The 144,179-nt window shown below is 42.7% G+C and overlaps 6 long non-coding RNA genes across 7 annotated transcripts; all 6 read left to right on the top strand.

Annotated features, from left to right (window-relative positions):
- The first annotated feature begins 5,086 nt into the window (after nucleotides 1-5,086).
- LOC308590653 lies at nucleotides 5,087-10,354 on the top strand. Its single transcript, XR_014009843.1, has 4 exons — nucleotides 5,087-5,231; nucleotides 6,415-6,549; nucleotides 8,048-8,197; nucleotides 10,212-10,354. It is a non-coding gene; the product is annotated as an uncharacterized lncRNA (long non-coding RNA).
- Nucleotides 10,355-10,457: 103 nt separating this feature from the next.
- On the top strand, nucleotides 10,458-13,527 carry LOC308590671. Its single transcript, XR_014009860.1, has 2 exons — nucleotides 10,458-11,617; nucleotides 13,080-13,527. It is a non-coding gene; the product is annotated as an uncharacterized lncRNA (long non-coding RNA).
- A 15,963-nt stretch (nucleotides 13,528-29,490) lies between these two features.
- Nucleotides 29,491-38,025, top strand: LOC308590638. The gene is made up of 5 exons (XR_014009825.1): nucleotides 29,491-29,664; nucleotides 31,198-31,323; nucleotides 33,524-33,673; nucleotides 35,055-35,213; nucleotides 37,597-38,025. It is a non-coding gene; the product is annotated as an uncharacterized lncRNA (long non-coding RNA).
- Nucleotides 38,026-50,021: 11,996 nt separating this feature from the next.
- Nucleotides 50,022-86,971, top strand: LOC308590631. Of its 2 annotated transcripts, none has more exons than XR_014009817.1 (6): nucleotides 50,022-50,275; nucleotides 79,955-80,142; nucleotides 81,849-82,037; nucleotides 83,610-83,759; nucleotides 84,551-85,127; nucleotides 86,541-86,971. It is a non-coding gene; the product is annotated as an uncharacterized lncRNA (long non-coding RNA). The 2 variants fall into 2 exon arrangements; XR_014009818.1 differs by having other exon boundaries at nucleotides 50,024-50,275; nucleotides 84,981-85,127.
- A 20,525-nt stretch (nucleotides 86,972-107,496) lies between these two features.
- LOC308590665 lies at nucleotides 107,497-112,117 on the top strand. The gene is made up of 3 exons (XR_014009855.1): nucleotides 107,497-107,622; nucleotides 110,756-110,887; nucleotides 111,538-112,117. It is a non-coding gene; the product is annotated as an uncharacterized lncRNA (long non-coding RNA).
- Nucleotides 112,118-115,912: 3,795 nt separating this feature from the next.
- LOC308591467 lies at nucleotides 115,913-119,269 on the top strand. Its single transcript, XR_014010184.1, has 3 exons — nucleotides 115,913-115,982; nucleotides 117,616-117,854; nucleotides 119,162-119,269. It is a non-coding gene; the product is annotated as an uncharacterized lncRNA (long non-coding RNA).
- Nucleotides 119,270-144,179: the final 24,910 nt, after the last annotated feature.

The raw sequence follows: 144,179 nt of genomic DNA, 5'->3' as shown, positions 1-144,179 counted from the left end.
GGAAAATTGAGAAATATCTTTCGCTTTCAAGGAAGGAAGCAAACTTCCTTTGAAACTGGAGGTGGAACATAGATATTGTGGGTTATTTTGCCCTGCCTGAGTTTGTCTAATCCTCTTTTCAAGTAATCTAAGCTGGTGGCCATCACTGCCTCCTATGGAAGTGAGTTCCATGATTGAACTATGAACTGCATAATATATTATACAGCACATAGCTTCTGAACTGCACTAAGCATGCTTCATCCCTCCTTTCAACTATCTCAGCTAAAATATTTGTGATATTATGGGGTTAATCATTAAATAGAATACTTTTCTTTTCTTTTTTCTTTAACTTACTAAACACAAGCAAAATAATTAAGCAACATTAGGTTACCTTCTCCAGGACATCGGAAATTTTTGTTAGGTCTAATTGGAGATGAATCTATGTTTGCCACAACGGCCACAAGGATACTCCTGGCCCAGAAATGCAAATCACAGGAGATTCCAACATTGGAAGAATGATGGAGTAAGATGGTGGAATATGTTGAGTTAGCAAAGCTGACGGAGAAGATCCGGAATCAGTGCGACGAACTGTATCAAAAGGACTGGAGCAAATTTGTATTATATATGAAAGAATATTGTAAATATCTAAAAACATTTGTAGCTGTGAGTTGAAATGTTTTGTAATGACAATATAAGGAACTGATTTACATTCCATAAAGGGAAATATAAATATAAGAGAGAAGGTAAAAAAGTGGTTATAGAAATGCTAAGAATAAAGTAATTACGTACTGAAGTCAGAAAAAGGGGTGGGAGGTGGTCGATGCTCGGATAGAGCAATGTTTGAGCATATGGATTAATGTATGGATATTGTGATCACAAAACACTGAAAATGTAATAAAAATATTTTAAAAAAGAAAAGAAGTGAAGCATAATCTGCATCAGTAAAATTCTTCAACTTAATCATAGAATTGTAGAGTTGGAAGGGACCTCAAGATTGATCTAGTCCAACCACTGTAACTCCCCCCTTGGGACTCGATCATGAGATTTAGAGTTTCATGCTCTGCTGGCTGAGCTATAGAAAACCCACATCAGCAGTGAAAGCCACAGTTGGATTGACCTTAGAGTGGACTAGTCACATTTATGGAAGAGGCTATCGGTGGCAATTAATTTGATGGATATACCATTTCCATTTGCTCGGGGAGAACAGGGGGAGTGGGCGACTGCCCTCCTGTCATGATAGTCCTGTACCCATGGACATCTGATCATCCACTCCAAGAAGGATGCTGCTAGACTGCAGGGTTCTTCTTGTCTTCTGAAAATGGAGGGTGGGATTTGAATCAGGGATAACCAACTACGTAGCTGGATTCAGTTCAAGACAATGTGGCTAAGTCTAGTTATCACTAAACAAATCAGCTGGCTCAAAGTATCCTCTGCCTTTCACAACAATCTGACACAATTAGAACAAGGAGGGGCAAAGTTCAGTAAAATGATTTAATCAGCTCTCAGTAATAATCTTAGAGTCACTGTATTCTATTACGTGCCTACCAGTGTGTCCCTGGCACCTTTCAACAGCCCTGAGCTATGTCTAGCTTTGGCAGCTGAGCAGTCACCTGAGCAGTACCTTGCGGCTTTGATTGCACTTTGATTAGTAGCCTGGAAGAAGAGAAAAAGTATATTGTTCCTTCCAACTCAGTAAGCGAAGGCAAAAACAGAGGAATTGGATCAGAATTATTTTTTTCTATTTATTTAAGGACAATTACGAGAAATGTTGGTCAGAAGTTAAAAAAGACTTAGAAATATGGTCTAAATTGAAGCTTTCCTTGTTGGGGCGAATTGCAGTCATAAAAATGAATGTATTGCCAAAAATGTTGTTTTTGTTTCATCTTTACATATTGTGGACAAGATGGACTGTTTCAAGAAGTGGCAGAAAGATATTTCTAGATTTGTCTGGCAGGGCAAAAAGCCCAGAATAAAATTTAAAATATTAACAGATGCGAAAGAAAGAGGGGGGTTTGCCCTGCCAGACTTTAAGATTTACTATGAGTCAGCAGCTTTCTGCTGGCTGAGAGACTGGCTGCTTCTTGAGAACACTGACATTTTGGACTTGGAAGGTTTTAACAATGCTTTTGGATGGCATGCATACCTGTGGTATGACAAGGGTAAAGTGCATCAAGCTTTTAAACACCATATTGTCAGGAAAGCATTATTTAATGTCTGGATAAGGTATAAAGACTTATTGGAAAATAAGACCCCAAGGTGGTTGTCACCTATGGAAGCAAAGGCTCTGAAAAGACTTAATATGGAGGCCGAATGGCCGAAATATTGGGAGATATTAGAATTAGAAGGAGATAAACTGAAATTGCAGAGTTTTGAGAAACTAAAGGACAAGGTGCGAGATTGGCTTCATTATTTAATTTGGATAAAAAGTTGGGTTTCCAGGTGGAAAAATCGAAATTGGAAACAGAACTGTTAGAACCTAAAACTAAGATTCTTTCAAGAATGTTTAACTTGCTGTTGAAATGGAACACACAGGATGAAACAGTTAAATCAGCAATGATTAAATGGGCACAGGATATAGGTCATAATATTTTGTTTGCTGACTGGGAAAGGTTATGGACCACCAGTATGAAATTTACGGCATGTAATGCTTTAAGAGAGAATATTATGAAAATGATTTATAGGTGGTACATGACCCCAGTCAAGCTTGTCAAAATTTATCACCTGCCTGACAATAAATGTTGGAAATGTAAAGAAACTGAGGGCACTTTTTTTTACCTTTGGTGGACGTGTCCGAAGATCAAGGCTTTCTGGGAGATGATATATAATGAAATGAAAAAGGTATTTAAATATACCTTCCTTAAGAAACCAGAGGCCTTTCTCTTGGGCATAGTTGGACAATTGGTGTTAAAGAAAGATAGAACGTTTTTTATGTATGCGACAACAGCAGCAAGAATACTTATCACAAAGTATTGGAAGACACAAGATTTGCCCACCCTGGAAGAATGGCAGATGCAATTGATAGATTATATGGAGTTGGCAGAAATGACTGGCAGAATCCGAGAGCTGGGAGAAGAATCAGTGGAAGAGGACTGGAGGAAGTTTAAAGACTATCTGCAGAAACACTGCAAAGTTTATGAATGTTAAAATAATGTTGGTTTTGGAAATAATATGGCATTAGCGATATAGCTTAAGAAAAAGTATGCAAAACGTAACAGAAAAGGAGGAAAGATAAAAGTTATATTATGTCGAAAGTAAATAACATTATAAAGGTGTTTAAGTACAAAGAGGAAAGGTTGGTGACATAATAGAATACACCTAATAATTAGAAATGAGATTTGAAAGAGGGTAAGGACTTGCTGTACCTGATTGGGTAATGAGGAACACAAAATGGAGGCGTGAGGAAGTCAAGAAAGGAAGTTAATTTGGCATGACCTTAAAAGTTGGAGTTTTTACACTTTTTATCTGGTTGGGTGAAATTTTTCTTTTACTGGATTTTATTTTGATTTGTTTTAAATGTACTTTTGAATATGTTTTGTTTTTTCTTGTTCTCTTTTTGTATCTGTGGTGGTTATGTGTTTTTTCCCTGTGTTTTTTTTCTCTTCTGTGAAAACCTAATAAATATTTTTTTTATAAAAAAAAACAGAATTATTTTTTCTATTTCTAATGATGAGCATAGTCACATGGCCTCAATTGACTTTGCAGCCTTCTTGGAACAAGTTGCTCATTTGGAGCTGTTTGTGGTCCTGCAGTAACATTACCTTACAGTGGTACCTCTGGTTAAGAACTTAATTCATTCTTATCCTTAGGCGTACTTTCACTAAGGGGACCTCCTGCTGCGCGCGATTTCCATTCGCATCCTGGGGCAAAGTTTGCAACCAGGAGCAGCTACTTCCAGGTTAGCGGAGTTCGTAACCCAAATCATTCATAGTCAGAAGTGTCCGTATCCAGAGGTATCACTCTGCTTTCTACCTCAGCCTTACTTGCCTGCCCCTGAAGTGATTGCTTTGCTGCCACTGAGTCACCCTCCTTTTTTCTGTGTATATCAGTTTTACTGGTTGAAACATCCATTGCAGCCACGTGCGCTGCAATATGAAGTCAACATTTTAACCACAGCTCATCCTATACTTCGCAGCCTTGCTGGGATGGATCTAGTATCCAGGCTTTTCTCTTCTTTAGAAGAGGAATCCTTAGATGGAGACTGTATTGATGAGGTTTCTTGTAGGTAGCTTCCGGGCTTTGCCATTGCCTTTTTTGGTTCTCAGCTCCTTTACTGGGTACCGTCAGAATTAAAATTTTATATTACCGTATTTTTTGCTCCATAGGGCGCACCTGACCATAGGGCCCACCTAGTTTTCAGAGGGGGAAATCAAGGAAAAAAATATGATTTCCCCACTCCCCCCAGCTCTGCAAGCAGCGGACAAGCTGCCGGCAGTCTGTGCGCTTCTCCCAGACCTTCTCCCTGCTTTTGAGGGAGGTGGGGGAATTCCCCCATCTCCTGCAAAAGCCCACAGGAGCCACGCACCCTTTAAGGATCGCACGGCTCCTGTCGGCTTTTCTACGAGGAGGGAGAAGGGACTGACGCAGCCAGTCAGTCCCTTGTCCCTCCTCGGGGAAAAGCCCCCAAGAGTGGCCCCGCAAAAGCCGTGTGCTCTTTAAAGGGGCTGCACGGCTTCTGCTGGCTTTTCGCAAAACTGGCAGAAGCCGCACGCTCTTTAAAGGGTGCGTGGCTCCTGTGGGCTTTTCTAAGAGGTGGGAGAAGGAACTGGTGCAGCCAGGCAGTCCCTTCTCCCTCCTGGGGTAAAGCCCCCAAGAGCGCATGGAGCTTGTGTGCGGCTCTTGGGGGCTTTTCCCGGCTGCCTCCCCCCTGCATTCGCTCCATAGGATGCACACACATTTCCCCTTGCTTTTTAGGAGGGAAAAAGTGTGTCCTATAGAACGAAAAATACGGTAACTGTATAGAAGAAAAAATTTGAAAAGTGACTGTTGGCAACTAATGAGATTGTGATGAAATAATTCAGACAATGTCAACAGTGATTTTTGAATGTCATCATTTTCTCTATGTCGTTATGCCAAAGGGAAAAATAAACTCCTCTTCCCAGAGTTCACTGAACATTTGTCCCCAAGTGTTGCTTGCAGCGCAAACACGTAGCCTATAAATCCCTCCAAGTAAGCCTCTATGTGCATCAGTTCTCTTTCTAGAATGATGAAGGCACTCCTGAGGACATGCCTCCTCTTGGCCCTGCTTTCTCCAGGTAAGTAGGAACCAGTAGGATGGGCAACTTTTACAGTAATAATATTTAGAGTATAGAGGAATCCGGAGAGCTGAATTTAAGAGAGCTAGTATGTTGTAGTCATTAGAGGGTCAGACAAGGATCCAGGAGACCAGGGTTCAAATCCCCACTCAGCCACAAAGCTCACTGGGAGATCCTGGACCAGTCACTATACCTCAGGTTAACTTACCTCACAGGGTTCTTGTGAGGATAAAATGGGGAGCGGAGAACCATGTACACAGCCTTGAGCTGCTTGGAGGCAAGTGCAGAAAACAACAACAACAAAAAAAAACCACAAAAAAATTAGAAGCCAAGAGCAATGATGTTTGAAATATGCTAGTAACTGAAGGTACTATGTTTAGTAGCCACTGGTAGCCTAATTCTGCATCATTTCTCTAAACCTTTTTGTGAAGCTTTTGTGAAGCCATTCAAGTTGGTAGCATTGTCAGTCTTCTGAGAGAGGGATCAAAATGTTTGTATTTCCACTTTGTCCATGTCATGCAGAACAGTATGTGCTTCCAGGAAGTCCCCTCTTTCTCCCCCTTAACTGTCCTAACCCCCCCCCCAAAAAAACACCCAAGAACATCGTCAACATTTTTCATAGGTGAGTTGCCCTAGCATAGCTATTAGAACCCTTAAAGACCAACTCTCATAACCTGGATCTAACCCTGTTCATTTAACTCTGCTTAAAACTGGTTGAAATGCAAAATCTGCTCCCCAACAGGTCGGGGTCAGTGATGGGACAGAGTTTTCCTGCAGAGGGTACCCAGTTTTCACAATGCTTTTTTTCATACCTAAATGATGGGATAAGCCTTCCTGCTGCTCATCTGGCCATTGCTCCTTTATCTAAGCTCACATGTAAGATTGTAATTGAACAGTAGGGAAAAAAAGGCATTGAAGTAATAGAGTGGATGGGAGGAAAAAATGGGCCGTCAGACAGGGAGGGTTTACCTCTTGGAAATAATTAAACCAGTGTTCTGGCCAATGGCTTTTATTCATTTTCTTTTACTGAAAGATCTTTTTAACTTGAACCCCATTTCATTTAAAAGATTTAATTCACTCTCACCTCCTTCTCTGTGTCAAACGAAGGAAACCACAAAACCAAATAATAATAATGTTAATGATAATAACAATCCATGAACTAATCTTTTGCTCCTGTCCTCAGCATTGCCTCTGAAGTGCAGATACGGATATAACAAGACTGCACTGACAATTACTGGCAATGAAAGAGCCAAAGTAAGAGCCGATTGCACCTTTCGTCAACATTTCTGTGTTGCCAGTGTTCTGCGTACAAATATAAGTAAGATTTATTTGGTTTTTTGTCTTTTGTTTTTGGAATTACTAAATTAGTGGTAAGGAAGCTGTAGATGAAAGAGAACTCCCATCTGCCTCATCTATCCTGGCCACCAGTCAGAGATGATGGGAGATGTAGTCCAGCAGCATATGGAGGATCATAGCTTCTCAATCCTGCAGTAAGGAATCACTAACATTTGAAAATGGGGAAACTAAAATCACCTGATCACAAGCATCAGATTTCCATCTTGATGTACATATTCAACCACCATTTTGTGGTTTGCCTCAGGTGCCAAAATACCTTGGGGCTATTCTGGGTGGGATGGTGGTGCTCACTTGACCATCTGTTCCTACATCATTGCTACATACTTGGAGGGAGAGGGGGAATGGGACAGTGAGGTTGGTGCAGTTGAAGTGCACTGCCAAGTCTTCTTCCTTGGCGATCACTAGTAGCTGAGTAAGTTTGTCTTCCATAAAAACGGTTTTAACAATGAGTCCGTAAGTGACCGTGGAGGCCAATTCTGGATCCACACATCCTTCCACAGTGGGGGCATTGGTTTCCAGACAGGAGTTGATCAAGGTGTGGATTTGCCAAGCGTGCCTTCCTGCTAGCATGTTTCTCCCTTGCATCCTGAATTCAAGTGACTTCAAAGCCTATGACACCTTTGGTAATGGCTGTTCTCCAACTGGAGTGCTCACAGGCCAGTGTTTCCCAGTTGTCAGTGTTGATACAACATTTTTTAGATTTGCCTTGAGACAGTCTTTAAACCTCTGCCAAGTATTTTGGGTTGGGCAACAGGAGCTCAGGGAAGTATTTTCCCACCCTGTAAACGGTTATGATCGACTAGCAGAGAGAATGCAGTGTATGGCACATGTATTGTCAGAAGTATGGAAGAAGCCATGATTCTTCATGCTGTAGATTGGACCTGAAATGAAGTTCTACATTCATTCCAAATTTAATGCCTTTTACTCTGGTCTATGATCGTAATAAAGCTTTGAAAGCTTTGGTTATAGTTTACAAACTACGGTTGCAATCAAAATTATTCACGCCCCATTGCACATTGGGTTGATTATCAAATTTTACAGACTTCTAGCTGTTTGCATTGAGCAAATCAAGCAAAAGCCATTGAAATAGCTCTTAACAATGGCTGCTTCAAGTGGTTTCCGAAATTCAGCTGAAAATGCAACTGATACTGCCAAGAACAACATTATTTATTTCGGTCGAAGACCCACAAAATCATTTTCAAAAGCAAAATAAAAGAGAAATACAGGGAAGATTAAAAGGTGGTCACATTGTTTTATCTGCAGTATCTAGGTTTATTTCTTATTACTTCTGAGAGGTAAGGGTAGTATCATCTGAGTTATATTGGCTACTCTACACTCACTATTATTCAACCCATCCTTGGCAAGCATCTTTTACAGAAAATTGGAACCATTACAACGAATGTGTCTTAGCAGCAATAAACCTTCATATCTAGATATTTCTTTCAAATTCTTTTTCATAGGGGAATTCCAACAGCATCTTTCGAATCAATGCTCGCCACCCGGAATCTGTTTATCAGGCGATTACAGCTTCACTGCAGCGGATGGTAAATTCTTTGAGATGAAGATACAATGCTGCAAGACTGACTGGTGTAACAATGCATTTCTCAGCCGTATGTTTCTTCATCAATTTAGAATCATTAACATGTTAGGGTTTTGCACTGAATTTGGCCACGGCCTGGATCCTTAGTCAATCAGCAGTACTTAGAGGATCTGTGCCTCATTCAAATGGGGTGAGACAGCCCCAGGTGGCTACAGATTGTGTTGAGCAGCTCAGGACTATTAGGGGCTCTCAAGGGATGGAGAGTCAGGCAGGATGGGGAGGCAGTGATGAGGAGAAACTGTGAAAAAGAGGGACCTAGCTAGAGACATGGGTGACACTGTAGGTTAAACCACAGAGACTAGGGCTTGCCAGTCAGAAGGTCAGCAGTTCGAATCCCCATGACAGGGTTAGCTCCCGTTGCTGGGTACCTGTTCCTGCCAACCTAGCAGTTCAAAAGCATGAAGTGCAAGTAGATAAAATAGGTACTGCTCCAACGGGAAGGTACACGACATTTCAGCGCACTGATCTGGTTCACCAGAAGTGGCTTAGTCATGATGTCAGATGACCCGGAGGCTGGTTGAAGACAAATGGCGGTTCCCTAGGCCAATAAAGCGAGATGCGCACCACAACCCCAGAATAGTTCCCGACTGGACCTAATGGTCAGGGGTCCCTTTATTTTTTACTTGGCAGACATGTCAGCCAGAGAAGGGATGGGTTGCCTTTCCAACCAGGCCTCTCCTTCTTCCTGCCCCTCAAAGCAGCTCCATGCAGAATCAGATCATCCTTCTGATAGGTGGAAGGATTTGATTTTGCACAGTGCTAGTCCCCCTTGTCCCAGCCATATTTTTACTGTATGTTAAGATATGGTTACATATCGCCCCTATATCCAAGTGATGTGAGATTCCATGGTTACCAGGCATGCTGTAACCCAGGCTCTGTGTTTCCTGTGGGACCATAATGCACTGTGGTGTCTTTATGATATATGGTTATGCATAAATATATACAACCTGAGGCCTACAATGAAGACATCCACCAGAAGATGTCCTGTCCCTCTCATAGACACAGCAGCATCCTTGCCTTGGCAGTTTGTCTTTTCCTGAGAACGGTCACATCCCTCATTTTCTAATAAAACCTAATCCTGGTTTTATTACTACACAGGGAGCAGCCTCCATTCCTTTGATGTGCTGCTGTGCTAATCTGCTATTTTAATGACCCACCTCCCCAAAATGGTTACCTCAGAAGTAGATTGCTTCTGGCATAAGTCATGTTGATTTCCGAGGATTTAGAAGTGTCTAAAGAAGTGTCAGTTATGTCAATTTAGGAACTTTACCTATGTTAATTAACCCAGTGGATAAGTTTTTTTTTTCTGGGGGGGGGGGAATCGGAGCCAAGAATACAATCTTCATGATGCCTTTATAACATCCCCTATGTATAATTAGCCATCAAAGATCTATTTCAAGCAATATAATTGGATACTTAAGTGCATGAACAGCTCATAAATAGCTTATGGTCCCTTAAAGATAACGTTCAATTAGATGCTCCAAATATGGGCCTTACAACCCACCTATCTTATCCAGACCCTTGAACTGCTTCTGGTCAGTCTTTTAATTGACAAAATAAGCACTGTCTAAGCTGGCAGTTATTTTATTATTGTTATTTATTTAATTTATATACTGCCCTGTACCTGGAGGTCTCAGGGAATTCACAGAAAGTGACAGTTAGTTCATTGCTAAAGTGCAGAAGACAGAATCTCTGTACAAAGATAAGGGACTAAGAGCATCCATTTTCATACAGCCTACACCATAATCAATGGCAGGAAAACCTTCTGAGAGACTGAGAAGGGAAGAAAGTTCACACTCCCCCCTCCCCTTTATATAAAGGTCATTCATCTCAGAGAACAATGGTGACTTTGTCCCATGCTCAGTCCTGAACCCAGATTGTGTCTAGATTATATTTTATCCAAGAGTACTTGCAGCTGCCCCACCAAAACTGGAAGGCCCTAGGGTGGATTCCATTAATACAACACAGAGATACAAAAAAAGAGAAAGACATCAACATGCTCACTATACTTTTGATTTTGGCAGTTCCTGATCGCAACATGCTGGCTGAAAATGGTTTGCAGTGCCCATCCTGCTTTTCCAAAGGAACAATAATGTGTAAAAGTGAGAAGACCATCAACTGCCTTGAGAATGAGACCCAGTGCATTCAATTAAAAGTCAATTTCATTAGAGGTAACATTGCTACTCAGACAAGAAAAAAAGGCCTAGTAATTCTTGGTCATGCAGACTCTCTCCTTGTCTCCTTCTCTCCCTTCCTTCCTTTCCCTTGCATGTTGCACGAACAATGAGAGGGATCATATCTCTCACTGGCCCCACTCTGCACCCTTCCGTATTGTTTTGCCTGCCTGGTCTGTGTCCTTTAACTCTCATAATGCCACTTGCTTGTCCAGAAGGAGGATTCAGAGTGAGATGTGTATATAAAATACCCTTCTGAACAAAAGTAAAAAAAGGGCATTGATTGCTTCACCCCAGTTGAATCCGGATCTCTCCACCACTGGGATGCAGTCTAGGACAAAATGTGTCCATCTTGCTCAAAACAAATATTTATTATGTAAAAGAAATGTATTTCATTTCCTTAAATTCTGTGACAATGAGCAGTATCTGGTTAACTCAGACCATTAATGCAACGATTTATAGTTGTGCAAGAGAATTTCCTCTCTCTTCTGCATGTATGTGCTCTGAATCCTCCCAAAATCTGCTCCACAGAATTGGGGAAACCCTCAGAATTCATTTAGGGGATACACAGAAGGAGGAAGAGAGGGAGGATATGTTCCTTTCTACAACCATACATTATTTTGTTGATGTCATGATTTAGCTACATTCATAAAGATAAAGCGCTTTATATGCATTATAACAATTTGACACCAGATGGCACTTGGGAGTCCCGTCTTTCATTAACAGGATTTCCTAGTACCTCTGGTTAAGAACTTAATTAATTCCGGAAGTCCGTTCTTAACCTGAAACCATCCTTTCAGCATATTTTTCAGGAATAATGCTACATTGGGAGGGAATTTGGAATGAATGGGGGAGGGGCATATGGCTGATTTGCCTCAGAAGGACAGAGGCAGATTCCAGGCCATTTGTGATGCTTCTACCCTACATTCTTTCTTCTCTTATTTCTGCTTCCCTTTACAGCCTTGGCTTTGCTATTTTCTCTTTTAAGGGTTGAGTAAGAATTCTGAGATGAGTACCTGATTGGCTCTTGGGATTCACCTTTTTCATCTGCTTTATGTTTGATGCGTTTAACATGAAATTCGATATGGTAAAATAAAAGGAGGATTCTCTGGATACTTAGATCACAGTGGGGCAATGAGGGAGCCTCAGTTGGCACCCAACCATCCTGAGAGACAATGAAGTGCAACTCCAGCTTTTTTTGCTGCTGGATCACCCTGTTGACTTATGGCAGGTTCACTCAAGGTTCAGACACCAAGGTGGGAGTGTTGTTCTCAGATCTTGCTGTGTGGCCATAGCATGTGACTTTTAACATGCCCAGGAGATGGCAGGGATAGAATTCCTCGTATTTTATTGCAAATCACCTGCCCACAAGAATTTGATTTAGGCCTGTTTTCAAATTCTCTGATTTCATTATATCTTATACCATATTTTTCGCTCTATAACACGCACCCGACCATAACACGCAAATAGTTTTTAGAGGCGGAAAACAAGAAAAAATATATTCTAAACGAAACAGTGGATGTATGATTTTTGTGGTTCATGCTGTGGCCACAGACATGTGATCTGACAGTGAGTTTGGGGTAGCCCAATGCAAAAATCCTGAGGATCCATGTGGATCCATGCTTTGTAACCACATTTTTGCACCACTGCGGCCCCGGGCAATAGTGGGTGCGTGCTTTTTTTGGTGCAAGCTGTAGCCATGGACATGCTATGTGATCTGATGGTGAATTTGGGGTAACCCAGTGCAAGGAAACAAGGACAAGGAGCACACGTGGGGTGTGTGGAGAAGGATGCTGCTAATAATGCAGAAGAGGGGTGTAAGAGGAGGAACACGCGTGGGGTGTGTGGAGAAAGATGCTGCTAATAATGCAGGCGAGGGGTTTAAGGGGAGAAGGAACATGCGTGGGGTGTGTGGAGAGGTATGCTGCTAAAAGGGGAGAAGGAACACGCGTGGGGTGTGTGGAGAGGGATGCTGCTAATAATGCAGAAGAGGGGTATAAGAGGAGAAGGCTCCTCTCCTCTCCCACTTTGCTCCTTTGAAGCAAGCAGGCTCTGCTTCTCTCCCACCTCCCCGGCTTAGCGATCTGAAAAACCTCACTGCGATTTAGCGAGCTGAGTGGGGAGGAGAGAGGGACATGGTTGCTTTAAAGGAGCCAACCGGACAGGAGCCGCTTACACTTGTGTAAGTGGCTCCTCTCCTCTCCCGCATTGCTACTTTGAAGCAAGCAGGCTCTGCTTCTCTCCCTCCTCCCCACTCAGTGGCTCTTCTACCGCTTTGCTGTTTCAAAGCGAGCCACGGAGGAGGGAAGGAAGGTAAACCATGGATCCTCTGCTCATGACTGCAGCAGATCCCCCCGCCATCCGTAGGCATTCACTCCATAACACACACAGACATTTCCCCCTACCTTCTAGGAGGAAAAAAGTGAGTGTTATGGTGCAAAAAGTACGTAAGTATAACCTGTTTATAAATATTCTTTGTGTCTTGAGAGTCCTTTGGGTATGATAGCAATTTTAAATTATATCTGATCTATTTTTTTACCTGAAATTCTAATTGCTGAAAATTTTGTATATTCATGTTCTGACGAAATTATATTTCTCAGATTTCTTAAATATACACTTTTAGAAACTAACTTATTAAAATTATCATTCACCATCACAGGAACCATCTCCTAGTCCCTGAGTAAAGGACTAATGCCAACATTTCTCCCCCCCCCCCAGATTTTTTACAGGTCTACCGTTTCACTTTCCAAGGTTGTGGAACAACAGATTTTTGTGCCATCAGGAAAAATAATAAAAGGTTGTTCGGAGCTGGGAACTTTATTCTTTCTGTTATCCAAGAAGGTTGTTACAATGCTTCACAAATCTCACACCAGCCTGAACATGAAGAGTGAATGGGACAGTGTAGACCTCCTCCTTGTGTATTCCAAAATCAATTGCAAAAAGGGGGAATTGGAGGCCTAGTGTTAAAATTCAGGACTCAGGATCTCTGTTTCTTTCTTTTTTGCTTTTGGTTGAAGTAAAGGGAAGCAAAGGGCAGAGAAAAAGAGGTCAGAATATGGGAATTGTGGATTCTAACTTCAAAGAATCCTGTTGTGTATCATTAAAAAACAGTTAAGTTTTCATTATGACGATTACAATGCAAAATAAATGGTTATGGAGAATCAAATGCTGGTTCTCAGATCTGTTTCTTTCAGATACAAATGTAATTATCATTTATTGGTTTAGCCACTGCGATTACAAAAGACGCAATACATAAAACAGAATAAAAACAAAATAAACTACATTGCACAGCTAAAATCATTATTCAAATCAGATGATTCCTTAGATAAGAGGTTTCTCCTTTGAAAGATTTAAATTAGGGCATATTTTAAGCAGAGTTCAGTGGAATTCAGCTCTGGCACCTCTCAGGTTAGTGCCATTGCCATTCTAAGAGAACAAGGAACAACTTCGTGGTGAACGTGGTGAACTCTGGCACCTGCAAATCTAGAAAAATAGTGCTGATCCCTACAAACCTTTCTCCTTATAATCGTAACTGTAAAGGCAAAACAGATCAATTTTTCAGAGGGGTAAGCGGATTTGTCCCTTAATAAATAGTTAATCATATAACCAATCCATCTCTCAAGTGGGAGATTTAAATATTTTAACAAAGCTTCTCTTAAGTCCTCTTAGATGGAACAAACCAGTAAGTAGTCGGGTGAATATTCAGGCCCCTCACCTTTACGTAGGCAAACTACATGGGGGATCCAGAGAGAGCAGCCTTCAACTATGACAGAGTTGTAAAAGCTTTTCCCCGTTTGGTACAGTGGTGCCTCGCAAGACGAAAAGAATCCGTTCTGTGATTCTCTTCGTCTAGCGGTTTTTTCGTCTTGCAAAGCAAGCCCATTAACGGATTAGCGGATTAGCGCTATTCAGGTCCAGGAGACACCTGTGGGTACAAAGGACATCTGGGTGATTCCAGAAAGCAGGAACTAAATGACCACTCTCTGTTGCCCAATGTCTCCAGCAAAATATATCACCCAGGATGCCAAAAGAGATCTGAGGTACTGGTTTGGATCAAGACTGTATCCAAATATCCACCAAAAGAACGGAATACATATTTATTTCAGAAAAATACAATAACAGTGTAGTAAGAACCCCATTACCAAATAGTAATAAAGGATCATAGAAAAAGGTCACTTAGGAATTTGGGAACATTTGGGAAAATATGTACAGAGAAAACAACAAATCTGACTTATGCCAGGCTAGTATATTTTAACACCACTTTCTGAACCTCAAAGAGATGTGGCAGCCATCAGTGTGTGCACATCCCTTTGCGGGTCACATCTACCACTGTGATCTGCAACAACTAGTATTAAGAGGCTTACTGGATCTCATACTTGGAGGGGAAATAGCTATCGTTACTACATTTTTGGGACGTGGGTGGCGCTGTGGGTAAAACCTCAGTGCCTAGGACTTGCCAATCGCATGGTCGGCGGTTCGAATCCCCGCTGGGGGTTGCGCTCCCATCGTTCGGTCCAAGCGCCTGCCAACCTAGCAGTTTGAAAGCACCCCCGGGTGCAAGTAGATAAATAGGGACCGCTTACCCATGGGAAGGTAAATGGTGTTCTGTGTGCTGCGCTGGCTCGCCAGATGCAGCTTGTCACGCTGGCCACGTGACCCGGAAGTGTCTGTGACAGTGCTGGCTCCCAGCCTATAGAGTGAGATGAGCCCACAACCCTAGAGTCTGGCAAGACTGGCCCGTACGGGCAGGGGTACCTTTACCTTTACTACATTTTTAAAAATACTGATAAGCTACAAAACTGCCAGTGCAAACTTGAATGGCCCGATGGATACAAGCAGGTTCCAAGTTCTCCTGATTTCTGGGAAGAGCATGTGTGTGACATGCTAATTGTTGATTACTTTGTGCCTCATTAGGATTAGTTTGTTTCCAGCTCAGTTTTACCATAAAGCCCAAGGGAGGAACACATTTATTTAAAGTACCCATTTACTGACAGTGTAAGTGTGGTTGGACTGGAAGAGGCACCTGGCTGCATCCAATATGAAAAAAGAGCTTTGTGTTACAATATAAAAATATAGGATTTCTGGGAAAGCATGCACTCTCTACTTCCATAATTTCCTGCTCCTCACTGGACCAGTCCTTCCCAGTTGGAATCCTTGGTTACCTTTCCTAGGCCCATAAATCCCTTCAAGTCAGCTTCTTCTTCCATAAGCCACCTGCTCGTTCGTTCCTCCTTGGCTTTTGATTGCTATGTTATTATGAGGGCCATCCTGAGTATATGTTTCTTCTTTGCACAGATGGTTTGGACTGCACTTCAAGCCCCCAAAGCCCTTCCCCTGAAAATTACTTCACACTGACACATAATTTTAGTTTACGTTACTGGGCAAAATTTAGGCCACAGCTTTATTGTATACATCAAAGTGAGTGGTGTTGGCTTAGGCTTGGCAGCAGACTATAACTGACTTCTGCCTCTCTGGCTGGAAGTCCGCAAGGGTAAACACCAAAATGAGGGAGCAACACCAATGAAGACCAGCGTAGCTCACCCCGGGGTTCCTGTGGTCCTGGCATGGCCCTAGCCCCTTAAGCAGACTTTGGATGAGATCCAGGACCCCCAGATTCCTTTACCGGAATACCCTTATTCATGGAGGGGCAGGTGATGCCTACCACACACTCCAATAAGCCAATGCCTAACCCCCAAACCTTACAAAGTTGTGACGATTGCTAAGGGGGTAGGCGAAAACCAAATGGCTACATCCAATCTGGCAAATGGAAAAAATTCCTACCCAGCCCCTGCTCCAAATCAGGCGACCCAATCCAAAGCAAGGCCAAAGCAGTACCACCTAAAATTAGGGAGGGAGGGTGTTCGGCAACGTGATGCAAGTACCCCCAGTTACGCCACACTGCTGCTTTTATAGGCACCAAGAATTGCGCCAACTGCTTGATTGGCCCAAACAGCCTGGCACGATCCTGGGACCCAATGGTTAAGGCTTTGACCATGCCCGGCAACAACTTTCCCAATGGGGGGGGGGATGCCTTAGGGGCCTGCGTGCAACCAGGACCCTCATTAAGGAGGATCCCATCTACTTTCCAGAGTAGATACAGAGGTGTGGGAACAGTGCAATGGTTTGGTAAGCCCCTGATTTCTGGTCTGAAAGAGCAGCAAAATGTATGTACAGCAGGAGGCGTGAGGACTCTGACAGGGTACTAGAGTCCAACAGCATTCTTCCCAAAGCAGTAACTCGGCTTTGGGAAGGAGCCCTCATGTCTCCTTCCCAATCCTGTTGCCACCCCAGGACCTGCTTTCGTGGCCCTTTTCGGCTGGCAGGGAGAAATCAGGACACCCTGGAATCAAGGCACAAACCAGGACAGCTTAATGAATTCCATAGCTGTTCCCGCCTAATCCGGACTGTTGGGTATGCATTTAAATCAACTTTAGAATAACTGTGCCTCCAAGGTGAATGTACTCTTCAACTGTAAGGAGAAGATTAGAACATTTACAACTCAAAATGGTCAGACCTGGAGGCCCATAGAATTGGCATAAAAGACCAATGCACCCTTTCTCGGTGTCCTGCATCCCATTTCCCTCCACAAACAACAAAAAAGGAAGAGACAGGGATCCCGAGGCCAAGCTCTCATCACTAGGCATCCAACTCCCCCCTCCCACCTATGCTGTAAATTATTGAATTCACAAGGAGGAGGTTTATGCAGAACCATAATTACCCATCAACATGAGGCTGGTGTGAGATTTGTGTAGCATTATAACTGTTATTTCAATTGGAAAAGAGAGCTATTGCTCAAATTCCAACTCTCTCTTCAATGGCACAGAAATCTGTTGTTGCACATGCTTGGAAAGTGAAGTTACTCCTATGAACAAAATCTGGAAGAGAACAAAAAGAAATGTTCACATTAGTCTTTTACTAGGGTCTAGGAGTTTATGGTTCTGGGGGTTGATGAGAATCTTAATGACTTAATTTTATAAGTGTGTGTGTGAGTCTACTATATTATAACTGATTTTTATATTGTCCAGATCAAGGGAACTAATAGTTCAGCTCTATTCTGACTTGGTCACACCACAGCTGGAATACTGTGTCCAGTTTTGGGCACTGCAATCTAGTAAGGATATTTACAAGCTTGACTGTGTGAAGAGCAGGGCAACCAAAACGATAAACGGTCAAAAAACTAAGCCTTATGTGGAATGGATGAGGGAGTTGGGTATATTTAACCTGGAAAGGAGGCAACTGAAAGGACTCCTTTTCAAAGCCTTAGCCACTGGACTGGAAGCGATTATCATTTGTTAGTTTTCCTCAGGGATGCGGGTGGCACTGTGGTCTAAACCACTGAGCCTAGGGCTTGCCGATCGGAAGGTTGGCAGTTCAAATCCATGTGACGGGGTGAACTCCCATTGTTTGGTCCCTGCTCCTGCCTACCTAGAAGTTCAAAAGCACGTTAAAGTACAAGTAGATAAATAGGTACTGCTCCGGCAGGAAGGTAAACAGCGTTTCCGTGCACTCCTCTGGTTCGCCAGAAGCGGCTTAGTCATGCTGGCCACATGACCCGGAAGCTGTCTGTGGACAAATGCCAGATCCCTCGGCCTATAGAGAGAGATGAGCGCACAACCTCAGAGTCATTCGCAACTGGAACACAAGAATCAGGGGTACCTTTACCTTTTTACTTCCACCAATGGTGCATAGGAGTTTGCTGAAATCCCTATGCCACCTCTAATCCTTCGAACCACATATATTTATTGGTGAGGGATCGGGTGGAAACTTGAGAAGCACCTTTGGCTATCAAGGAAGGAGTTGCTTTGCTAAGTAGGGCTAACAAAAATAAGGAAGCAAAGGGAAGGACACCCCAACATAGCTTAGTGCAAAATGTCCTCTGTGCCTTCTGTACTATGTGGCTAAAAAATACCTTGGGTGGTGATATAAGTGGGAAATGAGGGTATTGTTCTGTGTCCAAAGCAAAGAGAGGAAGATAGGCCAAAAGCTGTCCCTCACCAGTTTAAACATCAGTTGCAGATGCTGGATCAAGACAATCACCCATCTATTCCAGCATCCCAACAGATCCCTGTGGGAAGACTGAAAGGTGGACAAGACTGCAACAATATTCTGTCCATCAGCTATTCCCAGCACCAAGTATTTAGAGGCAAAATTCCTTTGACTGTAGAGGTAGAACATGGCCATTGTGGGTAACATTGCCCTGTCTGAATTTGTCTAATCCTCTTTTTAAGTCATTTAAGTTGGTGGCCATCACTGCTGCCTTTTAGTGTTGCCATATCTTGAAGAGCAAAAGAGCACAGCCAGAGCCGCTGCTAGCCTGCCAGCCAGGGAAAGAGGCATAAGGGCCCAGTGAGAGTGGCCTTCCGCCCTCCTGTCATGATAGTCCTGTACCCATGGACATCTGAACAGCCACTCCAAGAAGGATGCTGCTGTATTTCAGGGCTCTTCTTATCTTTTGAAAATGGAGAATGGGATTTGAAGCAGGTATAAGCAACTAGCTGGGTTCAATTCAAGACAATGTGGATAAGGACAGTAATCACTAAACAGATCAGATGAGTCAAAGTATCACTCGCTGTCCCAACAATCTGACACAATTAGAATAAGGAGGAATAAAGTTCCATAAATTGATTTAAGTAGCTCTCAGTGATGATCTTGGAGCCCTTGTATTCTATTCAGTGTGTACCAGTGCGTCCCTGGCAACTTTCAACAGTCTTGAGCTATGTCTAGCTTTGCCAGCTGAAGAGTCACCTGAGCAGTACCTTGAGGCTTTTATTGTACTTTGATCAGTATTTTGCTCCTTCCAACTCAGTAAGACCCTCACATCAAGTAAGAGCGAAGACCGAGGAACAGGCTCAGAATATACCTTTATCCATCAAGGACCAAACAACTTCCCATCGACCTAGGATGTGATAGTACTAGCAGTTTGTGCACATCTCTGTAGCAAAGGAGGGCTGTAGTCAGGCACTGAAGAATATGGTTGGTCGTCTTAGCCATTGTGAGAAGAGATTTAGAAATATAACCACAAGCCCTTCAAGCACTCAGTGCTTGCAGCAGAACAACCAAAGCACTAAATTAGTTTTTCTGCTTTAATGATGGGCATAGTCAGATGGCCTCAATTGACTTTGCAGCCTTCTTTGAACACGGTGCTCATTTGGAGCAGTCGGTGGTCCTGCAGTATCTCCATTAGGGGGAAATGACACCTTCCTTGCACCAATATATCTGGCATCTGCCTCATTTGCTATCTGTATTCTCACTATCCAAAACCTTTTAGGATTCTTTAAGGAGTTTCTGGTTTAAAATTTCTATGTAGATACAGTCTTATAAAACTTATAAAACTGAATGGCAGCTATGCTTTTAAAATAATAATAATAATTCAAAAACCAAGATTACTAAAAGAAATTGAAGAGCTGTAGTAGCTGTAGGAGTCTGGCTGCATAAAACAACAAGGTTTCAGAGGAGCAAATTGTAGGACAGGAAAATAATTGTGGAAGGTTGGACAAATTCAAAAAATATGGGCAGGTGAGGATTTTGTATAACTCTTGTGTGGAAGCAGTACCCCCCAAGACTGCCATGTGTATGCTGTAGCCTCCAACTGTGGGTTCCTGAGAAAGGGCGGTGAAAAATGGACTCACTTCTTGTTAGGTGAGCTTTGGGTATCAGGTAAAGGTAAAGGACCCCTGGACGGTTAACTCCAGTTGAATTCGACTTTGGGATGTGACACTCATCTCCACTCTCATGCCAAGGGTGCTGGTGTCTGCCCACAGATAGCTTTATGGGTCATGTGGCCAGCATGACTAAATTGCTTCTGGCCCATAGAGGAGCATGACAAGTGTCAGAGTGCATGGAAACACCGTTTACCTTCCCACCACAGCGGTACCTATTAATCTACTTTCATTGGTATGCTTTCCAACTGCTAGGTTGGAGGATGTGGGACAGAGCAACAGAAACTTACCCCGTAGTGAAGATTCAAACTGCAGACCATGTGATCGGCAAGTCCGAGAGGCTTGGTGGTTTAGGCCACAGCACCACCTGCATCCTTTGACTATCAACCCAACACACACACCTAGGTCCCATTACTCCGTTTTTACTCATTTTTTTCATGTCACTTTTACAAGGTAGCATCCCCTGCATGGAATTAAGGATTGGCAGATGCCTGAAGTGTGCTCTTACCCCAATAATGCAATAGAATGCTGTCAGGGGTTCAGGAGCAGAGGCAAGGGCAAGGGAGGAAACAGAGAGCGAGGGGGAGGAGGCAGAAGAAAAGATGAGTGATGACGACGACCCGAGATCTCCGAGTCTTTCCAGTGAATCAGAAGATTCACAGAAAGGAGCACCGGTGGCCAGGGCAAGGGGGGAGCCTAGGGGGACACCCCAGGAAGAAGGGTCCAGAGGGGGCTCAGAGGGGAGCAGTTGGAAATCGGGACCAGCGTCACCAACAGAGAGCAGGGGAGAGGAAGGGCGCCAGGTATCAAGCGCTGGCAGCTCACAACAGGAGGGAGGGCACGAGTCAGGAGTGGCCACACCTCCATCGGGGAGCGAAGAAACGGTCAGGCGGAAAGTGGAAGGTTGGGTGCGCGCGCCAAGTTCAAATGCACAGGAAGGTGGCGCAGTAAGCAGCCCGGAAAGGGAGCCAGGTCCTAAAGCCCGGCGCAAGGAGACAGGAGGGTCTGGGGGGTCAGCGTAAGAAGAATCCCGGAAGGAAGAGACCCCGGGGGGCAGAGGGACCCAGAGAAGAACGGTCAGGCGGAAAAGGTGGAGTAAGGCTAGGTTAGTAAGCTGGTGCACAGGGGGCGGAGACTCAGACAGAGCTTCGCCGGTCTAACCCTTAAGACGTAGAGCTGCGCGCAGCAGCTTGAGAATGGAAACTGTAACTCAATAAAAGACTTTTACAAGTGACCGCTGGCTAGCGTGATCCTCTGTGAGCTAGGATCTGGAAGCAGCTCTGACAAATGCCTAATTTTTTTCTCCTCAACCTCATCACCTGCCTAGATGCTTCTTTCTTCTTTCTGTAGCTCTCCAAATCAGATTTGTTCTTACCTACTTCCACTGGAGCAAAAATATAAAAGCCACCCACAAACAGAAAATCCTTTGCTTCCAGATATCTCACTTTATATCTTATTCTTACTACTACTACTACTACTAATAATAATAATAATAATATATTTTTTATTTATACCCCACCTTTCCTGGTTCAAAAACTGGGCTCAGGGCGGCTAACAACAAATTTAAAACACTTAATTGTAAAAGCAGCATAAAATACAATATAAAAACATGAATAACAATAAAATTCAAAAAGCTAAAATCAATTTAGGGGAAATAAGCATTAGATAATCCCCAGGGCTAGCTGGCTGAATTGGTCCTACTTGGGCCAGCGAGGAGGCCAGGGGAGAATTAGCTGTGGAGTATCAGAGCAGGTAATCTTCACAAAATGGGAGGGAAGAGAAAGGAAATAAAAGATCAGGCTGATTCAAATTAAAAGCCAGGCAGAATAGCTCTGTCTTACAGGCCCGATGGAAGGAGGTTAAATCCTGAAGGGCCCTAGTCTCATGGGACAGAGCATTCCACCAGGTCGGAGCCATCACTGAAAAGGCCCTGGCCCTGGTGGAGGATATTCTGACTTCCTTAGGGCTCGAGACCTCTAAACTATGGCTATTCATGGACCATTAAGGTCCTTTGCGGGGCATACCAGGAGAGGCTTGATTCACTGCCCCCACTCTTCTTCTGTGTGGATGCACTATCAGCTTTTGGAAATAATTTGGAGCTTAACCAACAATGTCTCTTCCTCAAGTGGCCTTTGAACATGGCCTGATGCCTCCCACTCGACTGGTTGAGAGAATGACCATGTTTGTGTAGCTGCCTAATGGAGGAAGTTCCATGGCCATTGCTGACTCCCATCGAGACCTTCCTCATACTTTTGTGAGTGGCTGATTCATACCTGGCACTCTCTCAGTCATTGGCACATTCGACTCCTGAGGTCTCACTTTATCCATTTTACCCTTTGGAAACCTTTGCCAAGACAGGAGGATCAGTTTTACTTGTTAAAGCCTTCAGTGCATCCATGTGCACCTGGAGCACATTGCATATGGATCCAATATCCAGGATTTTTCTGAAGGAGCATCTCAACCCCCGTCATTCAGCCCAGACACTGAGATCTAGTTCTGAGGGCCTTCTGGCAGTTCTCTCAATGTGAGAAGTGAGCCTAGAGGGAACCAGGCAGAGGGCCTTCATAGTTGTGCCCACACTGTGGAATGACCTCCCATCAGATGTCAAAGAGACAAGTAACTTTCTTTTTTATTAAGAGGAAGAAAATTCCAACAGTGCGCTTTGAATTTCAAAATGTCTCTCTTTTTCTTTGTAGTGAACAAACAACTCTCATTCCCAGACCTCACAGAAGTATTTGTTCTCAAGTGTTACTTGCAACATGAGTCCATGGCCTATACATCTCTCCAGCCAAGCCTCTATCTGCATCAATTCCCTTGTTGATTCATCTCTGCTCTGAGTCTCCTAATCTTTCTAGAATGCTGAAGGCACTCCTGAGCGCATGTTTCTTCTTGGCCCTGTTTTGTCCAGGTAAGATTGGGAACATTTAATGATCTAAGGATCTTTAGAGAACTTGCTGCTTGGGAGGGAAGGGGAGTTGGGAGTGTAGATCAACACCAGAGAGAGCAAAGACTGCTGGGTTACCAAGAGAAAGTAGGGGAGAGTCAAGTCAAGAGTTTATTTCTTGTGATGTCGTGGAGATAAATGATATCATACAGACTAGTAATGAAATATCCCACTCTAACATGGAAGCTGCATTCCAGCAATACACACAAAATTGTGAAACTCTCTCTCTCTGTATGTGTTGTTTGTGTGCGCGTGTGTGAGGGAGTGTTGTTTTCAAATCTTGCTGTGTGGCCACAGAATGGGTCTTTAACATGCCCAGGATGGAAGGGTAGAATTCCTCCCATTTTATTACAACTCACCTGCCCACAAGAATTTGCTTTGGTTAATCATATTAATTAGGCCTGTTTTCAAATCCTCTGATTTCATTATATCTTATAAATTTGACTTGTTTATTAATATTCTTTGTGTCTTGAGAGTCCTTTGGGTATGATTGCAATTTTAAATTATATCTGAGTTGTTTTTTTACCTGAACTTCTAATGTTGAAAATTTTGTATATTCATTTTCTGATGAAATTATGATATTTTTCAGATTTCTTATATATATACTTTTAAAAACTAACTTATCAAAATTCTCACTCATCATTACAGGCACCATCTCCTAGTGCCTGGGTAAAGGACTAATGTCAACATTTAATTTCTTTTCCCTCAGTTTTCTTAATACACCAGTATTTCGCTTTCCAAAGTTGTGCAACAACAGACTTTTGTGCCATCCCAAAAAACAGAAAAATACTTGGAGCTGGGAGATTTATGCTTTTTATTACCCAAAAAAGATGTTATAATGCTTCACGAATCTCATACCAGCCTGAACATGAAGGGTAAACCTCCTCCTTGTGTATTCCAAAATCCACGGCAATGAGGGGGAATTGGAGGTTTAGTAGTGAAATTCAGGGCTCAGGATCTGTGGTTCGTTCTTTTATGCTTTTGGTGGAGGTAAAGGAAAGCAAGGAGCAGAGAAAAAGTTCAAAATACAAAAAAAAACACTGTAGTGTATCATTAAAAAATAGTCAAGTTTTCATTATGATCATTACAATGAAAAATAAATGGTTATGAAAAATAAAATGCTGGTTCTCGGAATTGTTTCTTTCAGATACAAATGCAATTATTATTTATTGATTTAGCCAAGCACATTACTAAATATAAAATACATAAAACAGGATGAAAACAAAATAATATACATTGCACAGGGGAAAAATCATTATTAAAATCAGAGGTTTTGTTAGATAATAGGTTTCTTCTCTGAAGAATTCAACTTAGAACATTGTTTCAGCCAGAGTTCACTGGAGCTCAGCACTGATCCCTACAACCTCCCCCCCCCCACCTTATCATCGTCCTTTCTTTTTATAATTAAGTTTTAGTTTTTCTTGCATTACCAAGTCTTCTTTCAGATGAACATTTCAGAATGGGGAAGCATATATAGCAGACAGGAAGCCTGAAAGTTACAGGACCCTTGTGGCAATCATGGTGGAGCGTCAGTATCAAGATTCAAGCTCAGTTTTGCAGTCCATGGTTTATCATTCCTGGACTCAGCCATCTCATCTCTCTCCTGACACTGAATTACAGGCCATGGGTATGGCAGCTGGTCAGTCTGTCTCTCCTAGTTGCCTTCAGACAGGATGCCATAGATACTGCCCCCCCCATTCCACTGACTGAGCAGCCTTGCAAGATACATTGGTCATGCATACAACAGGCATCAGTAGTATTACAATACGACCTCCTGTCAATTAGTTATGCCCCACCCTCTAGAGTTTGATTGAAGATGTCATATGACACTCCACCCAAAAAATCCCATCCCAGAAGTCCCACCTCCAAGGGCCACCATGAAATAACTTGGGGGGGGTACACATAACCCACCTGTGTTGATGGGTCACCACTACTGCCTTCAGATAGGCAGGTACCACACCCTCTTGTAAGGAGGCATTAATCACATTTTGAGCCAGTCAGCTGTGCCCTCCCTGCTCCTTTTCCTCAGATAAGAGGGGCAAGAGGCAATATCCTTGAATGTTACCAACTGAAACACTTCCAACACAACAGGGCTGGACAGTTCTCTGGACACCCCTTGAGATTCATCTGCAGTAACAGAGGGGTCAAGTTTCCAGCGGGTGCAAGCAATTTCATCCTCAAAATGCTTCGCAAACAAGTCACAGCATTGACAAGTCACAAGCACCCTCCCTGACTCCCAGTGACAGAGCCTCCCCATTTTCACCTTGGACTTTTCCTTTTCTCACCCAGCCTTTCACCCTGGGAGATGCCCACCTCTCCACCTGGTAACTGGCACCAGGTTCAGATTTCCCACCACCACCACTTGCAGCACATTAAGCATTTTATTTTATTTTATTTTATTTTATTTTATTTTATTTTATTTTATTTTATTTTATTTTATTTTATTTTATTTTATTTTATTTTATTTTATTTTATTTTATTTTATTTTATTTTATTTTTAAAGCCACGGTGGGAATCTGGGTGATTCCAGAAAGCAAGAGCTTTTTTCAGATGTCTCCAGCAGAACATAACAGCCAGGATTCCAGAAAGGATCTGAGGTACTGGTTTGGATCAAGACTGCATCCAAATAGCCACAAAAAGTACAGAATACATATTTATTTAAGAAAAATAAGACAACAGTGGAGTAAGAACCCAGTTACCAAATAGGAATAAAAAATGTCAGAAGAAGGTCACTTAAGATTTTGGGAACATTTGGGGAAATATGTGCACAGAAATCAACAAATCTGACGTAGTCTAAGCTAGTATATTTTCACACCACTTTCTAAACCTCAAAGAGATGTCACAGCCATGTTAAACTTTGTGGGTTGTAAATCCTTTGGCCCTCGGAGTTTGATTTATTGTCACTCCGACAAACTTCAATGGCGCCCACACGCTGCCACTCGAGTGCTTCCACTCTTCCCAGTTGCCGGATGTTAGCAGACTTCACACGCAGTGTAAAAAGGCTTTGTCTGTGTCTGTGTGGTGTCCTCAATAACTCAGCTTGACAGCAGTGCTTCTATTCTATCACTCTTTATTTAGAAGCAAAGAAAAACAGAAAAGAAAAACCTACAGAATCTAGCTGCATGCTGGCAGCTTTCTGTCTCTAACAAAACGAAACTACCTTGCTCACATTCTCAGACAGACTGCTCTCAGCAGCCCCCAGAGAGCACAGATCAAATGAAAATGCCTGGCTCATGTGGGCAGTGCACCCAGTTGATAAGAAGGCTCCCGGAGTGTTAACTCTTAACTATCCAGAATCACAACACCCCCTCTCATTCGCAATGACCTGGGTGCAAATGTACAAACAGTTCAACCCATGTTTATCCCCTCACAGAACTCTCTGTGCTTCTGCAAACTTAAGGGCTTGGTAGAACCACCAGCAAGGTTCTCTTCGCTAGGACAATACTTCAGTTTAATCATGTTTGTCCTAACACCCTCACACACATTTTTGAACCGTATGTTCAAATGCTTGGTCTGGGCATTGAATTGGCCTGTCTCTGCCAGTTTCAGGCAAGCTTGATTGTCCTCCCACACTGTTATGGGTAGGCAACAAACTCCACATATCTCCTGGACCAGACATGTGTAGAATTCCAGCTGTCTACACACTCCTGAAAGAGCGCTGAATTCTGCCTCAGTTGATGACAGAGCAATGAGGCTTTGTTTCTTGGACCTCCAGCCAATTACAGAATCTCTGTACATTACAACCATTCCAGAGACAGACTTCCTGTCTGAGTTGTTGGCCCAATCTGCATCTGTCTAGCATTGAATCTGTGCATCTCCCTTAGCTGACAGTGTGAGACTATACTCCTTGGTCTCTTGCAGATACCTAAGAACCCTTTTTACACCATTCCAGGCCACCACACTGGGTTTTGCAGCCTCTCTGCTTAGGAGATTAACAGCAAAAGCTATATAGGGTCTGCACCATTGTGAGAGATATAGCAGACTCCCCAGAGCAGATTGACGCACCTCCCAGTTCTCGAACTCTGGCTTTACCTCAGACTGGCTGTCTTTCAGAAAACACGTTTCCACTGGTGTTCTGACACGTTTGCAGTCTGCCATCTTGAACTTTTGCAGTAATTGCTCTATCTTTCCTCTCTGATTTAGCAAAAAACTGCCATCTTTGTCCCTGTGAATCTGCATCCCAAGGTACAGCTCACAGGACCTAACTCCTTGAGTTTGAAGTGCTGCTTCAGCTTCCTTGCAAACTCCTGCACCTGTTTACCTGTCCAGGGAACAAATACAATGTCATCAACAAAGATAAGAACCAGTTTCTGTTGCTGGCCTATCCCCTTCAGGTACAGGCAGCTGTTTGCCAGACTCTTCTGAAACCCTAGCTTCCCCAGAGTTTCGTTGAGACATAAATTCCAATTTCTGGCTGATTGCTTCCAGCCATAAATGGAACGGTGCAGACTCCATACCAGACCTGGTTTGCCGCCCTCAAACCCTGGTGGAGGTAACATGTAGATCTCCTCCTGCAGCGGTGAGCTTAAATAGGCAACATCAATGTCAAAATGAGCGACCTCAGAACCTCTCTGCGCTGATATTGCCAAAAGCAATTGCATGGTCTCATTTCTGGTTGTGGGTGCGTAAACCTGGGAATAGTGTAGCCCCGGTCACTGGCTAAAGCCTCTTGCCACCAATCTGGCTTTATATTGTTGCTCTCCACCTGCAGTGTGTTTCAACCTGTAGATCCAGCGACAACTCACCGCCTGCCAAAAGCCTACAAGCTGGACAAGACTGTGACAATATTCTGTCCATCAAAAATCCCCAGCACCAATTATTCAAAGACAAACTTCTTTTGACAGTGGAAGTAGAACATAGGCACTGTGGGAAAACATGCCCTCTCTGAATTTATCTAATCCTCTTTTTAAGTCATCTGAGTTGGTGACCATCACTGCAGCCTATTAGAGTTGCCATACCTTGAAGAGCAAAATGAGCACAGCCAGAGCTGCTGTTAGCCTGCCAGCCAGGGAAAGAGGCATAAGGGCCCAGGTTCACGGGGCCACTACTGCCACACCCACACAGTGGGAGTGGCCTCCCGCCCTCCTGTCACGATAGTCCTGTACCCATGGACATCTGAACAGCCACTCCAAGAAGGATGCTGCTGTACTTCAGGGCTCTTCTTATCTTTTGGAAATGAAGAATGGGATTTGAAGCAGGTATAAGCAACTAGCTGGGTTCTATTCAAGACAATGTGGCTAAGGACAGTCATCACCAAACAGATCAGCTGAGTCAAAGTATCTCTGCCCGTCCCAACAATCTGGCACAAATAGAACAAGGAGGGGCAAAGTTCCATAATATGATTTAATTAGTTCTCAGTAATTATCTTGGAGTCATTCAGTGCACAGCAGTGTGTCCCTGCCACCTTTCAACAGTCCTGAGCTATGCCAGCTGAGCAGTCACCTGAGCTGTACCATGAGGCTTTTATTGCACTTTGATCAGTGTTTTACTCCTTCCAACACAGTAAGACTCCCACATCAAGTAAGAGCAAAGACCGAGGAACAGGCTCAGAATATACTTTTATTCATCAAGGACCCAGCAACTTCTCATAGACCTTGGATGTGATAGTATTAGCAGTTTGTGCACATGGCTGTAGCAAATGAGGGCTACAATCAGGCACTGAAGAATATGGTTGGCGGTCACAGCCATTGCGGGAAGATATTTAAAAATATTATCACAAGCACTTAGTGTTTGCAGCACCAAAGAAACAAATTGCAGTATTTGTTCTGCTTTAATGATGGACATAGTTATATGGCCTCAATGGACTTTTCAGCCTCCTTACAACACGTTGCTCGCTTGGAGCTGTCCATTGTCCTGCAGTATCCCTACCAGGGGGAATTGACACCTTCCCTGCTGGCCTGCACCAATACATATGGCAGCTGCCTCTTTTGCTAAGAGACAATGGCCTGTATTCTCACATACTGTATCGGATGAAAAACTCTGAACCACACAGGTAGGAAAGACCACATGTGCACAGTATGCAAATCATCTGTTAGGCTCCAATGCTTTTTGGAAATCCTGCCCTGCAAGGAGGACAGGTAAGTTAATCTTCTGGAGGAACTGCAAACCAAATTTGGACAAATTCAGAAAATGTGGGCAGGTAAGGATTTTGTCTAACTCTTGTATGGAAGCAGCCTCCCACCCCCCAACTGCCAGCCACCAAATGTGGCTTCCTGAGAAAGGATGGGGAGAAAAGGACTCATTTCTTGTTAGGTGAGCTTTGTGTATCAGGTTAAGTCTAGTTTAATTTCCTTTGGGGCGTGGCACTCATCTAACTGGGTCAGCCCAGTCACTCTTTGTCTATTTGGCTCTCAGTTGCTTTCTTGAGTGCCTTCACCATTTAAATTGTAAATGATATCAAAAAAGTAATCAGAAGCGTCTATCAGCAACTAATGAGATCATACCTAATGAGCTTTGCATTTCAGTATCTCCCTCTTTATCTTTGTAGTGGGGAAAAAACCTCCCATTCCCAGACCTGCCAGAACTATTTGTTCCCAAGTGTTCCCTTTGACACGAGTCCATGGCCTTTAAATTCCTCCAAGTAAGCCTCTACCTGCATCAATTCCCTTGTTGATCCATCCCTGCTCGGAGTCTCCTAATCTTTCTAGAATGATGAAGGCACTCCTGAGCGCATGCCTCCTCTTGGCCCCACTTTCTGCAGGTAACATGGGGAACATCTGATGATCTTTAGAGGACACTGAAGAGAACTTGCTTCTTGGGAGGAAAGGGGAATTAGGAGGGTAGATCAACACCATAGAGAGCAATCACTGCTGGGTTACCAAGAGAACACAGGGGAGAGTCAAGTCAAGAGATTATTTCTTGTGATGTCATACAGATAAACTATGTCATGTAGCAAAATAATGAAATATCCCACTCTAACATGGAAGCTGCATTTCAGCAATACACACAAAATGTGGAGATATCTCTCTCTCTCTTTCTCTCTCTGGGTCAGGGTGTGGGTGGGTGAGGGTAGGGAAACTGAGGGGGGGGGATTTGCAAAGGCAAGAGATTGCCAGATGAAAATGTTGGGCATGATTTCAAAGTGCAGGGAAAGTGCTAAGAAGGTGAATAAGCTTTTCTTTAGTGGGAGAGGTGGAGAAAATATGGCTTAAAAATAGGATAGAAGAATAATTCCATTGGAATGGAGAGTAAAAGTTGCTTAGGACAGGAAGGGGAAGAAAACAAAGTATGGCCATTGCAGGAAGAAATTAAATAAATTTTACAAAGAAAGACACCTTCAAGTCTACTCCTTGGAACAGAGCACATCAACCCACTGGTGAATATCCAGATTCGCTACTACTACTCGTTGATTGTGGAAATTTGGGGAGCTGAATGCGATTTGAGTGTCAGACAAGGATGCAGGAGGCTAGGCTTTGAATCTTCACTCAGCCACGAAGCTCACCGGGGATCCCTCAGCTTAACCTACCTCACAGGAATCTTCTGAGGATAAAATGGGGAGGAGAAAACCAGGTACACTACCTTGAGCTTCTTAGAGGAAGTGGCTACAGATAAATAAATGAATTAGAAAAATAAGAAATTGACAGCAAGTGAAATTGATAGATAGGTTCATCCCTAGTCTACGATCCTGTCCTAACACTGGCCAACCCAGTGACTAAGGGAAGTACACAATCAGGACCATACCACAGCAACACTCTGGCTTACTGTGGGTTCCAGCAACTGTTATTTGAAATATGCTACTTTTGATATTGGAGGTAATACATAGCCGTCATGCTTAGTAGCCTTAGTAGTCTTATTCTCCATCAATTTATCTAATCCACTTTAAAAGTCATTGAAATTGGGGGCATTCAGTGCCTCTTGTAGAGAATGCCATTGTTTAATTGGGCTCAGATCTACGCTTGTGACAAAACAGTGGGAAGAAAATGTATTGAAGTGAGAGTCTGGATGGGAGGAAAGGTTGGCTGTGAGAAAAGGAGGGTACAGTTCCCCACTTCTTGGAAATAATTAAACCAGTGTTCTGAACAATGGCTACAAGAGTTTTAATTAATGAGTGTTTTATTCATTTCATTTCATCCTCTTTGATTAAAATGCTTATTAAATTGAACACTTTTTAATTTAAAAGTTTAATTCATGAACACCTCCTCCTCTGTACCTCATTAAGCAAACAGCAAAACAAAACAATGATGATGATGATGATGATGATGATAATTCATGAATCTTTTCCTCCTGTCCTCAGCGGTACGTCTGGAGTGCAAATATAAGTTTAACGGGACTGGAATGACATATAACGGCAATGCAGAAAGATCTTGTAATAATAATGTTATGCATACCTGTTCTGCCAGTGTTCTGCGTACAAATATAGGTAAGATTTGCCTGTCTTTTTGTCTTTTGCTGTTGGATTTGACCCAGGTTAAGATATAGGTGAACTTTAAGGGTTCTACTAGCATATAGAAGTCTATGCTGGAACAACTCACCTATGAAAAAAGTGAGGTGAGGAAGCTGTGACACTTCAGCTGTAGATGAATTAGAACTCCCATCAGCCTCAGCTAGCCACCCACCAGTCAGGGATGATGGGAGATGCAGTCCAACAACATCTGAAGTAAGGAATGCATGGCTTGCATATGAAAATGGGGAATCTAACATCACCTGATCACAAGCAGTGGCTGAATTTGGTGCTGATCGCCAAGCTTGGAGAACTTGATTTGCATCAACCAGAAATCCCTACTGAGCCAAACCAATGAACCCCAGTTTGGTTTTGGTTATCAAACTAGGACAATAAGCCTGGAATATAAACTGAATATCCCCTTTGCCGTAAATGACATTAAAATTGACAATCCTTTCACAGATGTATATATATATATATATTTTTTTTTTTTTGGATTTGATATCCCGCCTTTCACTCCCCTTCAGGAGTCTCAAAGCGGCTAACAATCTCCTTTCCCTTCCTCCCCCACAACAAACACTCTGTGAGGTGAGTGGGGCTGAGAGGCTTCAGAGAAGTGTGACTGGCCCAAGGTCACCCAGCAGCTGCATGTGGAGGAGCGGAGACTCGAACCCGGTTCCCCAGATTAGGAGACTACCGCTGAGCAACCAGAATGGGAGATGATGGTGCTTCACACTTTTATGGCTCCTTGAGGCGGGCCTCAAGTAATTTTGAAATAATTCTCAGTGGTGAAATGAGGCGGAAGCAACCAACATGAAGGAAGTATTCCTGTAGTTCACCTCTTAAAAAGGGTTTCAGTTACACAGCTTGATTCAGAGTGGGTCCCTCCTGTGGGGATACTGCCAGGGAAACACAGTCCTTCATGGCCCCCAAGCCACCTCTGGATGTCCATCGATCTCCCATAGACACAATGTATCAGCAATTAGCGACATGAGCTCCAGTTATAGCCTGCCACATTCTAGAGCTGATGCACGCTCTGTATCAGCAGATAATGCACAGCAAAAGTTGCACGCAGGAGAGTATTATTTACAAATTTTATTCAGCGTTGATCAGAACAAACAAAAAAAACATGACTGCCTGCTTCAATGTCTCTGACACACAGAGAGAAACGAAAGCAATAGAAAACATAATCTTCCTGTGAACAGGAAATGCGCAGACTCTGTGACTCACAAAGCCTGCTCCCTCTTAAGGTGGAACAGAAATATCCTAACACCTCCACCTTGATGGTTTTTGGTTCCTACTTCAACCATTGGTTCAGGTTGATTTGATCCCTTTGATTGTTCCTGGTTAACCCACTCCTTTTACTAAGGAGGGAGTGGGTACCATTTGGCACTTCAGTGCCAAAATGCCTTGGGGTGATCCTGCGTGGGATGGTGCTTGCTTGACCATTTGTTCCAACATCACTGCTACATTCTTGGAGGGAGAGGCGTAAGGGGGTAGTAAGGTTGGTGCAATGCAAGTGTCTTGCTAAGTGTCTTGTGTTCAACAACAGGAGTTCAGGGAAGCATGCCCTGAACCTGCAAGCTGTTAGGATCAACTAGAAGAGAGAGTGCAGTGTATGGCAGATGTATTGTCAGATGTATACAAAAAGGCATGATTCTTCATGCAACAAATTTGACCTAAAATGAAGTTCTGCAGAAATTCCAAATTTAATGTATTTTGCAAATTAATTGTGAACATAAAAAGAATATCTGGTTCCATGGATTAAGGAGGAAAGAGACTACTGCTTGTGATTGAGAGATGAACTCTTAAATGCCTGCAGAAAACCTTTCTTTTCCACCAGGCCTGTGCAGACTATTAAGAATACACTGGTTTATTGAAATCTATTTACTTTTAATATGGTTCTTATTGTATCTTTTATGTATTATAACTGAAAAACATTTTGATATTTCTTTCCTTTTACGACATTGCAGTGTGCACACATTTAAATAAATAAACAGCACCTCACTTTAGATTGCCAAATTGAATAATACCTTCCATAATGTATTTTTCAAAAGGTCCTGATTCGGGAGAATCGGGTAACACAGAAAATTGTAACCATTATAATGAATGTGCTTTAGTAGCAATAGACCACATTTCCACACAGATCCTGATAGTTCTTTCAAATTCTTTTTCATAGAAAAACCGGAAGTGCAAATTGAGAATACATGTTTGCCATCCAGCTCTTGTTACTTAGGCGATTACAGCTTTACTGCAGGGGATGGTAAATTCTTTGAGATGAAGACACAATGCTGCAACACTGACTATTGTAACAATGAAACTCTCAGCCGTAAGTTTCTGCATCATTGTAGAATCATTAACATGTTAAGGCTGTGCACTGGATTTGGCCATGGCTTGGATCCTTAGTCAATCAGCAGTACTTAGAGAATCTTTGCCTCGTTCAGATGGGGTGAGACAGCCCCAGATGGCTGTAGGTTGGGTTGAGCAGCTCAGGACTATTAGGGGCTCTCAACCGGTGGGAATTCAGATTGGACGTAAAGTCAGGCATGACGAGATACTGTGAAAAAGAGGGACCTAATAGGCAGCAGGGAGGGACCTACTAGGGATGGATTGCCTTTCCAGCCAGGCCTCTCCTTCTTCCTGTCCCTTGAAGTAGCACCAAGAAGGATCAGATATACCATATTTTTTGCCCTATAGGACGCACTTTTCCCCCTCCAAAAATGAAGGGGAAATCTGTGTGCGTCCTATGGGGTGAATACAGGCTTTCGCTGAAGCTTGGACAGCGAGAGGTATGTCGGTGCCGCCATCCCACTGTTCCTCGACCTGGTTTGGAGGCTGGCGCTGGGGAGAAGCCTGCTTCTCCCCAGCGCCAGCCCCACAAGCTCGGGGGACAGCGGGGAGGCGGAACACCACCATACCGCTGTTCCCCGACCTGGTTTGGGGGGGGGGGAATAAAGGAATTTCCCCCCCCTTTATTTCCCCCCCAAAAAACTAGGTACGTCCTATTGGGTGGAGCGTCCTATGGGACGAAAAATACAATATAATTGGATACCTAAGCTCCTGAACTGCTCATAAATAGCTTATGGTCCCTTCAAGTTCACTTTCAATTGGATGTTTCAAATATGGACCTTACAACCCACCTATCTTATTCAAGTGTCTTCCTGAATTACCCTTAATCTGGTTCTTCTCTGTCTTTTAATTGGCAAGGACTACCTAAGCCAGCAGTTATAATGGTGCAAATATAAGACCCTACCTAACAGCATTCTCTGAAATTTGTTTATTGAATTTATTGAATTTTTGTACCACCCTGTACCTGGGTGTCTCGGGGCGGTTCACAAAAATTATTGGATAGCTCATTGCTGAAGAGCAGAAGAGAGGCAGAATCTCTGTACAAAAATGGAGGACTAAGAAACTATATTTTCAGAGAGGCTACACCATATTTGATGGCATGAATACATTCAGAGAGATTAAAAGTTCACACTCTCCCACCCCACTTTGGGTAAAGGTCATTCATCTCAGAGACCAATGGTGACTTTGTCCCATGCTCAGCCCTGAACCCAGATTGTTTCTAGATTGTGTTTTCATCCAAGAACACTTGCAGCTGCCCCAGCAGAACAGTAATTTCCTAGGGTGGATTCCATTTATATAACACAGAGATACAAAAACAGACAAAGACATTAACATGCTCACTTTACATTTGATCTTGGAAGTTCCTGATCGCAACATGCTGGCTGAAAATGGTCTGCGATGCCCAGCCTGCTTCTCCAAAGGAGAAAATGAGAACGTGAGAAAGTGTAAAAGTGAGAAGACCGTCAACTGCCTTGAGAATGAGACCCAATGTATTGATTTTAGAGGAGCTTTTGCTAGAGGTAACATTGCGATTTAGTCAGGGGGAAAGGCCTAGACATGGGCTGGGTCACGCAGACTCTGTCCTGATCTCCTTCTCTCCCTTCCTTCCTCTCTTTTTCCATTGCACATTGTTGGAAAAGTGATAGGGATCATATCTCTTACTGGCTGCACTCTGCACTCTTCCTTAGAGTTTTGCCTGCCTGGACTTTGCCCTTTAACTTTCATAATGCACTTGCTTGTCTAGAAGCAGGATTCAGATCGGGATGTTTATATTAAATACTCTTCTGAACCAAAGAGGAAAATGCATTCATTGCTCCACCCCAGTTGCATCTGGATCTTTCCACCACTGGGATGCAGTGCAGGACAAAATGTGTGCCTCTTTCTCAAAAAAGCATATTTCTTATGTAAAAGAAATGTAATTAAATTTCCTTAAATTCTGTGACAATGAGCAGTATCTGGCTAACTCAGACCATTAGTGCAAGGATTTATAGTTGTGCAACAGAATTTCCACTCTTTTCTGCCTGTAGGTGCTCTGTATCCTCCTAAAAGCTGCTCCAAAAATTTAGCTGTCATAATTTAACTAAATTTGTAAAAAGATACCGTATTTTTCGCCCAATATGACACACTTTTCCCTCTCCAAAAATGAAGGGGAACAGTGTGTGCATCCTATGGGGCAAATGCAGGCTTTCGCTGAAGCCTGGAGAGCGAGAGGGGTCGGTGTGCACCGCCGGGCTCCCACGGCTTGCGGAGAGCTGCCTGCACCCCGAAGCCCGGGCGCGCTGAGCAGTCACGCCCTGGCTTTGGGTAGCTATGTGCAAGCCGCGGGAGCCCTCCCACGGCTTGCGCAGAGCTGCCTCTTATTCCGAAGCCTGGACGTGCTGAGCAGTCATGCCCAGGCTTCGGGTGGCTCTGTGCAAGCTGCGGGAGCCCTCTCACAGCTTGTGCAGAGCTGCCTGCACCCCGAAGCCCGGGCGCGCTGAGCAGTCACGCCCTGGCTTTGGGTAGCTATGTGCAAGCCGCGGGAGCCCTCCCACGGCTTGCGCAGAGCTGCCTCTTATTCCGAAGCCTGGACGTGCTGAGCAGTCATGCCCAGGCTTCGGGTGGCTCTGTGCAAGCTGCGGGAGCCCTCTCACAGCTTGTGCAGAGCCGCCTGTACCCTGAAGCCTGGGCGCGCTGAGCAGTCACGCCCTGGCTTCGGGTAGCTCTCCGCAAGCCGTGGGAAGGCTCCCACGGCTTGCGGAGAGCAGCCTGTTCTGGGAGCTGGGGTCAGGGGAAGCTTGGGCTTCCCCCGCCCCAGCCCTGCGCCTGGGGGGGGGAAATAAAAATTGTTTTCTTTATGCCCCCACCAAACTAGGTGTGCCCTATGGGCTGGTGCACCCTATGGGGCGAAAAATACGGTAAATTGCTTTATATGCATTATAATACTGTGGTACCAGACGGCGATGTGGAGTCCTATCTTTCTGCATTGGGATTTCACAACACATTGAACCGAATCATTTAACTATATCACTGTATTCATTTGCCTGGATCCAGCCTTACATGCACCCCCCACCCCTTTCAACAGCGTTTTTGAGGAATAATACTCTTTGGAGAGGGACCAATTTTACCATACCCTTCCTTCCTGAAAAGAAGAGGGGATTGGAAATGAATAGGGGAGGGGTATATGGGCTGATTTGCCCCAGGAAGGAAGAGGCAGAGTCCAGTCCATTTGAGTTGCCTCTGCCCTATACCCTCCATCCTTTCGGATAGGAGTTCCTGATTGGCTTTTGGGACCCCCCTTTTCTCCCACTTCATGTTAGATGTGCTTAACATGAAAATAGATATGGCAAAATAAAAGGAGGATTGTCTGGATGCCTAGGTCACAGTTTTTGACAGTGCGGGAGCCTCAGTTGGCATCCAACCGTCCTGAGAGACAATGGAGTGCAACTCCAGCTTCTTATGCGGCTGGATCACCTTGTTGACTCATGGCAGGTTGTTTTCAAATATCTTTGTGTGGCCACAGCATGTGCCTTTTTAACAGGCCCAGGAGATGCTGGGATTGAATTCCTGTCATTTTAATGCAAATCACCAGACCACAAGAATTTGATTTTGTTAACATGGTTAATTAGGGCAGTTTTCAGAACCTCTAATTTCATTATATTTTATAAATATAACCTGTTTATTAATAAACTTCACGTCTTGAGACTCCTTTGGGTGCCAATTTTGATTATATCTGAGTATTTTACCTGAATTCCTAATGCTGAAAATTTTGTACATTCATGTTATGATGAAATTATATTTTTCAGATTTCTTAAATATACCCTTTTTAAAACTAACGTGTTAAAATTCTCATTCACCATCACAGGCACCATCTCCTATTCCCTGGGAAAAGGACTAAAGTCAACACTTCTTTTTGTTTTCCAGATACCTTCTTTATCACCTTTTTAACTTTCAAAGGTTGTGCAACAACAAAATTTTGTGACGTCCGGAAAAATGGAGGAAGAATTATTGGAGCTAGGAGATTTCTTATTTCAGTTTACGAAGAAAGCTGTTATAATGCTTCATGAATCTCACACCAGCCTGAACAGGAAGGGTAAATCGGACAGTGTAGACCTTCTCCTTGTGTATTCCAAAATCCATGGCAATGAGGGGGAATTGGAGGCCTAGTGGTGAAATCCAGGACTCGCGATCTCTGTTTTGTTCTTTCTTGCTTTTGGTGGAGGTAAAGGGAAACAAGAGCAGAGAAAAAGGGGTCAGAATGTGGGGATTGTGGATTCTAAATACAAAGAACTCTGCAGTGTATCATTAAAAAATAGTCAAGCCTTCATTATGATCATTATAATGCAAAATAAATGGTTATGGAAAATAAAATGTCAGAAGCTAGTGGTTGTTGCTCGTGAGTAACCAGGCAGGACTCCAGCCTGTCTTTTACAGGTTTTATTGTGCTAACTATTTACAGTGCAGATCTACAAAGTTCATGTCCGTCTTAGTCACTTGCACAATCTGAGAGTAGCCCCTTCTGGCTTCTCCACAAACATAAGAACTTCGGCACCCGAAGCCTCCTCCCCCCCCACTTGCATTTCACCCCTCTGTGCAAGTTTGGGCGATGGAAGTGGTGTTTGTCCCTCCTGACAAGCCTGGCGAGGTGAGGCACTGGGTCTCTCAGCAGCATCCTCAAGCCCTTTCCTTGCTTTGCTGGCCCCTTCCCTCTCTTCTCCACTGGAGGTGTGGCTCCCTCCCCCACTGGAAGAGGAACTGCTCTTCAGAAGTTTCGGAGGCTCTCTGTATCCCAACAGCTCCCCTTCCTCCCTCCCCTGTTCCAATATCAGTCCCCTGACATCCCCTCCCCCTCACCCCCCCATTGGTGGGGTCCAGAGCTGGTTCCCACTCACTCGCGTTGGCCGGAGGGGGGGAAACAATGAAGGAATCGTCCTCCTCCTCTGTGGAATCAAAAAATGCTTCCCCCCGACAATCCTTGCCCTGGTGGGAGGTCCCAGGAAATTTCCTCCTCATCAGAGACCTCGGCAACCTCGTCCCCTATTCCCTCCCCCTCCCCTGAGGGCGGGAATCCCTCAAAGTCACCCTCGTCCACTGTGGGTCCAAACACTTCCCCAAAAAACAACTTTGGGGGTTTGGGCTTGTGTCAGAAGAGAGCATGGAACTCCTCTATGAGATACTCCTCAGTCACATGCCCCACCAGAATCCATGCGTTTCCCAAACTAGGAACCCACTCCCAGGCAAATAGGTACTCTAGTTGATGTCCGTTCCACCTGGAGTCAAGTATCTCCATTACTTCATTACAGAGTTCCCTTTCTTCTATGCTAGGTGAGATGGGGGGCCCTGTTCCCTCCCCCAGAAACTGTGCCCCTCCCTGTAAGGCAACATCAGAGACCTGTGAAACACTGCATGTATCCTCATGTTATCCGGCAACTTCAGCCTGAAAGCAAATGGGTTGATCTGCTGTGTCACCTCAAAGGGGCCCACCCTCCTAGGCTGCAGTTTCTTGCAACCCCCCCCCCCGGAGGCAGCCCCTGAGATGACAACCACACCTTGTCCCCCACTTGGATAACCTCCCCCGGTCTTCTATGTTTGTCCAGCACCTTCTTGTATGCCTCCTTGGCACTTTCCAGAGTCATCTTGAGCTGTTGGTGTATGGCCTCCACCTCATCTGTGAATTGTTATGCGGCTGGTACACTCAATTCCTCCTCCTCACACTCTGGAAAGGCCCCGGGATGATATCCGTAATTGGCAGGAAAGGGACTCATCGTTGTGGTCATGTGTTCAGCATTATTGTATGCAAACTCTGCCCGCGCTAGCTTCTCCACCCTATCGTTCTGCCGCTGATTTACTTAGCAGCACAATTGCTGCTGCAAAATGGCATTTGCCCTCTCCGCCTGTCGATTTGTCTGCGGGTGCCTGGCTGTGGAAAAGCTCACCTCTACCTGCAACAAACTCATGATCTTGCACCAGAAACGCAAGGTGAGCTGTCTTCCACGGTCAGAAATCACCCTAAAAGGGACCCCTTGCAGCCAAAAGATGTGATTCAGGAACAATTTGGCAGTTTCCTCAGCTGACACAGCATGAGAGCATGCCACAAAGTGGCACATCTTGGTCAGTAGGTCCACCACCACCAGGACAGCCGTCTTCCCTCGGGCAGTTCCGTCATGAAATCTATGGACACCATCTCCCATGGTCTCCCCGGTGTTATTAAGGGTTCCAGCAGCCCAGCCGGGGCCCCCCTTTCCCTCTTTGCTCTTTGACACATGTCACACCCTCGGACATATTCCCGCACAGCCTCCCTTACCTTGGGCCACCAGAAATCCCACTTAACTAACAACATGGTCTTGTGTTGCCCAAAGTGCCCAGCTGTAGGGTTGTCATGGAACTGCTCAAGGACTCTGACCCTCAAGGGCTCTCCCGGTACATACAGTGTCCCTTTGTAGAACAGCCCCCCTTTCTCCTCAAAGCCCCCAGACCCTCCTTGAGCTCCCTAAATTTCCTTTGAGCAAAATCACCGTCTCTTGTGAGTCTAACCAGTCCTGCCTCCCCTGCCAGTGTTCCCCCACAGGCCCATTTGTCCTCCTGGAACATTTGTCTGGCCACTGGGGGCCCTTCATCTTTCATGTACTCAGGCTTCCTGGAAAACGCGTCTGACCTCACATTCTGTTTTTTTAATATATATATATATATATATATATATATATATATATATATATATATATATATAAAAAATATTCACATTCTGCTCTCCAGGAACGTATTGGATCTTAAAGTCAAAATGGGCAAAAAACACCGCCCATCGGATCTGCCTCTGACACAGCACACGTGCAGTGTGCCAATATTCCAAGTTCTTGTGGCCTGTCCACATCTGGACTCGCTGCTGCACCCCAAACAGAAAGTGTTTCCTGCTGCGTGACATCCCCCTGAATTTTGCTGGTAAACATTGCATCCATCGCTTCATAAAATTTCCACGTCCTGGAGGGCATTGTTTCCCAGGCTGCCCTTTCTAAGTGGGAAACTACGAATGCCACCCTCTCCAATGCCATCATTGGAAAATTCCTTCTTTTGTAAGTCCAGGGCGTATTTAATCTCAGTCCTAAAGGCAAGGTACTCTGGAGGGTTCCTGCCAAATTTGCTCACCAGTGCGGCATCTTTCGCCCCACCAGAGTTGCCATGTTTTGCTGCTCCTGCAACCTGTACCCTTCCAGCCTTGCTGCGAGGTCAACAATGTGCACTTCCAGCTCCACATTCCTCTGCACCAGAGTTGGTACGTTCCGCGCCGCATCTTCCTCAGCGCCTCTGCCTGCAGCTCTTTCTTCCTCCAGCCTCCCTTTATTCTCTTGACTCATCATGCCGCTCTTCACTGCTACACGCGAGCAACCGCAAAGACTCTTGGATTGCTGTCAGATGCTAATGGTGGTTGCTTGTGAGTAAACAGGCAGGACTCCGACCTGTCTTTTACAGGTTTTATTGTGCAAACTATTTACAGTGCAGATCTACAAAGTTCATGTCTGTCTTAGTCACTTGCAGAATCCAGGAATGCCCCCTTCCGGCTTCTCCCCCAACATAAGAACTTCGGCACCCGAAGCCTCCTCCCCTCCTCCTTGCCTTTCACCCCTCTGCAGAAGTTGGGCGATGGAAGTGGTGTGTGTCCCTCCTAGCCAGCCTGGCAAGGTGAGGTGCTGGGGCTCTCAGCAGCATCCTCAAGCCCTTTCCTCTCTTGGCTGGCCCCTTCCCTCTCTTCTCCACTGGAGGTGTGGCTTTCCCCCATGCTGGAAGAGGAACTGCTCTTCAGACGTTTTGGAGGCTCTCTGTATCCCTACGGCCCCCCTGCCTCCCTCCCCTGTTCTGATGGCAGTCCCCTGACATCAAATGCTGGTTCTCAGATCTGTTTCTTTTGGATAAAAATGCAATTATTATTGATCGCTTTAGCTGAAGAAATTACAAAAATAAAATACATAAAATTGGATAAAAACAAAATAATATACACTGCACAGCTAAAATCATTATTGTAATCAGACAATTTGTTAGATAAGAGGTTTCTCCTCTGAAGAATTTAACTTAAGGCATTTTTTTCTGCCAGAGTTCACTGGAGCTCGGCTCTGGCCCCTCTCATGTGGGTGCCATTGCAATTCTAAGAGAACAAGGAAGACATTCATGGTGATCTCCAACAGCTCCTTTTCTAGAAAAACCACTGATGGGCAAAAGATGCGGAACATAATATATAGGTGACAGATTGGGAATGATAATGAAAAATGATATAAAATTTATGGCACTTAAGGAGAATTATATGAAAATGATGTACAGATGGTATTTAACTCCGGTCAAACTATCAAAAATGTACAAAACAAAGGAAAATAAGTGTTGGAAGTGTAAAAAAAGCAGGGGGTACGTTTTACCACTTGTGGTGGCAATGTAAGGTTATAAAAAGTTTTGGGAAATGATCTATAATGAATTCTTAAAAAGTTTAAAATAACATTTGTTTAAAAACCGCAAGCTTTCTTAATAGGTATAACTGGAATGGATACACCGAAAGAATACAAAAATCTGTTTAGGTATGCAACAACAGCCGCATGGAAATTGATGGCCCAACAATGGAAAGAAGAACAAGTCGCAACCAAAAAAGATTGGCAACTTCTTTTCTTTTCTTTTCTTTTCTTTTCTTTTCTTTTCTTTTCTTTTCTTTTCTTTTTTATTGGTACACCAAGAAAAAAGAAAAAAAAACACAAATCTCAAATTACACATAGGAATAACCATAGACACACAATTTTCTTAACAAACAATAAAACATAAATTTGTCTTAACACTATAAAGACCCAACCTCCCGTCTATTCGATATTTCGATTTCATATTACTTATTGCCAATACATACTTTTATAATAATTATGCTGGAATGGCTAAATTAGCTGGAAAACTAAGAAATCAAGAAGACAACTGTCAGGGCTGCCTCAGGTCTCAGCTCACAAAAGACCAACGCCAAGCTCTTCTTATATACAAAGATGTTTATTGCAGTTCATTATTGGTTCCACAACCGCGGCGTGCAGCCCCGCGTCTCTTTCCCCTAGACATTAGAAGTCCCCTCTGAATCGGTCCCTCCCCTACACCAGTTTAATAAGCTAACGCTGCTCCACCTTTTTCTCTCTTTCCTTTTCCGCAGGGTCTTTCTGCCCGCCGGGGTTCCTCCCCTCCTGCTTTCTCCTGAAGCGGAGTCTCCAGACTGCTCCTGCCCCCTCCTGCGGGCTTTGGGTCCTGGCTCCTCCTCCTCCGGGCTCCCTGTTCTTCCGCGCGCCTCCTCATTTGAACTTGGCACGCGCGCCCAACCTCTGACCTTCCTTTTGACAGTTATGCTACTCCCCTCACTGCCTTCCCCCCCTTCCGGGAGAACGGCTTGCTCTGATCCCTCCCCTTTCTCTGTCACCGGAGCTGCTCCCTCTGACACACTGGAACCTCCCCCTCCCTCGCTGCGCTCTGGTGGGGAGGCTGACCCTGATTCCCAGCTGCCGCTTTGGGGTCCCCTGCTGGCCCCCCGCTCCTGACACTTTCCCCCTGGGGCTCCCCTTGCTCTTACCACAGGCTTCTGGGAATCCTCTGATTCGCTGGAGAGACTCATGGAATCCCCTGCGTCATTGCTATCCTCTTCCTCACTATCCTGGGATTCCTCTCCATCGCTCTCCATTTCCTGCCTTCCCTGTGCCTCTGTCCCTGTACCCCTGACAACAACAAATATATATATATATACATATACATACATATATATATATATATATATATATATATATATATATATATATATGCAGGTTTTGGTGTCTTCGGGTGTCTTCCCGTGTAAGAGTTGGGGTGTCTAGGCGACGTTTCGACGAGGTCTCACTCGTCATCTTCAGGCTGGTGCTTTCGGCTTCTTGTTACTAGAACAGAGCAGGGTCTCAGTGTTTGAGTTCCTATAAATACTGTTGAGGGGGTGTGGTGTATAGCCTCCAACGTTCTGGGCAGAGAGGAAGTTCCCAGGTTAATGTGCCTTTTCTTCTTTTGTTCATTAATTACTTGAGGGATATCTTGAGTGATTACTTGAGTGATATTCTGAGTACCACTTAGGAGGGTCATTAGGTGTGGATTAGTTGCTAAAGCTTTCGTGTCTTGACCTCTTGAGCTTGTGAAAAGTTTTTCTGAGAAGATGGCTGTACTGCACTTAGTTGTGCTCTGGCTTGGCTTCGTGTATAGGGGCGAGCTGTGGTTTTGTGTCCTGTGCCAGCCAGATCTGTGTAGGGATTGCAGGGGGGTGCAGCATCCGGAGGTGCCACTATGGTTTGGCTACTGGATGGTGTCTGTAATTTATCTGTGGAGAGGGTCTGGGTTTGGGTCTGGTGTGGTTGATTGGAGATGGCGTTCTGTGTGCCTCTGGTTCTGGTGTCGGTTTTTGTGGGGAGGGCTAATTTCCAGATGTCTGGCAGGCGGGACGTGTCGTCACGCTTGTTCATGTTGTGAGGGTGTTTCTCTATCTCGATGGCTTCCATGATTATTCTCTTGTGGTGATGTTCCATGTTAAAGAGCAATTTGGAATCTGCAAAATTAATTTCGTGTCCTGTTTCTTTCATGTGTTGGTAAAGAGAGGAAGTTTTTTCTTCTTTTTTGACGGCATTCTTGTGTTCTGCCGTCAAAAAAGAAGAAAAAACTTCCTCTCTTTACCAACACATGAAAGAAACAGGACACGAAATTAATTTTGCAGATTCCAAATTGCTCTTTAACATGGAACATCACCACAAGAGAATAATCATGGAAGCCATCGAGATAGAGAAACACCCTCACAACATGAACAAGCGTGACGACACGTCCCGCCTGCCAGACATCTGGAAATTAGCCCTCCCCACAAAAACCGACACCAGAACCAGAGGCACACAGAACGCCATCTCCAATCAACCACACCAGACCCAAACCCAGACCCTCTCCACAGATAAATTACAGACACCATCCAGTAGCCAAACCATAGTGGCACCTCCGGATGCTGCACCCCCCTGCAATCCCTACACAGATCTGGCTGGCACAGGACACAAAACCACAGCTCGCCCCTATACACGAAGCCAAGCCAGAGCACAACTAAGTGCAGTACAGCCATCTTCTCAGAAAAACTTTTCACAAGCTCAAGAGGTCAAGACACGAAAGCTTTAGCAACTAATCCACACCTAATGACCCTCCTAAGTGGTACTCAGAATATCACTCAAGTAATCACTCAAGATATCCCTCAAGTAATTAATGAACAAAAGAAGAAAAGGCACATTAACCTGGGAACTTCCTCTCTGCCCAGAACGTTGGAGGCTATACACCACACCCCCTCAACAGTATTTATAGGAACTCAAACACTGAGACCCTGCTCTGTTCTAGTAACAAGAAGCCGAAAGCACCAGCCTGAAGATGACGAGTGAGACCTCGTCGAAACGTCGCCTAGACACCCCAACTCTTACACGGGAAGACACCCGAAGACACCAAAACCTGCATTCCTGTACCCGTGAAAATCTACGAAAGCATATATATATATATATATATATATATATATATATATATATATATATATATATATATATATATTGCATATTTACAAAAGAACTGTAAGGAAATTAACACAATAACAGGTTCTACAAAAAAAAACAAACCACTTGTAATATTAAGGACAATGTTGAAAATTGGGAATGATTAAGGATAAGGTTGATGATGTCATATGACACACCACCCCAAATCTTCGATCCCAGAAGTGCCAGCTTCAAGGGCCACCATGAAATGACTTGGGGGGAAGGGACCACGTAACCCATCTGCAAGGAGGAACTAATTACCTTTCTGACCCAGTCAGCTTTCCCCTCCCTGCTGGTTTTCCTCAGCCAAGAGGGGCAAGGGGCAATGTCCTTCAATCTTGCCAACTAAAATGCTTCCAACATGAGAGGGCTAGACAGTGCTCTGGACACCCCATGATATTCATCTGCTGTAACAGCAGAGTCAAATTCCCATTGGATGCAAGCAATTTCATCCTCAAAATGCTTTGCAAACAGGTCACAGCATTGACAAGTCACAAGCACATTCCCCAACTCCCAATGAGAGGCCCTCCACATTTTCACCTTGGAGCTTTCCTTTTCTCACCCAGCCTCTAACCCTAGGAGGTGTCCACTTCACCTCTCAACCTGGTTACTGGCACCAGTTTGAAATTTCCCACCACCACCACTTGCAGCACATTAAGCATTTTACTTTTAAAGCTCTGACCAATGTTTCATATCATCATGTGGTTGAGATATCTTAAATTCTGAGATTTAGAGATACTGATATTCTGTTAGTATAAGCAAATACAAAAGACACGCCAATACAAAGAAAATGAGTAGAAAGAGGAATATTTAAATAAAATTAATAGCAATAAATGGCCTACATGTAACTGCCACCAATTCCACATCTGAGGAGCATTATGTATAAACTCCTCTGCTATTGACACACCACCCACCATGAATATAAATACAGATTCCTCCACCTCTGGCCTTACCAGAATTACTGTCTCTGTCAGTTTTGGAGGCTGCAATCTAAAGAGATATTTAGGAACTGGAACATGTGCAAAGAAGGACTACAAAATTGATTTAGGATCTGGAAACCAAGCCTTATGTGAATTGGATGAGGAAGTTGGGTATACTGAGCCTGGAAAGGCGACAACTGAGAGGTCTCCTTTTCAAAGCGTTAGCCATTGGACTGTGACCATTAACCTCAGGATTCTGTCCTGTCCTCAGTGCTATTCAACATTTACATGAAACTGTTGGGAGAGGAAATGCCACAGCAACTCAGTGAAGGTTGGTTTCTTGAATTGAGTTTAAAATCCAAGTGAGGACAAAATAGATTTCAAATATAACTTCATTCCACAGGAAACTTTGTGTGTGATTGTGTAAGTGAGAGAAGATTCTTAAACAGTAGCTGTATTTGTAGGATTAAAGAGTGTGAGGCAGGGGAGATAGAGGGAAGCGCCAGAGAAACCAAAACTCCTAACAATACCTTGAAGAAGTCACAAGACAGAACTATACAGTGGTACCTCTAGATACGAATGGGATCCGTTCCAGAGTCCCGTTCGCATCTAGAGGTAAACATATCTAGCGACGGCACGTCTGCATCGCTTTTTGCCGCTTCTGCGCATGCGCGTGACGTCATTTTGAAGGGTACCACACTGCGTGCTATGAGTTGCTCCTCGAAGTCAAGTCGCAACTGTATTAACGGTTTTAAGAAAAAGGAAACAAACTTGCAAGATGTTTCCGTCTTGCGAAGCAAGCCCATAGGGAAAATCGTCTTGCAAAGCAACTCAAAAAACCAAAAACCCTTTCGTTTTGCCAGTTTTCCGTCTTGCGAGGCATTCGTCTTGCGAGGTACCACTGTAATAGAAGAAGGTCACTTAGGGCCATCTGTCTGAGCTCTTTGCTCTCCTACTTTGCAGGTTCACAGGGTTCTGGGAGATGGTGGGACTTGAATGTTTTCTAGTGATAACGTATCAGCCGGCTCTGCCTCTTTCTCTTCTCCCATTATTTCCCAGCTTCTCCCCTCATCTTCCTCTGAGCTGTGGCCTCCTCTCAAATCTCTGTTGTAATTCTTTTTGTTTTGTTTTGTTTTTTCTTCCTTTCCCCATCACCATCCCTCACCCGTCACCCCACCCTTGTGTTAGACTCGCAATTTCTTTACACTTCTTTCCACATTACTTTCTTTCACACACTTTTAAACCACTTTTCTGCTTCTTTTTCTATTACACATTGTTATCCATCTTATTTAGTATTTCAGTATTTAAAACGGAACTTGTTTATTCTAATAGGAGTTCTGATTTTTCAATATGCATTTGCAAGTATCCTTTAAACACCTTCCAGTCCTAGTCTATCTTCTCTTTTGAGATCCTTCCAATTTCTCCCATTGTTTTGGATATATTGTAATACTCCAATAATTTGGCAAGCCAATCTGTTTTTGTCGCTATAATACCACTTTTCCAATATTTAAATCTCTGTTGTAATTCTGAACCGTTGTCTTCTTCTCTGGAAGGGTCAGGTTGGGGAGAAGGTCTCCACAATTCCTCCTCTGTTGAGTCCCTGACAGAAGACTTTAAGATTCAGAAAGGAACATGACAAGGTTGTCCTATCTCCCCTTTGCTATTCATTTCGGTCCTGGAGGTGCTCTTGAATATGATTAGAGGGGACCGGTTGGTGGAAGGGATTCAGGTCGGAGCCAAACAATATAAACTTAAAGCTTTTGCAGATGACCTGGTTTTGACATTGCAGGAACCAGACTCTAGTACGAAAAGAGTTTTAGAACTGATTCAAGAATTTGGTCGGTTGGCGGGTTTTAAATTAAATGTTCTCCTTGAGAACACTGATGTCCTAGATCTGGAAGGGTTCAATAATGCTTTTGGTTGGCATGCATACTTGTGGTATGACAAGGTAAAAATTCATAAGGCTTTTAAAAATCATATTGTCAGGAAAGCTGTGTATAATGTCTGGGCTAAATACAAAGACATCTTAGAAAACAAGACCCCAAGGTGGTTGTCACCAATGGATGCCAAGGCCCCGAAAAGACTCAATATGGAGGCCAATTGGCCGAAATATTGGGAAATAATAGAAAAAGAAGGTGATACTTGGAGATTGCAGAGCCTTGAGAAACTAAAGGATAAAGTGCGAGGCTGGCTACATTATGCTCAGATCAGGGAGGTCTTTAATTTGGATAAAAAAATAGGCTTCCAGGTGGAAAAATCGAAATTAGAAACAGAACTGTTAGAATCTAAGACAAAGGTACTTTCAAAAATGTATAACTTGCTGTTGAAATGGAATACGCAGGATGAAACTGTCAAATCAGCTATGATAAAATGGGCACAGGACTTTGGGCATAATATTATGTTTGCTGACTGGGAAAAGTTATGGACCACCGGAGTGAGGTTTATGGCATGTAATGCCTTGAAAGAAAACATTATGAAAATGATATACAGGTGGTACATGACCCCAGTCAAGCTGGCAAAAATATATCACTTGCCCGATAATAAATGCTGGAAATGTAAGGAAGCTGAAGGAACATTCTTTCACCTCTGGTGGACGTGCCCAAGGATTAAGGCTTTCTGGGAAATGATTTATAATGAATTAAAAAAGGTATTTAAGTATACCTTCCTTAAGAAACCAGAGGCCTTTCTTCTGGGCATTGTCGGCCAAGGGGTGTCAAAGAAGGATAGAACTTTCTTTATGTACGCAACAACGGCAGCAAGAATACTCATCGCAAAGCATTGGAAGACACAAGATTTGCCCACTCTGGAAGAATGGCAGACGCAACTGATAGACTACATGGAATTGGCTGAAATGACTGGCAGAATTCGAGACCTGGGAGAAGAGACGGTGGAAGAGGACTGGAAAAAATTTAAAGACTATTTACAGAAACATTATAAATTGTATGAATGTTAGGAGTGTGCATAAATGAGACTAACATGGCAGCAGTAAACCCAGTGTAAGACATATGAGAATAGGTGATGTTTAGGGAAATTGCGAAATCTGAAGAAATATTATGTTCAAAAATTAGCAGGTTAATCTATGACCAAAATACTTAAAGTTGGAATTGAATATTTGAGATTTATAAAATAAGAATGGAAGTAAGGTAACAAATTGCTGTATTTAACTACATGATTGAGAACGCAGGGGAGGGTGATGTGAGGAAGTCCAAAGATTATGAAAACATGATTTATGAACATATGTAATTTCTTTACTTATCTTTTACTTTTACTCTTTTTATTCTTACTTTTTTCTTATAATCTTACTTTGAATTTTTTTGTTTCTTGTATGCTTGATGTTATTTTTGTTGTTTAAAATTGTAATAAATATTTTATATAAAAAAAAGAAAGGTCCAGGTCCCTCAGCTTTTTAAAAAGAATGTCCGGAAGGATGGTATTAAAAGCCGAGCTATAATCAATGAACAGCATTCTGACATAATTCCCTGGTCTCTCCAGATGACTCGCTGCAAGGTGAAAAGCTGTGGATATGGCATTGTCTGTTGACCTATTTCTCCTGTAAGCGAAATCCGGTGGAAAACATGTCCTAAGGTGTTGAAGGACCAATCTCTCAAAGCATTTCATCATTACAGATGTTAAGATCATCGAAAGCAATGGAAAAAGAAGAAGAAGACTGAGGACAGTCATCACTAAACAGATCAGCTGAGTCAAAGTATCACTCCCTGTCCCAACAATCTGACACAATTAGAATAAGGAGGAATACAGTTCCATAAATTGATTTAATTAGCTCTCACTGATGATCTTGGAGCCATTGTATTCTATTCAGTGTGTACCAGTGCGTCCCTGGCACCTTTCAACAGTCTTGAGCTATGTCTAGCTTTGCCAGTTGAGCAGTCACCTGAGCAGTACCTTGAGGCTCTCATTGCACTTTGATTAGTGGCCTGAAAGATCAGAAAAAGTATTTCGCTCCTTCCAACTCAGTAAGACTTCACATCAAGCAAGAAGAAAGACAGAGGCACTGGCTCAGAAAAGACCTTTATCCATGAAGGACCCAGCAACTTCCCATAGACCTTGGATGTGATACTATTAACAGTTTGTGCACATGTCTGTAGCAAATGAGGGCTAGAGGTAGGCACTGAAGAATATGGTTGGCTGTCTTAGCCATTGCTGTTAGTTGTTCTGCTTTAATGATGGGCATAGTCAGATGACCTCAACTGACTTGGTAGCCTTCTTTGAACAAGTTGCTCATTTGGAGCTGTCCGTAGTCCTGCAGTATCCCTACCAGGGGGAGTTGACACCTTCCCTGCTGCCCTGCACCAATTCATGAGACAGCTGCCTCATCTGCTGACAGATAATCTTCTGTACTCTCACTATCAAAAACCTTTTAGGATTCTTTAAGAAGTTTCTGCTTTAGAATTGCTATGTAGATACAACCTCATAAAACTGAATCAGGACTTCCGGGTTGGCGCCATCGCCGAATGGCGGATTCCCTCCGAGCTCCGGAGGGAGTCTGCTCGACAGGGGCTGGGTTTTGCCGCGATGCGGGAAACCCTCAAAAACCACGGGCGCGGATGCCCGTGGACATGGTGACTCGGCAGGCACCGCTTGCGCCCTTCCCTCCCACAAAGGAGCATTTTTAAAGGCTACGGAACGGGGGACGGGGAGCGGTGTGGTGCTGCGAGTCTGCTGCTTCCCCTGCCGAGCGAAGACGCATGCCATTCGTCGGAGAGCGCTGACTTCTTCCTTTGAAAATTCAGACTAAAAACCAAGAACAACAACCCGTGAGTAATTTGGAAATTGGACTAAATTTTTCCCTTTTTGTGGATTCGGCACGAGCGGGGGAGGTGCAAAGAGGAAGTCCGTCTCCCCCCCATTGTAAACATTTTAAAGCAAGGATTTGACAACTAAGGTCGAGTGAAGAGTTTCCTTTTCTTTTTTGGATAAAGTTATTAATTCCACGGATTTAAAAGTATAAGTTACTGTGCTGGAGGATAAGAGTTAATTTTTTGATTAAGTTCTACCCCTCCCGGGACCGGGAGTGATCCATAAGAGGAGCCTGCAGAGAAGATACAGAAGATTTTGACAGCTGTCAAACTAGCTGTCAAAGTTGGAAAAAATAGAAAACTTTACTTTTGATGGACTTGCCGGTTATACTAGATACAAGATAGCTACAAGTGGTTAAAAATAAAGAAGGACTGAAACATATTAACGAGACTTTTGGATTGGAAGTGAAAGGAATACTAAATAACCAGAATCCCCCTAGAGGGGGTTCAGGGACATTACAAGAATGGAAATAGGTCGGAAAATACTGGCTGACTTGGAGGAGGTTGCCTTTCTCATGGGAAAGCTGTGGAAGATGTATGAGCAAGGTCATGTTATGTCTACAAATGTTATAAATTTGAAGTCTACAGCAAATGTATCTACTGAGTTGGAAAAGGACTTGATGCACAAAACCCAGGCAGCTGGACAAGAAAAAGAGGAGGAAGAGATATTCGCTGAACAGGAGGAGCAGAAAGGAGGGGCAACGCTACACAAGGCAAAGGACAGCCGGAGGCCTGTCAAGATGGACAGAAAAAATGGGACATTTGGACTTAAAATGATTAAAAAACAATATTTGAGCCCTATCTTTAAACAAGGAGGCCTGGCTGGAAGGAACATGGATACTATAGAGAGAGTGCCCCTCCGAGACTTGATGTTAAACATAAAGGACTTTCAAAGAAACCGGCAGAAAGGGACTGAGAGTGACTTAAGGGCCTCGGACATAAGGCTGCCAGGCTGATAACAGATGGAGTAATGGACTATGGTTCTGGGATCGAAACCAGGGAAGGGAGGGTGGAGTTTGGAATCCAAAGGGTGTTTGGTTTTATTCTTTATCTTACTTTTTAATTTTTGTGTTGTTATTAGTATAAAAATGGGGAATTCGTGGAAGGGAAGTAGGGTCGACTTTTAGGAATGGTTCTTAAATATAAATGATTGAGGTATAAAAGTTAAAATTTGATATATAAATGGAGTTAAAAAAATAAAATAAATAAAGGTCAAAAATCTAATACAAATAAATATAATAACAAATTAAGGTTAAGAATTAGAGATAAGAACTTGTTGGATAAATAATTGAACATGGAATACAAGAAGGGGAGGTGAGGGGAAGTCGCAGAAAGAAGTTATTGAAAATGGGATTGTAAAAGATGATTCCCCCCCCTTTTTTTATCTTTCTGTTTTCTTGCTTTTTGGTATTTTTTGGAAATTCAATAAATATTATTTTTTAAAAAAACATAAAACTGAATCGTATGCTTTTAAAATAATAAAAACTTAAAAATCAAGATTACTAAAGAAAAATTGAAGAGCTATAGTAGCCTGGCTGCATAAAACAACAAAATCTCAGAGGAGCACTGTTTTAGATTCAATGTTCTGCATCAGATTCAACTTTAGCTACATTATTTATTATTGTGGTTCGAGGACACGACCCCCGCGAAGTGAAATGAAGACACAAGGACAAGTGATATAAGGTTGATGGGCTAGAAAAGGCCACAACTTTATTGATTACAGCAATGAAAAGGTATTGGCTTAGGCATTGGATCGAAACAAGTGGGTTTATTCACCAGTAGGTGGAGCCTGTTGATGTTAATCCAATTATAGGCTCACCCCTGCTGTCACCGAGGGTCGTGCCATGGCCTCCCACCAAGCAGGCATTGGACAGAATACACGACCGCCAGATTCCTTTAACAGAATACCCCTAAAAATTGAAGGCATAGGCGATGGCCACACCTAGCACTTTGACACACAACACATTATACCAATGCCTAACTGCCACCCGAGCCAAAGGCTCGCCGCCAATACCCTCAAAGCTGCAACCAATCCCAGATGCTTTTGATGACACTAGCTAACCAAATGTCGTTCCCCAAATCCGATAGGTGGACACCGTCATTCCGGTATAAAGCTTGGTCGCCGATCCGGATACGGTCATGATAAATGACTCGGCCATACATAAAGCGCACCCAACGGTCTACCGCCCGATTTACGAGTTTCCTGGTTCTTTCAATGGCCATACAGCTTTGTGCACCACGCCAAACAGTTCTTTTCAGAAAGGAGGACCAGAACACCGTCGTTCTGGGACACAAGGCTGCAAATGCATTCAAGTCTCTTTTTATGCTCCACAACAAGTCCACACTCCTTCTGTTAGCGAGCTCATTCTCCCCCAAATGAATCACAAGGATGTCGGGAGGGCCGAACTTGGCTACTTTCTCCCACAGCAATGGCATCAGCTCCTCCCAACGCATGCCTCTTCTCGAAAACCAGGAAACTCAAACACCATGTGGAAGGCCAAGATTGGATGCAAGGCCGCAGCTCACCGCGCGTATGCGGGCCCAATGAACTATACTGTGGCCGCAAATCCACACGCTTCTTCTGAGCATAACTGGGGGTAAAAGACAGAACAGAAAAGGCAGGTAAGTAGGGTAAAGTGGCAGGTCGCATACTAGCGAATATAAGACTTATAAGCATTGGACTTCAACCGGCCCGTTTCTTTGATCCTGTCTGCCGGTAACCCCAGGTGCGCAGCAGTGGTTGTGGCGCCAATTCTAAATGAGTGCGCAGCGTACTCCTGGGAGGATAGACCACAAGCCTCAATAGCCTTGCGAAGCACTCTGGTGAATTGGTGCCTCAACAAGAGTGACCCATCTCCGTGGACCAGAAACGGACCCGGGCCGGGCGGTCTGAGGTAGGACGACGACGAGGAATGAGGCCAGGGAAAGGCTGGCGCTGCAGCAAAAGGCTGCTGAACACGCCCCCTCCGCGGCACCTGGTTGGGTGGCCACCGGGGGGCGTGAGCGCCAGCCAGGTGAGCTGGAGGCAGGGGCGACGCCCCCTGCTGGGCGGTGCTCGGGCTCCCGCCCACAACCACTCCCCTCTCTTTCAGGGAGGAGAGTCTTTACTAAAAAAACACTGACCACATGCACACAGTATTCAAATAATCAGTTAGGCTCCTGTGCTTTTTGGGAAGTCTACCCTGCAGGGCGGAAGGTTAAGTTAAACCTCTGGATGAACTGAAAACCAAACTTAGGCAAATTCAGAAAATGTGGGCAGGTGAGGATTTTGTCTAACTCTTGTATACAAGCAGCCCTCCCCAAGACTGCCAGTTGTATACTATAGCCTCCAACTGTGGCTTTTTAAGAAAGACAGCGAGAAAAGGACTCACTACTTGTTAGGTGAACTTTGGGTATCAGGTGAAGGTGATGAAAGCCTCCATTTCATCCATGTGCACCCACAGCCCTTTCCATATGGATCTATTACCCAGGCTTTTCCTGAAGGAGCATCTCCACCCCTGTCATTCAGTCCAGACACTGAGATCCAGCTCTCAGGGCCTTCTGATGGTCCTCTCACTTTGAGAAGTGAGTTCTGAGGGAAGCAGGCAGAGGGCCTTCTTGGTAGTGGTGCCCACAATTTACAATGACCTCCCATCAAATGTCAAGGTGATAAGTAACTATAAAACCTTCAGAAGACATCTGAAGGCAGCCCTGCAAAGGGATGTTTTTAATATGTGATATTTGATTATGTTTCTGTATTTGCTTGAAGCGACCCAGAGTACCTGGGGTGACCTAGTCAGATGGGTGGGGTAAAAAAAGTGAAAAATTATTATTATTATTATTATTATTATTAAATCTGAGAAGTGTCTATGAACAACTACTGAGACCATAGAGATATAATTCAGACAATTCTGACAGTGAGCTTTGAATTTCAGTATGTCCCTCTTTATCTTTGGTGGTGAAGAAACAACTCCCATTCCCAGACCTCCCTGAACTATTTGTTCCCAAGTGTTCCCTCTGACACGAGTCCATGACCTATAAATCCATCCAGGTAAGCCTCTACCTGCATCAATTCCCTTTTTGATCCATCTCTGCTCTGAGTGTCCTAATATTTCTAGAATGTTGAAAGCACTCCTGAGCGCAGGTCTCCTCTTGGCCCTGCTTTCTCCAGGTAAGATGGGGAACATTTGATGATCTTTAGAGGACACTGAAGAGAACTTGCTTCTTGGGAGGGAAGGGGAGTTAGGAGTGTAGATCAACACCATAGAGAGCAAGGACTGCTCGGTTACCAAGAGAAAGTAGGGGAGAGTCAAGTCACGAGATTATTTCTTGTGATGTCTTATACATATACATAGATATACGTAGATTAATTATAGCTCTAGATATACATAGATATACAGATATAGGGGTGAGTGTAAAATGTGTGTGTGTTTGAGAGAGAGAGAGAGAGAGAGAGAGAGAGAGAGAGAGAGAGAGAGAAAGAAAGAGAGAGAGAGAGAGAGAGAGAGAGAGAGAGAGAGAGAGAGAAAATGTTGGGCATGATTTCAAAGTGCAGTGAAAGTGCTAAGAAGGTGAACAATCTTTTCTTTAGAGGGGAGGGGGAGAAAATATGTCTTAGAAAACATGATAGAATAATAATTGCTTTGCAATGGAGGGTAAAAGTTCCTCCGGAATGGGAAGGAAAGAAGACAAAGTATGGCCATAGCACGAAGAAATTAAATACATTTTAAAAAGAAAGAAGCCTTCAATTCTACACCTAGGAACAGATCACATAAACCCTCTAGTGCTGTTCCAGATTCCCTTCTAATACTCGTTGGTTGTGGAAATCTGGGGAGCTGAATTTAAGAGAGCGAGTGTGCTGTTGTGATTTGATTGTCAGACAAGGATCCAGGAAACCAGGGTTTGAATCCCCACTCAGCCATGAAGCTCACTGGACCAGGCACTATCCCTCGTCTTAACCTACCTGACAAGAATCTTGTAAGGATAAAATGGGGGAGGGAAGAAGCATGTATACAACCTTGAGCTTCTTGGAGGAAGTGGTTGCAGATATATAATTAAATTAGAAAAATTAGAAATTAAGAGCAAGCGAAATTGATAGATGATTGATCAACCGTAATCCTGGATCCTGTCCTCACACTGGCCAACGCAATGACTATGGGAAGCACACTATTAAGCAAGTGGCAAAACCAAATAATAATAATCTTAATGATAATAATAATCCACAAAGTAATATTTTGTTCCTGTCCTCAGCATTACCTCTGAACTGCACCTATCGTTTCAACATCAAAAGTGCTGGACTGACAGATAATGTCTATGATGAAACAGCTTGTGAGTGGTTTAAAGATTTCTGTGTTGCCAGTGCTCTGCGAACAAATATAGGTATGATTTGCTTGACTTTTTGTCTTTTGCTGTTGGATTAGATCCAAGTTAAGATAGTTGAACGTTAAGGGCTCTAGTGGCATATAGAAGTTGATGGTGGGGCAACTCACCTATGCAAAAAGTGAGATGAGGAAGCTGTGGTACTTCAGCTTTAGATGAATTAGAACTCCCATCAGCCTCAGCTAGCCTGGCCACCAGTCAGGGATGATGGGAGATGTAGTCCAACAACATCTGGAGGATCACAGCTTCCCAATCCTGAAGTAAGGAATGGCATTTTGTAGTTCACCTTGAGTACCAAAATGTCTTGGGGCAATCCTGGGTGGGATGGTGGTACTCACTTGACCATATTTCCGAACATCACTGCTACATTTTTGGAGGGAGAGGGGCAAGGGGGCAGTGAGGTTGGTGCAGTGCAAGTTTCTTGTCAAGTGTCTTGCGTTGGGCACACAGGAGTTCAGGGAAGCATTTTCCCCAACCTGTAAACTGTTATGATCGACTAGCAGAGAGAGTGCAGTGTATGTCAGATGTATTTATATTTTGTCACTGCAGAACCATAAAATCAGAGGCTGGTCATTTGGATTGAGAAGGCAAGAGACCCCTGCTTGTGGCAAAGAGCAGAACTCTTAAATGCCTGCAGAAAACTTTTCTGTTCCACCGGGGTGGGGTAGAAATTAACAACAACAACAACAATTTACATTTAATATAGTTTTTATTGTATCTTTTATGAATTATTACTGAAAAAATATTTTGATATTTTTCCTTTTATGATATAGCCATGCACACACATTGAAATAAATAAACAGCACCTATCTTTAGAAAGCCAAATTGAATAATACTTTCCATATTGTTAGTTGGAAAATGTCCTGATTCAGATGACTCAGAAAATTGGAACCATTACAATTAATGTGCCTTAGGAGCAACGGACCTGCATATTTCTTCCAGATCTAGATATTTCTTTCACATTCTTTTTCATAGGGAAACCTCAAGAGCAACTTTTAAATAGATGCTCGTTACCCCGCGATTGCTTCTCAGGTGATTACAGCTTCACTGCAGGGAATGGTAAATTCTTTCAGACGAAGAAGCACTGCTGCAACACTGAACTGTGCAACAATGCAACTCTCAGCCGTAAGTTTCTGAAGCATTTTAGAATCCTTAGCATGTTAGGGCTTTGCACTGGACTTGGCCAAGGCTTGGATCCTTAGTCAATCAGCAGTACTCAAAGGACCTGTGCCTTATTCAAATGGGGTGAGCCAGCCCCAGATGGCTACAGGTTGGGTTGAGCAGTACAGCACTATGAGGATGTCTCAAGGGGTGGAGATGGAGAGGCAAGGATGAGGAGCAACTGTGAAAAAGAGGGACCTACTAGGCAGCTACATCTCTCTACCTGAGAAGGGATGGGTTGCCTTTCCAACTAGGCCTCTCCTTCTTCCTGCCCCTCAAAACAGCACCATGTAGGATCAGATCCTCCTCCTGATAGGTGGGAGGATGTGATCCTGCACAGTGCCAGTGCCCCTTGTCCCAGTCATGTTTTTGCTGGATGTTAAGATATTGTTACACACTGTCCATATATCCAAGTGATTTGAGATTCCAGAGGTACCAGGTGTGCTTTAACCAAGGGTATGTGTTTCCTGTGGGACCATAATGCACAAAGGACACTGTGATATGGGGTATTTATAATATGGGGTATTTATAAATATATACAACCTGAGGCTTACAATGAAGACATCCACCAGAAGATGTCCTGTCCCTCTCATAGACACTGCAGCATCCTCACCTTGGCAGCTTTCTTTTCTTGAGAACGATCACATCCCACTTGTTCTAGATTTGCTGACCTAATGCTGGTCTTATTACTACACATGGAGAAGCCCCCATTCCTTTGATGTGTTGCTGTCTTAATCTGTTATTTTAATGACCCACTTTCCCCAAATGGTCACCTCAGAAGTAGATTGGTTCAGAGATAAATCATATTATTTCCTAGGATTAAGAGGTATCTAAGGAGACACAATTTAAGAATTTTGCCCAGATTATTTAACCCAGTGGATAAGTAAAAGCAACAACAACAACAACAACAAACTGGTCCAAGAATACAAAGTTCAAGACACCTTTATAACACTCCCCATGCACGATTACCCTGTGAACGATCTATTTCAACCAATATAACTGGATATCTAAGGTCATGAACAGCTCATAATTAATTTATGGTCCCTTCAAGTTAACTTTGAATTGAATATTCCAAAAATGAACCTTACAATCCACCTATCTTATTCAGGTGTCCTCCTAAATCACCCTTGAGCTGGTTCTGGTCAGTTTTTTAATTGGGAAAATAAGCACTATCTAAGCTGGGAGTTATGAGAGTGCATAAGATAAGTCCCTACCTTACAGCGTTCTCTGAAATTTATTTATTTTATTTATTGAATTTATATACCACCCTATACCTGGGGGTCTCAGGATGGTTCACAGAAACTCATGGATAGCTCATTGTTAAAGAGCAGGAGAGAGAGAATCTCCATACAAAAACAGGGGACTATATTTTCAGAGAGGTTACACCGTAATAGAGGGCATGAAAACCTTCAGGGAGATTGAGATGGAAAAGAAAGTTCACAATGCCCCACCTCAAATTCGGTAAAGGTCATTCATCTCAGACACCACTGGTGACTTTATCCTATGGTCAGCCCTGAATGCAGATTGTTCCTTGATCATATTTTATTCAAGAGTACTTGCACCCCCCCCCAAAAAAAAAAACCTGTAAGGCCCTAGGGTTTTTTTCAAAAATATAACAAACAGATGCAAAGACAAAGTCATAGAATCATAGAATCATAGAATCATAGAATCATAGAATCATAGAGTTGGAAGAGACCACAAGGGCCATCGAGTCCAACCCCCTGCCAAGCAGGAAACACCATCAGAGCACTCCTGACATATGGTTGTCAAGCCTCTGCTTAAAGACCTCCAAAGTAGGAGACTCCACCACACTCCTTGGCAGCAAATTCCACTGTCGAACAGCTCTTACTGTCAGGAAGTTCTTCCTAATGTTTAGGTGGAATCTTCTTTCTTGTAGTTTGGATCCATTGCTCCGTGTCCGCTTCTCTGGAGCAGCAGAAAACAACCTTTCTCCCTCCTCTATGTGACATCCTTTTATATATTTGAACATGGCTATCATATCACCCCTTAACCTCCTCTTCTCCAGGCTAAACATGCCCAGCTCCCTTAACCGTTCCTCATAAGGCATCGTTTCCAGGCCTTTGACCATTTTGGTTGCCCTCCTCTGGACACGTTCCAGTTTGTCAGTGTCCTTCTTGAATTGTGGTGCCCAGAACTGGACACAGTACTCCAGGTGAGGTCTGACCAGAGCAGAATACAGTGGCACTATTACTTCCCTTGATCTAGATGCTATACTCCTATTGATGCAGCCCAGAATTGCATTGGCTTTTTTAGCTGCCGCGTCACACTGTTGGCTCATGTCAAGTTTGTGGTCAACCAAGACTCCTAGATCCTTTTCACATGTACTGCTCTCAAGCCAGGTGTCCCCCATCTTGTATTTGTGTCTCTCATTTTTTTTTGCCCAAGTGCAATACTTTACATTTCTCCCTGTTAAAATTCATCTTGTTTGTTTTGGCCCAGTTTTCTAATCTGTCAAGGTCGTTTTGAAGTGTGATCCTGTCCTCTGGGGTGTTAGCCACCCCTCCCAGTTTGGTGTCATCTGCAAATTTGATCAGGACGCCCTTGAGTCCATCATCCAAGTCATTGATAAAGATGTTGAATAAGACCGGGCCCAAGACAGAACCCTGTGGCACTCCACTAGTCACTCTTCTCCAGGATGAAGAGGAACCATTGATGAGCACCCTTTGGGTTCGGTCAGTCAGCCAGTTACAAAGTGATTAACATGCTCACTATACTTTGGATTTTGGCAGTTCCTGATCGCAACATGCTGGCTGAAAATGGTCTGCAGTGCCCAGCCTGCTATTCAAATGGAACCAAAAGATGTAAAAGTGAGAAGACCATCAACTGTCTTGAGAATGAGACCCAGTGTGTTGATTTTCAAGGAGCTCTTAATATAGGTAACATTGCTACTCAGACGGGGGGGGGGGCTACTCATTGGCTGGGTCATGCAGACTCCCTCCTACTCTCCCTTCCATCCTCTTCAATTCCCTTTCATGTTGCTGGAAAAGTGAGAGGAATCATATCTCTCAATGGCCCCACTCTGCATCCTTCCTCAGTGTTTTGTTAGAATAACTCAGACCATAACTGCAAGGATATATAGCTGTGCACCAGAATTTCCGCTGCACCTTCTCTTCCACACCTGTAGCTTTTTTTTTCCTTTCTTTTTTTTCTTGAGGCTGCATCACACTGTGGACTCATGCCAGGTTCACACACTCAAGGCTCACACACCAGAGAGGGAGTGTTGTTTTCAAATCTTGCTGTGTGGCCACAGCATGTGGCTTTAAACATGTCCAGGAGATGGCAGGGATAGAATTCCTCCATTTTTTTTTGCAACTCACTTCCCCACAAGAATTTGATTTGGTTAAACTAGCTAATTAGGCCTATTATCTGATTCTCTAATTTCATTATATTTTATAAATATAACCTGTTTATTAACAATCTTTGTGTCTTGAGACTACTTTGGGTATGATGGCAATGTTGATTTACATTGGAGATTTTTTTTATCTGAACTTCTGATGTTGAAAATTTTGTATATTCATGTTCCAATGAAATTATGATATTTTTCAGATTTCTTAAATATACACATTTATAACTTATTAAAATTCACACCAGGGATGCGGGTGGTGCTGTGGGTTAAACCACAGAGCCTAGGACTTGCCAATCAGAAGGTCGGCGGATCGAAACCCCGCGACGGGGTGAGCTCCCGTTGCTCGGTCCCTGCTCCTGCCAACCTAGCAGTTCGAAAGCATGTCAAAGTGCAAGTAGATAAATAGGTACCACTCCAGTGGGAAGGTAAATGACATTTCTGTGCTCTGTTCTGGTTCACCAAATGACTGTACACCGGCTCCCTTAGCCAATAAAGCGAGATGAACGCCGCAACCCCAGAGTCAGTCACGACTGGACGTAATGGTCAGGGGTCCCATTTACCATCACAAGCACAATCTCCAATTCCCTGGATAAAGGACTAATCTCAATATTTCTTTCCTTTCCCGTCCAGCTCTCATTCAGCTCCATAAGTTCACTTTCCAAGGCTGTGGAACAACAGATTTTTGTGCCATCCAGAAAAATGAAAGAAGAATTATCAGAATTGGGAACTTTCTCCTTTTTGTTAAGCAAATAAGCTGTTATAATGCTTCACGAATCTCACACCAGCTTGAACATGAAGGGTGAATAGGACAGTGTAGACCTCCTCCTTGTTTATTCCAAAATCCATAGCAATGAGAGGGAATTGGAGTCCTAGTGGTGAAATCCAGGACTCAGGATCTCTGGTTCTTACTTTTTTGATTTTGGTGGTGGAAAAGGAAAGCAAGTGGCACAGAAAAAGGGGTTAAAATTGCCAGTTTGCATTTCTTGAAGTAGAAAATATTGATCTGGTGTGTGGACATCTTTCCTATTCTGATTGATTGAAAAGGGCTCTGGAAGTTTATTTGTGTGAAAGAAACAAGCAGAAGGTTCCCTCAGAGAAGCTTAGTACAGCTGGGTTAAATTGGTTTTCTGTTATCTCTTCTTCAAGGTCATACAGACTGTAGTAAGAGGCCAGAAGGAACCTGAGTTTCACTTTCTCTTTCTATCTCTCTTCCTTTTGGTGTGGTGTTCTGAATATAGTGTTAAGGTTTAGACTTATTGCAGTGTGTGCACACGTGAGTTGCGATTCGGCACTTCTACGCATGTGCAAAGTGCGATTTAGCGTTTCTTCACATGTGCGACTGCCGAAACCCGGGAGTAACCCATTCCAGTGCTTCCAGGTTTCGGTGTGTCTGTAACCCCCCCAAAAACGCAACCTGAAGCCTCTGTAACCCGAGGTATGACTGTGTAAGTTCTTTTAAGTTTAAGTTAAGTCTTGATGCAAATGGATTTCTTATGGACAGTGCCAATCCTGAATGTATTGGATTTGTGACTATTATGCTCATTATCCTTCAGTAGCCATAAAGCTCTGCTCGATGAAATGTTAATTTCCTGTGGTCTAATTTTGGGGAATCCTGAAATGTGTTTAAGTTTTTACCCTGCTGACTATACATTGGAATCTGCTGCGGATCAATATTGCGTAGAATTTCCATGACAGGAATGTGGGGATTGTGGATTCTAACTACGAAGAACCCAGTAGTGTATCATTTAAAAATAGTTGAATTTTATTATGTTCATTGCAATAGAAAATAAATGGTTATGGGAAATAAAATGCTGGTTCTGAGATCTGTTTCTTTCACACACAAATGCAATTATTATTTATTTGTTTAGCTGAAGTGATTACTAAAGATAAAATACATAAAACAGGTTGAAAACAAAACAAAATAAATTGCACTGGTAAATCAAGAAAAATAGCAATGATCCCAAAAAAACTTTTCTCCTTATAATTGTCACTGTAAGGGCAGAACGGACCACTTTTTCAGAGGTATAAGGGGACTTGTCCCTTAATAAAAAGTTAATCATATACCCAATCCATCTCTCAGTTGGGAGATTTAAATATTTGGACAAAGATTTGCCCACTGCCACCCTAATCAGGTCGCCTCTTAAGTGACCTCTTAGGCAATAGGAGGTGGTGGTAGTCTCCTTCCATCCTTGTTTCTTGTGGAGGTCTTTATTCCTCACCCCTCGCATTGTTCATGATGTCGATTTTCACTCAACCCTTCTTCCCTGGAATGGGGAGGCAGCCTTGTCAAGGAGCACATTTTACCAGACAGGCAGAAGTGTGATGAGCACACAAATCATGCTTTAACATATGAGATTTCATATGACAAGGTGCCACCTCAATAGCTAACTCACACAGAATGTCCCAAGAAATATCACAATCATCAATAATGCCATGATGGAGGCTCCCTATTGCCAAAAATCAGAATCTCCTTGAAACTTCCACCCCTTCTTTAAATTTTAGCCAATACCTAAGGGAAAGGATAAGCACTCTAGCCTTCACTGAACAAACACCAGCTTCCATAGAAGCCAACTCCTAGGGGACAAGGGGTCTTCACCCCCTCCAATAAAGTATCTGAGGGAGCCGGGCCCTGCCAAAGTTGATAGGCATTAACATTCAAATGATACATGTGCACCGCATTATGTGATTGATTATACAGGGCAGGGCTTACCTGCCCATCCTCCTTCTTTTATTCAAGTTGGCACTGCTGACAACTTCCAAAAGGAGAAGCTTTGAGCAGCTCAAAGATAGTGGAGATATATTTATTCCGTGGTATTTACAGATTCGGTTTTAGAGGAGAACCCCTAGCGCACCAGCAGCCACCCTGTCAGGCCTATTGGAGGCGGTGGCCGGCTGGGCCTTGGAGTTCCCTAACCTATTGGTATTGGGGGACTTTAACATTCATGCTGATGCCACTCCCTCCTCACAGGCTCTGGACTTGGGGTCTTCCATGGCGACACTAGGGCTCTCCCAGTTTGTTTCGGGCCCCACACATCAAGCAGGCCACATGCTGGATTTGATCTTTGGCGTTGGTATAGATGTGATCATGTCTCCTTCAATGAAGGTGCCATGGTCTGATCACTACGCTCTGAAAGCCAGGATTGACTTTCCACCCCCACCCTGCTTAGGTGGCGAGCCGATTTGGGCTCGCCCGCAGAGGCTGATGGACCCTGATAGATTCCGCCAAGCCTTGCGGGACCTTGCTCCCCCTGGCGACTCATTGACTGAGCTTGTTGAGGGCTGGAATACCCAGCTCCTGGCAGCCATCGATGAGATCACACCTAAGCGCCCTCTGCGACCCCGCAGAAACCGGGCTCCCTGGTTTACCGAGGAGCTCCGGAAAATGAAGCGGGACCTCAGACGGCTATAGCGAGTATGGCGGGGTGCCCGTGACGGAGCTTCAAGAACATCTTATAGGGTTTTTATGAAAACCTACGAGATGGCGGTGAAGGCTGCTAAGAAGTCATACTTCTCGGCCTCCATTGCATCCGCTAGCTCTCGCCCAGCGCAATTATTTAGTATAATCAGGTCTTTAATGTCCCTTGAGGGACAGCCAAATTTAAAAAACAATTTGACACACAGCTGTGAGGCATTTGCGAGCTTTTTTGCGGAGAAGGTCTTGTTGCTCCGCCATGACCTCCCTGCCAATTTGGATACAATAAAGGAACTGGAGGCCCCTTGACTGTCCTCGGGTCCAGTATTGGACCACCTCGACCGGATATCCCCAGCCGATGTGGACAGACTCCTCCGAGCTGGAAAGCCCACCACTTGTCCTCTTGACCCGTGCCTGTCTTGGCTGATTAGAACGTGTCCAGACGAGGTGCGGGCTCTCCTGGGGGATATCATCAATTTGTCCCTTGGCACGGGGACATTCCCAGGGGAACTGAAGGAGGCAGTGGTGCGCCCACTCTTAAAGAAAACATAATTAGATCCTTTAGATCTATCCAATTACCGCCCGGTTTCGAATCTTCCGTTCCTGGGTAAGGTGATTGAGAGAGCGGTTGCTGAACAGCTTGGTGGGTTTCTGGATGAAACATCGGCTCTGGACCAGTCCGGCTTCCGCGCTGGTCATGGGACCAAGACGGCTCTGGTTGCCCTAACAGATGATCTTCATAGACAGCTGGATCGAGGCGGGTCGGGGCTGCTGATTCTTGTAGATCTGTCAGCAGCTTTCGACATGGTCGATCATGACCTTCTGGACCACCGCCTTACCGACGTGGGGATCCAGGGCACAGTCCTTCAATGGCTGTGCTTGTTTCTCTCTGGTCAGGGACAGAGGGTGGCGCTTGGGGGGGGGGAATTGTCATCGCGCCACTCCTTGGTGTGTGGAGTACCTCAGGGTGAGATACTCTCCCCTATGCTTTTCAACATCTTTTTGCGCCCCCTCGCCCAGCTTGTTTGGAGTTTTGGGCTGGGTTGCCATCAGTATGCCGATGACACCCAACTGTATGCCGATGAGCACCGTCCGTTAAGAGTTTGGGTGTAATCTTCGACACCTCCCTTTCCATGGAGGCGCAGATTGCAGCTATAACAAAGGCAGCATTTTTCCATCTCCGCCAAGCTAAGCAGTTGGCTCCTTACCTCTCTCGCCCTTACCTAGCCACTGTGATCCATGCGACGGTCAGACTGGATTATTGTAACTCGCTCTACGTGGGGCTGCCCTTGAGACTGACCCAGAAACTCCAGCGGGTGCAGAATGCTGCAGCGAGACTCCTTACGAGGTCTTCGCTGCGAGATCACATTCACCCGGTGCTATACCAGCTGCACTGGCTCCCGGTGGAGTACAGGATCAGGTTTAAGGTGCTGGTTTTAACCTTTAAAGCCCTATACGGTCTAGGACCCTCGTACCTACGGGACCGCCTCTCCTGGTATGCCCCACAGAGAAATTTACGGTCTTCAAATAAAAACATCTTGAAGGTCCCAGGCCACAGAGAAGTTAGGCTGGCCTCAACGAGAGCCAGGGCTTTTTCGGCTGTGGCTCCGATCTGGTGGAACACTCTGTCACAAGAGACCAGAGCCCTGCGGGACTTGACATCTTTCCGCAGGGCCTGCAAGACAGAGCTGTTCCACCAGGCCTTTGGCAAGGGTACAGCCTGACTCCCTCCCTCAGCAATCTTCGCGGAGCTCTGGCCCAATGGCTGCCAGTGGCTTGAATTAATTAACTTTATAATGAATGATTTTAGAGTGTTGTTTATGCTGTACTTTTGTACTGTTTTATCATTGTTAGCCGCCCTGAGCCCGGCTAAGGCTGGGGAGGGCGGGATATAAATAAAATTTATTATTATTAATTATTATTATTAATTATTATTATTATTATTATTATTATTATTATTATTATTATTATTATTATTATTATATTTGTACACCATAATAGATTTGTGGGATGACTTTGACTTCATAAATTTTGAGGGCTGGTGGAATTTGTCTACCCCCTTTACTCCAACAGAACCATGATAAAGAGTTCACTGTAGTAATAACCAATGTATTGTATTTACAAAGTGCTTATTCCAATTGAAAAAGCATAAACCTAGATATTTAAAGGATTTCATCTGATCAGTGACGTGCTCCTCAAGTTGCCACTTGTGTTTTTAAACCTATTGGCAGAAATCAAAACATTAAGTTTTAGGTTTTTTGCATTATAAAGCCTTCTTTCGAATGCATACTTCAGAATGTGGAAGCTTATAAAGCAGACAGGAGGGCTGAAAGTTACAGGACCATTGGGGCAATCACAGTGAAATTTCAGTATCAGGATTCAGGTTCAGTTTTCCATTCAATGGTGTATCATTCCTGGACTTAGCCATTCATGTCTCCTGACACTGATCTACAGCCCAGGGTCATGGAAACTGGTCTATCTGTTTCTTCTAGTTGCCTTCAGACAGGGTGACATACACAGTAACTCCCCCGCCCAAATTTCTCTGACTGAGCAGCCTGGCAGAACACATTGGTCATGCATACAACAGGCATGACTACCTCCTGTCAATTGCTTATGAACCAGCCCTCCTGTCCTTGATTGATGATGTCATATGCCACTCCACATCAAAAGTCCCTTCCCAGAAGTTCCAACTTCAAGGGCCACCATGAAATGACTTGGAGTGGGGGTCCATGTAACCCATTGTGTTGATGGCACACCACTGCCTCCTTCAAGTAGGCAGGGACCACCCCGTCTTGCAAGAAGGCATTAATCACCTCCCTACACTGTCAACTTTCCCCTCCCTGCTCCTTACGAGGGCTAGTGTGGTGTAGTGGTTAAGAGCGGTAGACTCCTAATCTGGGGAACCGGGTTCACGTCTCCCCTCCTCCACATCCAGCTGCTGGGTGACCTTGGGCCAGTCACATTTCTTTGAAGTCTCTCAGCCCCACTCACCTCACAGAGTGTTTGTTGTGGGGAAGGAAGGGAAAGAAGAATGTTAGCTGCTTTGAGACTCCTTAAAGGGCGTGAAAGGTGGGATATCAAATCCAAACTCTTCTTCTTCTTCTTTTCCTCAGACAAAAGGGGCAAGGGGCAATGTCCTTGAATCTTACCAGCTGAAACGCTTCCAACATGAGAGAGCTAGACAGTGCTCGGGACACCCCTTGAGATTCATCTGCTGATCCAGTTCCCAGTGGATGCAAGCAACTTCATCCTCAACATGCTTTGCAAACAAGTCACAGCATTGAAAGTCACAAGCACATTCCCCAACTCCCAATGACAGGCCCTCCCCATTTTCACCTTGGAGCTTTCCTTTCCTCATCCAGTCTCTCGATGCCCACTTCTCCACTTCTCAACCTGGTTACTGGCACCAGGTTCAGATTACCCACCACCACTACTTGCAGCACACTAAGCATTTTATTTTATTTTATTTTTAAAGCCCAGACCAATGTTTCATATGATCATGTGGTTTAGATATCTTAAATTCTGACATTTAGAGATGTCTATATTCTGTTGTTTGTTGTTTAGTCATTTAGTCGTGTCCGACTCTTCGTGACCCCCATGGACCAGAGCACACCAGGCACTCCTGTCTTCCACTGCCTCCCACAGTTTGGTCAGAATCTATATTCTGTTAGTATAAGCAAATACAATAGACACACCAATACAAAGAAAATGAGTAGAAAGAGGGATATTTAAATAAAATTAATAGCAATATTGATGGTGATGATGATGATTTTAGGGTTTATGAAAGAGAAAACACCATAAAAGTAAGAAAGGGAAGAGAAAATAAAGTTGGCAATATGAGAAATGTAAAAAGATGAAGAATGAAAGAAAAAGAATGAAAGAAAGAAAGGAAGGAAGGAAGGAAGGAAGGAAGGAAGGAAGGAAGGAAAGAGAAAGATGGGGAAGAGAGGATTGTGTGTGTGTGTTTAAAATGCAGATGAAAGCTGTTCAGAAGTCAGGTCACTGAAAATAGTTGATGAGATGTTATCTAGAACCCTTTCATTCCTGTAGTTTATGAAAAGGATCCATCATTCTAAGGGCTTCTTCTCTTGTAGGCTTTTGATTTCTCTTAAACAAAAGGCCAAACTCCCAGAATATTAGGATGTCATCACTCTTGCTAACAATTCTTCCCTTCAGGTCCAGGAGACACCTGTGGTACAAAGGACATCTGGGTGAATCGAAAAAGCAGGATCTAAATCACCACTCTCCATTGCCTGATGTCTCCAGCAAAAGATATCACCCCTGGAACTCAAAGAGATCTGAGGTACTGATTTGGATCAAGACTGTATCCAAATATCCACAAAAAGTACAAAATACATATTTATTTAAGAAAAATAAAATAATGGTGTAGTAAGAACCCTGTTATCATACAGGAATAAATGATAATAGAAGAAGGTCACTTAGGAATTTGGGTAACATTTGAGGAAATATCTACACAGAAAACAACAAGCCCGACTTAGTCTAGGGCAGTGTTTCCCAAACGTTTTTGGGCAACGGCACACCTGTTAGCCGGAAAAAAATCTCGCGGCACACCACCATTAAAGCCCCGCCCCGTGACGTCAGCGCGCAGCGTCACGCCGGGAGGGACGCACAAAAATGAAAGTTTTTTCCCTCCCCCTTGCCGGGGTGGGAGGAGGCAGCAGAGCGAGGGCAGCTGAGGCGGCGGCGATAGCGGGCGGAGGAGGGGGCGGCGGCGGGAGTTGCTGCTGCTGCTGTTGTTGCTGCTGCTGCCCGGACATGCCGGCCTCCTCCTCCTCCGCTGTCTCGCGCTTCTCCCTTTTGCGCGCGCTGCCCCGCCGCTCGGCACCACCACCGCGGAGCCGCCCCCGGCTCGACGCGGATCCTCGCCGCCGCCGCCGCCTCTCACCGCCCGACTCGCCCGCCTTCCTCCCACGGCACACCAGCCGATGTCTCACGGCACACTAGTGTGCCGGGGAACACCGGTTGGGAAACACTGGTCTAGGGTAGCATATTTTAACACCTGTCAGGTGACAGAGGAACCAACCCCTACAAGCTGGTTGCCAGGAATGGATAAGACAAGGAAAAGTCCTTACCATATGCTTTTTATTCAATATTTACAGAGAGAGGTTTGGCAATGCATCCTCTGGGAATAATGGCATAGTCCCAAGTAAATCTCCACCATTTTTCTCTCCCACTTCCTCATTCGTCAGCAACAACACCCTCTATGGTTGCCACTTAGGACCATTTGTCTTTGAGCTCTTTGCTCTCCTACTTTTCAGGTTCGCTGGGTTCTGGGAGATGGTGGGACTCGAATGCATTCTAGTGATAACGTATCAGCTGGCTGTTCCGGCTCTGCCTCTTTCTCCTCTCTCATTATTTCCCAGCTTCTCCCCTCATCTTCCTCTGAGCTGTGACCTCCTCTCAAACCTCTGTTGTAATTCTGAACCATCTTCTTCTTCTTCTTTGGAAGGGTCAGGTTGGGGAGGAGGTCTCCACTATTCCTCCTCTGCTCAGTCCCTGACATCACCCCCCTCTCCAGTGTCCTCGTCCACCCACCCCAGTGGTTTTGGTACATTGGGTTAGTGTGTATGGAACGCCCTTTGCAAATCTGGTGCATGGACATGTTCTGTGTACTCCCATGATCTTTCTTCCAGTCAATGCCCCTTCCACACAATCAGGTATTGCAACTTCTTTCTTTACATCCTGGAGTCTAAAATTTGTTCTAATTCATACTCTTCCTCTCCTTCTACCATGACAGGAGACGGTGGTAAGGGTGTGCAGGTACAACCGGTGACAAGACCTATCTGTGGAAGAGGGGGTGAATCTTCCTGGATTGCTGACAATTTTTCTATGAATCAGTAATATCCAAGGCAACACGATGACCAAGTACAACAACGCAATATCAATATAAACTCTTTATATAGTCTATACAGAACATTGAACAACATGAGAAACCAAATACAGTCATACATCGGGTTGAAGTAGCTTCAAGTTAAGTATTTTTGGTTTGCGCTCTGCTGTGACCTGGAAGTAAGAGAGTGCGTTACTTCTGGGTTTTGCCACTCGTGCATGCGCAGGTGCTCAAAATGACATCACGCGCATGCGCGGAAGCACGTGCACACACGTCTTACGTTTACTTCAGGATGTGAATTGGACTGTGGAACAGATCGTATCCAGAGGTACCACTGTAAACAGAAATTTTATGAATCTCTGAAAGTCACTAACTGTGCACTCTTGATGGATTCTCTTGAAAACATAGAACCAACTAAACATAAGTCTTATAAGTCACTGAAAGTCTTTGTAGACTATGCAAGTCTCTGAAAGAAGCAATGGGACAGATTTTTATCTGATGAAAACAAGCCGTAAAGCTTTGTTTTATGATGCCCAATGCTGTCGAAGTGGTCCGCAAACAGACGTAGTGAACAGTGATTCTGGATATACCCTCTGTTTCGTAGAATTCTTCTTCAGCACAGCAGAAGGATACAGAAATGCTTCATAAACTGCAAATGAATTATTAAAATGAACCTGCATATACATGGTAACTTACAATAACTCAAATTATTACAACTTATACGCATGAACTATAAAGACAATTCAATATGAAATAAAAACAAAAGTACATACCTCATCTATATGGGGTACAATATCTATGGAGCAGTGGTCATAAAGTTATGTAACCACTGCTACTGACTACATGTTGCAAGAAACCTATAAAGCCGACCCGGGGTGGTGCTCATCACCAGGAGATTGAGCTTAAAGATACAGTACAGTTTAACAGCCAGAATGTAAAGAATCAAATAAAACAATTGAGATCCAATTCAGAATTAAGTCCTCCTGGATGAATGGTTTTAAACATAAAGATAAACCAAGATTCTTGCTGTCGTAACCGTCTTTCATAATCTTGTCTAATACATATGGCTTTCTGATTCACCCACAATACCGTGTACAATAAATTTGTGTCAGAATGGTTATGGGAAACAAAATGTTCTACAAGAGGCGCCTCTAAATTGGCTTACGAATGCGTGAACAGTATTAATGACAGTTTTCTATGAAGTCTTCTGCTGCCGGAACCAACAGAGTGTTGGTTGTGGTTGAGAAGGTTGCAAGGATGGTATCCATAATTGACAACACCACACTGACAACACACTGACTCTGTGTGTTGAGAAAGTCTTATCTATGTAGTGACTAGATGGCTGAGTGGGAGCTGTAACACTCATGCAAGCCAGTAGTTCTTTAGTTTGTAGTAGCTATTAGAATTAAAAGAAATAAAATTAGAAATTAAAAGAAATAAAATTAGAAATAAAAAGAAGTATGCTTCACAGCTAGCTTCTGTGTTATTTATACTCTGCTGAGTCTGGTGCTTTCCAGGATTGGAAGGTCTCTGAAAGTGCTACAGTCGCCTAACCCAGTCAAGGCAGAATCAGTTATTGAGCCCAGTCACTGACATAGTTTGAAAGGGGTACTGACAAAATAAACATAATAAATAATAATGATAATAATAATGATACTACTACTACTACTACTACTACTACTACTACTACTACTAAACCTTTATTGTCACTACACCACCTATGTGCAGTGAAATTAAATGAGCCGGGGGGCCCCATACACTCAGTCTTCTTCATACTCTGTGTGCTTGTCGGAAGTAAATTGCACCACTATTTATTTTCCCATTCAGCAGCCCAACAGCTCACGGATAAAAACTTTTCATTAACCTGTTGGTGCGGCTGACTATACTTCTGTATCTCCTGCCCGAAGGTAGGAGATTAAGGAGGTGCTGGCCAGGTTGTGAGTCATCCCTATGAATTTTCCTCACTTTCCTGAGGCAGTGGTTTCCTGTGATGTCATTTAGTGAACTCAGAGGACAGCGCATGATGTCATGGGCTGTATGCACCACCCTCTGTAGGGACTTCCTGTCCGTGGCTGTCAAAACAGTGTACCACACTGTAATACAGTATGAAAGGACACTTGCTATTGTGGACCGGTAGAAGGAGATCATCAGGTTTTGTTTGACATTGTTCTTTCTCAAGACCCTGAGGAAATGGAGTCTTTGTTGGGCCTTCCTAACCACCTGGGTTGTATTGATTTTCCAAGTGAGATCTTCACAAAGGTAGACTCCCAGGAATTTAAAGGAAGAGACTCTCTCCAAACAGCCCCCCTGATCTACAACGAGGCTAGTTCCCCTCTTTTCCTCTGAAAGTCCAACACGATCTCCTTTGTCTTACTGATATTTAGGTGCAAGTTGTTCTCTAGGAACCATGTCAAGACTTTTTGAACCTCCTCCCTATACGCTGATTCATCTCCACCTGTAATTAGACCCATTATGGTGGTATCACCTGCAAACTTAATAAACACAGTAGATGGATCGGATGAGATACAGTCATATGTATATAACGAGAACAGGTAGGAATTCAGCATGCATCCCTGTGGGATGCCAATGCTGAGCTTCAGAGAGGAAGATGTAACAGGCCCAATTCTCACTATTTGTGTGTGATCCATCAGAAAGTCTTTAATCCAATCACAGATGGTAGAAGAAAGGTGTAGGTCCCTCAGCTTTCTAATAAGAATGTCCGGAAGGATGGTATTAAAAGCCGAGTTATAATTAATAAACAGCATTCTGACATAATTCCCTGGTCTCTCCCAGATGACTCGCTGCAAGGTGAAAAGCTGTGGCTATGGCATCATCTGTTGACCTATTTCTCCTGTAAGCGAACTGGTGTTCATCAAAATCTGGTGGAAAACATGTCCTAAGATGTTGAAGGACCAATCTCTCAAAGCATTTCATCATTACAGATGTCAATGCAATGGGTCTGTAGTCATTTAGGCAGTTAATTGCTGTTTTCTTTGGGACTGGGATAATGGTGGCCGCTTTAAAACATGATGGAACACAATCAGTCTGCAGGGAGATATTTAAAATCCTTGTCAGGACCCCTGTTAGTTGATCAGCACAGTTTTTATTTACCACTATCCTCATCACCCCATCAGGACCAGCAACTTTATTGGTATTCACTGCCCGCAATGCAGCTTTCATTTGATGGTCATATAGAATAAGTGGCTGAGAGTTTGTAGGCTGGCAGGCAGGAGCCGTGATATTTGATCTTTCTACTTCATAGCGGGCAAAGATGTTCAGCTCCTCCGCTAACACACCATCAGCTTTAACCAAGTTCCTTTTATTGCCCTTGTAGTTGGTTAGGTGCTGCAGTCACTGCCACACTTGTCTCGTTTTCTTATCGGCTAAGCAATTCTCCACTTTAAACTTATATTGTTGTTTTGCCGCTTTATGCCTTTCCTGAGCTTTGTTCTTTCCCCTCTGTATATGTCAGTGCTCCCTGCCTTGAAGGCATTATCCCAAACTTTCAAGAGTAAACTTATTTTAGCAGTCATCCAGGGATTACTGTTCACATAAACTCTAATGCACCTCTCTGTAGTTACATTATCTGTGCACACTTTGATATAGGAAAGTACAGCGTCTGTGTATCTGTGCAGATCTTGTTGTTGAAACACACTCCAAACAGTGCTTTCAAAACAGTCCTGGAGCTGACTGAAAGCACCCTCTGGCCAGATTCTGACTGTTTTTATAGCTGACTAAGTTCTTCTGCTTAGGGGAATGTACTTCGGACATAGAAAAATTGAGGAATGGTCTGATGAACCTAAGTGGGGAAGGGAGATTGCCCTGTATGCCTGCTTGGAATACACACGATCGAAAATATTCTTCCCTCTAGTGGGGAATTTCATATACTGTTCAAACTTAGGAAAGACTGCCTTCAGGCAGGCCTGATTAAAGTCCCCTGCCACAACAATTGCACCCTCTGGATGGATTTGCTGCTGCCTAGAAATGATGTTATATAACTTAGAAAGTGCCGCTCTGATATTAGCATCAGGTGGAATGTAAACGGCTATGATAATTGTCACAGTCACTTCTCTAGGCAGATAAAATGGCCTACATGTAACTGCCACCAATTCCACATCTGAGGAGCATTATGTATAAACTCCTCTGCTATTGATACACCACCCACCGTGAATATAAATACAGATTCCTCCACCTCTGGCCTTACCAGAATTACTGTCTCTGTCAGTTTTGGATGCTGCAATCTAAAGAGATATTTAGGAACTGGAACATGTGCAAAGAAGGGCTACAAAATTGATTTAGGATCTGGAAACCAAGCCTTATGTGAAATGGATGAGGAAGTTGGGTATATTGAGCTTGGAAAGGTGACAACTGAGAGGTCTCCTTTACAAAGTGTTAGCCATTGGACTGTGACCATTAACCTCAGGATTCTGTCCTGTCCTCAGTGCTATTCAACATTTACATGAAACTGTTGGGAGAGGAAATGCCAGAGCAACTCAGTGAAGGTTGGTTTCTTGAATTGAGTTTAAAATCCATGTGAGGACAAAATAGATTGCAAATATAATTTCATTCCATAGGAAACTTTGTGTGTGATTGTGTAAGTGAGAGAAGATTCTTAAGCAGTAGCTGTATTTGTAGGATTAAAGAGTGTGAGGCAGGGGAGATAGAGGGAAGCGCCAGAGAAACCAAAACTCCTAACAATACCTTGAAGAAGTCACAAGACAGAACTATACAGTGGTACCTCTAGATACGAATGGGATCCGTTCCAGAGTCCCGCTCGCATCTAGAGGTAAACATATCTAGCGACGGCACTTCTGCGCACGCGCGCATCACTTTTTGCCGCTTCTGCGCATGCGCGTGACATCATTTTGAGCATCTGCGCATGCGCAAGCGGCTAAACCCGGAAGTAACGTGCTCCGTTACTTTCGGGTTGCCGAGGACCACAACTCGAAAGCGCTCAACTCGGAGCATATTTAACCCAAGGTATGACTGTACACAGTTATCTGGGTGTAGAACCCTCTGAAATCAGTGACACTTACATCTAGGAAGACAGGTATAGAATTGCATTGTAATCCCTTTGAAATAAATGGTTACTACTTCCACCAACAGTGCATAGGAGTGTGCTGAAATACCTACACTGCCTCCAATCTTTCCACCCAAATTTATTCATTGGTGAGCGATGGGGTGGAAACATGAGAAGCATATTTCGCTTTCAAGGAAGTAACCAAACTTCCTTTGAAAGTGCAGGTAGAACATAGACATTGTGGGTTATTTTGCCCTGCCTGAATTTGTCAAATCTTCTTCTCAAGTAGTCTAACCTGCTGGCCATCACTGCCTCTTGTGGAAGTTAGTTCCATGATTGAACTATGTATAAAATTTTATACAGCACATAGCTTCTGAACTGCACTAAGCATGGTTTTTCCCCTCCTTTCAACTATCTCAGGTAAAATATTTATGAAATTATGGAGTAATTAAAAAGTAGAATACTCCGTCTTTAACTTTATTAAACACAAGCAAAATGAATATCACGGTCCAGTTTACAGGCGGTTGATGTCCCGGCTGAGGATGTCGGGACCAGGGGCAAGACAGCTGGGTGGGTGCAGGAATGAGAGTCCAGAAGCTAGGAGTCTGGCAGCCAAGAGTCCAAGGGTCAGAGAACTGGGAATCATGAAGCCAAGGGTCCAGGGGTCCAGAAGCCAGTAGTCAAGAAGCCAAATGCAGCAAGGCAGGAAGTGTGTTGCTGAGGCAAAGAGGCAAAGGGAAATGCTGACCTAATATCCCCTCCTGGCTCTTGCCACCAGCTGCTGTGAGTTACCAATTGGCCTCACCTGTGTGGCCGCACCTTGCCTCTTCAGAAAAAACTTAGGAAAGCCCCAGTCCTGAGAAGCCCTACCGGTCATAGGCCCTGGCTTCTGAACACACTCCTGCCAATAAATAAGATCAATTAGATTATCTTCTCCAGGACAATCCTTCCAGCCAAATATATTTATTGGGACGGTTGGGAGGGGACACTTGAGAAGCACCTTTGGCTATCAAGGAAGGAGTTGCATTGCTAAGTAGGTCTAACATGAAATAAAGAAAAGCACCCCAAGATAGACAGCTTAGTGCAGAATGTCCTCTGTGACTTCTGTACTGTGTGGCTAAAAAATGCCTTGAGTGGTGGTATGAGCAGGAAATTCCTCTGCATCCAAAGCAATGGAAAAAGAAGAAGAAGACAGGCAAAAAGAGAGCACAGCCAGAGCAGTTTCCAGCATGTCAACTGGGGAGAGAGGCATGAGGCTACAATGGGAGTGAGCTACTGCCCTCCTGTCATGATAGTCCTGTACCTTTGCACAGGAGGGGAGAGACTTCATCAGGCAAGGCCTCATTCCACCTGCCTTGCCCCACCCCCTGGCCCTGGGATTCTTCATAAGGAAGCTGTGCCTGGAGGAAGAACTGTGAGGGGAGAGACTTCATCAGGCAGGGCCTCCTTCCACCTACCTTGCCCCACCCTCCAGTCTCTGCTTCTCATTTTGTATTGTATTATGTTGTGCACTGTGGTTTGCTGTTGTTTTATTGATTGGAGTTTAGAAATTACTTATTGTAACTGATTGAGGGGATTTCTGTTTAATTTTAAAATGCTGATATTTAATATTATTCTATATTATTTTAATGAATGTTGAATGTTATTTTATTTGCATATTGTATATCGTATTATGCATATTGTCTTATTTATATGATATTAGCCCCTCTGAGCCTGGCTTTGGCTGGGGACAGCGGGATACAAATAAAATTTATTATTATTATTATTATTATTATTATTATTATTATTATTATTATCTGATCAGCTGCTCCAAGAAGGATGCTGTAGTATTTCACAGTTCTTCTCATCTTTTGAAAATGGAAGATGGGATTTGAAGCAGGTATAAACAACTAGCTGGGTTCAATTCAAGACAATGTGGCTAAGGACAGTCATCACTAAACAGATCAGCTGAGTCAAAGTATCACTCCCTGTCCCAACAATCTGACACAATTAGAATAAGGAGAGACAAAGTTCCATAAATTGATTTAATTAGCTCTCAGTGATGATCTTGGAGCCATTGTATTCTATTCAGTGTGTACCGGTGTGTCCCTGGCACCTTTCAACAGTCTTGAGCTATGTCTAGCTTTGCCAGGTGAGCAGTCACCTGAGCAGTACCTTGAGGCTCTCATTGCACTTTGATTAGTGGCCTGAAAGATCAGAAAAAAGTATTTCTCTCCTTCCAACTCAGTAAGACTTCACATCAAGCAAGAAGAAAGACAGAGGCACTGGCTCAGAAAAGACCTTTATCCAGCAAGGACCCAGCAACTTCCCATAGTCCTTTGGATGTGATACTATTAACAGTTTGCGCACATGTCTGTAGCAAATGAGGGCTAAAGGTAGGCACTGAAGAATATGGTTGGCCATCTTAGCCATTGCTGTTAGTTGTTCTGTTTTAATGATGGGCATAGTCAGATGACCTCAACTGACTTGGTAGCCTTCTTTGAACAAGTTGCTCATTTGGAGCTGTCCGTAGTCCTGCAGTATCCCTACCAGGGGGAGTTGACACCTTCCCTGCTGCCCTGCACCAATGCATGAGACAGCTGCCTCATTTTCTGACAGATAATCGTCTGTACTCTCACTATCCAAAACCTTTCAGGATTCTTTAAGAAGTTTCTGCTTTAGAATTGCTATGTAGATACAATCTCATAAAACTGAATCGTATGCTTTTAAAATAAGAAAAACTTAAAAATCAAGATTACTAAAGAAAAATTGAAGAGTTGTAGTGGCCTGGCTGCATAAAACAACAAAGTCTCAGAGAAGCGCTGTATTAGATTCAATGTACTGCATCAGATTCAACTTTAGCCACTTTATTAATTATTACTGAAAAACACTGACCACATGCACACAGTATTCAAATAATCAGTTAGGCTCCTGTGCTTTCTGGGAAGTCTACCCTGCAGGGAGTAAGGCTAAGTTAATCCTCCGGAGGAACTGAAAACCAAATTTAGGCAAATTCAGAAAATGTGGGCAGGTCTAACTCTTGTATGGAAGGAGCCTTCCCCAAGAGAGCGAGTTGTATACTCTAGCCTCCAATTGTGGCTCTCTGAGAAAAGACAGCGAGAAAAGGACTCACTACTTGTTAGGTGAACCTTGGGTATCAGGTGAAAGTGATGGTAAAGGAAAATGACCCCTGGACGGTTCATTCCAGTAGAATTTGACTTTGGAGTGTGGCCCTCATCTCCACTTTCAGGCCGAGGGAGCTGGTGTGTGCTTGCCTACAGTTTTATGGTCCATGTGGCCAGCATGAATAAATCGCTTCTGGTGCATAGAGGACTGTGATGAGTGCCTGAGTGCACATAAACACCGTTTACCTTACCTCAGCAGGGGTATCTATTTATCTACTTGCACTGGTATGCTTTCAAACTGCTCATTTGGAGGATCTGGGACAGAGCAAGAGGAGCTCACCCGTAGTGCGGATTCGAACCGCAGACCTTCTGATCAGTAAGCCATTGAGGTTCATTGGTTTAGGCCTCAGCACCACCTGCATCCCTTTGGGTATTAACCCAACATGTACACCTAGGTCCCACTGCTCCATGCTTTCCCAACATTTTTGTAGCAGGTCAGAATCCCCCGCAAGGAATTAAGGATTGGCAGATGTCTGAAGTGTGCCCTTAACCCCATAAAAGCCATAGAATGCCTATTGTTTTTCACCGCAACCTCATCACCTGCCAAGATGCAGAAGAAGCCAATGGGACCAATTTCTGTCTACTTTCTTTTTCAGTAGCTCTCCATCTCATCAGCTTTGTTCTTATGTATTTCCTCTGGAGCAAAAATAAAAAGCCTCCCACAATCAGAATTTCCTTTACTTCCAGATACATATCCTTACATTCTACGTCTGTCTTACTTGTCTTCACATGAAGAGATTGATTCACCACCCCCACTCTTTTTCTGTGTGGTGCAGTAACAGCTTTTGGGGGTAATTTGGAGCTGGACAAACAATGTCTCTTCCTCAAGTGGCCTTTGCCTATGGCCTGGTACCTCCCACTCGACTGGTTCAGAGAATGGCCATGTTTGTGTAGCTCCCTAATGCAGGAAGCTCCATGGCCACTGCTGGCTCCAATCAAGACCTTCCTCATCATTGTGTGGGTGACTAATTCATACCTGGCACTCTCTCAGTCATTGGCACATTCAACTCCTGAAGTCTCACTTCATCCCTTTTATCTTTTGGAAACCACGGCCATGACAGCAGGATCAGTTTTACTGCTGAAAGCCTCCATTGCATCCATGTGCACCCACAACCCCTTCCATATGGATCTATTATCCAGGCTTTTCCTGACGGAGCATCTCGACCCCTGTCATTCAGTCCAGACACTGAGATCCAGCTCTCAGGGCCTTCTGGTGGTTCTCTCACTTTGAGAAGTGAGCTCTGAGGGAAGCAGGCAGAGGGCCTTCTTGGTAGTGGTGCCGACACTTTGCAATGACCTTCCATCAAAAGTCAAGTGGATAAGTAACTATAAAACCTTCAGGTGACATCTGAAGGCAGTCCTGCATAGGGAGGTTTTAAATGTTTGATATTTGATTATGTTTCTGTATATGTTTGAACCTACCCAGATTAGCCAGGGTGACCTAGTCAGATGGGTGGGGTAAAAAAATTAAATATTATTATTATTATTATTATTATTATTATTATTATTATTATTAGGAAGAAATCTGAGAAGCTTCTATCAGCAACTAATGAGATGTTAGAGAAATAATTCAGACAATTCCAAGAGTGAGCTTTTATTTTTCGTATGTCCGTCTTCATCTTTGTACTGAACAAACAACTCCAATTCACAGACCTCCATGAACTATTTGTTCCCAAGTGTTACTTGTGACATGAATCCATGGCCATTAAATCTCTCCAGACAAGCCTCTACCTGCATCAATTCATTTGATGATCCTTCTCTGCTCTGAGTCTCCTATTCTTTCTAGAATGCTGAAGGCACTCCTAAGCGCATGCCTCCTCTTGGCCCCACTTTCTGCAGGTAAGATGGGGAACATCTGATTATCTTTAGAGGACGCTGAAGAGAACTTGGTTCTTGGGAGGAAAGGGGAGTTAGGAGTGTAGATCAACACCATAGAGAGCAATCACTGCTGGGTTACCAAGAGAAAGTAGGGGAGAGTCAAGTCAAGAGATTATTTCTTGTGATGTTATACAGATAAACAATGTCATGTAGAAAAATAATGAAATATTCCACTCTAACATGAAAGCTGCATTTCAGCAATACACACAAAATGTGGATCACTCTCTGTGTGTCTGTGTGTGGTGGGGGGGGGGGTAGGGACACAGAGGGGGGATTTGCAAAGGCAAGAGATTGCCAGATGAAAATGTTGGGCATGATTTCAAAGTGCAGGGAAAGTGCTAAGAAGATGAATAAGCTTTTCTTTACTGGGAGAGGTGGAGAAAATATGCCTTAAAAATAGGATAAAATAATAATTCCATTGGAATGGAGAGAAAAGGTTGCTTAGGAAAGGAAGGGGAAGAAACCAAAGTATGGCCATTGCAGGAAGAAATTAAATACATTTTACAAAGAAAGACACCTTCAAGTCTACTCCTTGGAACAGAACACATCAACCCACTGGTGAGGATCCAGATCCACAACTACTACAGTGGTACCTCGGGATGCGAACAGGATCTGTTCCGGAGCCCTGTTCACATCCTGAAGTGAACGCAACACGCGTCCACGCGTCTGTGCATACGTGGGTCATATTTTTCCACTTTCCTGTATGCACGTATCGTCATTTTGACCCCCTGCACCTGTGTGCGCGGCGAAACCCGGAAGTAACGCACACCGTTACTTCCAGGTCGCCACAGAGTGCAACCCGAAATAGTTAACTTGAAGCACATTTATCCCAAGGTATGACTGTGGAAATGTGGGGCGCTGAATGTGATTTGAGTGCCAGACAATGATCCAGAAGGCTAGGCTTTGAATCTTCACTCAGCCACGAAGCTCACTGGGGGATCCTAGACCAGGCACTTTCCCTCAGCTTAACCTACCTCACAGGAATCTTCTGAGGATAAAATGGGGAGGGGAAAACCATGTACACTACCTTGAGCTTCTTATATGAAATGGCTGTGGATAAATAAATGAATTCGAAAAATAAGAACTTGACAGCAAGTGAAATTGATAAATTGGTTCATCCCTAGTCTAGGATCCTGTCCTAACACTTGCCAACTCAATGACTATGGGAAGTACAAATCAGGACCACACCACAGCAACACTCTGGCTTACTCTGGGCTCCAGCAACTGTTATTTGAAATATGCTACTTTTGATATTGGAGGTAATACATAGCCATCATGCTTAGTAGTCTTAGTAGTCTTATTCTCCATCAATTTATCGAATCCTCTTTAAAAGTCATTGAAATTGGTGGCATTCAATGCCTCTTGTAGAAAATTCCATAGTTCAATTGTGCTCAGATCTAAGCTTGTGACCAAACAGTGGGAATAAAATGTATTTAAGTGAGAGTCTGAATGGGAGGAAAAGTTGGCTGTGGGGAAGGGAGGGTACACCTTCCCACTTCTTGCAAATAATTAAACCAGTGTTCTGAACAACGGCTACAATAGTTTTAATTAATGAGTGTTTTACTCATTACATTTCATTCTCTTCTATTAAAATGCTTATTAAATTGAACACTTTTTAATTTAAAAGATTTAATTCACAATCACCTCTTCCTCTGTGTCTCATTAAGCAAACAGCAAAACGAAATGATGATGATGATGATGATTCATGAATCTTTTCCTCCTGTCCTCAGCGGTATTTCTGGAGTGCAAATATAAGTTTAATGGGACTGGAATAACATCTAAAGGCAGTGCAGAAACATCTTGTAATAATAATGTTATATATACCTGTTCTGCCAGTATTCTGCGTACAAATATAGGTAAGATTTGCCTGTCTTTTTGTCTTTTGCTGTTGGATTTGACCCAGGTTAAGATATAGGTGAACTTTAAGGGTTCTATTAGCATATAGAAATCTATGCTGGAACAACTCACCTATGAAAAAAGTGAGGTGAGGAAGCTGTGACACTTCAGCTGTAGATGAATTAGAACTCCCATCAGCCTTATCTAGCCAGGCCACCAGTCAGGGATGATGGGTGATGCAGTCCAGCAACATCGGAATTAAAGAATGAATGGCTTGCATATGAAAATGGGGAATCTAACATCACCTGATCACAAGCAGTGGCTGAATTTGGGTGTTGATCACCAAGCTTGGAGAACTTGATTTGCATCAACCAGAAATCCCTATTGAGCCAAACCAATGAACTCCAGTTTAGTTTTGGTTATCAAACTAGGACAAGAAGCCTGCAATATAAGCTGAATATCCCCTTTGCCGTAAATGACATTACAATTGAGAATCCTTTCACAGATGTATAAAAAATAGTCAAAAGCTGAGCAACCAGAATGGGAGATGAAGATGCTTCACAAATTCATGGCTCCTTATCCCCCCTCAAGTAATTTTGAAAGAATTCTCAGTGATGAAATGATGAGGAAGCAACCAGCATGAAAGAAGTATTCCTGTAGTTCACCTCTTATAAAGGGTTTTAGTTACCCAGCTTGATTCAAAGTGGGTCCCTCCACCTTGATGGTCTTTGGTTCCTACTTCAACCATTGGTTCAGGTTGATTTGATCCCTTTGCTTGTTCCTGATTCATCCACCCCTTCTACCCAGGAGGGAGTGGGTGCCATTTTGTGGTTCATCTCAGTGCCAAAATGCCTAGGGGCAATCCTGGGTGGGATGCTGCTTACTTGACCATCTGTTCCTACATCACTGCTACATTCTTGGAGGGAGAGGGGCAAGGGGGTAGTAAGGTTGGTGTAATGCAAGTGTCTTGCCAAGTGTCTTGTGTTGGGCAACAGGAGCTCAGGGAAGCATGCCCCGAACCTGCAAACTGTTTGGACCGACTAGAAGAGAGAGTGCAGTGTATGGCAGATGTATTGTCAGATGTATAGAAAAAGGCATGATTCTTCATGCAACAAATTTGACCTAAAATGAAATTCTGAATAAATTTCAAATTTAATGCATTTTGCAAATTAATTGTTAACATAAAAAGAGAGGCTGGTTCTATGGATTATGGAGGCAAGAGACTACTACTTGTGGTTGACAGCTGAACTCTTAAGTGCCTGCAGAAAACCTTTCTTTTCCACCAGACCATTAAGAATACACTAGTTTATTGAAATCTATTTACTTTTAATATTGTATCTTTTATGTATTACAACTGAAAAACATTTGATATCTCTTTCCTTTTACGATATAGCAGTGTGCACAAATTTAAATAAATAAACAGAACCTTACTTTAGATTGCCAAATTGAATAATACTTTCCATATTGTTATTTGAAAAGGTCCTGATTCCGACAACACAGAAAATTGGAAGCATTGTAATGAATGTGCTTTAGGAGCAATGGACCGCATTTCCCCCCAGATCCTGATAGTTCTTTAAAATTCTTTTTCACAGTTAAACCTGAAGTGCAAATTGAGAATACTTGTTTGTCATCCAGATATTGTTTCCCAGGCGATTACAGCTTCACTGCAGTGGATGGTAAATTCTTTGAGATGAAGATGCAATGCTGCAACACTGACCTGTGTAACAATGAAACTCTCAGCCGTAAGTTTCTGCATCATTGTAGAATCATTAACATGTTAGGGCTTGGATCCTTAGTCAATCAACAGTACTCAGAGGGACCTTCTAGGCAGCTTTGTCTCTGCCTGAGAAGGGATGGGTTACCTTTCCAGCCAGGTCTCTCCTTGTTCCTGTCCTTTGAAGTAGCACCATGAAGGATCAGATATAAAATTGGATACCTAAGCTCCTGAACAGCTCATAAATAGCTTATGGTCCCTTCAAGTTCACTTTCAATTGGATGTTTCAAATATGGACCTTACAACCAACCTATCTTATCCAAGTGTCCTCCTGAATCACCCTTGAGCTAGTTCTTCTCTGTCCTTTAATTGACAAGTACTACTTAACACAGAAGGGACGGGGGTGGCGCTGTGGGTTAAACCACAGAGCCTAGGACTTGCCGATCAGGAGGTCGGTGGTTCGAATCCCCGCAATGGGGTGAGCTCCCGTTGCTTGGTCCCTGCTCCTGCCAACCTAGCAATTCGAAAGCACGTCAAAGTGCAAGTATATAAATAGGTACTGCTCTGGCGGGAAGGTAAACGGCGTTTCCGTCCGCTGCTCTAGTTCTCCAGAAGCGGCTTAGTCATGCTGGCCACATGACCCGGAAGCTGCACGCTGGCTCCCTCAACAAATAAAGCGAGATGAGTCAGCCACGACTGGCCCTAGTGGTCAGGGGTTCCTTTACCTTTTTATCTAACCCATCAGTTATAATTGTGCAAATATAAGCCCCTACCTTACAGCATTCTCTGACATTTATTTATTTAATTTTTTGAATTTAGGAACCACCCTGTACCTGGGTGTCTCAGGGCGGTTCACAGAAACTCTCGGATAGCTCATTACTGAAGAGCAGAAGAAAGACAGAATCTCTGAACAAAAATGGGGGACTAAGAGCCTATATTTTCAGAGAGGCTACAGCATAATCGATGACATGAATACATTCCGAGAGATTAAAAGGAAAATAAAGTTCACACTCTCCCACCCCACTTTGGGTAAAGGTCATTCATCTCAGAGACCAATGGTGACTTTGTCCCATGCTCAGCTCTGAACCCAGATTGTTTCTAGATCACGTTTTCATCCAAGAACACTTGCAGCTGCCCCTGATGAGGCTTCCAGGCACTAAGTTCCTAGGCTAGATTCCATTTACATAACACAGAGATACAAAAACAGACAAAGACATTAACATGCTCACTTTACATTTGATCTTGGAAGTTCCTGATCGCAACATGCTGGCTGAAAATGGTCTGCAGTGCCCATCCTGCTTCTCCAAAGGAAAGAAAAAGTGTAAAAGTGAGAAGACCGTCAACTGCCTTGAGAATGAGACCCAATGTGTTGATTTTAGAGGAGCTCTTCATAAAGGTAACATTGCTATTCCGTCAGGGGAAAAGGCCTAGTCATCGCCTGGGTCACGCAGACTCTGTCCTGATCTCCTTCTGTCCCTTCCTTCCTCTCTTTTTCTATTGCACGTTGCTGGAAAGTGTGTGGGGTCATATCTCTTAGTGGCTGCACTGCACTCTTCCTTAGTGTTTTGCCTGCCTGGACTTTGCCCTTTAACTTTCATAATGCCACTTGCTTGTCTAGAAGCAGGATTCAGATTCTGATGTTTATATTAAATACGCTTCTGGACAAAAGGGGAAAGTGCATTCATTGCTCCACCGCAGTTGCTCTTGATCTTTCTACCACTGGGATGCAGTTCAGGACAAAATGTGTGCCTCTTTCTCAAAAAGCATATTTATTGGGTAAAGAAATGTAACTAAATATCCTTAAATACTGTGACAATGAGCAGTATCTAGCTAGGTGCTCTGTATCCTCCTAAAAGCTACTCCCAATCAACAGTGTTTTTGAGGAATAATGCTCTTTGGAAAGGGACCAAATTTACCACACCCTTCCTTCCTGAAAAGTAGAGGGGATCGGGAATGAACAAGGGAGGGCTATATGGGCTGATTTGCCCCAGGAAGTAAGAGGCAGAGTCCAGGCCATTTGAGCTGCCTCTGCCCTACATTTCCCCCCCTCATCCTTCTCCGGCCCTTTACAGCCTAGGCTTTGCTAGTTTCACTTTTGAGGGCGGAGTAAGAATTCGGACAGGAGTTCCTGATCGGCTTTTGGAAACCCCCTTTCCCGCCAGTTCATGTTAGTTGTGTTTAAACACATATATGGTAAAATAAAAGGAGGATTCTCTGGATGCTTAGGTCACAGTTTGGGACACTGAGGCAGCCTCAGTTGGCATCCAACCATCCTGAGAGACAATGGAATGCAACTCCAGCTTTTTATGTGGCTACATCACACTGTTGACTCATGCCAGGATCACACACTCAAGGCTCACAAACAAGGGAAGGGAGTGTTGTTTTCCAATACTGTTGTGTGGCCACAGCATGTGCCTTTTAACAGGGCCAGGAGATGGCAGGGATAGAATTCCTTGCATTTTAATGCAAATCACCTGACCACAAGAATTTGATTTTGTTAACATATTAATTAGGGCAGTTTATAAAACCTCTAATTTCATAATATTTTATAAATAAAACCTGTTTATTAATAAACTTCATGTCTTGAGACTCCTTTGGGTATGATGCCAGTCTGAGTAGTTTTTTTACCTTAACTCCTAATGTTGAAAATTTTGTACATTCATGTTATGATGGAATTATCTTATTTCTCAGATTTCTAAATAAACACTTTTTAAAACTAACGTGTTAAAATTCTCATTCACCATCACAGGCACCATCTCCTATTCCCTGGGAAAAGGACTAAAGTCAACACTTCTTTTCTTTTTTCCAGATACCTTCTTTATCACCTTTTTCACTTTCAAAGGTTGTTCAACAACAAATCTTTGTACCATCCGCAAAAATGGAAGATTTCTTATTGCAACTGGGAGATTTGTTCTTACAGTTACCGAAGAAAGCTGTTATAGTGCTTCATGAATCTCATACCAGCCTGAACAGGAAGGCTAAATGGGACAGTGTAGACCTCCTCCTTGTGTATTCCATATTCTATGGCAATGAAGGGAAATTGGAGGCCTGGTGGTGAAATCCAGGACTCGGGATCTCTGTTTCTTTCTTGCTTACTTTGGTAAAGGAAAACAAGAGCAGAGAAAAGGGGGTCAGAATGTGGGGATTGTGAATTCTAAATACAAGGAACTCTGTAGTGTATGATAAAAAAAATTCATTATGATCATTATAATGCAAAATAAATGGTTAAGAAAAATAAAATGCTGGTTCTTGGAACTGTTTCTTTCAGATACAAATGCAATTATTATTAATTGATTTGGCCAATGACATTACTAAATATAAAATACATAAAACGGGTTGAAAACAAAATAATATACATTGCACAGGAAAAAAAATCATTATTAAATTCAGAGGTTTTGTTAGATAAGAGTTTTCTCCTGAAGAATTTAACTTTCGGGTAGGTGCTATTCATGGTGAGCTCTGGCATTTGTAAATCTAGAAAAACAGCACTGATCCCTACAACCCCCCCCCCCCCAATCGTCCTGTCTTTTTTATAATTTCGGTAAGTTTTAGTTTTTCTTGCATTACCAAGTCTTCTTTCAGATGAATATTTCAGAATGGGGAAGCATATATAGCAGACAGGAAGCTTAAAAGTTACCGAACCCTTGTGACAGTCATGGTGGAGCGTCACTATCAGGATTCAAGTTCAGTTTTGCAGTCCATGGTTTATCTTTCCTGGACTCAGCCATCTCATCTCTCTCCTGACACTGAGCTACAGGCCATGGGTATGACTACTGGTCTGTATGTCTCTCCTCGTTGCCTTCAGACAGGGTGCCATAAAAAGTGCCTCCACCCCCACAAAAAAATTCCACTGACTGAATGTTATGCAAACCATAGGTATCAGTAGTATAAAGCTATTAGGGGTCTTTACTCCCCCACCCCCAATAAAATGTCTGAGGGAGCTGGTCCCTTCCAAACTTGATGGGCATGGCAACTGGTCTATCTGTCTCTCCTAGTTGCATTCAGGCAGGGTGCCATAGACACTCCCTACCCCTCAAATCCACTGACTGAGCAGCCTTGCAAGATACATTGGTCTTGCATACAACAGGCATCAGTAGAATTAGAATACTACCTCCTGTCAATTGGCTATGCCCCACTCCTCTAGAGTTTGATTGAAGATGTCATATGACACTCTACCTAAAAGGTCCCATTCCAGAAATCCCACCTCCAAGGGCCACCATGAAATAACTTGGGGGGGGGGTCCACATAACCCTTCTATCTGTGTTGATGGCTCACCACTGCTGCCTTCAGGTAGGCAGGGACCACCCCCTCTTCTAAGGAGGCATTAATCACCTTCCTGGCCCAGTCAGCTTTCCCCTTCCTGCTAATTTTCCTCAGACCAGAGGGGCAAGGGGCAATGTCCTTGATTCTTACCTACTGAAACTCATCCAACACAACAGGGTAGACCGTGCTCTGGATATCCCTTGAGATTCACCTGCTGTAACAGAGGAGTCAAGTTTCCAGTGGGTGCAAGCAATTTCATCCTCAAAATGCAAACAAGTCACAGCATTGACAAGTCACAAGCACCCTCCCCGACCCCCAAAGACAGCCCCTCCCAAATTTTCAACTTGGAGCTTTCCTTTTCTCACCCAGCCTCTCACCCTGGGAGATGTCTACTTCTCCACCTCTCCACCCAGTAACTGGCAGCTGGTTGAGTCCCCCCCCCCACTTGACAGCACATTAAGCCTTTTATTTTATTTTTTAAACTCAGACCAATGCTTTCATATTATGTGTTTGAGATATGTATCGTAGTAATGCCAAATTCCCAGAATAACAGATGTTACCACTCTTGCTAACAATTCTTCCCTTATGGTCCAGGATACCACTGGGTGATTCAAGAAAGCAAAAGCTTTTGCCTGATGTCTCCAGTATAACATAAAACCCAGGATTCCCAAAAGGCTCTGAGGTACTGGTTTGAATCAAGACTGTATCCAAATATCTACCAAAAGTACAGAATACATATTTATTTAAGATAAATAAGACACAGTGCAGTAAGAATCCAGTTACCAAATAGGAATAAAAAAAGTTAGAAGAAGGTCACTTAAGAATTTGGGAACATTTGGGGAAATATGTACAGAGAAAACAACAAATCTGACGTAGTCTAACCTAGTATAATTTAACACCACTTTCTGAACCTCAAATAGATGTGGCAGCCATCAGTGTGTGCACATCCCTTGTGGGTCACATCTTCTACTCTGATCTGCAACAAATGGTATTAAGAGGCTTAATGTCTCTCATGCTGGAGGGAAGATAGCTATCATGACTACATTTAAAAAGAAAAATTCTGAAAAGCTACAAAACTGACAGTGCAAACTTGAATGGTTGAAAGTAGGTTCCAGGTTCACTTGATTTCTGGGAAGAGCATGTCTGTGACATGCTAATTGTTGATTACTTTGTGCCTCATTAGAATTAAGTTGTTTCCATCTCAGTTTTACCATAAAGCCTGAGGGAGTAACACATTTGTTTAAAGTACCTGTTTACTGAAAGTGTAGGTGTGGTTAGACTGGAAGAGGCATCTGGCTGCTTCCCACAGAGTTCATTAAAAAGACTGTATCCAATATGAAAAAAGAGCTTTGTGTTACAATATAAAAAGTATAGGATTTCTGGGAAAGCATGCACTCTCCATTTCCATAATTTCCTGCTCCTCACTGGACCAGTCCTTCCCAGTTGGGATCCTTGGGCACCTATCCTTGGCCCATAAATTCCTCCAAGTCAGCATCTTCTTCCATAGGTTACCTGCTTGGCTTTTGATTACGCTGGCATTATGAGGGCCTCCCTGGGGATATGCCTCTTTTCACACTTGGTGTCGACTAGTGCCCAGGCTGAACAATACAGAGGTGTGGGAGCAGTGCAATGGTTGGGAAAGTCCCTTATTTCTGGAATGAATGAAGCAGCTTGTACAGCTTCTGGAAGGAGGACTCTGACATTGTCCTACAGTCCAACAGTATTCTTCCCAAAGCCTGGTAAACAGTAACTAGGCTTTAAGAAGGAGCCCTCATTCCCCAGGAGCTGCTTTCACGGCCCTTCTCTGCTGGCAGGGAGAAATCAGGACACCCTGGAATCAAGGCACAGCCAATGGCAGCTTACTGAATTCTGTGGCCATCCTGGCCAAATGGGGACTGTTGAGGGGTATGCATTCAAATCAGCTTGAAAATCACTTTGCCTCCAAGGTGAATGTACTCTTCAGCTGTAGGGAGAATATTAGAACATTTACAACTATTACAATAGTTGGAGGCCATAGGATTGGCGAAAAAGTCCATTGCCTTTTAAATATTACTTTTTGTATGTTGTTGTTTTAAAAAGGCTAAGATACATGAACATACAAAAATTGTTAGGCCCAGCCTGTCTCTTCTACCACCTGTTCTAACTCTTTTATCATTTCACTTGGTTGAGAGATGTGTCCTCTTATATTGGGGTTAGATGATATAACCATGCATTCAAAAACTGTCAAACCTCTGCTTGCCTTCTGTTTTACATTAAAAACAAAACTCTGATGCTTTATGTCAGGAAATATGATACTTCCCCATTCCAAACTATTGATTTGAAAGATACATATTTTAGAACCAACTTTTTATTTCACACAACCCTTTATATTTATCATAATAAGCATAATGACACACTATAATACAGCACTCTTTTCTCTGTGTCCTGCATCCCATTTCCCTCCATCAACAGCAAAAAAGGAAGAGACACGGATCCTGAGGCCTGACTCTCACCACTAGGCTTCCAACTCCCTGTGCACCCCACTGCTGTGAATTCTTGAATTCACAAGAAGAAGATTTATGCTGAATCATAATTACCCATCAATGTGAGGTTGGTGTAAGATATGTGAAGCATTATAATACTTATTTCAATTGGAAAAGAGTTTGAGGCAGGGGAGATAAAGGGAAGTGCCAGGTAAACCAAAACTCCAAAATATACTTTGAAGAAGTTGCAATACAAAACCAGACAAACTTATCTGGGAGTAAGACCCATTGAAATCAGTGACCCTTACATCAAGGAAGACAGATATAGAATTGCTTTGTAATCCCTTTGAAATAAATGCTTACTACTTCCACCAACAGTGCATAGGAGTGTGCTGAAATCCTTATGCCGCCTCCAATCCTTCCAGCCAAATATATGTATTGGTGAGGGATGGAGCGGAAACTTGAGAAGCACCTTTGGCTATCAAGGAAGGAGTTGCATTGCTCAGTAGGCCTAATATAAATAATGAAGCAAAGAGAAGGACACCCCAAGATAGACAGCTTAGTGATGAATGTCCTCTGTGCCTTCTGTGCTGTGTATGGTTAAAAATACCTTGGTTGGTGGTATAGCGGGAAATGAGGATATTGTTCTGTGTCCAAGAGCAGTGGAAAGAGAAGGAAATAGGCAAAAAGCTGTCCCTCACTCTTTTAAACACAAGGTGAACGTGCTGGATCAGGACAATCACCCATCTAGTCCAGCATCCCAACCGATCCCTGTGGAAAGCCTGCAAGCTGGACAAGACTGCAACAATATTCTCTTCATCAGCAATTCCCAGCACCAATTATTCAGAAGCAGAACTTTTTTTGACAGTGGAAGTAGAACGTAGCCATTCTGGGAAAACATGCCCTCTCTGAATTCATCTAATCCTGTTTTTAAGTCATCTGAGTTGCTGGCCACACTGCAGTCTATTAGAGTTGCCATATTTTGGCATATCTCTCTTGCCATATCTCTCAGGTACTGGCACATTCAACTCTTGAGGTCTCGCTTTGTCCCTTTTATGCTTTGAAAACCATAGCTGAGACAGCAGGATCGTTACCTCCATTGCATCCACATGTACCCATAGACCATTTCATTCTTTCGAGCATGCTTGAATGGATCTAGTATCCCGTGTTTTACTGAAGTAGCATCTCCACCCCCATCATTCAGTCCAGACACTGAGATCTAGCTCTAAGGGTATCCTCACTTCTCTGAGAAGTGAGGTTAGAGGGAGCTAGGCAGAGGGCCTTCTTGGTACTGGTGCCCACATTGTGGAATGACCTCCCCTTAGATGTCATGAAGATAATTAGCTATCAGACCTTTAGAAAATGTCTGAAGGCAGCCCTGTATAGGGAGGTTTCTAATGTTTGATGTTTTATTATGTTTCTGTATATGCTTGAAGGTGCTCAGAGTGGCTAGGGTGACCCAGTCAGATGGGTGGGGTAAATATAATAAAAATATTATTAGTATTAGGATCTCATTTTGTAGCTGGCTTCTGGGCTTTGCCCTTGCCTATTTGGCTCTCAATTGCTTTCTTGAGTGTGTCTTCACTATTTAAATTGTAAATGATCTATATTGAAAAACAAATCTGAGAAATGTCTATCAACAACTAATGAAATCATAGACAATTCCAACAGTGAATTTGAATTTCAGTATGTCCCTCTTTATCTTTGTGGTGAAGAAACAACACCCATTCCCGGACCTCACTGAACCATTTGTTCCCATGTGTTGCCTGCGGCATGAGTTGATGGCCTATAAATTCCAGGTAAACCTCTACCTGCATCAATTCCCTTGTTGATCCACCTCTGCTCTGAGTCTCCTAATCTTTCTAGAATGATGGAGGCACTCCTGAGAGCATGTCTCCTCTTGGCCCTGATTTCTCCAGGTAAGTTGGGAAACATTTAATGATCTTTAGTGGACAGTGAGGAGAATTTGCTGCTTGGGAGGGGAGGGAAGTTAGGGGTGCAGATCAACACCATAGAAAGCAAGGACTGATGGGTTACCAAGAGAAAGTAGCGGAGAATTAAGTCAAGAGTATTTCTTGTGAAATATCCCATTCTAACATGGAAGCTGCATTTCAACAATACACACAAAATAGTGGATCTCTCTCTCTCTCTCTCTCTCTGTGTGTGTGTGTGTGTGTTTGTTGAGTGTTGTGGTGTGTGTGTGTTTATAGATATGTGTGCGTATGTCCACACAGACACACAGTTTGGCAATTAAAAAAGAGACAGAAACAAAGTACTATTACAAATATTGTATCTGATGGAAAATCTGCGAAAAACCCTGCAGATATAAGAAAATGCTTTCAGAAATATTTCAAACAGCTGTATAAAAAAGTAAGGAAGATAAAGATAAAATTGAGCAATTTCTTAAAGCAAATGAAATGCAAAAAATTCCCAAGCATAAAAGGTTCCTACTTAATGCTATGATTACAAGACAGGAGGTTGAGATAGCAATAAATGAGATACAGCTAGGTAAAGCCCCAGGACCAGATGGTCTTTCTGCAAAATATTATAAAATTTTGAAAGATTGGTTAATTTAGTCATTAGCTGAATGCAATAAAATTTTAAGAGGGGACAAAGCACCCAAAATCTGGAAAGATGCTTTTATAACCCTGATTCCAAAACCAGATCAAGATAGATCCAATGTAAAGAATTACAGACCGATCTCATTACTTAATGTGGACTATATTTATTTTTTTTTTGCAAATATATTGGCCAACAGATTGAAAAAGGAGCTAACAGGTTATGTTCATAAGGACCAGGCAGGTTTCTTGCCAGGGAGAAATATGAAAGATAATATTAGGAATATAATTGATGTATTAGAAAGGTTGGAAGTGAAAAGAAATTGTAAAGCAATGTTAATGTTTATAGATACAGAAAAGGCCTTTGACATTGTTTCCTGGTTATTTATGGGGGGGAAATCTGGAAAGAATAGAGGTTGGACAGGAATTTTTAAATGGTATTAATGTGATCTATTTTGAACAAAAAGCAAAAAATATAGTTAATAATGTGGTATCGGAAGAAATAAGAATTGAGAAAGGAACCAGGCAAGGGTGCCCACTTTCCCCTCTGCTATTTATTTCAGTTCTGGAGGTTCTGCTAAATATGTTAAGGAAAGAGGAGGAGATATAAGGCATTGTAGTAGGTGTCGGGATCTCCGCTCAGCCAAGCTGATAAAGCTCATCTTCCTCTGAGTCCTTCGGAATCGCCCTCCCGACAAATAATTAATGACCTAAGCCTTTGATGAGGCTTCCAGGCACTTTCCATTCAGCAGAGAATCCAGCACAGGGAAGTGATGAGATGTATGGCTATATGCTATGCTTTATTTCTAAGCTACACAGACAGCAAAAAAAAATACTCTCTCTATGAGAGCAGAGAGCAACAGAACAAAGGAACAAAGGAAACAGGAAACCACTAACATCACATCCTGTCTCCCATGAGACTTCCAATAGCCTGTACTGTCTCTGGAATGTAAACAGAGTCCTGTGACTCCAAGCAGCTGCTCAGTAGCAAACAGAAACTAATGGTAGGATCCAAGCAATATAAATTAAAAGCCTTTGCTGATGACTTGGTGTTAACTTTACAGGACCCAGAAACCAGTGCAATAAAAACACTGGAATTGATACAGGAGTTCGGGCAGGTAGCAGGATTCAAACTAAATAAGAGCAAAACCAAAGTTTTTTGGGGGAAATTAGATAAGGTGGAAATAAAAATTCTCTTAGAAAAGATAGGCCTTTCTTACTGATATTCTTCATCAGCAATTAAAATGAATGTCCTACCCAGAATGTTATTCTTGTTCCAATCAATCCCAGTGATAAGAGGATTAAAACAATTTAAGTATTGGCAGAAGACACTAGCAAGATTTGTCTGGCAGGGCAAGAGGCCAAGAATAAAAGTGAAGATTCCTGGTTGATAAAAAAGAAAGAGGGGGCTTCGCTCTCCCAGACATGAAGATATACTATGAAGCATCATGCTTAACATGGATAAGGGACTGGATAAAATTGGAAAACACAGATCTCCTGGATTTAGAAGGATATGACAACAGGTACGGGTGGCACTCGTACCTGTGGTATGATAAAGTGAGAGTCCACAGGGGTTTTTTGAATCATATAATCAGGGGACCTTTATATGAAGTATGGGAGAGAAATAAGAGTTTGCTAGAAAGGAAAACCCCTTGGTGGATATCTCCAAGAGAAGTATTAAACATAAAAACCCAATATGGAAGGGAGGAGAGCCACATATGAAGTTTCTTAGAAAAATGGACCAGGGTCTAAAATTAAAGAAGTATGAAGAAGTGGAGAATTTACTGACTGGGTGGCTGCAATATCATCAAGTTAATGAGATACTGAAGGAAGACAAAAAGAGGTTGGGATTTGAGGACAAGAAATCAAAATTCCATATAGATATTATAGATGGGAAAGACAAATTACTGTCAAAAACATATGACCTATTACTGAATTGGTACACTAAGGATGAGGAGGTAAAGGAAGCCATGATCAAATGGGCCATAGATTTTGGTTACAATATTGAATTGGAAGCGTCGCAGGAATTATGGAGTGAGAATTTAAAATTTACGGCGTGCACGGCACTACAAGAGAATTTATGGAAAATGATTTTTAGGTGGCATCTTACGCCGTTAAAACTGGCAAAGATGTACAGAATGAAAAATAAGAAATGTTGGAAATGTGGAAAGGTAAATGGAGATCTCTACCACATGTGGTGGAAATGTGGAAAGGTGAAGGGCTTTTGGGATTTAATTTACAATGAGCTTAAAAAAAATCTTTAAGTATACCTTTAAAAAACCCCTGAAGCCATTCGGCTGGCACCTTTTGCGCCTCCCCTACTCGCGTGGAAACCCTGTTTTGGGGGTCCGGAGCGACGTGGGGTGAGTGGTGCGGTGCTTTGAATCGACTGCTTCTTTCACGGAGTGAAGCCGCATTGTTGTTGCCGGAGAGCGCTGACTTTTTCCTGTAGACAATTGGATTTTTAAATACTTTAATTTGGCATTGAAACGGGAAGGTTGTAAACAGGAAGTCTGCCTCCCGTTTTTGTAAATAGACTGAAGCAAAGACATTACAAGTTAAAGCCTTTGAAAGCTTTTGGCAAAGGATTAAATTTCCACCGGTTTAATATACAACCCCCCCCCCCCTGGAAGCAGGAGAAGAGGGGGAAATTTTGGATCTAGTGAGCCTGCAGGAGAGAGTGAAAAATCAAATTACCACTGCTCTGAACCTGGGAACGGGCTGCCAGATGACGTTTGGAGAGAGTGCATTTGACAGAACGGATTTGACAGCTAGCTAAATAAGAGTAAGATACTGTTTTCACTTGCTGTTGAAATGGAATACTCAGGATGAAACTGTGAAATCTGCTATGATTAAATGAGCACAAGATGTTGGACATAATATCATGTTCGCTGACTGGGAACAGTTGTGGACCACCAGTATGAAATTTACGGCATGTAATGCCTTAAGAGAGAATATTATGAAAATGATTTATAGGTGGTACATGACCCCAGTCAAGCTTGCAAAAATCTATCATTTGCCCGATAATAAATGTTGGAAATGTAAGGAAATTGAAGGTACAGTCTTTCACCTTTGGTGGACGTGCCCTAGGATTAAGGCTTTCTGGGAAATGATATATAATGAATTGAAAAAGGTATTTAAATATACCTTCTTGAAGAAACCAGAGGCCTTTCTCCTGGGCATTGTCGGCCAATTGGTGCCAAAGAAGGATAGAACTTTCTCTATGTATGCTACAACAGCAGCAAGAATACTCATTGCTAAGTATTGGAAGACACAAGATTTACCCACTCTGGAAGAATGGCAGATGAAGGTAATCGACTATATGGAACTGGCTGAAATGACTGGCAGAATCCAAGACCAGGGAGAAGAATTGGTGAAAGAAGACTGGAAGAAATTTAAAGACTATTTAAAGAAATATTGTAAAATTAATGAATGTTAGAAGGATGTTGGATAGAAATTAAGTGGTTTCCAGCGGTAATATTTTAAGAGACATGAAAAAAGGATTATAAATGGGTAAAAGTTTAATGGTAAGGATTTGCTGAATTAACAAATTGAACTGGAATACGAGGAAGGGAAGTATGAGGAGGTCTGAGTAAATAAGGGTATGGAAGTTATGTTATTGAAAATTAATGTGTGTTTTTACAAGTGTTTGTTATTTTGTATGTTTGTGTTTTGTCTTTCTTTGTATCTTAAAAAATTTCAATAAATATCTTTTTTTTAAAAAAAAGAAAAGAGTAAGATACTGTTTCCATTGTCCTTTTCTGCGCTTAAAAAAGAGGAAAAGTAACTGAAAATTTATCTTTAATGCTTGAGTTGTGCCTGAAAGAACTGATACAAGTGGAGACTGTTTCCCTCTAGAGGGAGCTTTTGAAACTGTAACAGGAGTGTAACTGGGGGATTCCCAGCTGCAGATAAGGATTCTGAGAACCAGAGAGCGACCTTGGACCTTTTAAAAATGTTGACAGTAGAGGCCATTGTGACTTTTTTATGTAAGATAAGCTGTTCGCTGGGACAACTTCACAAGAAGATGGATGACATGACTTTTAAAGTTGATTAATTGGTTCAGAAAGTGACCAATTTGAGTCAAAAAGCGAACACCAACACAGAAATAATTTAGGACTTGGTACAGGAATCCATTTTGGCAGGACAAATGGTGGAGGAGAAGGAGGAGAAGGAGAATGCTGCTGTTGTTGAACATAAAATAATACAAGTGAGACCTGTGGCTTTACAGAAGCAAATTGAGGACTATAAGTTGAGGCCTTTTGTGATTGAACCTAGGAAAAGTCAGACTCTGAGGAATGGATCCCGGTTTGGATTAAAGAAGGAAAGTTGGAAAGAGCCCTCTATGCAGGGATTAACTGACTTTTGGGACATGGACTCGGGCCTGGAGGAGATTGAAGTTTTGGGGGCCTTTGGATTTGGAGGAATCCTGAAATATGCCCTGAAATACTTTATGGACTGTAGCTTTAACTATGGAAATTTAGCTGATTTGTTCAGAAGGAAGAAAAGGATTGGCAGGTTGGAGTTTCCCCGAGATTTGCTCTTTAGCATTAAAGAAAATGAAGAAGACCTGCAGAAGGGACTTGGAAAAGAGTTAAGAGCCTCGGACATAAGATCACCAGGTTGATGGACTTTATGGAGCAGACAGAAAGGACCGGCAGAATCTGAAACCTGGGAGAGGAGATGGTGGAAGAAGATTGGAAAATGTAAAGTTTATATATAGACTTATGGTAAAACTAATGAGTGATAGAAAAATGGTGGAATGATTTTTTATTTTTTATTTTTTATGGGCTTAGCAGATATTTTATAAGCAGTTAAGCATATATAAGTATTTTAGTTTTAATGGAAAATAAGGTTAAAAAATACGTTATTTACAATATTACAGAAAATGGAGAAAGATGGAAAGGATTTGCTGAAACAATTAATAGAAGTGGAATACAAAAAGGGAGGTGAGGGGAGGTCGAGGAAACAAGGGAATGAAAGATAGGTATGGAAAAGAGATGATGTATGTTTTTAAATTGTTTTTGTTTTGTTTCATTTAGGGTTAAGGTTAGAGGGTGGGGTTTGTTTAGTTTAGTTTAATGTGTTTAGTTTTGAGTTTAGGGTGTGTTTTGTATTGTCTATATATTGTATTGTATTGTGTGTTTTTTTGTTTGCTTTTCTCTTTTGTTTTTTTCTGTTTTTTCTTTCTTGCTCTTTTTCTCTTTTTGTAATCTATAAAAGTAATAAATATTATTTTAAAAAACAAAACCAAAAAAAACCCTGAAGCCTTTCTTTTGGGATTAGTGGGAAAGGAGGTTAAAAAGATGGATAAGAATTTATTTTTGTATGCCACGACGGCAGCAAGGATTGTGTGTGTGTGTGTTGAGTGTTGTGTTGTGTTGTTTTGTGTGTGTGTGTGTGTGTGTGTGTGTGTGTTTATAGATATGTGTGTGTATGTCCACACAGACACACACACACGGGTAGGTTTTGGAAACGGGGAGGGAGGGATGATTGCAAAGGCAAGAGTTTGCCAGATGAAGATGTTGGGCATGATTTCAAAGTGCAAAGAAGGTGAACAATCTTTTCTTTAGTGGGGGAGGGGGAGAAAATATGACAGAATAGTAATTCCATTGGAATGGAGAATAAAAGTTGTTTGGAAAGGAAGGGGAAGAAAATAAAGTATGGCCATTGCAGGAAGAAATTAAATACATGTAACAAAGAAAGACACCATCCCCTTGGAACAAATCACATAAACCCAATGGTGAGGATCCAGATTCCCTACTACTACTTGTTGGTTGTGGAAATCTGGGGAGCTGAATTTCAGAGAGCCAGTGTGCAGTCGTGAATGTCAGACAAGGATCCAGGAGACCAGGGTTTGAATCCCCACTCAGTCACGAAGCTCACTGGGGGTTCCTAGACCAGGCACTATCCCTCGGCTTAACCTACCTAACAGGAGCTCTTTTATATACAGTGGTACCTCGCAAGACGAATGCCTCGCAAGACGGAAAACCCGCAAGACAAAAGGGTTTTCTGTTTTGGAGGCGCTTCGCAAGACGAATTTCCCTATGGGCTTGCTTCGCAAGACGAAAGCCCATAGGGAAATCTCCGGGGACCTCTTTCAAATGCTGGTGGTGGGGAGCAAAGCCTTTCCCCCCCTCTGGCCTTCAGAAGAGGTCCTGGACCTCTTCTGAAGGCGGACGGGGGGCGAAAGTCTTTGCTCCCCCCTGCCTGCCTTCCAGGGAGAGCGGAGAAAGGCAGCGCGTTTCTCCGCTGTCCCGGACGGCTTTTGAAGGCACCTCTTCTGAAGCCTGCATCCCGAAGCAGGGGGTGAGCTGCGGAGCCCGCCCCCTGCTTCGGGGAGATGCCGGCAAGCCTTGCGCGCAAGGCTTGGGGCGGCAGCCTGCATCCCGAAGCAGGGGGTGAGCTGCGGAGCCCGCCCCCTGCTTCGGGGAGATGCCGGCAAGCCTTGCGCGCAAGGCTTGGGGCGGCAGCCTGCATCCCGAAGCAGGGGGTGAGCTGCGGAGCCCGCCCCCTGCTTGGGGGAGATGCCGGCAAGCCTCGTGTGCAAGGCTTGGGGCGGCAGCCTGCATCCCGAAGCAGGGGGTGAGCTGCGGAGCCCGCCCCCTGCTTGGGGGAGATGCCGGCAAGCCTCGTGTGCAAGGCTTGGGGCGGCAGCCTGCATCCCGAAGCAGGGGGTGAGCTGCGGAGCCCGCCCCCTGCTTGGGGGAGATGCCGGCAAGCCTCGTGTGCAAGGCTTGGGGCGGCAGCCTGCATCCCGAAGCAGGGGGTGAGCTGCGGAGCCCGTCCTCTGCTTCGGGGAGATGCCGGCAAGCCAGGACCTCTTCTGAAGGCGGGCGGGGGGCAAAAGTCTTTGTCCCCCCTGCCTGCCTTCCCAGGGGCTTTTAAATCGCCCCGGACAGCGGAGAAGTCCTCCGCTGTCCGGGGCGATTTTAAAATGCCGCCCGCCAGCATTTTAAGATCGCCCCGGACAGCGGAGAAGTCCTCCGCTGTCCCAGGGTTTTTTAAAATGCTGGGGGTGGGAAGAAAAGCCCTTGTCCCCCCCCCCCCCAGCCTTCAGAAGAGGTCCGGGGACAGACTGTCCCCGGACCTGGTCTGAAGGTGGTTTCCCTAGGAACGCATTAATTGATTTTCAATGCATTCCTATGGGAAACCGTGCATCGCAAGACGAAAAAACCGCAAGACGAAGAGACTTGCGGAACGAATTAATTTCGTCTTGCGAGGCACCACTGTATATATATATATAAATTTTATTGGGTTTACACAATTTATATAAACACACACAATACACAATACAAACATACAAATATAAAGACAAACATGTACAATTTCAAACCCTTAATTTCTTAACCACTTCCCCTGACTTCCCCACCCCTCCCCTTCTTGTATCCCAATTCCAATAGTTAGTTCAGCAAGTTCTTATCTCCAACTTTTACCTTATTAATATTTTAATTCGTCTTAATAACCAAATTTAACTTATATACCTAGATTAAACCACAGTACTCATCATTACACCCTTTTCTAAGGTCGACCCAAGTTCCCTTCCACAAATTTCCCAATTTTTGTATTAATTACAAAGCAAATAACAAAGAACAACTTATAGTTATACACCCTTTACATTCCAAAACTCTCACCCCCCCTTCCCGGTTTCGATCCCCAAAAGATGTCCATCAACCAATCAATTCTCAGCCTGGATCCCTCACGTCCGAGGCCCTTAAATCTCTCTCAGTCCCTCTCAGCCGGTTTTGTTGATAGTCCTTTATGTTGAACGTCGTGTCTCGGAGAAGCTCTGTCCCAATAGGATCAATATTTCTTCCAACCAGACCTCCATATTCAAAAGTGGAGCCCAAATCATGTTTCATATTTCTTTTAAATCCAAATGTCCCAAATGTCCCAAAAGCTCCATCTTTCGCCTTATACAAGTTTGTAATTCATAGGTCTTCCGATCTCCCCATATGGAAGTCTCTGCAGTCTTCCTTCTCAATTTCAAACCGAATTTTGATCATCCAAATCTTATTTTCCTTATAGTCCATTTTTAGAGGCCTCTGGTTGTCCTTTTTCACCAGCAGCTTTTCAGCTCCTCCTTCCCACTCCTCTGAAACAACACATTTCTCTTCTTGTTCAGCTGCAAAATCTTCTTGAATCAAGTCCTTGGTACAGTCAACAAGTTTATTTACCTTAAAATTCAAGGTCGTAACATCTGTAGCCAAAGCTTCACTCTGGTCTTGTAACTCTCCCAAGAGAAAAAACATTCTATCCAGCTCAGCCTGTATTTTTCCATCTGCAGCCATTGTAATGTCTCAGATCCCCCTCTAGAGGGATTCTAGTTACTTAGTATTCTTTCTCCAACAGTCAAGTTACTTTGTTTTTGTTTTATTTCTTCTTTATTTTCAACAACTTGAAGTCAAATGTAGAAAAAAATAACCAGCAGAAATAGCAAAGAGCAAATTTTTCTAACTTTGACAGCTCGTTTGACAGCTGTCAAACTCCTTATGTCTCCTCAGCCAGCTCTCTCACGGGTCGCTCCCGGATCCCGGGGGGTTGCAGATCAGCTTTTAAAAGACAGTTCTTATCCTCTAGCACTGTACTTATATTACCAAATCGTGGAATTAGTAACTTTTGTTTCACAAAAAGAGAAGTGGTCTCTCAACCTTGGTTATCCAATTCTTGCTTTAAATTGCCTACAGGGGGGGGGCGGACTTCCTTTTAACACCTCCCCCGGTCGTGCTGAAATTCGAAGAAAATAAAATTTTAAATCCAATTTCCGTAGTACTCACGGGTTGTTACTTTTGCAGTCCAAATTTCAAGGAAAAAAGTCAGGGCTCTCCGGCCATGACTTGCGGCTTCACTCCGTAGAAGTAGCGGTCTAGTCACAGCACCACGCCACTCTCCGTCCCCAGCTCCGAAGCCTTTAAAAAAGGCTTCTTCGCAGGTCGGGGGGCGCAAATGGTGCCCGCCGAGTCACCAAGTCCACAGGCTTCAGCGTCTGTGGTTTCTGAGGGTCCCCGCGTCGCCGCGGCGGCAGGACCCGTCTTCTATGGAGCCGATTCCCTCCGGAGCTCGGAGGGAATCCACCATTAGCCTTTCGTGCTAACCCGGAAGTCCCTCCTAACAGGAGCTCTTCTGGTTGGTCGCCCATTATGGCGGACAGGAGCTCTTTCAATTGAAAGAGCACCTGTGCACTGAAGGCTCACGAGACTGCTAGAGCATCGCAGTACCCCCCCCAAAAAAACCCTCAGATTGAGCATTCCGAGGACCTGGTGTTCCTGCAGGTGCCTGGAATGACTCCCCTGCTCCCTGGTAGGCTCTTTAAAAGAGCCCCTAGAGCGAGCGGGGTTGGAATCTGGGAATAGACTCACTTTCTTCACTGCACGAAGCTCTGAGTCCGGCGATTGTGAGTGACCGATTTCTCCAAAAATTAATTGGAAAATCGTGAGTAGAAAGGACATAAATTTGGATATTTAATTTGAAAGGAACAGGATTTAAAAATGGAGGTTGATCCCTTCCCTCTGAATAAAAAACAGCTACCGTAACCGAAGCCACGATTTAAAGCACGTCTTTTTAAAAGACTTTCAAGTTGAACTTTTTGATCCCCCTTCTAGTAGGGGGAAGGGGGAGGAGAATTCCTTTACTTAATTAATCCCTACAGAAAAATAGACTGAAAAAGAGTTATCTTTTTTTCCCGGAAGCGCACCACCCGGTGGGGAAGTCTAGGCTCCATTGTGATGTCACAAATCAACAGGATACTTTCAACTTTCGCTTTCCTCTTTGGGAAAAACAAAGTAACTGCAGCTGCCTGAGCTGTAGAAATATCATTAACAGTATCTTTACCCTCGGAAACAAATTTTAACTGAGACAGTACTATTTGGGGAGCACCATTTGAGAGTAAAAGGGAGGTAAAAAGAAATTTGGGAAAGGAGACATTGCTGACTTTTACACTGAGGCTTGTGGAGGGAATCTGGCTGCCTCCTTATCTCCCCCTTGTGACTGTGACTGACCTTGGACAAAAAAAATAAAAAGCTATGGATGGGGGAGAGAAAGGAGAAAAGGCAGAGAACAAAGATAAGGAGCGGCTCCAAGTCACCAACTTTTGAAGAGTCTGTGATGGATCCTAAGAAGATGAAAACTGCTCATGTCTGGCTGGGTGGATTGCATCCAACAAAGGGTGTGATCATGGCCATATTTCTTTTTTTAAAAAAATAAGATATTTATTAAGATTTTTTAAAATATTACAGTAGAAATGGAAAAAGAAAAAGAAAAATACAAAATAAAAACAGTTAAGAACACATGGATTTTCCGTTACTTATTTTCCTTAAGCTTATTTCCCCGGACCTTCTCATACCTCCCTTCTTTGTATTCCAGTTCAATTTCTTAGTTCAGCAAATCCTTGCCATTAAGCTTTTACCCATTTATAAGCCTTTTTTCATATTCTCTTAAAGCATTACAGCTGGAAACCACTTAATTTCTATCCAAAATCATTCTAACATTCATTAATTTTACAATATTTCTGTAAATAGTCTTTAAATTTCTTCCAATCTTCTTCCACCGACTCTTCTCCCTGGTCTCGGATTCTGCCAGTCATTTCTGCCAATTCCATGTAGTCGATCACCTTCATCTGCCATTCTTCCAAAGTGGGTAGATCTTGTGTCTTCCAATACTTTGCAATGAGTATTCTTGCTGCTGTTGTAGCATACATAAAAAAAGTTCTGTCCTTCTTTGGCACCAATTGGCCGACTATGCCCAGGAGAAAGGCCTCTGGTTTCTTCAAGAAGGTATATTTAAATATCTTTTTCAATTCATTATATATCATTTCCCAGAAAGCCTTAATCTTTGGGCACGTCCACCAGAGGTGAAAGAATGTACCTTCAGTTTCTTTACATTTCCAACATTTATTATCGGGCAAATGATAGATTTTTGCAAGCTTGACTGGGGTAATGTACCACCTGTATATCATTTTCATAATATTCTTTCTTAGGGCATTACATGCCGTAAACTTCATACCTGTGGTCCATAACTGTTCCCAGTCAGTGAACATAATATTATGTCCAACATCTTGTGCCCATTTAATCATAGCAGATTTCACCGTTTCATCCTGAATATTCCATTTCAACAGCAAGTTATACATTCTTGACAAATTCTTAGTTTTGGGTTCTAACAGTTCTGTTTCTAATTTTGACTTTTCCACCTGGAAGCCAATTTTCTTATCCAAATTATATGCCTCCATTATCTTATAGCAATGAAGCCAATCTCTCACTTTGTTTTTTAATTTTTCAAAACTCTGCAATTTCAATTTATCTCCTTTTTGTTCCAAAATTTCCCAATATTTCGGCCATTTGGCCTCCATATTGAGCCTTTTCAAAGCTTTCGCTTCCATCGGTGACAACCACCTTGGGGTTTTATTTTCCAATAAATCCTTATATCTTATCCAAACATTAAACAATGCTTTCCTAACAATATGGTTTTTGAATGCTTTATGCGCTTTGACTTTGTCATACCACAAATATGCATGCCATCCAAATACATTGTTAAAACCTTCTAAGTCCAAAATGTCTGTGTTTTCCAGAAGTAGCCATTCATTCAACCAGCAAAAGGCTGCTGATTCATAGTAAAGTTTAAGGTCTGGCAGGGCAAATCCACCCCTTTCCTTTGCATCAGTTAGTATCTTAAATTTTATTCTGGGCTTCTTGCCCTGCCAGACAAATCTAGAAATATCTCTCTGCCACTTCTTAAAACAGTCCATCTTGTCCACAATTTGCAATGTCTGAAATAAAAACAACATTCTCGGCAATACATTCATTTTTATCACAGAAGAAGAAGAAGAAGAGTTTGGATTTGATATCCCGCCTTTCACTCCCTTTAAGGAGTCTCAAAGCGGCTAACATTCTCCTTTCCCTTCCTCCCTCACAACAAACACTCTGTGAGGTGAGTGGGGCTGAGAGACTTCAGAGAAGTGTGACTGGCCCAAGGTCACCCAGCAGCTGCATGTGGAGGAGCGGGGAAGCGAACCCGGTTCACCAGATTACGAGACTACCGCTCTTAACCACTACACCACGACCCAACAGTGAAAGCTTCAAATTTGACCAAAGATCATGGCCATATTTCTAACCGTCAATGTAGATGTCATTTCTCAAAAAACGGGCAACTCAATGGGGTAGCACTGTCTCCTCCTCTCTCCCTGCAGCAATGGCATATGAAGAATGTTTTGACAATTCTTTGGGTGAAGATGAATGGATTGAATTTTGCACTATTGAGGATGGCCTTTGTTTTGCCCATTTACTCAGAAACGGGTTACGTGAGTACAAAACTTTTCTGTCTTATTAAAACTGAGTCTGTGGGCCTACCATCCCTAGAGTATCTAGGGATGACTTGCATATGTACATTCATGAGAAATGTACATGTGAACCTTAATCTCATCCTATGTTGAGAAACAGAAACCATTTTTTTTAAAAAGTGAAGAGATATTTCATGTATTCAGTTGAGTCATTAAGTGCTGAACCATCAAAGAACTAGAAAAGATACAAGGTGTATATGTGAGTTTATATGTGACCCAAGCGTGTGATTCTGCCTAAAACACACTGTTTAGTCTGTTGACATATAATGGGCTTGCTGTCTAAGGTGCATCCAGAAGATTTCTCTTGCTGAGGTCCAAGAGATGCTGCCTGGGCACATTCATTGAAGAAAGGGCTCAAACTTCCCACCATTTCTCTTAGTCAAATGTTCTCACCTCTCCTGCCAAGCCTCTTCTTTGCAAAGAGAATACTTAAAGGACCTATTAGATGGACCAGAGAAACTTGACCAGAAGAAGCCAAGGCTTCTACGCTCCCATGAGAAGGGAATGAACCTTCTAAAAACTGAGCTGCTTTTTGCAGCTTGTTCCCCTCCCAACGCCTTTCCATCACTGGGGTTGCAAGATGGGATCTTCTAAGAAAGAACCTTAGGCTGAACTGTTACATGACTGAAATGTCCCAATATAGGACTGTGATTGATTAATCTCTCTCCGCACTCCCCGAATGTCAAAGTGAGGCTTTAAAAAGTGCCTGGTCTTGTACCACAGTGACAGGCCATAACAATAAACAAGAATGTAAAATTGCTGGGGCATCATCAGGTAAGTGAATTAACTGACCTGCCATAGTTTGGAAATTTGGGCAAAGAGGCAGTAGCCACAGGTTCTGTGCCAAAGGGATGCTGAGTTTGGGAGCTCTGCAGAAGTGTTCCCCAAACTCCCCCCCCCTCAAAAAAAAGACCACTTGCCTGTTGTAGTAATTATAATGTGATGTGCTAAATGCTGTGTGGTTTTTAATTCTAACTTTTCTTATATTCCTTTATTTCTTCTTTTGTATTTTACTATTTCCTATGAAATTGACCTGTGAAGTCAACACTCACCACTGCCTTATTAGCCTTATCTTTTTCAGGGTTTCCAGTTCTTCTTACTGTCGTATTCATTCATTTCTTAGATTTCTATAACACCCTTCATCCAAGGATCACAGGGTGCTTTACAATATAAAAACACAAAAATGTATAACATAGTAACATCTTTATTATATGTTAGGAGTGCTCTGATGGTGTTTCCTGCTTGGCAGGAGGTTGGACTCGATGGCCCTTGTGGTCTCTTCCAACTCTATGATTCTATGATTCTGTCTCTCAAAAATATAGTTTGAAGCAGCTTCTTGAATTTGGCCTCTCAAACAAGTCCGCCTTCTCCCATTTATGTGCAAATTTTACTGGAAATATCCTAGAATATTTACACGGTTTTGTTGATTCTTAAAGAAACAACTTGAAGAAATAGCCTGCTAAATTCAGTTGTTGAAATCCTCCCCTTATATCACCCATTCAGCCCCCCAAAATCAGAAAGCAGCATACTGTCCCCAAACTTTGCCCCCAAAGACCACTTGCCTGTTGTAGTAATTATAATGTGAGGTGCTAAGTGCTCTTGGGTTTTTAATTCTTCCTTTATTACTTCCTTAATTATTTTACTGTATTTTATTACTTCATATGAACTTGCTCTGTGAAGTGAACATTCATGACCTCCATACTAGCCTTATCTTTTTCCAGGGTTGCCAGTTCTTCTTACCATCTCCTTCATTAATTTCTTTAATTTCTACACCACCCTTGCCTCTTAAAAATATAGTACAAGGCAGATTCTTGAGTTGGGCCACTAAATAAACTCAGTGAATATCAGGTATAGATTGATGAACTCACTTTGAGTGCTTACCAGTTTGTGTGTGTAGAAAAACAAATCTGTCTTCTCCCATTTATGTCCAAATTTCAACAGAAACATCCTCAACTATTTACATCGTTTTGTTAATTCTTAAAGAAACTAAATTCAGTGCTTCCATTCTTTTTCTTAAATCACCCATTAAGCCCCAAAATATGTTAGAAAGCATTATATAGATCTCAATAAGAATCATCTTGATTTTTGTGTGTGGAGATGTAGTTATTTCTTTCCAATTCTCTCTCACAGGTGGCTCTAAAAAAGACAATTTTTTAGTGGGGTGTACTCCAAATTGTACCGAAGAGAATTACAGTTTCACTACAGTAGACGGTTACTTACAGACTATCCGTGAGTGCTGTGCCGATTCTGTCTGCAATGATGAAATACATAATACTGGTAAGTAGCTGCATGCTGTTAGAATTATATATCTGTATATATTCCTAAACATGAATAGCATTGAGGTTTCAAATTTCTTCCTCGGTTGGTTATATAGAAATGACACTGTTCTAGTCCTTGATTCATTTCCCTAGTTTACATGGGAGAGTGTTAGAATCAGCATCACAACCTGTGTTTCAAAGAGAAAGCATGTGTAGTGCCCAAAAGCATTTATTGACATCATTTACTGACGATACTTGGGTGTGTGGATCACTCCGGATGCATTTTGGGTACTAGAGAGGGGGAAGGAGAGAATAATACATTTCCTCCATGCTCCTTGCTATTCCACTTAGCTCTGGGAGTTGTCCTGCTGGGAAGAACTGGGGAGGAAGTGAGTGGAGCCCTCAGTTGCTGATGATGGCCCCCCAGCCAGAGAATTACAAAAGCAGCACTGCTGAGAAAAAGGGTGTTGAGATTGTGATGATGGTTTCCTCAGTCAAGGTTTTAAAATGGCCTCCTGCATGGGTTGGATTGTCTGAGTGTACTGCTTGGTGAAAGGAAGGAGTGTTCGGGAAGTGGAGTGTACACTTGTTTGTACACAAACAAAAGAAAATATGATTATGAAAACCTTTGGTCCATGCGTACATCTATCTTCTCCAGTTTCTGTTTAATAATGTCTTTTCAGTCTGGGTGTATCAGAATCATTCATTTCTTTTTCTTACAAAAAGTCCAAGAAAGTTTCCCTAATTGTTCATATTATTAATAAACGTTAACCTTTTTCTTTTATTTTTCTTTTACCTGTATTAATTACCACTACCATTACTCTGTCTTGAATAATACTAAATTCCATAAAATGTCCATATTAAAGTCTCTCAGTTGTGATCACACATTGGGTCAGTATTCAATTTCTGTTTCTCATTATAATTTGTTGGTTCATTTTCCAGCTCTGTATATTGTGTTCCATTTCTTTTTGTGTTTATGATAGCATCCCAAATTTCTCTTCTTGGACCTTCCATTTTCATTTTTTTTCCTTCAGCCTTTCCCCATAAAGAGTACCATAACTTTATTGGTTCCGGATTGTATGCAGAATACTTTTTCTCTGCTAGAACTAAAGAAAGGCCAGGACTGAAGTCCCAAAGCTTTGTCCCTTCTTGACTCCATCAGTGTCAAAAGCAGATTATTCTCCCAATCACCATTTGTGATTTTATCTTCTACTTCTCCAAATTCTTGTATGGAAGTCATTTCCATTTCCGCATGACAATCTGCTTCCTTCAATTGAATTATTTCCTGATCCAGTCCTGCCAACTTTTCATCAATTTGGTCTGAAGCCTCTGCACATTCCCCATTTCCATTTCCCACATTAGAGTCCTCTGGCTCATTCTTTTCATCATCCTCTGACTCGTTTTCTTCTTCATCAAATATTGTTCTGATCATTTTTAATTGTTCAGCCATCAACGGTTGAACAATACCAACAGTCACTGGATGATCCAAATGTGCCTTTGGCATAAGAGATACTTTTAATGTTCTGAAACTTATTAGCCACTTAATCCATTTTAATGTTTCCTCACAGAATTGGACTTCCATAACCACAGAATTGAACTTCCATAAGTGTGACTGTGTTATCTTAAAGCAGATTCCTTTCTGCAGATTCCTTTCTCAAAGCTAATTATGGCAGTGTCACTTTCATTTTCTCCAGTTCTTTAGTGGCAGAGAACAAAGAAAGACACAAACAAAAAGTATTATGGATTATGGATTTTTTACATACTGGAGTTCCTGTCATATGTTTTAATCTTTCTTGTCCACCATAAATCAAGCTTTCTGCTCTACTTTAGACACTTTAAGAATTAGTTTCCTTTCTGTTTTCTCAACAACAGAAAGTGGTACCCACAGATTTTCAATTGTAGATTCACCCCAGCAAATGGAGGGGTGTCTCTCATTACAATGTCATTGTCCAACAGATGCTTTTAAAAGAGAGGGTGTGATTCTTATAAGGCAATTTTGTGGCATTTGGGCATGATGACCAGCTCATTCTAAACCCTGTCCAAATTGCAAGGCCTAGGCTGTAGAAAAATGACCTTGATCCCAACATCTTGGAGCTAACTCCCAGATCATCCTTATGTCCAGATTGATTTAATAGCCAGTCTATTTGTTTGACTATTATCAATCACCATGTAATTATCTTCTGTCAGGCAGAGCTAGCAGAGAAATAACCACCATGGCTCTCTCCAGGAAGTCCTACACTGTTACCTGGTGTTTATGTGTTTGTGTGTGTGTGTGTGTGTGTGTGTGTGTGTGTGTGTGTACACATGCAGAGACCTGGGGCCTCTTTTAAGTATTAAGTGTATATAAATGTATTACATACAAAATAGTAATAAATAAAATGCACAAAAACACATTTACACAAAAACATACACATATATATTCTTCAATTAGTGACAGTACAGTTTAGAACAACATAACAAAGAAACAACATAATGTACGTACATAACATTATATACATAAATATATTTAATAGTAATAAGAAATACATGCCGCAATGCATAATGGAAGATAAGCAATGCAGAAAAAGCAGCAGTGGCAAATTAGCTACATTTGCAACCCAGCACTATACTTTACAAGTCATCCACTACAATGTACAACTCTTTTTTGCCCATTTCAGTTGCGACTTTAAAATATAACACAGATTTTAAAACAGTACCAGTATGAATATTAAGAGAAGAAATGAGAGAAAAACTATCAGCAGCATATTTCTCTCTCTTGAAAGCTAGCTCTTAATCCCTTCTCCTGCCAAGGACAGATAGCACCCAAAGCAGAAAACACCAAGCAGAAAGAAACTGCTGTTAAAGTTGCCCTTTCAGGGTCAACCTACCAGGGCTGGCTAATCACAGGACGGTCTTGCACCTGAAACCTATCTGTTCTCTCTCTCCCCATCCCAAAGCACACCATAAGACAGGCGAAGTCCAGCACCCCAGTTGCTGGCACCTCTGTCTAGTTTTTCCAGGTAGTAACCAAATCTGCTTGTTTAATGCCAGAAGCAGAGTGCAGTGGAGAATACAGCAACCACCTCTGAGAATTATAGAACTGTAATGTAGGAATTTTTATGGAGATATATGGGTTGGATCTAGGTGTTAACTGTAGTCATTGCTTTTGATAGACACAGAACGTGTTCGCAATCGGCGAAAGTGTGAGGCCTGTCGTGCATCTGGTTCAGAAGGTTGTCCGGACTTGGAAACTATCAGTTGTTATGGGAATGAGACTCAATGCATTTCATTTGTCCTTGTTCATAGTAAGTAGCGTTGCCAGCCAAGGAGTGGGAGAGGAGAAACACAGCCTGCCAGGGTGCATGGGTTGCTGTCATTCTGTTTGTGGCTTCATGCCAGAAAATAGTTTGCATGTGTGTTGCGGGGGCAGGTTTTATTTTTCTTGAAAATATTACAGTGTTAAACTCACTTTTGCTTCATATTTATATAGATGAGCCTGTATATTTCGGTGGGGGGGGGGTGAGAAAGAGAGAAATAATTTGTTTGTTAATTTACATGCGAGACTGTTTTTTTAAAGAGGGTTTTTGTCAGCCTTTTTTGAGAAGTAAAAGCAGCCATGGAGCTCTGATCTGGAATGCAATTTGAGTGTGGATTGGGCCCCTCTCCCATAATAACTAAAAGAGACTTTAGTTAATTGTTTTCTACATTTTAAACATATGTGTGATATTCAGCTATACAACTTATAGAAGACATCTGACAGCAGCTGGGGCAACCCATTCAGGTGGGCAGGGTAATAAGAATCAGAATTCATCTCATGATGTGATTCTGACATGCTTTCTATACTTGTGCAATACCATTCACAATAACAACAAAGTTCCTATTCTCTCTCTTTTGCACAAACCCACATCCGTTACTACCCATTACTCCTGTGACCATGCCCCTTTCTCTTTACCAGATAACAGTTTGGTTCCTGATGTATCTTATAAAGGCTGTGCAACCCCGTCTTTTTGTGAGTTGGCGAGGACATCACCGTATAATGGATACTTTTTGGGCACTATAACCCAGGCAAGATGCTGTGACACTCTGCCTTCCCCACAGCCGCTTAACTTTGAAGGGTGATTAGGAGAGGAGAATACCTTCTTCCTTTTGGAGTCCACCACTTAATGGAGGTGGAGGTTGCTTGTCTATGGTGGGATTGCAGAGCGACTGGGATTCACAGGACCCTTGATTTTGAGTCCTCTATTTTGGAAATGTGATGCAGGGGTTAGAGAAGCTAAAGTAGAAATATGGGTCTTGGGGGCTTTGTCTTATGATATATGGGTTCAATTTTCCTTTGTTCACAATCAAAATAAATTGTTGTTGCTGTAACATCTGTGTTGTGTTTCAGTATTTATCTAATTAAGGATATTTGGTCATGGTGTTGGGGAAGGGCAATGTTCTTAGAAGGATCAAATTGGTAATTGTTATTTTATAGATTGATCAGTATATGTAAGAATAGAAACATATAACAGAGACACTGTATCAGTTATTGCTTTTGTAACTTTTAAAACCAGTTTCTGCAAGTAAAGCTTTAAAACTTACTTTTGTGTGATGTGAATTTATTTCTACACAACGGTCAGATCAGAAAGAAAATTTCCACTAGCTCCTCATTTCTTCAGCTGACACTCCTCTGGCCCAGGGGATCGTTTGATGAGAGGGAGAAGCAACTTGGTCACTTCAGCCCATTGGGTACCCTCTTCTCACGCTCAAGCACTGTAAAGCAATCACTACCCCACCCCATCTGTTGTAGCTAATCAAGGTACACTCAATGTACTTCTTTTGTAGCTGACAACCACATCTCTCTGTTATGTGAGGGGTGGAAACTGTGCACCCCCTTCAGAAATCTCCCAGTTGGGAAATTGGATCTAGCCCTCTAGTTTTCAGCACCCTCATAGCAATCTTTACAACTTGGGCATTTGATAGGTTTAGTCTTAATCTGAGCACTGATTGCAGTCTCTGTCTGCCCCCTCCCCCAAATGGGGTATCCAGAGGAGAAGCTTCTGTTTGTATGCCCATGTGGGGGCAACGGGCCACAATACTCCCCACGTGCAATCCAGTGGGGGTATTACCCCATTATGCATGTCAGGACCTCCTCAGCCCAGACACTGAGATCCAGCACCAAGGTCCTTCTGGCATTTGCGTGGACAGGCGGAGTCCCCAGATCCTGCACGGTTCCCCCGTCATGTGGAATAACGACTCAAGACAACGTGCTATGGGATTAAATTGGCCAGAACTTTATTAAATTTCAAATGTGGGTAGACCTTGGCTCAGGCATTGGGCATTCTCCCTCCCCGGTCCCCAGCCAGGGACCTAGGGAGCATCAGGGTTATCCAGTGTGTGTGTGGGGGATGGGCCGGCTCTGGAGAACATATGTTCAAGCAGAGATGGCCGCCCCTGTAACGCCGCCGCCGCAGGAGGGAGCAATGACGACCTTTCGGTGTACGGCCAAAGCCTCCCTTCAGAAAACCCCTTTAACGGGGAACCCTGGTATCGCCGCCGCAAGAGGAAGATGGACAAAAGGATTCCGCCCAAGGCCTGATACCGCCAAAGTTGTGACGTTTTGCTATGGGAAAGGCGAAACCTGCCAATGCAGGGAAATTCCTTTCCGGCCCTTTAACAGCGACCTTAACGTAGCAGCGCCCGCATACCTGTGAAGAAAAGTTAACCTGCAAAACCTGTGAAGAAAAGTTAACCTGCAAAATAAGGCATTAACTTAGGGTGGGTAGGGTGGGAGAAGCTCTGGAGCCAAGTGAGGATTCCTAGGTAAGATCCTCCCTCTATTGTGGGGGCAGGTAATCCCTCCCCTACCCGGCCTGGTCTCCTTGGCAACGCTTCCCCCAGGTGGGATTGGACAACTGACTGAGGTAGGCAGAGACCTCCAGGTATCCCACCTGAGGGAAGGCAAAGCCAAGCCTATGCTGTTGGAGCCGCTCCAGATCTAGGGGCTGCACGCGTCCACGCAAAGGGCGCCCCCCATTTTAAGTGGGGAGCGGTCATTCCCACACTGCGAGAATTAAAATGCAGGGAACCAGGCAAGGGGCCTTCTCAGTAGTGGCGCCCACCCCGTGGAAAGCCCTCCTATCAGATGTAAAGGAGATGAGTAATTCTATATATCTGACATCTGAAGGGAGCCCTGATTAGAGAAGCTTTTTAAAGTTTAAGGTTTACTTTGTTTTTGTATATGCTGGAAGCTGCTCATAGTGGCGGGGCAACCCAGGCAGATGGACAGGGTACAAAGAATAAGAATAAGAATAAGAATAAGAATAAGAATAAGAATAAGAATAAGAATAAGAATAATTCCTCATTTCCAGTTTACCCCAAACTGTGAGTTCTTCTGGCAGGAGGGTTGGAAGGGGTGGGGTCTACCCAATGCCTATGTCAAACGACTTACATCTGTAATCAATAATGTTGTGGTCTGATGTCACCCAAATACCTGTTGTTGTGCCTCCTCTTCTTGGTATTGGTGATGCCTGAAAGGAAAGTGGGGACGCATTGCCACACAAGTAAATACTGATAGGGTTGCATGGCTGTCATGTTTTCCCCACTTACTTTGGATTTAATTCTCCCCAAAAGCCAAGAGAGAGAGAGAACCCATAGACTGTCTCAGATAAGCAAAGTGGAGGATGAGGCTCATTCTGAAGGATGATGCTGGGTGATGAGGCCCAGGTTGACGTGGCCTCAGGTAAGCATTGACAAAAATAGTTCAGATGACACAGCTAAGGTACAATCCATTCTACTCTTGCTGGTAATGTGATGCAATATGGGAACATCTGAACAAAGTTCCTGCAAGGGATTTCAACATAGGTATATAAAACCTTTTTAAACCATACCAATGATTACAATATAAACAGCACAGCTGCAGCTCTTCATTAAAACCAGAAAGTTCCCAAAAACCTGTTGGGACAAGAAAGTATCCACCTGCTATGAAACAGGCTGTGCACTGTCATGGTGCCTTCTGACCCAGATACACATTGCTGGGGTCATGCCAAGTTTTGTCACCTGAGCGGTATCTCCTGAGTTCTGCAATTCAGGATCCAGCTCAAGTCCCCAATCACAGCAATGGATAGCACCAAACCTGGTGGTTGAACCCAACCTCACACCCCATCCCAGGTCTGGATTAGTGATTGCAGATTCCTGATGAGTGCACTAGAAATAAGGTGGGTGCTAAAAATATACTCCCCACATGTCAAAAGGCAGCATAAAGAGGTGCCAGATGCACTTCCATGGGGAAGGAATCCCCGAATTTAAGGCCCTCTAAAGTCCTGATATCATCACAACAACTGATGACAATCCCAGGTACATCTTCCTTCCCCAGTAGAATATTTTTAAATAATATCAAGCCCTGGCAGATATTTAGAATCTCCGCGGAATGGTAGAAGCAGAATTGCCAATACAGTGGACGCTTGGGTTGTGAATGTGATCTATGCAGGAGGCACGTTTGCAGCGATTCGGTGCTTTTGCACATGTGCAAAGCACAATTTAGTGGTTCTGTGCATGCGTGAGCACTGAAGCCCAAAAGTAACCCATTCCGATACTTCCTGGTTCGGTGCGGTGCGGTGCGGTGCGCAACCCAAAAACACACAACCTGAAGCGTCTGTACAGCAAAGAAGAAGAAGAGATAACTGCTTTGCCAGTGTTTGATGCCTTCATCCTAGCCTGCAAACTTTTGCCATGTACAGATCCTCCTGGTAAGTATTGGGAATGATTGCATTCACTCTGGATTTGGGGGCAAACGTCTGATATGCCCTTCCCAGCCCAGTGTTTAGAAGGAAGGATCAGAGAACGGTAAGCTTGCCTAAAGCCAATATCACATATAGTCAAAGCACATTGGGTTCAGTGGTGGGTAGGATAGCCAAAACTTTCCCCTCTGGATACCCACTCCCTTGAAGTGGTAACTTCAAGACTTGGTTACTGCAGCATGCAGTGGGGCTGCCCTTTCATCAGACTTGGAAGCTGCAGCTAGTTAACTCTCAACACCCCCACCAAAGGGCTCTGACGCAATCTCTGAGGACACATCCAAGGCCTTGCAAGGCCCATCTGAGCCCCTGTGAAGCCTCGGAAGTGATGTTTGAGGCCCTAACAGGCCTCCAAATGAGGTTTCGGGTATAAACCTGAGGTTGCATCAGAGGTCTCGTGAGGCCCCAGAAACATCTCTGCGGTGGCACCAATGTCATGTGACATTATGATGTCACAATGTCATGACATCACGTTATGTTGCGGTGCCATTGGACATCCATAATCTGGGGCCCATGTTGACACCCTGGGCCAGAGTGCTCATAAGCAGCAGGCTACTGGCATCGTGTGGCTCTGTGGACGAGCCAGTTGCACTGGTTGCCAAGTTTCTGCCAGACCACATTCAGGGTACTTGTGTTTATTTTTTCAGATTCCTGAGCAATGTGAGCCCAAAGTACATTGAGGACAGCACAATCCCTTATGCTCCACCTTAAGCAGCGAGATCCTCTGGTGGAACAATTCTCTTTTTTAAAAAACAACAACAATATTTATTACTTTTCCAACAATTTAAACACTACCGAAAAATAAATAAACAATACAATACAATACAATAACAATACATAACACTAACACATTAAACTAACAAAACAAAACAAAAACAGTTTAAAACACATCAAACAGTTTCAATATCTTATCTTTCATTCACTTATTTCAATGACCCCCTCACACCTCCCTTTTTGTATTCCACTTCTGTTAATTGTTTCAGCAATTCCTTTCCATCTTCCTCTGCTTTCTATCCTTTAATTATCTTAACACATTCTAACTTTATTTTTCCCTTTAATACTCTATTAATCTATTTATACTTAATTCCTTATAACATTTCTACTAAAGCCATATAACTTCATTCCAACATTTTCCTAACATTCATTAATTTTACAGTATTTCTGTAAATAGTCTTTAAACTTTTTCCAGTCTTCTTCCACCGACTCTTCTCCCTGGTCTCGGATTCTGCCAGTCATTTCCGCCAATTCCATATAGTCCATCAACTTCATCTGCCATTCTTCCCGGGTGGGTAAATCTTGTGTCTTCCAATACCTCGCGATGAGTATTCTTGCTGCTGTTGTTGCATACATAAAAAAAATTATATCCTTCTTTGACACCAATTGGCCAACCATGCCCAGGAGAAAGACCTCTGGTTTCTTCAGAAAGGTATATTTAAATACCTTTTTCATTTCGTTATAGATCATCTCCCAAAATGTCTTAATCTTTGGGCATGTTGGTGGAACAATTCTCCCTACACCCCTGAGGATTAGCCTCCAAGTCAGATCAAGCCTTTTGTGTGACAGGCCCTTCCAGGTGGAAAGCCCTGCCAGTAGATTTTGACAGGAATCTATAGCAGTGAATGGTCTTGGTGGAGGTCTTGTGCCATCTCCATAGAGCCGTGGGAACCGACGCTCCAATGCCTCAGCCCTGCCACTGTGGAAGTGGGCTCCAACAGAGGCCCAGTTGATGCTAGGGCACCTGAGAGCAGTGGCAGGCCTAGCAGCACGCACATGACGTGGTATGATGTCACGATGCACATGCATGCCACTGGGCACCCACAATATGGGAGTAAAACATAGCCATTGTGACTAGTATGCCTAGACAAAGCCACCTCACTTGGTAGCCATCACTACATCTTGTGGGAATGAAACTCATAGCTTAACTACGCACTTTTTGAAAAAGGACTTCCTTTGTCCTGAATTATTCTGTATTTAGCTTCATTGGGTGTCCCTGAGTTATATATTATGAGAGAGGGAGAAAAACAGCTATCACTGCAATAGTGTGAATTCTGATTCTTATTTGTAGATATATTTTCTACCTTCGAATAAAACTTCCAATATGATGATGCTACTATACAAGTCTATGGTGTGACAATATCAGGAATATTGTGTACAGCCGTCTCACCTCATAAAGGATATTGTGGAGTTGTAAAAGCTTCAGAAAAGGAGTATCAAAAGGAGTTGAATAACTATACAACTTCTCTCTGCACTCCTTCCAGCTGTTGTTCCTCCTCTGGTGACTGCTATGGATGCAGGCCCTTGGGAATACTGCCATCTTCCGTTCTTTGGACATGACAAAGCCATTGTAGATGTTGTTGAAGCAGGAGTGTGAACATACTGGGAAGATGGACTTTCATTTAGAGTTCATTCAGACTTTGGCTTCCTAAGATCAAGACTGGTGACACCAAATGGGAAATGAGAAATGGGTCGACGAAAACAGAAATGGATCTCTTTCAGGGTCAACACTTGTAGTGATTCCTGTGCTGATCGGGCTACCCTGTTTGGGCTTGATAAACTTCTCATGAGACTGGGCCACCTGCCTATTACTTTCATCACAGCTGAGCAGTCTGTGGCCTATGGGTCTCATGCCAGCCACAACAGGTTGCCTATGTCCCGTACCTGTGGATTCACTCCTTGTCCTGTGTTGGTAATTGTGCTTCCCTCAGCTGGCCAAGGAGCTGTTTCCCAAGGCTGATGAGCACAATTTTCATTGTAAGCAAGGTGGAAGCCTTTCCTGGTGCACCTTTCTCCCCATAACCCTCATGCTCTCCTGATCAACCCAACAGCTATTTGTAGGGCTGATGGGAGCACACTTACCATCACCAATAATGTGGGCTTTGTGTGGAAGTATGTGATGCACTTCTGAAATTGCACTGTGTAGTTCAATTCCCATCTGCTTGGTAAGAATTAAGAACCACACAACCAGATATCTGGGAAACAGGGAGGGGGAGATAGAAGAGGGAGGTCTGTATATTTACATGCATCTTTCAATCCATCAATGTTTGTGGATCTTGAAAACCAACAAGACTGCTATATGATGGGACTTCCAAAATCCCATTCTGCACCTCGCTGCCCAAATCATTGGTGAGGAAAGGGGAGATATGATGGGATGTCAGGTTACTTCCAATCTCAGTATGTTGAGGTGGGAGAAGTGTGTGTGAGTGCATATGTGATTGTGAATGGGAATAAGGCTGTGTATCTGTCAATTTCTGAGTTCATTTGTGTGAGAGATATGGGAGAAGTTTGTGTGTGTGTGTGTGTGTGTGTGTGTGTGTGCATGCAGCCCCTGTCCTGTGGAAATTAGACCTTATAGAGTTATGCGGAAGAGAACCCAGGTGTTTGACACTTTAATCAGATCCTCTTTCCCTTCTGCAAAAACTGTACAAGGCACTCTCTTTTAAAGTTTAAATAACAAATAATGTTTACTTAGTTTGCCTACACTTGCAGATTAAAATATACAATTCAGGTACATGCTACTTAATTTGCAAGTACATTTTGCATACATTTGTGTCTATGATAAGTACTGTTACAGACTGACTAACTCTAAGCAAACAGTTCAGCTGCTATCACATGAAAGACGGTTAATAAGTGCCACTGCTGTACCACCTGACATAACTGCCTCACATGTATGACATGTCTGGTTTGGGGGACTGCATACAACAAAGGCTGAGATCATGGCCATATTTCTACTGTGAATGTTGATGCCATTTCTCAAAGAATGAGCTGCTCAATGGAGTGGCACTGTTTCCTCCTCGGTCCTCACAGCAGTGGCAACTCTCTTCTGTCACAGCGCTTTTGACCCTGGAAACCCTGTTGAGATGGGTTGCAGTATTGCCAAAGGCATTTGCTTTATTCGTTACACCAATGTCTTTTAGGTGAGTATAAGGTTTTTCTGTCTAAGTAAAATTGGTCGTTTGGCATTTTATTGATTTATTGCAATGCATTGTACATATGTATAAAATTGCTTTTTAATTTATTGTAGTTTCTCAGGTGTGTGGGTGTGTGGGTGTGCAAGCACAGGGGTGTCAACTTGAATAAAATGTTAAGTAGGCCCAGGTAAGCTCCACCCCACATAATTGATCACAAGATGCGGCACACATATACCATTTGAAAAGCAAAGGCCATCGACTTTAGGGGTGCCTGGCCCCTGATTTTTTTTTTTTATTGTGGGGTGTAAAGTGACCTCAACCCCTAGGAGCAGGATCCTATGAAATTGCATGTATACTGTACCTACAGATGGTTTTCATTTATAAACTACTTAGAGACTTAGAGTCTGCTTTAAGTAGTAAGTGGGATATAAATAAATAAAAAGACCCCCAAAGCTTTATTTACTGTTGTATCTATATCTATATTCTTCATCAATATGTCAAAGCATAGTTTAGAACATAGTAAAAAAAACCACACACCCAACAATAGCATAATATACATACATAACGTTATATACATATATATAGTTCATAGAATAAGCAATACATGATGCATAATGGAAGATAATAAATGATAAGCATCGCAGGAGAAGCAGTAGTGACAAACTTTGACATCACAGTACTACACTACAGAACTCACCCATTACTATGTACAACTCCTTGTCTATTCATTTCTGTTGTGACCATAGGCGCCGACTCCATGGGGCTTGAGGGGGCTCGAGCCCCCTCAAAAAATTTTTTGGGGGGGCTCAGCCCCCCCAATAATCTCGGGCGGGCGCCCTTCCAGCAGAGCGCCGCCGCCGTCCCCCGCCTCCTCCCCACCTGCTCCTTCGCCAGCCAGCCAGCCAGCCGCGCGCCCTAATCGGAGAGCCCCGGCCGTCCCCCGCGAGATTAGGGAATCCCCGGGGGCGGGGGCTCCTGCCTCGCTGCTTCGCAGCACCACCGCCACTGCCAAGGCACTGCCGGAAATCCTGCGAGAACAGGGGAATCCCGACTGGCCACACCTTCCAGCCAGACAATCGGCTGGCTGGGGGGGCGTGGCTTGCCCTATTTAGGGCCGGAGCCACTTTATTTGCATATTCATGAGCTTATTTATTATTCATGAGCTTTCCCGGGCCCCCCCAATATTTTTTCTAAGTCCGCGTCCCTGGTTGTGACTATAACTTATAATACATATCTTACACACATACAATACACATTTGGTGAAATGCAAACAGGGGACACAGAAAGGGCTGAATTCCTCAATGCCTTCTTTGCCTCAGTCTTCTCCGATAAAGAAAACAATGCCCGACCTGAAGAATTTGAAGCAAATGATTCAGCAAAGGAAACACAGCCCAGAATAACTAAGGAGATAGTACAAGAATACTTGGCTAGTTTAGATGTATTCAAGTCTCCAGGGCCAGATGAACTGCATCCAAGAGTATTAAAAGAACTGGCAGATGTGATCTCAGAACCACTGGCAGTCATCTTTGAGAATTCCTGGAGAACAGGCGAAGTCCCGGCAGACTGGAGGAGGGCAAATCAATCAATTTCCTTTATTCGACCGATAGTCAGAATTAAACATTACACAATAATTATAAACTATAACATCATAGGGGGTACATAAATAAGGTAGGGCCACAGTACTAGACCTCTCACAGATAACCCACGTCAAAGCATTCAGTTATACGTTTCCGACACTTGAGTGCCAGGAAAAGAAATTTAGCCACTGACAAGGTTGTTTTCCCAGAAGACTTATTTAGCAGATATGCTGTCTGCTTTCCTCTTTGTCGGGAACTGAGCTGGGGTAAGTATGGAGTTATAAGATACTGTCTTAAATCGTTGTAGAAGGGACAGCTCAATAAAATGTGCTCTGTGGATTCTACCTCACCCAATGCACAGTGGCATAATCTCTGGTCATATGGGACTCCTCCATATCTTCCCTTCAGGACCGCCGAGTCAAGAACATTCAGCCTAGCCGCAGTAAATAGTCTGCGGTATTCCACGTAGTGGATATCCGCCAGGTAGCGAGCTGGAGCAGCCCGATACAACTGCTCCCCCAGAAACAACCCAGGTTTCACACGGGCTATGTCCTCCTGTCTGGCAATATCCCTCAATCTTTGAGCGATCACCGCCTTTGCATGGCCATACGTCATGGACTCTATATAAAGGGAGGACAACCCGCACTTCTGCACTTCCTCCACTATCTCCCCTTCCCATGGAGATTTAAAATTATCCCTCAGAATCAAGGGGGCCAAACCCACCGGTCTGAAACAGAGCTTAAGCCATAGCCATAACTTCGCTTTCAGGGCCACATACCTAAAGGCTTGACAACCGGTTTCCAATCTCATGATTGCGCCTGCCACGGAGGGGGGGATCCTGAGTATGGCCCTGAGGAATTGGGTTTGGATAGATTCCAATTTTTCAAAATCCCTACATGAGCCCAAGGCAGTGCCCACCAGCAGAAGAGGGAGGACTTTCATTTTAAAGAGTCATAAGGCAACATTGACAGTTTGTGCCTGTTTTTTGGAGTACAGGGTTCTAATCAACAGGGCTGCTTTGGATGCGTTCGAGGCTATGTATTCTCTGTGCGCCAGGAAGGACCTATTTGATCTTACAACCTGACCCAGGTATTTGAAGCAACTGACCTGCTCTAAAGGAATACCATTAATTGACCATAAATTAGGTTTCAGTCGAGCAGCAAAGACCATTATTTTGGTCTTGGCATAATTTAATTGGAGCTCGTGTTGGGTCTCATATTCATGAAGAGCTCGAAGCATCCTCCTTAATCCGATGGGGGAGGTAGCTAATAGGGCGGCATCGTCCGCATACAGTAGGACATTTAAGGCTCGTCCTGCCAGTTTTGGTGGATGGAAATCAGCATTTGCCATATGCACCACTAGCGAATTAATATAGAAATTAAACAAAGAGGGGCAAGCAAACAGCCCTGTCTTACCCCCCTAGTGGTGGCAACCGGTTTGGAGACTAGCCCCTTACTATCTATCCTAATCCTCAAGAGGGTATTTGTATGCAAATTAATAATCAGCAAGAGAAGGCGGCGGTCGATAGATGTCGCTGCCAATTTTGTCCATAGCTGGTTCCTGGGAATTAGATCAAAGGCCTGCTTAAAGTCTATAAAGGCGATGTGGAGGGCTTTTAGGCCATTACCAGCGTACTTGGTGTGGAGGAGGGCAAATGTTGTCCCTATTTTCAAAAAGGGGAAAAGAGAGGACCCAAATAATTACCGCCCAGTCAGTCTGACATCAATACCAGGGAAGATTCTGGAGCAGATCATTAAGCAAACAGCCTGTGAGCACCTAGAAAGGAATGCTGTGATCACCAATAGTCAGCATGGATTTCTGAAAAATAAGTCATGTCAGACTAACCTGATCTCGTTTTTTGACAGAATTACAAGCCTGGTAGATGAAGGCAACACAGTGGATGTAGCCTACCTTGATTTCAGCAAGGCATTTGACAAGGTGCCCCATGATATTCTTGTAAAGAAGCTGGTAAAATGCGGTCTTGACTATGCTACCACTCAGTGTATTTGTAACTGGCTGACTGACCGAACCCAAAGGGTGCTCATCAATGGTTCCTCTTCATCCTGGAGAAGAGTGACTAGTGGGGTGCCACAGGGTTCTGTCTTGGGCCCGGTCTTATTCAACATCTTTATCAATGACTTGGATGATGGACTCAAGGGCATCCTGATCAAATTTGCAGATGACACCAAACTGGGAGGGGTGGCTAACACCCCAGAGGACAGGATCACACTTCAAAACGACCTTGACAGATTAGAGATCTGGGCAAAAACAAACAAGATGAATTTTAACAGGGAGAAATGTAAAGTATTGCACTTGGGCAAGAAAAATGAGAGGCACAAATACAAGATGGGTGACACCTGGCTTGAGAGCAGTACATGTGAAAAGGATCTAGGAGTCTTGGTTGACCACAAACTTGACATGAGCCAACAGTGTGACGCAGCAGCTAAAAAAGCCAATGCAATTCTGGGCTGCATCAATAGGAGTATAGATCTAGATCAAGGGAAGTAATAGTGCCACTGTATTCTGCTCTGGTCAGACCTCACCTGGAGTACTGTGTCCAGTTCTGGGCACCACAGTTCAAGAAGGACACTGACAAACTGGAACGTGTCCAGAGGAGGGCAACCAAAATGGTCAAAGGCCTGGAAACGATGCCTTATGAGGAACGGCTAAGGGAGCTGGGCATGTTTAGCCTGGAGAAGAGGAGGTTAAGGGGTGATATGATAGCCATGTTCAAATATATAAAAGGATGTCACATAGAGGAGGGAGAAAGGTTGTTTTCTGCTGCTCCAGATAAGTGGACACGGAGCAATGGATCCAAACTACAAGAAAGAAGATTCCACCTAAACATTAGGAAGAACTTCCTGACAGTAAGAGCTGTTCGACAGTGGAATTTGCTGCCAAGGAGTGTGGTGGAGTCTCCTACTTTGGAGGTCTTTAAGCAGAGGCTTGACAACCATATGTCAGGAGTGCTCTGATGGTGTTTCCTGCTTGGCAGGGGGTTGGACTCGATGGCCCTTGTGGTCTCTTCCAACTCTATGATTCTATGATTCTATGATAAAGGTAAGTACATGTAAATTGCATGTTGCTTCACCATTTTTCAAACTTCAGGGCTTGAACTTCCGTTTCTTGGAACTCCTGGAATGCTCAGCGGCAGGGAGGTCTCTCTTCAGAGTCGAACAGTAGTCAGCCATCATGACTGCGTCCCAGCGACCCTGATACCTGGTCTCCATCTCTTTCATGTCCTGATGGAATTTCTCCCCCTGCTCGTCACTCATTGAACCCAGGTTCTCAGGAAACCGGTCCATATGTGAAAATAGGTAGTGCATTTTAACGCTCATGTTGCAGCCCAGGTTTCTGAAAGCAGTCAGCATGTTGTTGACAAGTTCTGTGTAGTTTCTGGCCTTATTGTTGCCAAGAAAGTTCTTCACTACCAGAACAAATGCCTTCCACGCTTCCAGTTCCACTTCGTTCATTGACTTTCCAAACTCTGGATCTCTGATGAGCTGACGGATCTGAGGACCATCGAAGATGCCAGCTTTCAACTTCTCCATGGTCAATCCTGAAAAAGCCTGGCACAAGTAAGTGAAGCAGTCACCATCCTTGTCCAGAGCCTTGGTGAACTGCTCGATTAAGCCGAGCTTGATGTGCAGCGGTAGGAAGAGTATTCTTTTTTTTAATAAATATTTTTATTACTTTTTTTCCAGATAGATATCAACAATACAGAAAGACAAAGAAAACAAGGAAAAAAAACAACTGATTTTTCCAAAGCTTATTTCAATCCTCCAACGGACTTCCCCACATCTCCCGCACAATGCAATCTTTATAATAAATTTGTCAGCAAATTATAACCTTGTTTCATGTGTTTCTTTTGTACTTTCAATTACATTTTAAGTTTAAATTAGTTATTATCCAATTACTCTATAAACCCATATATTATCCTTTTTAAACATTTAAACATTGGTACTTTCATTAATATTATCTAATTTCATATATGTTCCACTCTCCTTGCTGGAGCTAACCTTCCAAGTCATGCGAAGTCCTATAATTCATATAACTTATAAATTTTTTGCAAATAGTCCTTAAATTTTTTCCAGTCCTCCTCCATTGCTTCTTCTCCCAGATCTCGAATCCTGGCAGTCATCTCAGCCAACTCCATGTAGTCCATCAATTGCGTTTGCCACTCTTCCAGTGTGGCAAATCTTGAGTCTTCCAGTGTTTAGCGATAAGGATTCTTGCTGCTGTGGTTGCATACATAAAAAACGTTCTATCCTTCTTTAACACCTTTTGGCCCACAATGCCCAAGAGGAAGGCCTCCGGTTTCTTAGGAAAGGTGTACTTAAACACCTTTTTTAACTCATTGTAGATCATTTCCCAGAAGGCCTTCACTTTTGGACAAGTCCACCAAAGGTGAAAGAATGTCCCTTCAGCCTCCTTACACTTCCAACATTTATTATCAGACAAATGATATATCTTAGCAAGCTTGACTGGGGTCATGTACCACCTGTATATCATTTTCATAATGTTTTCTTTCAAGGCATTACATGCCGTAAATTTCATACCAGTGGTCCATAACCTTTCCCAGTCTTCAAACATAATATTGTGCCCAATGTCTTGAGCCCACTTTATCATGGCTGATTTAACTGTCTCATCCTGAGTGTTCCATTTAAGCAGCAAGTTATACATTCTCGATAATACCTTGGTCTTTGGTTCTAACAGCTCTGTCTCAAGTTTCGATTTTTCCACCTGGAATCCTATTTTTTTATCCAACTTAAAAACCTCATTAATTTGGGCATAATGAAACCAATCTTGCACCTTATCCTTTAATTTTTCATAGCTCTGCAATCTCCAATTATCTCCTATATTTTCTATTATTTCCCAATATTTCGGCCAGCCGGCCTCCATATTGGGTTTTTTCCGAGCCTTGGCCTCAACTGGTGATAACCACCTCGGAGTCTTACTTTCAAGTAAGTCTTTGTATTTTGTCCAGACCATAAATATTGCTTTCCTGACAATATGGTTTTTAAACATTTTGTGTGTTTTTACCTTGTCATACCACAAAAACGCATGCCATCCTAACGAATTATTAAAACCTTCCAGATCTAGGACATCAGTGTTCTCTAGCAAAATCCAATCTTTCATCCAGCAGAAGGCTGCAGCTTCGTAATATAACCTTAAGTCTGGCAGGGCAAACCCCCCTCTTTCTTTTGCATCAGTTAGTATTTTAAACTTTATTTGGGGCTTTTTGCCCTGCCAAACAAACTTTGAAATATCCTTCTGCCACTTTCCAAAACATTCCACTCTGTCCACGATCTGCAAGGTTTGAAACAAAAACAACATTTTTGGCAAAACGTTCATCTTTATAGCTGCAATTCGGCCTAACAAGGAAAGTTTCAGTCTTGACCAAATTTCTAGGTCTTTTTTAACTTCTGACCAACATTTTTCATAATTGTCTTTAAATAAATTCAAATTTTTGGAAGACAAGTTGACCCCCAGGTATTTCACTTTTTTAACCACATTTAATTCTGTTTCCCTCTGAAACCCATCTGTTTCTGAAGATGTTAAATTCTTTCCCAGTACCTTAGTTTTTTGTTTATTCAACTTAAATCCCGCCACCCGACCAAATTCTTGAATCAGTTCTAAAACTCTTTTTGTACTAGATTCTGGCTCCTGTAGTGTTAAAACCAGGTCATCTGCGAAAGCTTTCAGTTTATATTGTTTCGCTCCGACCCGTATTCCTTGTACCTGCTGGTCCTTCCTAATCATATTCAGCAACACCTCCAGGACTGAGATAAATAATAAAGGGGAAAGGGGGCACCCCTGCCGTGTCCCTTTTTCAATATGAAACTCTTCTGTCACCACATTGTTCACTATCAACTTAGCTTTTTGTTCTGAATAAATTGCTTCTATTCCATTTTCAAACCCCCGTCCCACTCCCATCCCTTCCAAGTTTTTCTTCATAAACTTTCAAGAAATGTTGTCAAAGGCCTTCTCTGCATCAATAAAAATCAACACTGCTTTAGTGTTGATATTTGTTTGTAAAAGTTCCAGAATATCGATAATATTCCTAGCGTTGTCAAACAAATGCCTGCCTGGGAGAAAGCCTGCTTGGTCCTTATGAATTACTTCATTTAGTACCTTTTTAAGTCTACTTGCCAAAATGTCTGCAAATATTTTATAATCCACATTTAGGAGTCAGATGGGACGGTAGTTCTTAAGTTGAGCCTTTTCAGATTCCACTTTAGGTATCAATGTGATGAATGCTTCTTTCCACGTTTCTGGTGCCCTCCCTCCCCCCATAATCTGGTTGCAAACCTCCATTAATGGTTGTATCAAATAATCTTTTAGCGTCTTATAGTACTTGGAGGTAAGTCCATCTGGGCCTGGAGATTTGCCTAGCTGCATGTTCTGAATGGCAACCTCGATTTCCTGTTGTGTTATTTTGTAATTCAAAATTGATCTCTTCTCCTGAGACAGTTCTGGTAGGCCATTGTCTTTCAAAAACTGATCCATCTCAGACGCTTCCTCGGGTCCTTGGGTATACATTTTTTTGAAATACTTCTGGAAACACTTTCTAATTTCTCCCAGTTTCTGAATGCTTTTCCCTTCAACCTCTAGATTGGTAACATAATTTAATTTTTGTCTTTTTTTCAACTGCCATGCAAGCAGTTTTCCACATTTGTTCGCAGATTCAAAGGATCTTTGTTTCATTTGTTTAATTTTTCATTCCACTTCTTGGTTTATCAATTTCGTATATTGTGACTGGTGGAATTTAATTTCTCTTAATTTCTCTTTTGATTTTGGTTTAGATCTTAACTTTTTCTCTCCGTCTCTTATCTTCTCTAATATCTTATCCTTTTTTCCATTCCAGAGTTTTTTCTTAATCGTGTTCTGTTGTATCAGAAACCCTCTCATTACAGCTTTACTTGCGTCCCAGATTGTTCTTTTTTCCACCGAAGTATTCAAGTTAATTTCAAAGTAATCCTTTAAAGCTTTTTGGGCCTTCTTTACAATCTCTTGATCTCTTAACAGGTTGTCATTCATTTTCCATCTGAAGGAACCGGCTGGAACAAATCTCAATTCCAATTTCAAAGCGTTATGGTCGGAGCAGGTCTTTGGGCAGATTTCCACTCTTATAGTCTTAGGTGCCAGCCCTCTAGTTGTCCAAATTTGGTCGATTCTTGTCCATGACAGGTGGGCCTCAGAGAAGAAGGTTCCTTCTTTACCTAAGGGGTTTCTTGTCCTCCATATATCGATCATGTCCATATTGTCAGTTAGTTCAAAAAAAGTTTTTGGTAGTCTGCCTTCCTTGGTTAGATTTTGATTCTGTGACTTATCCATATAAGTAGAAACCACCCCATTCATATCTCCCATCATAATGATGTTGGGATAGTCCAGATAGTCCAGTAATGTCTCATGCAGCTTCTTGTAAAATTCCGATTTCCCCTCATTTGGTGCATAAATTCCTAATATCAATACTTTTTCTCCTTGAGTTTGTATTTCAATTGCAAGGATTCTTCCTTGTTCATCTTTAAACAAAAATTTCGGTGACAGGTTCTCCCTTGCATAGATCACCACGCCTCTCTTTTTAACTCTATCTGATGAGATAAATTCTTGGCCTAATCTTTTGTTAATTAACACTTTCCTGTGGAGCCTAGTCACATGTGTTTCTTGCAAACAGATTATATCCAAATGTTCTTTTTTCAAAATATGAAAAATCCTTTTTCGTTTTTCCGGGGAATTTGCGCCATTAATATTCCAACTATACAGCTGCAGAGACATCCTGTATCAATCTGTTGTTGCTCTTTATGGGGTGTCCTCTTTTTTGTCCGGATCCGAAGGGGAAGGTGTTGGATCTATTCCAGGCTGTGGCTGAGGCCAAGGAACTGCTATTCCCTTCTGCAGATCCTCTCCGTGGTCGTGTAGGAACTTTTGGTTGTCCTCTTTTGTTTTGATTCTAACCTTCTTTCCTTTGTAGTTAAATGATAAGCCTTGTGGGAACTCCCACCTGTAGGGTATCCCGTTGCTTCTCAAAAGTCTTGCTAGGTCGGTATATATAGATCTGAGATCCAAAAGTTGTTTTGGTATATCCTTGTAAATTTCCGCTTTTTTGTCCTGAATCTCAAGTGATTTGTTAAAATGATGGTCAAGTATTTTATCTCTCTCCTGTTTAGTCCTCAAAATAATCAGACAGTCTCTGGGCCTGTCCTTCCTTGCTACTCTTCCCAATCTAAACGCAGTTGTTATTTTAAAGTCTTTATCTTCTTCTATACCCCAGAACTTAGAAAATTCTGCTGTCAAGTAGCCAATCAAATCTTCTTTCTCGAGCTCTGGGATAGATCGTAATCTTAAATTATTTTCCCGATTTCTCAGTTCCACCATAGACAGGTAGGCCTGCTGGTCACTAATATGCTTATGTAGTGGCCTTACCTCTCCTTTTAATTCGTCCACTTTCTGATTTGCTTGGTCTGCTTTTAAATTTGCAGCCTCGGCCAATTTCCGATTCTCAGAAGTGGCGTCTTTTAAATTTCCAATTGCTTGTGAATGTTGTGCCACTTGTTCAGATAGTTTTGTAATAGAGGATGTGGCTAAGTCAATTTTTGCTGTTTGATCATCTACCTTCTTATTTAAAATTGCAAATTGTTGTAGCATTTCATTTAGAAGAGTATCAGATCCCCCTGCAGCCATATCCTCTGTCGCTGTCTGTTCAGCATCCTTTAATACAGCTGTTGTTGGCAGTTCAGCTCCTTTTAATACAGCTGGCACTGATGATCTACGTGCTTGTGTGATCAAAGTTGTTTGCACCAGTTGGCCTTTCCCTGCTTTCGCTTTTGCAGATCTTGTTTTTGGAGGGCCACTCATTCCACACCTGTCTATGAGCCAAGGTCAAATAGTCTATTGTCCCATGGGAAAGACAGTTCCTCAGTGTAAATAACAAAACAGCAGAGAGTCAAAACAAAGTTGGTTCCCAGGAGTTTGTAAATCCCAAGCTCCACTAGAGGGAGTATTGTTACAGTTCAGGAAAGAAAGAGAAAAGTTTAGCCGCCATTAAAGTCCCTGCAGTTAAATAACTTTACAATAGTCCTTAAAACTTTTTCCACTTGCAGAGCCTTTCCCAAATTGCCATTTAGTTTCTTCTAGGGGGTGCAAGTTACAGTTGCTTAGTTGTATCTTCCAATAGTGCCCCAATATAACAATGTAACAATTTCAGGTATATTATTGTATCCGCAAAGACAGCTCTTTTCACTGTCAGCCCGAGATTTGGTTTCTTATATTTTTAAAATCCACAGAAGGAGGAAAGTTCTCAATTTAAATCGCCCCAATAGTAAAAGAGAAAAAAAGACTTGCCTTTCCTTTCCATTACTGATTCCACCAACGCACGATACTTCCAAGTTTTATAATCCCTTTCAACTGCTTCCAGCTTGTCAGTTCTTTGCCTTTGATCTTTAAGCCTTGCCGGAAGACGGACTTCCTTTTTTTCGTCTCCCGCTTTCAGCCAAATTCAAAAATTTGTAATCCAAAGTAGAGTAATTCTTACTCACGAGTAGATGGTTTAGAATCCAATATTTAAGGAAGAAAGGTCAGCGCTCATCAGCAACAGCCGCGCGGCTTCGCTCCCGCAGAAAGAGCGATGAACTCACAGCACCGCTTCCCCTCCGCGCTTCCGGAGCCCCTTACGGGGTCCCTTCTTCGTTTTGGGGGTCGCTCCAGGTGCCCGCCGAGTCCCACGGCCACGAGCTCACTCTGCCCATGGTTTTTCTTGATGGGTCGTCGCTGTGCCGCAGCGAACGACCCTTTTCTGCGGAGCCCCTCTTCACAGCGCGAAGAGGACCGCCATTGCTTGTTTCGCGCCGCCTCCGGAAGTGGAAGAGTATTCTGTCTCTGTCCAACAGAGGGTCGTTGATGACATTCCTTTCTTTGCAAGGCACCAATTCCTCCCGCACAGGCCAGTCCTTCTTCGTGTAATGCTGAGCACGGTCCCTACTATCCCACATGCACAGAAAACATGGGTACTTGGTGAAGCCAGACTGTTGTCCCAACAAAAGGTTCACCATCTTCAGGTCAACACAAATAAACCACTTATGCTGATCATAACCAATTTTCTCCAGCACATACTTCACCGCTTCATAGTTCTCCTTCAGTGTACTCGAGTGAGCCAGGGGTATAGAGGCAAACTGGTTGCCATTGTGTAGCAGAACACATTTCAGTGATCGCTTGCTGCTGTCAATGAGCAGTCTCCAATCTTTGGGTTCGTACTGTGGCACTCCAAGCTTGAGCAGAAGCTGCACAATATCTGCAAAGTACACCAAGTCCTTCTCTTCCGAGAAAAAACGGAGGTACTCTTGATGCCTGTTGCGGAAGAAGCTGATGCGAGCACTGTCAGAGGGAGGTTTTTTTCCTTCAATCTGGATGCCAACAGTTCGGCAGAGTCCTTTGACAAGCTGAGGTCGCGAACTAGATCATTCAACTCCTTTTGGGAAAATGGATGTGGCGCATCATCTTCAAGAATCACTTCTTCTTCTTCTTCAGGTCCTTCAACACTGGAGGTATCTTCGTCACTAATGTCAGGAAGTTCTCCAAAGATAGGCACTGAAATTTCATCACAATGAGCTACAGGACAACGTGCTGATTGAAGATCAGGATACTTGAGGCTGCTCTGGTTCTTTCTGTTGATCCCAGCCGCACCAATTTATGGAAGATTTCGACGTTCTATGACTTCAAACTGATCCCTTTTTGACATAATCACCCAGAACTATCAGACCTGAATACTTTTGTCATTAAAATAACCATTTCCAATCAAAACTGTCAGGGAACTGACATCGGAGCCAGAGGCGGAGGCTAGGCTCCCAAGCGATGCTGGAGAAGGGCCCAGCAGGGGGAGAGGCAGCTCACCAGCTGGGGAAGGAAATCAGCGTAACACCAGGGATAAAGGGGGGCAGATGGGGGAATCGGCGAGGGGGATCCAGGACTCCTCGCCAGAGACCAGCGAGGAGAGCACGGGTCCTCTGCTACCCACACCCTCCCTGCGCAGAAGACTTCCACGCAGGGAGAGTAGGCGGAGACTTGGGGTCAAACAGCTTTTATGCTGGAAAAGGTTTAAGAAACGCCCACTGATGGATTCTGCTAGCGACTGAAACAGCCACAAAGTGAAGGGCTGTCCAGACAGAAAAGGTTTAACAAGGCAACCTAGCCAGGAGTGGCAGCAATTTACGCATGAGCAACCCCTATATTTATTACAAAAACAATTATTCGTCATGGCATTTTACCCCCACCAACTTCTTCTAAAATGCTCCACACAAGCGTACATGTGAACAAAAACGTAAAAAAAGACATGTGGCCATAGTTCAAAAGCTTGACCTGATTGAGCAAAACCAATGTGATTTTTGGATTCAGCACATCAGATTCGTCCTAAATCAACTGAAAAAATGCAGACAACAAATTTGTTGTTGACCAGTGTAATCGTTTCCTCCTGCATCTTTGATGATAATCCAAATCTTTTACATTTTCATGTCCATTTCCATTACACTTTTACATGTCCAAAATTCAGCATTAAACTACAAGTGTTATTCCAATTCTACTAACAATTTTAGCTGTTTGCAATGGTTTTAAGATAAATTATACATTTTCCCCATCCAATGACCCATCTAGTCCAACATCCTGTTCTCACAGTGGTCAGTCAGATGCCTATGGGAAACCAAGCAGCAGAACACAAGCACAGATAACTCTCCCCTCCTGTGGTTTCTAGCAACTAATCAATCCCTGTGAATATGATTGAAAATGGTTTCCCATATAAAGTGTGAAGAACACTGGGGATAACCTGTCGCTTGGCAAAATTCCGTGGTGTTCCTGAAAAAGACCGCATCCCGTTTCAAAACTGCAGTGTGTTCCAATATCACATCACAGGCTCTCTGGGAAAACATACAGATTCCATTTGTGCCAGTTTTCACATCTCACTAAACCGGTTGTTCTCAAGTGTTGGCTGAGGCTCCCATCCCTGACTTATAAAATCCCTTTGTGTAAGCTTATCGCTGTATTGATCATCGCAACACCATGAAGGCTCTCCTGTGCACAGGCCTCCTCTTGGCCTTGTTTTCACTAGGTGAGTAGAAACCAGACATCCTGGGTTCCAGTAATTTACTCTAAAATAGAGAGTGGTTGGTGGAGCTACAGCAAGGAGACTGAAAAGCTAAGGTGCTCTTAGAAATAAAAACTAGCAGATGGGCAGACACACAGTTTGGCAATTAAAAAAGAGACAGAAACAAAGTACTATTACAAATATTGTATCTGATGGAAAATCTGTGAAAAACCCTGCAGATATAAGAAAATGCTTTCAGAAATATTTCAAACAGCTGTATAAAAAAGTAAGGAAGATAAAGATAAAATTGAGCAATTTCTTAAAGCAAATGAAATGCAAAAAATTCCCAAGCATAAAAGGTTCCTACTTAATGCTATGATTACAAGACAGGAGGTTGAGATAGCAATAAATGAGATACAGCTAGGTAAAGCCCCAGGACCAGATGGTCTTTCTGCAAAATATTATAAAATTTTGAAAGACTGGTTAATTCAGCCATTAGCTGAATGCAATAAAATTTTAAGAGGGGACAAAGCACCCAAAACCTGGAAAGATGCTTTTATACCCCTGATTCCAAAACCAGATCAAGATAGATCCAATGTAAAGAATTACAGACCGATCTCATTACTTAATGTGGACTATATATATATATTTGCAAATATATTGGCCAACAGATTGAAAAAGGTTCTAACAGGTTATATTCATAAGGACCAGGCAGGTTTCTTGCCAGGGAGAAATATGAAAGATAATATTAGGAATATAATTGATGTATTAGAAAGGTTGGAAGTGAAAAGAAATTGTAAAGCAATGTTAATGTTACAGATGCAGAAAAGGCCTTTGACAATGTTTCCTGGTTATTTATGGGGGAAAAAATCTGGAAAGAATAGAGGTTGGACAGGAATTTTTAAATGGTATTAATGTGATCTATTTTGAACAAAAAGCAAAAAATATAGTCAATAATGTGGTATCAGAAGAAATAAGAATTGAGAAAGGAACCAGGCAAGGGTGCCCACTTTCCCCTCTGCTATTTATTTCAGTTCTGGAGGTTCTGCTAAATATGTTAAGGAAAGAGGAGGAGATATAAGGCATTGTAGTAGGTGTCGGGATCTCCGCTCAGCCAAGCTGATAAAGCTCATCTTCCTCTGAGTCCTTCGGAATCGCCCTCCCGACAAATAATTAATGACCTAAGCCTTTGATGAGGCTTCCAGGCACTTTCCATTCAGCAGAGAATCCAGCACAGGGAAGTGATGAGATGTATGGCTATATGCTATGCTTTATTTCTAAGCTACACAGACAACAACAAAAAAAATCCTCTCTCTATGAGAGCAGAGAGCAACAGAACAAAGGAAACAGGAAACCACTAACATCACATCCTGTCTCCCATGAGACTTCCAATAGCCTGGACTGTCTCTGGAATGTAAACAGAGTCCTGTGACTCCAAGCAGCTGCTCAGTAGCAAACAGAAACTAATGGTAGGATCCAAGCAATATAAATGAAAAGCCTTTGCTGATGACTTGGTGTTAACTTTACAGGACCCAGAAACCAGTGCAGTAAAAGCACTGGAACTGATACAGGAGTTCGGGCAGGTAGCAGGATTCAAACTAAATAAGAGCAAAACCAAAGTTTTTTTGGGGGGAATTAGATAATGAGTAAAGAAAAATTCTCTTAGAAAAGATAGGCCTTGCTTTTGTGAAAAAAAGTTAAGTATCTGGGTGTGAATTTATCAGTGAAAATTTTGATTTTATATAAAGATAATTATGAAAAATTAAGAGAGATTGGAAATATTTTGGTTTAAGAATGATATTGGGAAGCTGGTCAAATTTAAAACTTTCATTGATGGGCTGAATTTCGGTGGTTAAGATGAATGTATTGCCAAAGATGCTGTTTTTATTCCAAGCTTTACCAATCATTGATAATGTTAATTGTTTTAAAGAATGGCAGAAGGCACTGTCTAAATTTATCTGGCAGGGGGAAAACCAAATGTATAATCTGTTGTTGGAGTGGAATACAAAGGATGAACAAGTTACATCAGTAATGATTGACTGGGCAAGAGATGTAGGACATAACATAATGTTGGAGGATTGGGAGACGTTATGGAAGAAAGGCGTTAAGTTTACTGCATGTACGATGTTAAAAGAAAATATTGTGAAAATGATATATAGGTGGTACTTAATCCCAGTAAAACTAGCAAAGAATTATCACAACAGTGGTAAGCTCTGCTGGAACTGTAAAGAAAAAGAAGGTATCTTTTTCCATATGTGGTGGACCTGTCCCAAGGTGAAAGATTTCTGGGAGAAGATTTATAATGAATTGGAAAAAAAACGTTGAGATATACATTTATTAAGAAACCAGAGGCCTTTCCTCTTGGGATAACAGGTCTGGAATTGCCCAAGAAAGATGTTAAATTATTTTTGTATGCCACGACGGCTGCTCGAATTTTACTAGCTAAGAACTGGAAAGTACAAGAATTACCAACTGTGGAAGATTGGCAGATGAAGATGATGGATTTCTTGGAGCTAGCTGACCTTACTGGAAGAATCTGCGACTGAAAAGAAGAGGAATACCAAGAAGATTGGAAGAAATTTAAAGACTATTTGAATAAATATTGTAACATAAAAAATTAGAAATCACTTGAAAGTACCAAATAGGCCTAGGATTAAATTAGGATATATTAAATAAATGGGGTTCAGAAAGTAAGAAAAATGAATAAGTTAGATTAAAAATTGGAAATATTTTGGTTTAAGAATGATATTGGGAAGCTGTTACATATAGATACATGGAAATTCAGAAGGGAGGGAATGGAGGAAGTCAACCAATATGTAAATAAATATGGAACTTTAAAGGATTAAGTTTGCTCTTATTGTTTATTTCTTTTAAGGTGGTGGATAAGATGTCTATTGTATTGTTTTCTTTTTTTGATGCATTTTCTATTTCTTTTTTCTTTCTTTCTTTCTTTCTTTCTTTCTTTTTGTTTTATTTGTTCTGTTATGTGGCATAACTGTGGAAAACAATAATGTGTGTTTGTGTGTGTGTGTGTGTGTGTGTGTGTGTGTGTGTGTATATATATATAAAATAACCTACCTCACAGGAATCTTCTGTGGATAAAATTGGGAGGGGAGAACCATGTACACAGCCTTGAGCTTCTTGGAGAAAATGGCTGCAGATAAATAAATAAATTTGAAAAATTAGAAATTGATAGATCTATTCATCTCTAGTCTAGGAACCTGTCCTCACACTGGCCAACGCAAACTCTTGGAAAAAAGTAAGACAGGTTAATCTCCCAAACTCTTGGAAATTATTAAAACAGTGTTCTGGATGATAGCTTCAAGAGTTTCAATTACTTAGTGTTTTATTTTATTTCATTCAATTAAAATGCTGATTATATCAAACCCCTTATAATTTAAAAGTTTTAATTCACTCACACATCCTCCTCTGTGTCTCCTTAAGCAAGACCAAATAATAATAATGTTAATAATAATAATATTTTTTAAAGATATTTATTGAAGTTTCACAGATTATATAAAAGAACACAGTAATACAAACAAACACAGACAAAAACAGGTATAATTTCAATCCCTTATTTTCTTATAACTTACTTCCCCGACCTCCTCATACCTCCCCTTTCTGTATTCCAATTTCAAATTTTAATTCAGCAAATCCTCGCCCTTAATTTTATTTAGTTTTTAACCTTTCTTTTCTTTTAACTTAATCATTACAGCTGTAATCCACTTAATTTTTAAGCCAACGTCATTCTAACATTCATTAATTTTGCAATGTTTCTTAAGATAGTTCTTAAATTTCTTCCAATCTTCTTCCGCCGTCTCTTTTCCCTGATCTCGGATTCTGCCAGTCATTTCTGCCAGTCCCATATAGTCTATCACCTTCATCTGCCATTCTTCCAAGGTGGGTAGATCTTGTGTCTTCCAATACTTTGCGATGAGTATTCTTGCTGCTGTTGTAGCATACATAAAGAATGTTCTGTCTTTCTTTGGCACCAATTGGCCGACCATGCCCAGGAGAAAGGCCTCTGGTTTCTCGAGGAAGGTATATTTAAATACCTTTTTCATTTCATTATATATCATTTCCCATGGGCACATGTTAATAACAATAATAATCCATGAAGTAATATTTTGCTCCTGTCATCAGCATTACCTCTGAAATGCAGATATAGATTGAACAGGACGGGACTGACACATAATGTCTATGCTGAAAAAAACTTGTGAGTCTTGACTTCCGGTCGGTGCCAGCGCTTAATGGCGGTCCTGCCTCCGAGCTCCGGAGAAGGACTGCTTCGCAAGTTCGGGTCTTACCCGCTACGGCGAGCGGGGGACCCCTAAAATCTCAGGCGCTGAAGCCTGAGAACAAGGAGACTCGGTGGGCACCTTTGCGCCCCCCGGTACCGTGAAAGAGCCTTTTTAAAGGCTACGGATCGACATCGGGGGTGAGCGCGGTGCTGAGAGTCGTTACCCAGCCTGCGAAGTGAAGCCGCGTCGCCATAAGCGGAGAGCGCCGATTCCTTCCTGAAAAGAAAATTTGGACGGAATTCCCGTGAGTAGGAGCTGAAAAACAATCGGGACCCTTTAAACTCTGAAAATTGAGCTAAAAGCGGGGAGATTAAATCAAGGAAGTCTGCCTCCCCCCGACTGCATGAAAGTGAAAGCAACGGAACTTTAAACTTGCATCCGTTGAAACCCGCTCTTTAATTAATCAAACCGGGCACTTAGACCTTAGATCTCCCCTCCAGCTAGCAGGGCAGAGGGGAGGTGAATGAGACTTTAATAACTGCATGATTCACCTGAAGTAAAAATCCTCCGCTGTCTCATCTATTGAAAGTACGAAACGGTCTGCCTCTTTAGAACAATAGGTCACTGAACTGACTTTTGCCTGCAAAGTGATACTGTGATACAAAGTTTACACAGTGACTGGCTACAGTATATTACAAGAAGAAACAGCATAAACTGGGAAACTGTGGCAATTTGCTTCTAGTAACATTGACTTTGACTGTGTTAATCTCTCTTTTTTATATCTTTGGACATTCTCCTTTGCTCTCGTACTTGGATACTTTATTTTATGGTCATTTTGATTTGCTCCCCCTAGAGGGTAAAGTAAAGTTCGGCACGGCCTAGGACAGTGGAATTTTCCAACGGGAAATAGCTCCCGTGGGAAGTGACCTTGACATGAGTGGCGCACAAGAAGAGATAGTCACAAGAGCCAAAATCAGGCAACAACAACAACAGCTGCAACAGCAACAGACAAAGAAAAGAGGCTCAATTTCAGCTGCAACTCCAGGACCAGCAGGAACAACAGAACAAGAAAAAGGAGCAGCTGCCTCTATGGAAGCTGTGACAGACGCTCTGCTCAAGATAAATCAAACTCTGGAGTCTTTGACAAAACAGACTTCAGAAAATACACAAAAATTAACAGAAATATCAGTAAGACTAAACCAGAACACAGAATCTATAAATAAATTGGTGGAGGAAAACGCTACTACACGTAAAATTGCCGAGGATGCCAAAGCTGCTGCTGGAGAGACGCAAGAGAAATTAGAGCCGATTGCTAAGAAGGTTTATGAGCATGACACAACTTTGGCCTTGTGGGAGTTACAGAGAAAAGAGAGAAATTTGAAATTAAGATCGATTCCGGAGAATGAGAGAGACAACCTTGCGGAATACCTGACACGGGAGTTTGTGGACTGTTGGGATCTGGAGGAAGACGAATTTAAAATTACAACAGCTTTTAGACTGGGCAAAAAGCAGGACAGAAAGACCCCGAGAGACTGCCTGATTACATTTAGATCCAAGGAGGAAAGAGACAAAATATTAGGACTACATTTTGAAAAGGCTCTGCAAATTGGCAACTCAACTGCACAGATCTTTAAAGACATCCCAAAATATATTCTGGATCTAAGAAACTTTTACAAGGACCTGGTTCTTTTGTTAAAGAAAAATTCCATCCGCTTTAGGTGGGAATTTCCACAAGGACTGTCATTCGACTACAAGGCAAAGAAGGTGAAAATAAAGACAATTCAAGATAAAGACAAATTTTTGGCAAGAAATCAGGAGGACCTGCAGAAGGGGACTGTGGACGTACTTGCAGAACAGAGGAGAGCACTAGATATTCTGAATCTCTCGATTGGACAAAAACCACCACCATCAGAAGAAGAGCAACAACTTGGAGCTGTTGGAGGAGCTTTAGGAAAATAACAAGATGGCTCTGCAATTCCTTAGTTGGAATTGTAATGGGCTCAATGGGCCTTTGAAGAGAAGACAAGTATTTCATATATTGAATAGAGAACAGTTGGATTTGATATGTCTACAAGAAACTCATATAACTAGAGCCCACAGGAGACTACTTACAAACAAAAGGTTAGGACAAGAATTTGTTTCATCAGATAAAGTTAAGAAAAGAGGAGTTGTAATATATGTGAAAGGGAAATGGGCTCCAAAAATGATATTTAAAGATGAACAAGGGAGATATTTGGCAGTGGAGATACAAGTACAAGGAGAAAAACTCTTAGTTGTTGGAATCTATGCACCAAATGAAGGCAAATCTGACTTCTTTAAGAGACTTCATGAAACCTTGACGGACTATCTGGATTACAATATGATAATTATGGGAGACATGAATGGCATGGTCTCCACTAATATGGACAAGGCACAAAGACTAACAATTAGTAAGGAAGGGAGACTTCCTAAGACTTTTTTTGAAATGACTGAAAACATGGACTTGATAGATATATGGAGAACAAGGAACCCTCTGGAGAGAGAGGGAACCTTTTTCTCCCAAGCAATGATGACCTGGACCAGAATTGATCAAATCTGGATTACTAGTGGCATGGCTCCAAAGATTAAGAAGGTAGAAATCTGCCCAAAAACTTGCTCCGACCATAACGCCGTGAAGATGGAAATGAAACTTACAACAACTGGTCAATTTAGATGGAGAATGAATGACACCCTCTTTCGAGACAAGGAGATCCTTATGAAGGCCCCAAAAACTTTAAAAGACTATTTTGAAATAAATTTGAGGGCTGATGTTGAGAAAAGAGTGATCTGGGACGCAAGCAAAGCGGTGATGCGAGGCTTCTTGATTCAACAAAACTCAATAAAGAGGAAAAAACAAAATGAGAAAAAAGAAAAGATTTTGGAAAAGATAAAGGAAGGAGAGAAAAAATTAAGAGTAAAACCAAAGTCCCAGGAGATTTTAAGAGAGATCAAGTTATATCAAACACAATATATGGAATTGATGAACCTAGAGATTGAATGGAAGATAAAGCAGATGAAGCAAAAGACATTTGAATCAGCAAATAAATGTGGCAAACTTCTGGCATGGCAACTGAAGAAAAGGCAGAAACTAAATACAGTTACAAGCCTAGAAGTCGATGGAAAGAATATATCTAAACCTAATGAAATTAGAAATTGCTTCCTGAGTTATTTTAAAAAACTTTATACTCAAGGCCCGCAAAATGAAGAAGATATAGACAAATTCCTTGATAAATATGGATTACAAAAAATCTCTCATCAAAGTAAGATGGATCTGAACCAGAGAATAACAGAACAAGAGATAGAGGCTGCCATTCAGAATATGCAACTGGGCAAATCTCCAGGACCAGATGGACTGACTTCAAGATACTACAAATCGCTGAAGGAATGGCTGATTCAACCACTAAAAGAAGTCTGCAATGAGATCCTTGAGGGAAAAAAGACACCTGAATCGTGGAAAGAAGCATATATTTCACTCATACCAAAGACAGAGACTGAAAAGACTCAACTGAAGAACTACCGCCCAATATCACTACTTAATGTGGATTACAAAATTTTTGCAGACATTTTGGCAAAAAGATTTAAAAAAGTGTTGATGGAGAAGATTCATAGGGACCAAGCAGGCTTTCTCCCTAAAAGACACCTAGCAGACAATGTAAGGAATGTGATAGACATTTTGGAAAAGCTAGAGGTGAACATAAACACTAAAGCAGTATTGATCTTTGTGGACGCGGAGAAAGCCTTTGACAATATTTCTTGGAGTTTTATGATAAAGAATCTTCATGGGATGGGGGTAGGTCAAGGTTTTGAGAATGGTATGGCTGCAATATACTCTGAACAAAAAGCTAAATTGATTGTAAATAATGTAGTGACGGAGGAACTTAAGATAGAAAAAGGAACACGACAGGGGTGCCCAATTTCCCCATTACTTTTTATTTCAGTTCTGGAGGTGTTGCTGAACATGATAAGGGAAGACCAGCAGGTTAAAGGAGTGCAGGTCGGAGCTAAACATTACAAGTTAAGAGCGTTTGCAGATGACCTAGTATTGACTTTGCAAGAGCCAAACACTAGTACGAAAAAGGTTTTAGAAATAATACAACAGTTTGGCCAGGTAGCTGGATTTAAGTTGAATAAACAAAAAACCAAAGTCTTAGGAAAAAATTTAACAGATACAGAAAAGGAGAAGTTTCAAGAGGAGACAGGGTTGACACTGGTTAAGAAGGTGAAATACCTAGGGGTCTATTTGACATCTAAAAATGTGAATTTGTATAAAGACAATTACGAAAAATGTTGGTCAGAAATCAAAAAAGATCTAGAAATATGGTCAAATTTGAAATTGTCAATGTTAGGCCGAATTGCTGTGATTAAAATGAATGTATTGCCTAGAATGTTATTTTTGTTCCAGACCTTGCAGATTCTGGATAAGATGGAATGTTTTAAGAGGTGGCAGAAAGATATTTCGAAATTTGTCTGGCAGGGCAAAAAGCCCAGAATCAAATTTAAAATATTGACAGATGCTAAAGAAAGAGGGGGTTTTGCCCTGCCGGACTTGAAATTGTACTATGAGGCAGCAGCATTTTGCTGGCTGAAAGAATGGATGCTCCTCGAAAATACAGACATCTTAGATCTGGAAGGTTTTAATAATGCTTTTGGTTGGCATGCATATCTATGGTATGATAAAGTCAATAGTGCCTTTAAGAATCACATTGTTAGAAAAGCATTGTTTAATGTTTGGATAAGATACAAAGATCTGTTGGAAAACAAAACCCCTAGATGGGTCTCACCAGTGGAGGCCAAGGCAGTGAAGAAACTCAATATGGAGGTCGGATGGCCGAAGTATTGGGAAATCTTGGAACAAGATGGAGATAAGTTCAAATTGCAAAGTTATGAGAAACTGAAGCATAAGGTACAAAATTGGTTTCAATATCATCAAATAATGGAATTTTTCAAACAGGACAGGAAAATTGGCTTCCAGATGGAAAAATCAAAACTAGAAACTGAATTGTTAGAACCCAGTACTAAGAATTTATCTAGAATGTATAACTTGTTGCTGAAATGGAATACACAGGATGAAACAGTCAAATCAGCTATGATTAAGTGGGCACAGGATGTCGGTCACAACATCATGTCAGATGACTGGGAATGGTTATGGAACACCGGTATCAAATTTACGGCATGTAATGCCTTAAAGGAAAATATTATGAAAATGGTATACAGGTGGTACATGACCCCAGTCAAGCTGGCAAAAATTTATCATCTGCCCGACAACAAATGTTGGAAATGTAAAGAGACTGAAGGTACCTTCTATCACCTTTGGTGGACATGCCCGAAGATTAAGGCTTTCTGGGAAATGATATATAATGAAATGAAAAAGGTACTTAAATGTACTTTTCCTAAAAAACCAGAGGCCTTTCTCTTGGGCATTGTCGGCCAATTGGTGCCAAAGAGGGATAGAATTTTTTTTATGTACGCTACAACAGCAGCAAGAATACTCATCGCAAAGTATTGGAAGACACAAGATCTACCCACTCTGGAAGAATGGCAGATGAAAGTGATGGACTATATGATATTGGCCGAGATGACAGGCAGAATCCGTGACCAAGGAAAAGAGACGGCGGATGAAGAATGGAAAAAATTTAAAAGTTATCTTAAGGACTATTATAAACTTAATGAATGTTAGAGTGTTGTGGTTTTCAGGAACAAAGGGATACAGTGAGATAAGGTCAGAATATAGAGATGACTAAGATGACAGAGGTTGGAAAGTAACAATTGGGAGTTGCTATAAAATTATGGACATTGGGATGCAGAAAGGGGGGGTATGGGGAAGTCCCAGAAAAGAGGTTTATGAAAATATGTTATGAAATTATACGTGTATGTTTGTCTATTTAAGTGTTTGTTTGTTTTTTAAAATTTTGTAAAACCAATAAAAATTTTATAAAAAAAAAAAGAAAAAAACTTGTGAGTCTTTCCAAGATTCCTGTGTTGCCAGTGCTCTGCGAACAAATATAGGTATGATTTGCTTGACTTTTTGTCTTTTGCTGTTGGATTAGATCCAGGTTAAGATAGTTGAACTTTAAGGGCTCTACTGGCATATAGAGGTTTATGGTGGGGCAACTCACCTTTGAAGAAATTGAGGTGAGGAAGCTGTGGTACTTCAGCTGTAGATGAATTAGAACTCCCATTAGCCTCAGCTAGCCTGGCCACCAGTCAAGGATGATGGGAGATGTAGTCCAACAACATCTGGAGGATCACAGCTTCCCAATCCTGAAGTAAGCAATGGCTGACATAGGAAAATGGGAAATCTAACATTCCCTGATCACAACCAGTGGCTGAATTTGGGTACTGATCTCCAAGCTTGGAGAACTTGATTTGCATTAACCAGTAATCCCTGCTGATCCAAATCAATGAACTCCAGTTTAGTTTTGGTTATCAAACTAGAACAATAAACCTGGAATATAACCTGAATATCCCCTTTGCAATAAAGGACATTATAATTGAGATTCCTTTCACAGATTTATTTTAAAATAATCAAAAGCTGAGCAATCAGGATGGGAGATGAAGGTACTTCACACTTTCATGGCTCCCAATCCATCCTCAAGTAATTATCAGTGATGAAACGATGAGGAAGGAACCAATATAAAGGAAGTATTCCTGTAGGTTACCTCTTAAAAAGGATTTCCATTACCCAGCTTGATTCAGAGTGGGCCCCATTTTGTAGTTCGCCTCAAGTACCAAAATGCCTTGGGGCAATCCTGGGTGGGATGGTGGTGCTCACTTGACCAGATGTCCCAACATCACTGCTACATTTTTGGAGGGAGAGGGGCAAGGGGGCAGTGAGGTTGGTGCAGTGCAAGTTTCTTGTCAAGTGTATTGTGTTGGGCACACAGGAGTACAAGGAAGCATTTCCCCCAACCTGCAAACTGTTATGATTGACTAGCAGAGAGAGTGCAGTGTTTGTCAGATGTCTTGTCAGAGGTATAGAAGAAGGCATGAGCCTATGTGCTACAA

The sequence above is a fragment of the Podarcis bocagei genome (genome assembly GCF_964188305.1).
Source record: "Podarcis bocagei genome assembly, chromosome: 7".
Taxonomy (NCBI): domain Eukaryota; kingdom Metazoa; phylum Chordata; class Lepidosauria; order Squamata; family Lacertidae; genus Podarcis; species Podarcis bocagei.
This window is presented reverse-complemented; position numbering and strand designations above follow the sequence as displayed.